General features: G+C 41.3%; 3 protein-coding genes across 8 annotated transcripts; 1 reads left to right on the forward strand and 2 right to left on the reverse strand.

Annotated features, from left to right (window-relative positions):
- Positions 1-50,928: 50,928 nt before the first annotated feature.
- On the reverse strand, positions 50,929-83,766 carry LOC118775748 (ubiquitin carboxyl-terminal hydrolase 31-like). 5 transcript variants are annotated; one of them, XM_036525853.1, is made up of 18 exons: positions 82,181-83,766; positions 71,608-71,745; positions 70,620-70,711; positions 70,426-70,518; positions 66,374-66,509; positions 65,556-65,703; positions 65,063-65,240; positions 63,580-63,691; positions 63,160-63,254; positions 61,505-61,582; positions 60,641-60,770; positions 59,740-59,859; positions 59,095-59,320; positions 58,665-58,823; positions 56,970-57,122; positions 56,634-56,651; positions 55,284-56,543; positions 50,929-53,583 (listed from the first exon to the last, which is right to left on the reverse strand). In XM_036525853.1, exons 1-18 carry the CDS (start codon positions 82,694-82,696, stop codon positions 53,570-53,572), a joined length of 3,666 nt encoding a protein of 1,221 aa, XP_036381746.1. In that variant the 5' UTR covers positions 82,697-83,766; the 3' UTR covers positions 50,929-53,569. The 5 variants fall into 5 exon arrangements, with proteins under 5 accessions (XP_036381746.1, XP_036381720.1, XP_036381713.1 ...); XM_036525827.1 differs by lacking the exon at positions 50,929-53,583 and having other exon boundaries at positions 55,033-56,540; XM_036525820.1 differs by lacking the exon at positions 50,929-53,583 and having other exon boundaries at positions 55,033-56,543.
- Positions 83,767-87,752: 3,986 nt separating this feature from the next.
- On the reverse strand, positions 87,753-103,277 carry cog7 (component of oligomeric golgi complex 7). Its single transcript, XM_036545339.1, has 19 exons — positions 103,039-103,277; positions 102,347-102,569; positions 101,571-101,719; positions 98,606-98,722; positions 97,924-98,092; positions 97,719-97,801; positions 97,510-97,632; positions 97,070-97,268; positions 96,818-96,945; positions 96,421-96,575; positions 95,617-95,733; positions 94,608-94,673; positions 94,004-94,190; positions 93,561-93,701; positions 92,774-92,857; positions 92,074-92,188; positions 91,600-91,743; positions 89,379-89,564; positions 87,753-88,450 (listed from the first exon to the last, which is right to left on the reverse strand). The coding sequence occupies exons 2-18, from the start codon at positions 102,510-102,512 to the stop codon at positions 89,398-89,400; spliced, it is 2,310 nt and encodes a 769-aa protein (XP_036401232.1). The 5' UTR covers positions 102,513-102,569; positions 103,039-103,277; the 3' UTR covers positions 87,753-88,450; positions 89,379-89,397.
- Positions 103,278-108,119: 4,842 nt separating this feature from the next.
- Positions 108,120-120,967, forward strand: LOC118790492 (interleukin-21 receptor-like). 2 transcript variants are annotated; one of them, XM_036547430.1, is made up of 10 exons: positions 108,120-108,264; positions 109,063-109,091; positions 109,828-109,955; positions 110,357-110,471; positions 111,579-111,766; positions 112,597-112,745; positions 113,288-113,459; positions 113,698-113,785; positions 115,716-115,806; positions 119,871-120,967. In XM_036547430.1, exons 3-10 carry the CDS (start codon positions 109,901-109,903, stop codon positions 120,612-120,614), a joined length of 1,602 nt encoding a protein of 533 aa, XP_036403323.1. In that variant the 5' UTR covers positions 108,120-108,264; positions 109,063-109,091; positions 109,828-109,900; the 3' UTR covers positions 120,615-120,967. The 2 variants fall into 2 exon arrangements, with proteins under 2 accessions (XP_036403323.1, XP_036403331.1); XM_036547438.1 differs by having other exon boundaries at positions 115,719-115,806.
- The last annotated feature ends 929 nt before the right edge of the window (positions 120,968-121,896 follow it).

Consider the following 121,896-nt stretch of genomic DNA (forward strand, 5'->3'; position numbering starts at 1 on the left):
CCCAGAAAGATAGAAATTAAGTAATTATGAGCCAGTTAAGGACTAACTACCAAAAGCATTCGTACTGAAGACAAAGGTCATGATTCAGGTCTCTTTAGATGTCTTCACTAGTTTAATTATTTCACAAATTTGGCTTACTGGGGACATTCTGCACAGATGTTGCAGGACCATGCTGCTGAACTGGAACATGTTTTCATGTGTAGGTATATTTTTAGATCTTGTGACTGCAGTATCTCCACTAACCTGAGACAGGACCCTGCAAGGAATGATCGCATTTCTGATTTGTCTTTTTTTTTTTCTGATATTTTCAGAGGAACTATTTTCTGCATCATTATTTTGCCACTAAATGCAGCGTCTGTGTAGGGGTTGTGCAGCCTGTGCAGACATTCAATTTGAACCTGCACAAAGGGCTTACTGGCACACAAGAATTTAGTGAGCAGTGAAATGCAGACCAGAAAAGATGTCTGAATTCTAAATGTCAGCTTCACCTCAATCCATTCGTATGTAATGTGTTGCTACTTGGAATAGAACTAGAGTATTAAAGAGCTGATCACCTTATGAAAAATACAGGAGAGAGTTTCTTTGTCAGGGCTCCCGCCCCCTAGCTGTTGTGTTTTTGTTTTTCCCTGTCCATGTGCCTTTGTTTTCCTTGTGTTCTAGCCCTGCCCCGCTCTCCGCCCTGTCTCCGCCCACCTGATTGTCTCCACCCGCCTGCCTGCACACCTGCTTCCCATCTCCTAATCAGCCCAGCCCTATATCTACCCTGCTTGTCTCTGTGTTGTTTGCCAGATCGTTTCAGTGTTTCTGCCTGTCTCGTTTCCCGCCTGTTTACCCTGTTTGGATTTTGCTGGTTTTTGCCTCGCCTGTTCCTCGACTTCGTTTTTGCCTGCCCTTCTGTCCTGATTGCCTGATCTGCCTGCCTTCAAGGTTTGACCCTGCCTGTTTCGGTTTTGATCCCTGTTTTGCCCTTGGACTGCTTACCTGGTATTTTGACCCTGCCTGTTTTTGGACTGCCTGCTTGTTTGAGGATTCTGCTAATAAACGCCTGTAATTGGAGCACTCGTGGTCCGCGTCTGAGTCCGTGCCTGAGTCCTGACATTCTTATTCCTTCATTGTTCTGGAATGGTATTACAAATACATTACACTCATTCCATTAAATGTAACATTGAATTTTTTGTCTGCACCCTATCCATCTGTGTTGCTGCTGATAGTTAGAGAGCCCCAAAAGGTCATGATTCAATCTGAAAATTCAGAAAACTGGCCATGTTTCTCTACCCTGCCGCAACATTTTGAATGTCAGCATGAACTGTTGCTCTTGCACAGGCTCTCAAATAACTTGACATTGTCATCCGTCATTCAGTCTATGGACAAAACTTAATCAGGCACCTCTGCTGTACAGAAAGTTCCAGAACACACAGTGAGTGAACACAGTGTGAAAAGGCATAGTTCATAAAATCTGAAAAGCCACCATATATTTTTTTTTTTTTCATACAGGCCTTTTTTCTGAAGATCTCTGCACCATCATAGGCAAACAGTAGCCCACAGAGCCAAGAATACAGGCAATTCCAGACCCTTTCACTCTCCAGCTGTGTACTTCATCCAGAAATAAGTTGAAAAATAGGAAACACAAGTTGTAGGTTGGTGTTGTTTCTGTTGTTGAGATGGCAGAGGCCTGGTCACATGCTATGAGAATGCTTTTTGAGAGGCTAGTTGGATTTGCATTTTCAGTTTGCTTCAGTTATATATGGTACTGTAACTTTCCCTTTCATGGTTATATTCTTCCTCTATACAGGTCATGGAAAGGAATGAATTTAATAATTACTCATATTAATAATTACTCATACTCAATAACTACATATATTCCTGACACATCATGCTATGGGCTTTACCCAAATTAGCTACAGTTCATCAGTATTCCCTAGACAGGTAGAAACAACTGTCAAAGCACAATAGATAAACACAATGTATGTTTGTATTGTATAATTACTGTCTGGCAGTTACATTATTGTTGTTCTTTATTATTTCTCCAATTCTAAGACACCTATTTGGTCTTGATGTTAATGGGGTGAGATCCCCATTAATGAAATATTTTGGAAATATTTTTATGATGTCTATAATGTTCTCTGTAAAAACAGCATCCTTGGAAACATACGGGTTATATTCTGTATTTCACAGACTACCATGCACTGTAGTGGTTGGAACTTTAGCCTTTAGATTCACTGATGTTCTACTATAACATATACTTATATACACTATCAGATATTTTTGTACATTTCACAGTAACATTCAGCTGTATAAATGAGTTGCACAGCATCAATATAAATGAGCTGCAAATATTAACATAATAGCCAAATTGAACTCAAATGTACATTTCTAAATGAATTGCTCTTCTACAATAAAATACATTGATCATATTTCCTCTCCTCTGGCAAGCTGGATTTTTTTTTCTTTGACATTGGGTCAATGGTGAAATGCACACCTACTGTCATAAAGAATGTAATGGTGTCACATGGAGGACTGGAGAACATTTTAGGGTTTATTAAAATAGCTGCAATGGAATGGGATTCTTGGTATCCACATGAGGAAAATGTCTTCATTCACCTTTTTGACCTTTGGAAGCTGTCGAGCTACAGCAGATTAAATTACTCTGCTCTACCCTTTCTTTTTCTTGCATGTTTTCCTGCAGAACAACTGGAATCATATCCAGAGGTAACATTACAAGGATAGCTACTTCCATGCAATCCTCCTATTGTACATCGCACAATAGCTATGAAGTGCAAGGTGTACCCATGTCTAACCATTTTAATCCAATAGACAATATGAATTCCTATGTAATTTCATCCACCTGATTGGATTTGCCATTTCTCTCACATTTCACACATATTTCTTCTTCACATCACAACTGTCATATAATGAGATATATTAGAAAATTAAGATATCAACAGTGTTATTTCTGCACTACAATCACAATCAAATTATGTTATGACCTCATATTTACCTCTTCAGAATACTGCATTGTGTTTTAAGAGGGTTTGATATTAATTCTGTATTTCCAAAGCCTTCAGACAGGCCAGTGATTCTGCTGGCGATATATATTTATTCAAGTCATGAAACAAGAAAAATTAAGACTTTACATAATACAGTTGACTATAAACTGGCCTTTAGGGCTACAGTTGTGTAACTAAATGCAGGACACGGACAATTACATCACAGAAATACTGCAAGCAGTTTGCATTGCATGAAATACATACAACATGTTGTGGGTAGGGTTTCATTTTAAAAATATTCATTTTTAAGTTTTTTTCTGCATGAGACAACAGAATCAATTCTTGATTCAGCATTTACACTTGATGGCTCAAGTGGTTTAGCATTGCTGTGCAGGGAATGCATGTTTTTTTACTGCAGGTTAAACATAGCCAGCCAGCTGTTAAAACCCTTAGTTACAATAAGCCTATGGGAGGTTCTCACTTTTCCTGGGATTGCTTCAGAGTGGAGGGAAAAACAGAGGGATACCATAAAATGGGAGCAACTGGTGGTGGAGATGGATGCGGAAATGATGGGCAGTATGTGCGATCAGTAACTGACCTGACTACCCTTTCAATATATGGATTTTATAATTAAATGTCAGCATTTGTCACTAATATTCTGTTATTACTTTTTCTCTGCACAGATTTTAGGCTTTATACTCATATTACCAAGAATCCATGCATTTTCTTGGATCAATGACCGGTGCCATTATAGTTGCTTTTGTAAGTATTACAGTTCTAAGACCAAATGAAGGGTCTACCTTCAAAAAAAACAAAAAAAAAAACAAATCTCTTTCAAAGCATGATGTGGAATGTCTGTGTGACACTTGAGGTGCTTATTTATTTATTTATTTATGTCATAATTTTGGTATAAGCAATGTTTGTCTGTAATATACATAGTTGACTTTCAGGGTACTCTACTCCATGGTTAGGATGCATACTGACTAAGAGTAGGCTACTGCTGCTTTAAGCAAATAACTTAGGTAGGATTTACAGTTGGACATTAGTACAAAATGATACAATTAATTGTGTAGAAGCATGTTTCATATGCTTTGTAGTGATCCACAGAATAGTCATACCTGTCAGTTGATTTTTGGTAAAGTCCAAGAACATACATCAATATAATTTGGCCTCAGCTCTGTTGGTGATCTCAGGAATGCAAGTAATAGGTTAAGAGCTGTAGTTAGTGTTTTTCATTTGTTTCATTTGTTTAGTGTTTTTCTGTTGTGAATTTTTCAGTCTAATATTTTTTACTATAACCTTTTTTTAACTCTACTTGCATCTGCTTACCTTATGTCAGTCTACTGTATTCACTGCTGTTGGAGCAGGAAGTGGTGAGACACTGTAGAGACTGCAATATTAAGTGCATTTAAGTTTCATAGCATTTGCGAGGCATTTTCCAGGCAACAAAATGTTAAGGGGGTAAGTGGTTCAAACCTGTAACAAAGAAAGATAATGGTCCTCTTGTGGCCTTGTGGATTTCCCATATCCCTGAAGCACCTCAGAATGCAGACAGCTCAACCCATCCCACTCCTCAGACTCCCAAGACAAAGAGGCATGTCAGAACAGAAATTCATTGCTTTTCATCATGTAAAGGTCACACCTATTATTTAATTTGTGTGTGCAGGGGAAAGCACTGCTAATAAGCCAGAGACATTGTAAGGGGAAAGAGGAAATATTTGATATGCCTAGCATATGACAACACCGAGTGTGGATTTTTCCATAATTTCGCTCCATCATACAGCATCCATAATATTACACTTCAGTGCTGATCCTCAGTCTTAGCCCTTCCACTGAAAAATGTCAACCCAAGTTCACTTGCCATTAGGCCTCCACCACGCCACATGTCCTGTTGAGGAGATATTGGTAGTATTATGGATGTCACCAAAACAGCATAGTATGACTCACCAGAAGTCACTATAAGGGCCTTCTTCTATAAGGTAAATAAATCCTCCACTGTAGTTTTTGATTATTCTTCAGGCAATTGAACTTGTTCTTTTGTCTTCAAAGAATATCTACACTCAAGTTCCTTTTGTCCCACCCCCCACACACACAACTTCTTGCCCGAGGCTTTGGGAACATTCTCTGGGAATGGGAACATTCATCATAAATGTGTGTCAGGGGGCACGTGTACACATTACCAATGTCACAGACGCCTGCTGAAAATATGCTAATCAGCATTCCACCTGCAATACTGGAAATATGACACACCATGCGAGATGTGAGAAGGCTTTGCTGAGGTATCTAAAGTCAGCTGTCTCTTTGTCTTGTATCTTTCAAGTACTGTACAGCAGGAAAATGCTGGCAAGAGGAACCTTGATAGCTTCCCATTATTTTAGACCACAAAAATTTCCACTTACAAGTTACAAGGCCAGTGGCCACATAAATTATTAAAGCTTATGTAACAACAGATATTTTTTGTTTCCAAGCGGTCTGTGCTGTGTGGCATTGAAATATGGATTGTGTTCCAAAGGCTTCCTCATTGTATAAATAATTTAGCCCATGCTAAAACCATTTGCATTTATCTATTTAATTGTAGTTGAACAGAATACTTCCAATGACGACCAGAGAAAAATATTGCCTTTCTGAATATTTGAAGTGTAAATCATCAGCTACTATTTACACTCATGAAATTCAATATAGATGCACTAGTGTTTAAATACAGTACACTGTGTTACTTTCCAAAAATATCTGCAAAGAATCAATGTGCAGTTGGTTTCCTCAATGATTATGCAACAATATCCCCATCAAGTCCAGGCTGTGTTGGGACCAGGCTTCATTGTGAATCATTAACTACTTAAATGTCACTTCCTTATTTGTGCAGTGAGGCAGGATTAATGAATATAATTTAAATTTATAGAGTAAAATTAGTAAACTAGTATAAAACAACACATGCAAATGTTTACATATGTTTATTGGTTCACTTAATTTCTGTTTGCTCTGCTCCCAAAACATTTTTTTTATTTCATAAACTGAAGCAGAATTGTTCTGTAGTGACAGACCTATGGTGTGTGGGCATTTGTGTACATAAAATGCATGTACCCAACTGTATTCTGTTCACCTCGTGCAGTATCTCTTTATGTAATGCAGATACAAACTACAATTACCATGATGGTAAAAACAACAACTGGATTTTTAAATGTAATCTCAATGTTCAGAATGTTTAATTGATTTTTTATATTATTTTAATTAGAAAACCATTTCTGTTCCCTTTACAATAATCTAGTGCTTTAAAAGCCCACCCTGAGAAATGACAAATTCGGGATCAAGTCCAGCTTTTTAGGCTGAATTTTTAAAACTTTTTCATATGCTGTCATTTCTCACTTTCCCCTCTCATCTCATCACCTGATCTAAACTCCACGCAGATATACTGCAGCCTACTTTCAAAACCTATGATTAAAAAAGTCTCCTTCTGTCAGATTAAAAAAGGTTAAAACCATATCAGGTCCCTAAACTTCAAAAATACCTTCAGTCTGCCAAGTCTGAAAATAAATCCCCTCTGTCAAAAAATTGTGGTTTGTTTATTTGTACTGCTAAAAATGGAAGGCAAATACACTCTGTCACTTCACCTCACTTTCACACATACAGGCATCATTACTGTGTATAGGAGGATGTTGATAATGGAACAATGTCCTGCTAGGAAGCAGGGGAAATCCACACAGATCACGCTAGTAACATACTGCATGGAATGGCTTCTTAGAACTAATGTTACCTTTATAGAAGTGGACTATGAGGCCAGCCAATTTTCCACAGAAATTGCCCTTGTCCTTTGGAACATTTTCTAAGGATACACTGCACTGCACACAGGTTTTCTGTACAGTTTTGCATTTAAAGTTATATATATATATATATATATATATATATATATATTTGCATGGCTCTGGTGCTCTGTAAGAGACTATCAGTTTATACCATGAAAATATATAATTGATGCCAGAACACAGAATAAATTGTCGATAGCCTCTGATTACTGATTACGGTATGATTTGGCACTGGATAATGATGAGATCAGAACCTTGTACCATCTTATTTTTTGACATGGTGCATGTAGCCTCATAAACACAATAGCTGGTCTGAAACTTAATTTACTCCCACATCACTGTCTGTCATCCTTGATTGGCTAATAGCCATGCACTATGGTGCCTTAATGAGGGGCCATACAACATATCCTTCCACCCTGCAGTAAGTCTTGGAACCGTATATAAGGATACCATTACTTCCTCTTTCAGTCTTCAGACTGGCCACTGGTAGAAGCCATTCCTGCAGATAATGAAAAATCAAGAGAATTTGGTTGTTACCCCTTTGCTATACTCCTTGCTGTTTGCTGGTTTCAGGCCACAACACATTTTTTTTGCCTGGTTCTTTTATTTCTCCGTGCCACTCCTCTGGTTGCTGATTTGCCGCAGGGCACTTGCCTATTCAGCATGTGTCCCCTCTGCCTCTTGGGTCACAGCACACACTGAGTGCCGCTGACACTGACCATCAACTCCTGACGTTAACACTCAGCCCTGCTTTGCATACCATTAGAGTGGATAGACACTTAATGAGTTGTAGAGCCCCCTGGGGGCAGGGCGGCTGGCAGGGTCAGTGTCAGGGTGGAATTATTTCACGCTTGGGTCAACATCTGTAGGTCCCCGCTCGACCTACGGACCGTGTGCCTGGTAATGAAAACACTGTCAGAGCTATAACGGCAATGTAAATTTTAATATCTGCTACTACGCTCAACTGAAGGGGCAATACATCATTTTAAAATGTGGATTTTCACAGAATTAATAATAGTAGGATGTCATCTGACCATTGAAAAGGGTATGCTGTCTCCTCAGTTTTTTCTGACTTGCAAAACAGTGTTTTTATAATCTTCATAAATGGGTCCAAACTTTAAGATGCAGCTTGGTCCTGAATGCTGCCTACATGATTACCCAAACTAGGAGAGGTGAAAGATGCAATATATTAATTGTTGAACATAGTGTTTTGTCCTTGACTTACATTTAATGTTACATGAAAACATCCTATTATACTGAAATGCATGACCATGTTCAGTTGGTTGGGTTGTTTCTTGTATGTAACAGATATTGACCCCTAACATTAAAACACAATACCAGAGTCCAGCATGATGTTAATATTGTTATACCATATGTCCAGTAAGATATGGATTGATTGATGAATTTTTAAGTAGAATCAAATTTATCCATGGACTCCTAATCAGAGGAATCATGTCAAAAACCCTTAACAGCAGTCAGCAAAGTATATCTTTTTAGAACAGGGTCAAACTTCAGCTGTTTAATTTGATCTTGAGGCACGTCAAGATATCTCAGGTAGGATCAGCTACATAAGCTGTTCCACCAGCTAGAGATACGGTCTGGCTAAGCTTACTTAGCCGACTACTGTTCTGAGGGCTGTGTCACTGAGTAGATTTCAGCAATCTCAAGAACTGATGTGGAAAAACAGTGCAATAGGCTTGAAAGGAACAGGTATGTTTCAAATTTAATTTCAAGAGCTTCAACTTCCCAAATTCTACTCCCTCAGAGACGTTAGACGTTAAGGGCTAAGGGCTAAGAGTGTTGAATGTGGATTTTGTATACATCTGTTTATTTCAGTTAACCTAAAGTTAACTTAAAAGTTAAATGTTTGAGCATGTAATGTAATGTTCCTTATTTTGTCTGTCTAATGACTAACAGCATACTCAAAATCATGCCCTGCGTGTCATTTTCTTATTAGCATTGCTATCTGCAATCAATACACTTTAGAATTCTGTATGCTGTTCATTTGTGTGATCCCTTATCTTGCAAGATTGAGAAAAATCGACATACCCTTATTCAGATACTGTGCTATAACGTTGATGTTAATAATCGATGATGATATTGGTGATTCTGTGCTATCAGTGAAAACATTTGAATTAAGAAATAAATGCAATATAAGTACACTAATTCATGTAAAAAAGGTTTTCCTTTTTAAATAGTAAAACACAAAGTTAAAAACACATATTTTATTCCACATGGTAACACTATCTGAAAATACTGGAAGCCCATTAAAATCATAACTCGCTTAATATCAGTTATTTCCTGTACAGGGAGAGGAGATGCCAAAAGGCTTGTTCTGTTTTGCCCTTCTACCTCAAAGCACTTTGCCAGAGTCCCTCACTGTTCCCCTTTGTCAGCCGTTGTCTCATGCAGGGCATTGAGAGGCCTCAGCATAGTGGCTCCGAGACCAGTCAGTGGTTATTGTGGCCCACAGGTCAGCAGCCTTTAACTGAACAGATGGCATCATCCTGGGCCAAACTGCCACTCTTCCCTGGACACACGTCTATTTAATTAAGCAATGGCTTTGAACTGAACAAGATCCAACAGCCTGGTAAAGACATATAGCAGAGAGACAGTGCTTCATGTCAAAAATACCTAAATTGATTGATTGTAAAGTTATGCAGCTTAAAGTGCTCCTTGAATGGTGTTGATGAACGCATGATAGAGCATGAGATTTAGGCTGCAAGCTAGAGTCCCACAACGGGTGAATGAGAGTAACCCCAAGTTAGAAACTTTGCCCTGTCGACTGTTTGTATCTGTGTCTGCTGTAGCAGGCCAATTGTGACGTCAGCTGCATGTGTTAGACTATTCAGATTCTAAACATGCTATCCATATTAGTCAATGGGACAGAGTGTCCAACTGGATTGATTTGAATAGATTTGCAGTTAATTTCATTTAGAGCTATATGTGTCATTATCAGACCAGAATGTAAAGTGTGCTATACTGGGGCAGCAGTGTAGCATAGTGGTTAAGGAGCAGGACTCATGACCAAAAGGTTGCCAGTTCAACTCCCCGCTGGGTTGCACTGCTGTTGTACCCTTGGGCAAGGTACTTAACACCAAAATACCTTAGTAAATATCCAGCTGTATAAATGAATAACATTGTAACTGATGTAAGTCACTCTGGGTAAAAGCATCTGCTAAATTCCAATAATAAAAAATCTATTTCATACTATACTAGGATAGCACCTCCTCAATGGCAAAAATGTAGATGTAAATTTCATCAATTTTCAGTCAGCTTTGTTTATCTTATTTGGCATCATGCTGTACAGGCATGTAAACCTAGTTTTTGGTTTGCCATGATTAACATAACGAACAACCCATGGATTATTTTATTTAAAATAGAAAATCTAGCTGCTAGCTTGGGGCTTTATTTTGTGTGACACATATTTAAAGTGGTGTGGTCACAGAAATATGAAAATGTATAAATAAATTGCTTTTTCCTGCAAAGCTTAAAGATCATATTCTCATCCGCAGCTCGCGTTAGGCTGTGATCAAAATCAAGTTACTGATAGGTTCATCCTAAAGTGCCAGTAAACAGACTTTGAGCTAGCAATAGCTACAAGATAATCATAGCAGTAAAATGAAATGCATACTTTACACACACATGCTGGTCAAAAATAGGTGAAATATCCATTTTGTTTGGACAACATGACCCAAAACAATTAATCTCGGGACGAAAAGCAAAAAAAGTAAAAACTTATAATAGATTCAGTACTACTCCAGCACAGTAAATCAATGGATGATACTCCAGAGAATGAGCTATATCTTTTTCATTGCTGCCTGATGAATTATGTAAAGACAACCTATAATCCTGACTTGGCAATGTACTTTGGTAAAAATGAGCTCGCCTCCCACAAGACATTCAGCACTAATTGATCTTCAAAGAGTTCTCGGGACAGTTGTATTTAAGTTTTGAAAGTGGCTCGTTAATGAATTAATACAAGCATACTACAGTAATCTCACTCAATTAGTGTGAAGCTTCATGTCCTTTTATGGTGCTAATTGATGTATCTAAATCCCACCTGCATAATTGGATGGCAGAACTAAGGTGATACTAAAGAGTTTACAGTACCTCGACAGGAATTTACCATTTAAGACTACACATTAACACACACTAATATTTATTAATATTTATTAACTATCAATTTTATCATTTATAAATTGACCATGTAATAAAGTGTCATTCCCTTGTCCCCCCTTGTGAACACTCCCGCAATTGTGAAAAAAAAATGGAATTCTTGTTTTGACAGTGGAGCACTGAAATCTTTTTTTTCCCTAATTTATCTTATGGTATCCAATTACAGAAATGCTATTGTTTAAGGCCAGGGCAGAAATGCATACTGGGAGACAGCATCCTTGCACACAAATGCTTCACTGTATCACAGTATGGGCTGAGACCAACAGTGTTGAAATGGTATTTATATATTTTATCAGTTAAAGCCTTTTATGAATTGATTGACAAGTCTGTAGAGAAGCTGGCCAGCACTTCTCTCATTAACAAGCCCAAAAAGAACAAAAGTTTAAAACAATAACTTATTTTAAAGTGCAACGAACAAAACAAGGGAAACTAGCCTATGCACCAACAGCAGGGACACAATGAGCCTCTTCCCTGCTCCCCACCCACACCTGTATTTAATCAGGCTTCAATTAGCAAGGTGTGGCTTGTTACCCAATAGGCTGGTACCCCACACAAATTAACACAAGTGCACACAATTAACCATGATTGACAAGAATTAGGTTCAAGGAAGAGGTGGTGAAGGCACTCTCCTTCACAAAGTCATGTGATAAAATCATAAATACAGGGAAATAAGAGGGGTGTAGAAATGAAGAGACAAGTTTGAAAGTGGAATATGCTGTAGGAGAAAGGGTGTGATCTTCAGGATGTCATATTTACGCTTCCAAGTTATCTCTTTTGACTGATTTCAGTTCCACTGTGAAGCTAAAAACTTATTCACATCTGTATGCCATGAGAGCACAGCTTACAGGAAGTCAAAGATTGAAAACGCTGTCAGACTTTACAATGCATATTATTTGCAAGTGTTGTATATTTTTGTAATGAACAAGAAGCAAGGAGGCAGATGCCACTGACAAGCAAGTAAGTACTTCATTAATGAAGGTGCAGAGGTTATGGGCACTGGGATTAACTAGAGAGTCAGAACGGCTGGCCCTGAGGCGTTGCTATCTGGAGTACGTGGTAAATTTGTCCATAAACAGTGGTATAGACAAGACCATGTTCACCATCACTGATGTTGCATTGTTGTGTTGCAAGATTACCTATAAATAGTTGGGTTTTGTACATAAATAACTAAACAAAAATTTCTTTGATATTTCTTCCAAAGGTTCTGAAATATTTCATATAAACTCAGAAAATTCTTGAATTGTCATATCATTCAGTGTTGTAAATTGGTAAACTGCTGATGCGATTCAATATGTACAGTATCTGTCTGTGTCCATTGTGTAAGTGTACATCAATCTTAAAGATATGCATTTTAATTGTAAAAATAGGTAGGATAACAAAAATTATTGATTCATACAGAATTTAAAAATATTTCAATTCCACAGCATCTATGGTCTACACTATTGACAGAATCCATCCTTGCATTGGCTTTTTATTTGTTTTCTACACATAATTATTGGTATTGAAATTGGATTTAAAAAATAAATCTATATAGTATAATTCTAGTATAGATTTCTTTTTGAAAGCTCCAGTGCTGCAAAATTTAAATTACAGCTTTTATGGGAAATGAACAATTTATTCCACTTCTTTAGTTTCACGACTGCACATTTCAGTGTGGCAAGAGATGAGCTCCCGGAAATAGCTGAAATCACTCACTTTTCTTGCCAGTTTTTTTCCCCTGACTGTGGCAAAACCACAATTTGTGGTCAATTTAGATGATTCATGGTAGATACAGAATTGGCTTAAGATAGATTGAATATAATCACTTAGAAAATTTGACAGGCATAGAGGAAGAAGAAGAGCAATTGTATATTGCAAATAAAACTAAACTGGAAAAAGGAAGAGATGTACCTCAACAGAACAGAGGGGAATTTAAAAGAAATTATTTTGTAATGTTCATAAAAGGTAATCACATATAATAATCAAAGAAGGGTCCAGAAACAGGGAAGAATTCTGAGTGGTTAGAGATTTTGATCTTCTAAAATCATGGGACTAAAATGACAGACTTGCACCGCTCCAGTATCAATAGCTGTGCATCGGCTTACCTTGAACGCTCTCCAAAACAAACGTGAATCAATGACAACACCCGTTGTCAAGGTCGAAGTTTTGTGATGGTGTTGAGTGTCTGACAGGAGAGAGCAGGGAATAAGCACCAAGGACAGCGCTGTCTCCTCGGCATAAACAGGATAAGATCATAGAGCTCAGATCCAGCTGAGATCCAAGGACTGCAAAACAAACAGCACAGTGGGACACTAACCACATCCTCTGAAGATGATCTCCTCTCCCCTAGCGCATTCGAAACACAACTAGCGCTATCAGCACTCGGCCTTTGAGACGTACTTACTTTAAGTTCAAGCCGTTGACGCAAATAACATGAGGACGAAATGAGGACACAACCTATTGATGAGTAACAATAATAAATCTGACAGTACCGATATTGTAGACAGTGCCTTCCTGAATGGTCTGAAGTATGGCTCCACGGTTTCGACCAGTGGTGAAGGAAATATCTTTCATTGTCTGGAGAGGGTTCAGGGCATGAAGGAGTCATCAGCTGAACCCTTGTGTCAGGCGTGCTTCACCTCCCAGACTACAGAATTGTCTGTTTCATTGGATATTCATGGAGCTTCCTGGGGGGTTTCTGCCAGACTGCAGGACTGATAAATTCCATTTTTCATGCCATTTGACCAGTTGTCACGTAGGATTGAAAGCTTTAGTTGTGAGACGGGGGACATCCATTATTATCTAAAAACAGTAATGTTAGGGACTGCTGTTAAGTGATCCTTTTCGTCAGAGGTGGTACACCTGCACTTGCTAAGGATCTGAGTTTATATTTCACAACAGCCTCACTACACCAATTTATTGGTGCTTCAAATGAACCATATGGTCAGAGCTAGGTGTAGTGTTTTGAAAAAGAAACTTCACTCATTACCTACCCGTGTCAGGCCTCTCAACAGTCACAACCATGAGATCTCTAAGACTGGGGTGATGTTTACAATGTACAAAAGTATATACAAGGTCATACTATAAGTCATGTCATTCTTTAAAAAATGTAATAAAAATAGTATGCTTCCATTTACACCTGTTCTATTAATAGCACACGTGCATACTGTAACAAGGAAGTCCTTTCCAATTCACCTTCCAGGTCTTCTCAATACAGTCTGTAGGTTAAACAGAGGATAAAAACCTTCGTGTGATAATAAATATGTATGGGAAACATTGTTGCCTGTGATGTGAGTCTGCACACCTGGGTTTGAGGCTGGTCTGCCTTGCATCACTCACCTTAATAACTGCTGTCCATCAGACAACTGAGGCAGGTCAGACAACTACCATTTTGGAAGTTACACGACAGTGCTTTGTCATTTTTTGATTGAACACTTGAAAACCACAGTGATCAGAGCACACTATAAAGAAACGTAGTTGAATACCATGTCATTCTTCAGACCTGAACTCATTAACCCTTCACTGCCAAGAATAATTGCTCACATGTAATGGATTGCATAGGCTACATGACTCCACTCAACATGATGTGGAGGTAACACACATGAAAGCACATGTCTTAGAACTGATGAAATATTTATACTCATATTCCTGAGTTAACACACCTTCTCTCCGTTATTTGTCTGCTTAATCACACTGACACTTCATGAAGATTCAGATGAAGGGCAGGAGAGAAGGTATACTGTAGCTGTGATAATGACAGTTAAGAGACACTTAAAGCATTACCTGTTCTTCAAAAATCTCACAGGATTGCCCATTTTAGGAGATATATCCTTGTTTGTTGGTTTTGGATTGAATGAGCTGTTGTTGTCAAGGGACTAGACAACAAGCTAAATGTCTGCTAGCTTGCAGATGCCAGTTAGGGCCCTTTAGTGCAGTACTTGTTCTAACTGTCTTCAGTAAATGTCAAAAATGTAAGATTTATAAGTCACCTTATATTGGGACAGTTCCTAAGATAAAGAATGGAGTAATTGTTTAAATCATGTACTGGGCTGAAATGGAAAACTGTGTTCACTTATGCATAGACTGGTTTGTAAATGCATGGGGTTCCCCTTTTTTGTTTTTTTTTTTTTCAAAGGAAACTGAAATAATTCTTAGGGGAAATATTACCTCTTGAGCCAGTAATGGACTTAAATTTTAGTGGAACAATTTCAGAGCATTATTGGTTTAGAATCCACAAGGAATGTTTAATTTTCTGTGAAATTTACTTTATGAGTGTCCAAATAAAGACAGTGGACCACAGATCCAAGTTCCATAAAAGCATTTATCACCTTTATTGGTTATATTTCAAGGGCCAAGGAGCTATAAATATTGTTATAAATATATATTCTTCTATTCACTCCTTTTGAAAAATCTGTTGAAGTATTAGAACTAAATGTTGCTTCTTCACCTTCATCATCTCTCCTTTTGCCATTTATGGTGTTCTATATATTTTTCAATTAGGAATTGATAAAGCATTGACCAATTCAATAATCACAAATTAGGAACAAATTAGATATTCACGGCTCCATTATCAAAATCAACAAGTTAAAGGAAACCCACTATTGCCAAGTCTTCAATGAAAACAGCTTACGGCGCAATGTTTTCACTGTGTTCAATGTTCCTTTGTAGGTCCCCATGGTTCCCAGTTTAAGGGAAAAACAACCCTGAGCATTATTCTAAACCCTGTAGCGTCTTAACAAACCAGAAATCAAATTCTGTGTATTTAATAATGCCTGTGAAGTTTATTGGCATTGGGACTGGTGCCTTTAAATGAATGATGTTTCCCAGTTTGCTCCTCGCTTCACTTGTTGCCTGAAAGATTAACTAATGCATAGCAGCTAAAACTGAACTGATCAATTAAACTTCTATGTGCTCTGAAAAATGAACATAAAACACATTCATTACTCATTCTTTTCAGATTTACATTCAAGAGTTCACATAATTATGTTTAATATTGTCAAAATTCCTGTTGTTTCTGGCTGTTAACTTTTCATATATTCCTCACTTCTGTTTGTTAACCATAAAACAAGGTCTCCTTTTCTGTCTAAATGGGCAATTTAAGGATAAGGATAAGGATGTTTTATTGTCATTCCAGGACATGTTGTACATGACAGGGAACGAAATGAGGTACTCAGTAGGCCAAGGAGTATGGGTATGTATGGATGGTTCTGAACCACATATTTTTGTTTTTTCATGTAAAATGGAACATACTTCATATCAAATGTGTCAAGCACAAACAGTCATTAAATATAGCATGACAATTCCTAATCGATAGGAATTCAGACAGCAAAGCAATAGAACTTGACATGTCCAGTATCTACACATGCAGAACTATGGGAAGGGATGGAACATCTGGTCTGGTTACTGCTGTATTGATCTATGTGGTATTTGTGGTAAAGACATGTCAGTGAGCGTGCATCTGGGCCAGCTGGGAAATTTGATCACAGCTCTGTGCCACTGTAAATTTCCCCAGCTTCAATAAATACCGTTATTAAAGCTCATTGCGAATTAGGCAAGCAGTTCAGAGAATTTCATTTCTTTCTTTGGCATTCCAGAAAAGTTCAAACCCAATTACAGGACATTTTGCCTTAGGGATCATATGAATCATTGAACAGAGGCAGTTCAAAGCCCAAAATTAAAGGTTGAAGCCAAAACAAGAGAGGGATATTAAGCCTAGACACAAAGGTCAGCTTCAGTAATGCAGACATCGGCAGCATGGTCACTCTGTGTCAAGGCTGACAGATCTCCTTAAAGCAACACAGGAAAATAAATCAAAACAATGATTCATAGTTCAATATTTTCTAATCATTCTATGTTTTGTAGGTTAGTGAACTTTACCCAAGCTGTTTTAAATATAAACAACATTGTGATTATTTATTGATTTATTTATTTTGGAAGATCATGTTGGCTTCAAGTGATGTTGAAAGCTGTCATTATCAGAAAGGGGACAGGAACCTTGCAAATTGCCTGATTTTTGCATATTATGAAGACTTTGGCTTACTCAGTGCTATGGAAACAGATTATGCTATGTGACAGAAGATGCACTGCATTAGAACCTGGGAAGCAGGAATGTGATGGCAAGGAGATGCAATGTCGCCATGGTGACAGCCATGGCAGCCCCATCTCAAAGCCCCAAAAATAATGGAAGCACCAGCAGAGCGCACCAAGCTGGCATCACCCCGGCAAATAACACTTTAGCTGTGTTTGTCGTTGGGTAAGCCTTGGGGACAGACCACAGTTAGTGCATGCCACACTTTACTACCCATGCATAAGGGTGGCCCCTCTCATGCATCACCCACACAGGCTGTCGAGACAGATGGCAAAGGTTCATTCAGTGCTGCTGCATACCAAAAGGGCAACAAGACACCTTGACTTCAATCTCTCCGTTTTGTAGCAAACTGTCTCCAGCTGGGAAGAGAAAAAAATATATATTTCACTTTCAGATGAAAAGTGAGTTTATAGAAAAAAAAACCTTGGAAATACAGTGGCATGTTCTCTGGCACATCTATGTATCGATCTCTCTCTCTCTGATCCATCAGTTTCTGTCTCTACTCTTTTACAGTCAATTGCAGAGCGAATAAAAAATGACGGTCAGAGTGGGATACTAAAAAACAGCCAGCCGTCTGTGGTCCTCTCTCTGGGAGATGTGTCCTAATTAGGTATCATGTTCAAACAGCCTAGATGGAAAGAATTATCCCACACCATTCTGAATTCCCTACTGGAAGAATTAGAGACTGTTGTTTATTCTGCTGACATTACACATAATACTTGTGAAAAGATTGACTCATTATTCCGCATCTTGCCATCCCTGACATTGGATATCTCTAAGACTGAGCTTTTAAGGGGAAGCTCCTTAACAGCAAGTCATCTCGGCTATAAAAAGAACTAAATGGGCAGTATTAAATAGACAAGGTGTGAGAAGCACCTCTGTTTATAAGAGTCTTTGATTTATAAAGATTGCAGCAGCTGTAAATAGGTATGCTGATTGACGACCTTCAGCTATAATGTTAATGTCCTGATACTTTTATGAGCCAAGTTTATGAGAATATTTCATCACTGCAAATGGAACAAGAACATGTTTGCTTTCACCCAGTCAGTTGCTGAGAATAGGCCTGCACTTTCAGCACTGCTCACTGGCACAAAGTTCTCAATGCTTGTTTTTTGCTCTCACTTAATCAACCTCATAAAGTACAGGGGGTCAGGAATTTCCGCCCACTGTAAATCCTGAAAGACATCTTAACGGGTGTGATATTCAATTTGCCAGATTTTAAACACACTCATTTCACAGGATGCATACAACTAGGGTTATTTGGATATAGTGACCTCCATCTGGGGGAAAATTACCTGTAAAATTGATCCAACATCAGTCAACACGACCATTCTCATATACGTATAGTTAACAGAATGTATTAGGTCATGGGGAAAGTCAAATCCCCTCTTTAGGGATATGGAGTACATTTGGTTGAGCCTGAACATGTCCCCACTACTGTGGGTAACAACCATGGCACATATTAGCCTAGTACTGTACTAATCATTCACATCACACACAAAAAATTCACATCCTACACATATTGTCAAGGTTCTGTTTTTATTCATCATTAAAATCAACAAATAGCACAGACATACTTTGGAGATTGTTACATATTTCATCCACAATGAACTGTACAGTCATTGTTTTTACGTAAGGCTTTTCTTGATTCCTTTGAGGCAGCTAATGTCCATCACCAAAATTTAGACTTCTGGCAAACTGTACTGGTAAAGCTGCTTCAAATCTGAACACTCATTCATTTTTTCACTTTTTAGTATAGTTAACTTAATCAAGACAAAAAACACCACGGAATCTTTGAATGACCACAGTGATTCAGAATCTTTCAGTAACAGTTCATCACTTTAGTCCTGGAGTTCCAGTGGGTCCAGAGCACAGGCTGCACCCTACTGGCCCACCTACACCACTCGAACAGCAACCGGCTTTTTCCAAGAAGTGTCCCAGGAAGTACTCTACATGTGATACATCAAGAAAACATTTTAGTATTGTAAGCTGTAAAAGTGAATAATTTATTGTAGTTTGAATTCTTATCTCATAACTTATGTTGTTATTATTTATAGTCCAATTTTAATTTTGGATTAAAACTCAACCTGTCTTCCAGACACTCGCAGGTAGCACACTGTTTGGTTTTCAGAAGCTTGCCAGAGGTAAGGTACTAGCAAAGGAATTGCAAAGTTGTGTGGTGAATTATTACACTGGTCAACAATTATCCACACATTTGCTAAAGTTTTACAGTAAATATTCTTTTTTGTGTGCTTTTTTTGGAAACCTCAATTTTTTAAGTTTTCATTTCAGTTCTGACCTATTTTCATTTTAAAAGCTGGAGTGGAAACATTTGTATGTTGCCTGCATTCAGTCTGAAAAGGAAACTGGCTTTTTTGTTTGGTTTGGTATCTTTTTACAGTTTATTAGATTAAATCAAAATCAAAGCACTTTGTGTTTTTCCACATTAATTCAAAGTAGGAGAAGAGAAGGTGGGTAAAACAACCATTGTGCTGTGGCTGCTTGTTAAGAACATTAATTTTTCCTTTAGACTTAAAGATATCATGGGAATTGAGAATCAAATTTGTTGTTAACTGAGCTGTGTTTGCTAATCTCTCATAATTACAGGTGTTACAAGATACAAACATTTCTCCTCCACACTTCGGCTCTGCTCCAAAGTATCCCATGGTCTTTGTAAATCCCTTTCTTCTTTGTTCTATGTTTGTTTGCTTGTTTTGCTTGTTTGTTTTTCATATGATGCCAAGAAATTCATAAATGACAGTTTTGAATCTTGATCAAAACCTTGCACTACTTCAAGAGTTTTCAAAAAAAAAAAAAAAAAGCAATACTGTTAGTGGCAGATCAAAAATACCTCTAACTAGTAAAAGCCGAAACCACAGCAAAAACACATTTCGATGTCGCTCAGAATGTTTCCACCTACAGGTATTCATCGTGTCTCTGTGGAGATCTGAAAGGACATTGAGAAAAGCCTGTTCTCTCCCTCTGCCTTCAAGGGAGGTTCTTTTTTTGTAGTCCTACTTAGTGCTGTATCAATAGTCTTATACGGAGACGGGTTATCTTTACTGCTATTCAGTGGTAAGAGGGATTTACATAATGTAGCCTAATCAAATGGTGATACTGTTTTCCCTATAATGACAACCCTTGTATAATGTTTCATCTAATCATGTTGGTGTTGATCTGTGTGTGGATCCAGTAATTATTCATCATATTCAAGTTAATTTCACAATATGGGGTTAAGATTCCAATGAGTAGGACTAGAAGAATGCGCACATATGAAAACTCTATTATGATGGAAAATGATAAGCTTTACATCCCTGCCTGCTCTCCTAAGATAAATATCAACAGTGCTAAAGCTTATCATTCAATTCAGCCCTAATTCAGTCTGCAAGGTAGTTGGTATCTTGCTTCATAATATTTTTGAGGATAATGCTGCTGACTACTTTGATACAATATTACCAGGAAATGAGAACACACTTTCAAAAGCCACTATTGTGTCTTCTGTGAATCTTCTACAATCTTGTGTGTGGCAGTCAGCTGTCAGTAACTATTCAATTTACACTAGCACTAACTTAAATTGTTGTACACCATATGACTTGTGGGATTGCTGTGATTCCGGCATTTTAAAATGGTACTCTGAGAATGCTTACCATATTTGTTGTAGGATTTTGTGGGTAATTTGGTTTTCAGCAGAGCAAATGCTTAGCACTGCGGTACTAATGAATGCATTTTGATGACACTGAAATTCAAACAGAGATAAAAGTAACTTTGTTTCAATCATTTTTACTATGTGGATATGTTTTTATTTAAACTCTTGATTGAAAGGAGTCTCGAGTGGCCCAGGCTGACCACAACAGGAAAACAAGTGGGTTTCTTCCTATCAGGGATAGGAGTGGGTAAGTCAGCTATGGTCCCCTGGTCAAGCCCTGCCACTCATTGAGTATCTGGGAGTAGCTGGGATCCTCCAACATCAGTGGAGGCTGTTGCAAATATATGAACCTTGGGTAGTACAATTGGTGATCACAAAAGCTGGTTGAAAAGGGAAAAAATGCAAAAAAAAAAAAAAAACCCAGGGTGGGCTGTACTATACTCTGTCTACTCAATACTCTGCATGTCATAATTACCCTCTGCCTAGAATGAGCGTATGCAGTAATTTACTTACATTTAGGAAACAAAATCAAATGGTGGTGACTAATATTAACTCAAAATATTTAAAGAAGGGATTGTACTGTCTTCACAGCTTCAAGTCCTGCTTCCCAGTTACCATTTTCTGAACATCACACTCAAATTAAACCTGTTATGCTGCATTATTGTCCATAATTTGTCATGAATTCACAATTTTTAAGTTTAAAATGAACACAGCAAGTTGTTAGGAAGTGACTTGCAAAAATGCTAATTTACTGGTGACATCTCTCACAAGGAGAGCTACACCCCAGGTTTTACTGCACAGCATGCCATAAATCAAATTTTACATTCAATTATGAAGTGCAATTTCAGTGATGAGCTTGGGTCAGGACCTGCAGTTTTACTCTGACTGCTTCTCAATGTATGAAATTTCCTCAAACTCTCGACATTACTGCTCTAACCCCAATCTCTATAATGAGAATGGAGAGCTTCTTTCTCCACCTTCTCAAATCGAATGTGTCTGCTCTAACTGAAGAGACCGTTTTCTTTGCTTTTCCAGTCAGCTGCATGTAAAGACCTGCATGCTAAGACCTATAGGAATGATGCACTTGGTGAGACATTGCTGAAAGCCAAACTGAAAGTCAACTGGAAACTCATGTCACTCAGCAGGGCCATCCTTCGATAGATAGTGTTCACATTATTGTGAATACACAGATAGTTCACAGTAACTGCACACAGCCTTCCCTCATAAGCACATGCAGTTCACAGGATTTTTTTTCCCCTCAACATGCCTCAGCCCTGGGTAGTATAAATCTACAGTATTTAGAGTTTCTTTGGGTCATTAAGTTCACAGCAGCTCTCTATGGAGTCCTGAATGGAGGAGGAAATGGAGAGCCCACACATATGGGTCGTACATTTACTGCTCTGTGGAGATGCAAGCTCCTAAGAATGCAAATGTCCTTCTTTCTTTGGTATTACTGTATATGGTTCTTTTTTGCTGTTGCTGTGCATTTCAAAAAAAAAAATTCATTCAATAAAAATCACACAAACGCATTCACATAGAATGTTTACTTTTTATTTAGTTTCATGGTTTTTGTAACACAGAAATGGTCATTTTTTGCACTTTGTTTTATCTTCAAGTGTCTTGCTCTAGTGAACAATAGCAGGGTTCCACCTGGAGCTTTTAGGTAGGATCCCAAGACTCAAAGTTAGTATTGTGACCATTGCACAACACAACACAACACAAACACAAGCCAAAATGATGGGGGTTCAGTGTAGACAGACAGATTCACCATCTTCAGGGTGAATGGTGTCCACACATATGGCCAATGTTCCCTTCCAAAAGCCAGAACATGCTGTGCATGTATGAGATCAAAAAGAATGCATAAACAAAAAAAAGATCAAGAACTTTAAAAATACACATACAGAACAAAATTCACGCACGTTTATGGCTTCCCAGACCCCTCCGCACAGACTCATGGGAGGGGCGATGTGCTGGAAGGTTTCTAACTGCTCAAAAGCACACGCCTTGTGTGGGAAGATGGCCTGGTCCTCAAAAGCCCACATTAGCAGCAGGAAACAATTTGCCAGACGCTTCATTTCCATCTCATGTCGTCAGCACGTCGCTGCCAGTGCCTGGCTGTTCCCACTGGCAAGCGGAGGGCATGATGGCTGCAAGACAGAGAGCTGTGTTTCAGGAATGTGCTATCGCAGCAGGACGCCTCGTTTACAGGCAGCGCCGTATTTATCCGCTCAGCAGACGGCCAACGCGTTAACGGCACAGTTGTCTCTCTCACCGAAGAAAGATGGGTGTTTGGATGCAAACCTGGGGTGCCTTCGTGGGCAAAGCACATGATCACCACACCGCTATCCTGCTGTGCGCACTGCATCATAGCAATATGTACTGCTGCTTTGGAATGACATCCCTCAACATACTGGCAGAGAATAAAAAGAGGTGCACACAGCTTATTGTTGGGCAAGTGTACTGCTAAGTAGGTTCATGCATTTTTACATGCATGCATACGTATCATCTATTGGCACATGGTAGGCATTATTCAAGATACTAGTGTCAGCTTTCCCACCATGCAACTTTCAGGAACAGGACGTCACTTTCTCAGCAGTACTTGTTGACAAGGTGCTGCAAACATTTTCTGACACCTTGTGGCTGGTTTGTGCAGTGGGTTCAGCCATTCCCTGGTTGCCTTGCAGGCATGGAAAGGGATCTGTCTGTGTTGGGCAGATGACAGGAACTGTGAAACATCCATAGCAAACCTCAGGTATTCACGGGACACATCGTGTTTCTCTTTACTTGCCTACAGAGATGCAACCACCCAGCTTGAACATATGAAGAAAAAAATTACAAGCAGACATTAGCAACTATACTAAATAATGCAAAAATAATAAATTCTTGCATTGTATATTATGTATCAATCACTGCATCTTTTTAGCATGCCCACACACAACTGACACTCTGTGGCCACTGAGTGAAGCATGTCAACCTCAAAATGAAACATAATTGACACAGTACAGAACGGAACTCGGAGACCGTGGCGATGCAGTATAAGGTAACCTTCACTGAGGGTGCCAGGAAGCCGATGCGAACAGACAGGTAACCAAGAGCTCCGGTGTCATGTCTATCTTACAGCCCAGGACTACAGCATGAATTATTAATGGACCTGGCAGCAACATCATTAAACCTCCCTACTTAATTTGGTAGGTTAGTCAAGGCATGTGAAAATCTACAAAAATGAATCTCTATTTGGCATTGTGGAGTTTGTGTTTTTTCCCTCATTTCTACTGTTTTTGAAGCCAAGAAACAGTTTGCCACTGTCTACTTTCTGTGGTGTTGAGACTACTACAGCTGACACACTTACCTTCATAATCCTCTTTACAGCATTCTGTGACATGTTCACAGGCAAACAGCAGGCCCAGATTCAAGTAGCCCGAGTGATAATTAAAGTGTTCCTCTGTGATTATCACACCATGCGGAATGAAAGAGGGCAAACACTGCTGTGACTGATACGGAAAAATTGCAAACTCTTTACTTGAGTAATCCCCCTAACTGTGAAAACATCTTACTAGGCCTCAAAATGGATTGTGTTTTTCACAGCTGAAAAGTTACTATTGCTCAGCACAGAGAAATTTCATACCATGTCTTGAAATGCACTTCAGCCCCTCTTTTTTAAATTATACAACAGTGTTTGAAATTCTTCCAATCCAAAAACAAGACATAAATGTTGACTATTAATCATATACTCCAGAATGTTGCTAGTTGCTAGTCACTACAGCAACAGTATCATTTCACATAAAAATCAACATATTTACATCATTATGTGTAAAAATATAATTAACTATAAATAACTGACTTTTTATCATTGTTACAACAAATTTTGAAGGTCTGTACAACTGTCATATTAAGACCACAAATACCCACACCATTCATTCTGCAAACTAGTCAAAGATAATCATACCAAAATGGCAAAAAAAAAAAAAAAATCAGTGGATTCAAGTCTGAAGAAGTCTGTCAACTAACCTTGTCCAGCGGCGCAGCATGAACACTGGTGCTCTACACTGTGGTAGGCATTAGTGAGTTTTTTACAGTGTTGTTCCCCTAGTGAGCTACAGACTATTTCACCCCTCAGTTTATTCCTAGAACAGGAGGGAAGCCCTGAATACAGTGACAGGTTCTTCGATTAATGGCAGCAAAAGCTGTAGCAAATATATAAATTTTATTGCACATAATCTCTAATAGTTGGACAACAAATGAGCATTTGGTGGACAATCACCATTTTAAAAAATATAAAAGCATTATTTATGGCTAATGCTGATAATGTTATTTCATCTTAGCTATTTTCTCAAAGTTGTTTTTATTTATTCTGGTATTTATTTCCTGACAATACAGTATAACCATAAACCTTTAGAAATCCCTTTGTAACAATAGCTGACATTCATATCAAAAATACAACTATCAGAAAGTGAAAGAACTATCCGCAGTTAAGTGATCCCTGTGGGAAAAATATAGTTGAAACAATGTTGTTTCCGCATGGAATATCTCCCCCCACCACCACCACTGTTTGTAGCTGTTTCAATTCTGCCATTGCCGAAGCCACATCTATTACGCACTGTGCTCCTGTTGTTCCATTGCACTGTTTGGTTTCAACCAGGAAATTATGCCACAGTCACATTCACTGCCTGTTGGGTTGTCTTTTGAAAAAGGTAAGAAATCAGTACTACAGTGGCATAAAACTGGTTCATTGGATTTATTCCTCATACTTATTGTGCCATATTCATTTTGAAGGAATAACTGCAGTCTTTCATCCCAAAATCCATCATCATAATTGTCTAATTTAGTGCCTCCTCAAATTATTTCCTAAGAAAGTTTCATAAACTTTTATTGCAAAATATAACAATTAATCTTACACACAAACCTGAGAGCGTTTAAGGTGAAGTGATACAGCACTGTGTTAAATTACCGTTTACAACTAGTTCCTCTTAACCTTTTAGAGGAAGACAGCATGGACAGCAGCCAGCAGATGATTGATATTAGATTAGATGTCAAATGAAGTATGTCCCTGTACAATGCCTGATGAAGCATGAGTGAACCTTGTATTTTCAAAAACAATGAGTGGCAATACAGTATGTTTCTTTTAATGTAATGTTTTATGAGCTAATATCTTAATGTCATATTAACATGCATAATGTGAAGGTACATCCATACTGTATGTAGCTGTAATATGGTGTTGGAATGGTCCTTTGGCATTTTTAAACACATCCCAAGCAGTTAGCTTAGCAATATGAGAAGCATTACATAGGCATATTTGTAATTAAAGGGGATTGCATTTGTAATTACCATTAATTACATAGATAAGATGACAGGACTCCACCTTGTCTTGTAAATTAAAGTTTACACACAGTACACATAGGTCACCATCACAAAGGTCATGCAAAAATTCTTTTGTTTGGTATGTAGCAGAACTGTAGATCTTCATTAATAATATTTCATTATATTTAAGTTGATCTCACATGACAGGCTTAATAATATTATATAATGCAGATTTACTGGAGGAAGTACACTGGGAGCACATGAGCATAAGATGTCTGTTTTAAGGGCAACCTGCCAAATTTCGCACCTACATTACACACTTTGGGAGACCAACACTGTAACAACTACAGGAGATCACAGCTTCGACACCTATCTGTGCTCCCATCCTCCTAAGCTACTTTAACCTTAACAGCCCAAGGGATCCCTAGTCAGCCTAAAATAACACCTACTTCCTGTACTCTAACTGAAATTATTAAAACTTGCATCCTCTTACACGTTCATTGAAAGCAGAGAAACTAAGATAACTTAGATAAATTTCAAGAAACTTTTTGTTTTGCATCCAGCTACTGGTTACATACAGTAAGGCATGCTGATGGCTGTTTGTATTCATAACTTCATTAAATCCTGGTTGCATGTGATAATTGTACAAGAGCATGCATGCATCTTATAATTCATAAGACTTCTTTCAAGCCTGTCAGTGTTTCCAAAACAAAAGTGGCAGTCATATTCCTGCAGGTTGGGGTTATGAATAAGCAAAACTGACATACAGCAAATAGCAATCTTCCACAGAATACCAATGCAGCCACAGAATGCTAATGTAGCATGGTTTCTCAGTTAAGTTGGTTTCACAAGCAAGTTGCCTGGCAGGATCCAGTAGCATCTGTCCAAATTCCTTCAACAAGGATACATGCTGAAAATACACATGTGTGCACACACACACACACACACACACACACACACACACACACATACAAACACAAAAACACCTACAGTGGCAGAACACTTGGGGGAAGCCTCTCAGGAAAAGAAAACATGTGCCTCTCAGAGTGTGAAAAACAACCTTTGTGTTGTGGTAGAGGTGAATTCTTCAGCTCTGCCACCTCCCTGATCTATCTGGAGGCGACTGCAGGCAGAAAACCCTGCATTCCCGGTGCTCGTCTGTGCAAGTCAGAGGCACATATGATGGGCAGACATAGCACTTTCAATGCTGACAGGATTTACCCAAATCAGATATAATTGTTGTCTTCCACCTAATTTTTATCCCACCATAAAACCCCACTGAGTGCATCAATCTCCAAACAGAGACGATAAAATCTCAACTTCTTTCCTGCCCTGTCACAAAGCGCATTCAATTATTTCACACAGCGCAGCCGTATCTTAATGGGGAAGCCTGACTGAGAGGGGAAATGCAGTGTTCATTATTTGATGTGTAATATGGGACGTGGTGAATAACGCTTATAAATCTTGCATAGCATCCATAAATCAAAGGGAAATGGCCTTTTGCGGGCCTTGGGCTCTTGCCTAGATATATTATTGAGCGTGTGAGAGTCGCCCCTTTGCAGAGAAGACACTGCAGTGCTAATTTAGCACATGCTCCTGGGTTATTTAGCTCCTTGAATTATTAAGAGGTCACTTAAACCAAACTTTCTCTATGAGAGGGGGAAGTGGATGAGAGGACAGCGAGAGTTGGATAGAGAGAGGAAGGAAGAAATGGGGACAGAGAAAGGGAGAAAAACCCCCCATCTTCTCCCTGGCTGAGACCTGAGGCCTGTGAAGGGAACACAGCCAATTCACCAGATAAGATTACGAAGCTTTATACCCCTCGCAACATATCCGCTACACTTACCAATTATACCATCAATGTCAATCAAGAACACTTACAGTAAAGTATTGGTTTTCCTGACAGTCTAAAGAGTGTTTATCCTTTTGAACTCAGAGTTTCCTTATATCTTTTCTCTCAGACAGCACAAAGTTCAGGCCTGAGGCAGTAGGGTTTGATGGAGGTTATTTATTCTTTCCCTGATCCACCACCGAAATATCTCTGCAGTTTTCTACACATCATTTTCTGCCTCCTCTGAAACAGTTCTCATTTTGAGAGTGCTTATTGTAAAAGCCCATCAGCAAATAAGTTTAGTATTTAACAAAACATAATGTATAGTGTGAATAGTGGCAATAGAAGCATCAAAACAATATGCAGGATTTTCTTTCATTTTCTTAAAATGAAATCAGAAAGTGTTAATTAAATTATTTTGTGCAACAGTGCTCAGAGCAGTTTACACTGTTTACCTGTCTGTTCTATTTCTATTAATATTCAGTTTGAGTCTTGTGTCAGAATAGATCTACAGGCATGACTAATCATTTTCACATAAATTAAACATTGTTTATTTTAGTAAATAGATGGCAGCAATTTAACTTAAGCACCGGTTCCAGTCGATGAATTCTCCTCTCTCCCCTCTTAAAACAATATTTTATGTCTCATTCATCAATTTCTCATTGCATTTTATGTCCACAGTAAAGTCTATTGGTTGTATGGCATAAAGCTGCCTTGTTTGTTTTTCATCCATGTTATGTGCAGATCCAGACCTCAGTTTTTTTAGCCTTATCAGTTTCCATCAATAAATATTTCATGTTTGAAAGATTGGTTTACTTGTAATCTACTGCATATATATGAGAATTCAGACAAATTAGATTAAGATTTGCATGAGTTACGACTTGTGTGACACACAGTGAAAATATATCCACAACACAAACTGACAAACACAGACATCTGTTTTCTGAGATAAAGCACAGTATACAAAGTAGAGAAGCCAGTGGAATGAATGAGTGCAGGAAAACAGATGGATAAGACTGTGTCTCAAAAGCAACTCATTGGTGTTTCATCCTCACAGATGCTTATACAATAATTCAGTTGCACAATAATTCTGTGTAAAATTTTTCATACCATCGGAGGGAAAATGTTGACAACATTTCACAGAGAGATCAATATATATATATGCCACAGCATATACACAGAAACCACAAATTAACTGAGAGCAAAGGCAAGCTGCTGGCTGTACCTAATTTTGCTGTAAACTTGCCATACCCCTGACTTAACCTACAATATTATGAAAAGGTTCAATCTTCAAAGTCTCACTGCACAGGAACTTAACAAAAGAGAATATGGATAGAAAACAGGGTCAATATGGCTGTCTCCTTTGAAATGACTCTTAAAACTGAAAACCACAGAAAACAGTGTTTTTAGTTAGAAACTACATCAATAAAAGGAGGGTCTTGGGTTGGATTGCATCATGTTCATGGATTCCAGTACAAAGCATTGATAAAAAAAGAATGCTGTGTTGAGTCTGTGTGTGCAATGCACACACACTTTGAGCTGAGTAGAAAAGCCAGGGTATGTCTGACTTCATGCATCCAGAGCACACACCTCCACCACCCACACAACCCACCCATCTTCCACTTGCCAACATTTAAAAATCCAGTTAATTTAACTGCCTTTAGATCTATGCTCTCATAAAAGTGGTGAAATTCCTTCTGTCTACATGCTTGTTCTATTCTCTGAACTAGATCCATCAGTTTTTGTTGTTTTTTTTTTTTTTTTTTGAGGGTGAGGGTGTATTTACAGGTCCCCAAACTGTCATGGCAGCCCCTCCAATAAAAACCTGATCCACCTGGTAAAGCCATGCCCACCTTTTGCTGAGTGGGGGAATTTATTTTATTGAACTTGAACGTAGATTTTGGTCTTTATTTTCGACAGTAATACACAGACCCCATGGAAAAACTAAGACAGTTATTATATCTAGAAGATTCACATTTTTTCTTGGTTAGAAATGCCTTCCTGTCTTGCTCTTTTTTTATCTACTCTCCAATTAGTCCAGAATTCAGCTGCAAAGACTTTAACTAAAACAAAAATGTGATTACATATCTCTTGTCCTAGCTTGTCTTTGCACCCCCCCAACTACTTTGACTTTCCCAAAACTTCAGATGTTGGTAGAGCTGGATGCTGGGTCACAAAATTATGGATTTTTTTGCCTCATCATGTGTGGGAATCAGAGGCTGCCTTAATGTTTACTTTTTTGCTATTCTTGTGGTTAATAACCCTTTGGAAGGAACTTGTTACTGTTGTTAGCGTCCATTGGCAGTTTCTCTAATTGACCTGTACATCTGTGCTGACAATCAGTATAGAAAGGTGGGTATATAAATATGGACAACAGAAATGACATAATTCATTGATGAAGGCAGCATGGTGAAATATTAAAATCCTTTCATTTCATTTTAATAAAAAAGTAGCACATGCACAATTTCTGAACATAGGCAAAATTATGCTAATGAGAACTTTGGAAATACAGTATAACTGTGAGGCATGAGGGCATTGTTCACAGACCAGAACAGCTTCCATACACATCATTGTTTAATGCTAACCCTCTAAACTAAGTGTTCTCTATCATCTGTGTGAAATTGTTCTTTTTGCAACCAATTCAGTTTTCATCATTATTATTAGTATTCATTATTATTGCTATTATTAGTATTAGTATTCATAGTATTATATAATAACATTAAGCCAAATTTGACTGTTTGATGGGTGGATCGATGAATTGTGCACAGCTAACTCAATGCTGATCTAATTTTCAGACCTAGTTATATTTATAACATAATATAATTTGACTGGGTCATCCAGTGCTCCAGGACTGGGTCATCCAGTGTGAAATTAGACTAATACTGTAATAGGGAAGATTAAAGCAAACAAAACATTTCAAAGCAATATAGGAATCAGATACTGGCACACAATTTCTTTGAGAGTCCAGCCTTCTTTGTGCACTTTGTAGAGCTTTAATTTCTTGTCTAAAGCCCATTGCACTGTCAACACCAATGGTTTGATTTATACAAATTTCAGTTCCCTGTGGCTGAATTTGTTTGAGTCTGCCAGTACTTTTTCAGCCTCAGATTATTCTTCATCCTGCCTGTTCACACCACACAAATTCCCCCTTCCAAAGAAATATACCAAAAGGTAATTAATTGAAATCCAGACAATTTGCGGAATTAAAAAAAATGCACTCATAGAGCTGCAAAGTTTAGTTGGAGAAATTCCAAAGAACCCACTTCTTATTTCCTAACATATGGTCCCCTTATTCTATTGGCCCTTCTTCCTTCTTTCCCACATTCTTTCCTTCCACTCCTTCTCTCTCCTATGATTCTGTCACTAATCTGCTCACGGCAGCTTCAAGCAAGCTTCATTAGCAGTTTTTACATATTTTATTGGACCTCTGTTCCATGTGCCACTTCATTAGATCAGAAGAGAGTCAGTGCTCCACAGTGAAGGTGCTCTGATGTACTCTCTCCAAGTCATCCCTGACACACGGCACACAAAAACATCAGAATTACACCTATTAACCCTTTTGCGTGTGTTACGTGACATGGTTCATTATGTTTTCATTAGCGTTATTAAGCTTCTCATAGTTTTCACCGCCACATTTGCTATACTCTGTAGCATTAAATCACTGTTTCCTCAAAGCATTAGCTAGATTTTCTCCAATCTAGTGTTCTAATCACACTGGTTTGACCACACACGCGAAAGGGCTAATCACATCGGTGTGACTGCATATGCGAAAGGGTTAATGGCAGAGATGACATGCTCAGTATATACTGAATACAATAGCAGGCATTAACAGATGTGGTGCTACACCAACACAGGGGTGGTTGATTGCATTCATGTACAGCATCTCTGGCAACAGTTGGCTATTGTCACTGAACCAACCTCCTGCAGGTAGGAAGGCATCCCTGTCAAAGGTAGCAACTGTCAGGTCACAGCCTTCACACTTTACATTTCTCTAGGCAGGCTCAACATCAAAACACTGTTCTGCCAGAGATCACATTCATAAATATTCTGAACTTTTTCTCCTCAGGGTTTTTTTTTTTTTTTTTTTTAACAGCGTTCTTCTCTGTACCCACCAAACTTCAGTAATAGCATTGTAATAAATTATCTACAAGCCAACAAGCTGTGCCAAATTAAAGAGTAATGAGTGTCAGTGCTGGAACTGGGAGAAGCTCCATCTCTTTCAGTGAGGGCAGCGTGTTTCAGATTGGGTGTCAGTTGCCTGTGACAGCGGCACTCATCATCGGACTGATGAATACATTACCATCTTTCATACCGCTCTCAAAACACCAATTTATCTTCTTCCCACATCAAAAAGGAACAGTAGTTCACTGCCAGCAGCGGGAGTTCTGCATGAAATCTATACTCCCAAAACACACAGAGCGGACCACAGAATGGCATATCATACTACCCTTACCACAGGATGCGAGTGGCTGTTCCCCGCACTGGAGAGGAGGATAAGAGAGGAATTCACCAAATGAAATCTGTGAAGTGCCTGATTAGAAAGATGGCTAGATGGTGCATTCCCACCCCCCAAATTTAACAGCCTTAAAAGGCAGCAGCCTCATCAGCAGTAGGGTGACAAACGGGATCATAATGTGCTAATATCTCCACTGGGTGGCAAATCTGTGCAAATGGGCAGAGAAGAGTGGAGGTGCAGGTTTAAGGCCTCTCCAGCCCTGCTGGGGGACTCACTGACTTAGAGAGCAGGCATGGGGCCCAGGTCCAAGCTGTTAGTCCCTGTTATTTCACTCCGAGACATAACCATATGGTGCTTTATAGCAACGCAGATAGAGAGAGAATAGAAAAGCAAATGGCAGCTGACATATTAGATAATGCAGAGGCCTCCATGCGAGGGATGTCGGTTGTTTATTACAGTCCCTAAACTGCCTGCCTCGTTTTAATAAATACCTTGTAGGGCTGAGACAGTGCATTAAAAATTCATCTCCATGTGTCACTGAAAATTAAGTACCGCTGCTGTGCTGCACAAAGAGAGATAGCACTGGTCTATAGCCACAACATCATGCTAATATACACATGTAAAATGCAAGAAAAGGGATGCTTTTCCCACCCAGGAATATTAATTAAATCACACGAGAAAGATTTAAAATACAAGTCTATCTGACACTCAGATCTCAAACTGTAATCAAAACCTATCATTTCATTTGTTCTTTAATAATGATGATATACTTACAATTCACAATTTTAAAATGGTTCTGATTAGTCATGTAAGTTCCAGAATCAGGGCTATGCCTGATAATGTGTCTGGTAAATCTTGATGTGTCTGGACAAAATTAGCTGTGAAAAGCTGACAGGTCTGACGATAACAGTGTGGTTTTTCTTCCACAAAAAGTTGGTCACATGGGTACGTACACACTCCAGGGAAATATATACAATATACTTCCTACCGGGTTTGTCTCATTAAGGGATTAAAGACTTTTACACAAAAAAACAAACAAGAAAAAAAATACTGTCAACATTTTGTTCAAAGTTGCTAAATCTGCAACAACAATAAGAGAAGATGATTCATATTTGTAACTTATACTGTACAGTAACTTTGGAACCGGCCTCTCAATTTTGGATTCATATGATATGATCCATCAAATAATACATTTTGACAAGATCTCCTCTTTAATGCAGGAATTCACTAGAGTATGACAGTAAACCTGTGCATATCTTCCAAATCATCACTTTACAAGGGCCCAGGCATTCCCCTCGGTCTTATTTCACACTGGCAGAACTGCCAGCGAGAGGGAGCACCCAAGACACGTATAAAAGCATTAGCCTGTCCTTTTCAGTATGTGATTGCCTGACCAAGACTGAGGTGTATTACATTCACAAACACCATGAATTATTAAAGAGTGCATGGTGGTAATATTTCGCATGGGTTTATTTATGTTTTTAAGGCTGAAACTCTCTATGCCCTGAGGAAGGCTGTCCTGACAGCCACTTCACATATAACTGAAGAAGAGCCTCTGAGTACTGAGGAATGATACTGAATACCCAAGGGATCCTTTATTACTAAAGTGTACTTACACTCATAAGAGCTTAAAATAAAGAACAGACAATGGTGAAATGACATGTAGGCTGTGACATATTGCTGATGAAAGGCCAAAGAGGATACCTTTGCTGGATCATCTTCATTTAATCTATACTCGAGCCAGTTCCAGAGATTAATAGTCAAGTGTAAAAGTAAACCATTGGACAGGTAGGTATTTTAACATCCTAAAGTGCAATCAAATTGTGATGTCTGTAGGTAGAAAGAACTAGCCACTAACCTTCCCCTCATCACTCCAGGTTAATCATATACAGCATCTACTCACAAACAAGACAGTGATCTTGTGGAAATATTAGACTAACTCTATATGCTGGTGATGCCAGCTAACAACAACAGATGCTAGCAATGCAATACACACCATTGCCGATTTCAGATGTGATCCACAATTAACAAAAGAGGAGCACTTCATGCTGTTGTCAGTCAGTGCCTGCCCATCCCACAGTCACATACGGTAGTCTTTCTACACCTCTGCTCCCTGTAGACAACTGCCTGCCCACATGTGGCAGAGACACAGAAGCAGAAACAATATTGATTAAAGAAACAGAAATGTTGCATATATTTAAAGTTCGAGCTCACATAAAGTTGCTTTTTGCTTTCTCAAGGTGACTCTTGTAGTGCCATCAGCTCTATAGCTCATTCTTCAATAAAATCATTACAACTTTATGCTTGGGAGCAGACAGTGGAGACGAGATAGATGAAAGGAAAATTAACGTACAGATTTGGACTAATTAAATGGGCATAAAGCCATGGGTAATCAAGGCAGCATGCTGCTGTTTGTAAGGGATTAATGTGTTTATTTAGTATTTTGTAATTTAAGGACAGTGAAAATACTTCAGAAGGCCCCAGCAGTCAGTCAAACAGTTGACAAATATTATGGAGATGGAGTCTTGGGGTTAAGGGAGCATACTGTTTTTATCATGTAAATAAAAAAAGTAAGATAAAAATTTGCAGAGTTACAAACGACCACATTGTGCTTGAGGAAATTATCAAAGCACCCATTGTCTGCTTCAACCTAGAAGCCTTCCATTGCTCAGGCATAAAGAAGAACCCACCCCATTTCAGTCCTGTAACACACAAGTAACATCGTTAATGCAAAGTTCATACATCCTGAATGGAATGTCATCAAGCAAGCCAAAAGTAAGCCAGAATCAAATGGATTACTAACAATAGTGCTAAATGAATATATGAATCTCATGTTTGCTTTCACAAAACATTAAGTAGAGCAGATCTTTTACTGATAGGTGAGTACAAACCACAACACAAACTTCTACCAGAAAAGAGAAAAACTTGACTGCATTTTTATTAAGGAAGGAAAGATGACATTCAGCAGTGCCTCTATAGTTTTGAAGTTGATCTTGTTTCCTACCAGAGCACCAGAGTCCATCCTTTTCATCCCTTCTATGTTATAGCTTGTATCAACTCTGTTTGTGTGAGTGGCAGACAGGGCTTATGGGGACAAAAGATGAGTGTGCAATTCAAACATCTTCCCTTACCCTCCCAATAACAATGGAACAAACCTGTCAGAGAGAGCTCGAAGTGATTAAATTTCCTCCACAGCTGCAAAGACCTGTGTGTGTGTGTGTGTGTGTGTGTGTGTGTGTGTGTGTGTGTGTGTGTGTGTGAGTGTGAAGGGGGAGCCAAGGTCACAAAAAACAAAACATGCACTCCACAGCTGAACTGGATTCCAGAGTCCAATGGCAGTTTGTTTGTTTGCTGCCGTTATCTCATTTTCTCATTTTGTACCCAGAGCAGAGATATTAAGATGAAGGGGTGGTGTGGGGAGGGAGGGAGACGTGGCTTTGGAAATGTCTGTGCGTTGGCCCGTAATCTGTTACAATGACATTCCAGAAGATCAAAAACAATGAGCTACCGACTTCCTAATAAAGCGCGAGCTTACGCTGCACTATCATGTGAACTGTGATTCATTATTCCCGCTCGATCCTCTATCCACTATTAAAATGAAAGAGCCATCAGTAGAGGCAGGCTAATTCCACCCCGCTGTAAATCGCTGAGAGTCTGTGCCGACCTGTAACCAGAGAATTACAAGCTAGCCACCAAAAAAAACACAGGGCTCCTAGAGGGGCCTACAGTTTTGAAATCAAACCTGATGTATTTTTGATATGTGTTTTCCTTTGATGAACACATTTATGACAAAAATAGAATTCAGCAGCTTCAGTTTCAACATAGCTTTTAATTACAGTATATACTGTATTCATACGACAGTTTTTTAAACACTTGCTCTTGTCTTTCATTTTCTCAAGAAGGTTCCATTTATGTTTATGCCCTAGCACCAGGTGAACATCTCAAGAGTAGACTGCCCTTAAGTATAACATTAAAAAAATTTTCAGTGACAGATCAGTCTTTTCATTTTGGGTGATATACAAAACACATTCAAAATTAACAGCAAACAAATAATTCTGAATACAAATACAAACATCAAAATTCCTGACAGTACAGTGAATACAAAAGAAATGCTGTTCCCAAAATTCAAAAACAAATGTACCATTTGTGTGTCTGCTTGTCTTGAGACAAAATGTCATTAAAATACACTGTGAAGCCTGTACTGCAAGTCCATTTGACAGCCTTCCAATAATTTCTAAATAATTCTGTGACTCATCTGAGCAAGAGACCACAGACAGAGAAGTTGTCCTTGCATATTAATTCCTGGAATTGAAGAGGCAAAAGCGATTCTGCTTGTCATATACAGTGGAGGGGGACATTGGGAACCCAGAGGCGTGGGCAATGGTGAGGTAAGAAGGGGGGGAACCACTTATTCAGAATGTGAGGACAAGACGGGCCTCGTCCTCCCCAAGCCTCTGTCACAAGCATTTCTGGGGGCCTTGTGATGTCAGGTCCAACGAGGCAGAGATGCAATCCCGCATATCTGTCATGATCTCCCCTCAACAAGCCCTTGCAATATCAATCTGGATATGGAACACATCTGTAAGATCAATGATTCAACTGAGGGAGAGCATTCTCCTCAGCCCACAATGCAGAGCAGGGCAGAGGAGACGGAAAGCCTATTTTTACAGTGTTAATTAACCAGGAGAGAGTCTGTCTCTCTCTCCTCTGACATACCATTGGGTTTTTTTTTTTTTTGGTGGAGGGGGGGGTGGTACACTAAAGAATTCAACAGTCTCTCTCCACTGATAAATATATCATTATCCATATCTCAGGGGTGCCACATTCAGTAAATATCCTATGCCTTAGGAACATAAAATAATTAGACACGGGTGCGCAGCCCACAGCTGCTTATGAAACCACCTTTCCCCCACTCTGGACGGTAATAAAGAGCACAGCGTGAGATGGAAAGGCTGGGAACCAACGTTAAGAACTGAAGCTCAGCACTCTGGAGTCCCCTTTATGCGGCTCCATTCTGCTCGCCCATGGCCATCAGTTTAAGCAGGCACACACTTATTCATAGCTGACAGAGAGGCAGCAAACACCCGCCTTCTCCTTCCCTTTAATCCAGATCTGCTGCTTCCTTCTAGACGCTCTACAGAGACATGTAGGCAGGGAGGGAGAGGCCAGGCTGATTCCTGTGAGCAAGACCAGATAACAACAGGAGCAGCAAATGCAGGTGGGGGGTTTGGGATGTGGGAGCGGTGGGGAGGGGGGGGGGGGGGGCTTGCCCAGCAAGAGATGGAACCAAGCGCCATTAAAGCAGCGAGCTGCTTCCCCCCTTAAACGCCACTGCATCCACATAATGTCCCAATGGCGGCTCGTTATTCCACCAAACCAACGAGATTACTCTGCAACTAATGAGGAGAGGCCCCCGAGTGTCTGTCCCTCCGCAGCCTGAGGGAGAAGAGGAAGGGTTTCCTGTCTGCCCCTCTGGAGCCCCATCATTCATCCTCAGCCACTCTCGGAGATGCACCTGCAATGCAAACACAAACGGAGACAGAAGGAGAGAGAGAGCAGGGGGGGAAAAGGGAGACAGAGAAAAAGAGATGTAGCCGTGAGAGGGGGGTTTGTTGACCGCTCATGCTCAAAGCTCACCCTTCAGTCATTCCCATTTTTTTGAAGTGTCTGGTTATGAGAGGCGCGTCAGCAAATTTCACTAAGCAGGGCTTTGCTGAGAGCGACACCAGTTTTATGTTACCATAAATTGCTCACACTTGCACCAATCTCTACAGGAGAGGGATCAATAGCTACTGCACCGGAGGAGGGAAAGTGCTGATGAAGGGAAACAAAACACACTAATTAGAAGAGATTCTTTTTTTTTCCGGAAGAGAGCGAGAGGGCTAACGATGACAGTGCTAATATGTTTTGATTTATTGAAAGCCTCGGTAGATCACTTTCTCTCACGCTTTTGTTTGCGCTGCCGTTAAAACACACAAAGCAGCGGTATCTTAATAAAAAGTAATAGGAAATCCCACTTGCTGACAAATCACTTATAGTGGCAATTTACTTTCCATTACATGATTTCCAAAGCTGCCATAAATATTGTTTATGACACAAACAAATGCACAGGGGAAGTGGTGCTGGCGAATAGCTCATTAACAGGGAACATGCTCGCATTTGCATTTTTAGTGTTTAGGGCGAATTAAGGGTGGGATGGAGACAGCACAGGCGTCCTCCCCTCTCCAGTACACTTCAAGAAAGCCCTGGCTCCTTGCAAGTCAATCTATGCTACATCTGAATAGAGGTGGACTGGGTTCCTCCCTGCACAGATATTCTGCTGTCATTTGAGTAACTGAAACCCTGAAAGGTCCCTAGGTAGAATCACACTATCACCAGTTCCTTTTGCATCTGCAGCAATCCCAGAGCACATCATAAGAGCATATACCCCTGTTTGTGCACTCAAAGTTCACCACTGCCAGAGACCAATTCTTGAGCAGCATTTCCTCAGCTGTGGGGAAAAGTAATTACACAGGACTTGTGTTATTTAATAAGGCAATTCACAGCATTCCCCCGTGCATTCACCTTGGCAGAAAACTGGGTGCAATCGTGAGGTGTGTAAGGGAAAAAAAGCCTTGAGACATATCCCTTCATCTTTTTACAACATGAAAGTGTCCTATTAATAACCACTCTACTGCCGCACTCCACAGGAACAAAAGTGTGTTTTAATCCCCCTCGGCTCGCTCCAATCCAGGTTTGACAAATTAGACACACTAATTCAAAGCCGATGATCCCTTATCACCACCCATCAAAAAGGCACAGACTCCATCGTAAGTCTGCCATGAAGACACACCGGGTACATCTGCAAGTCGCGCCTGTTCACGTGCCTCCCTATACGCATACGCTTGCTCCCAACAGCAGGTTAACCACAGGCAGCACGTGAGGAGGTCTTGTTTAAATGCTTGACGTGCTGCTGCGCTGCCTGGTGTCATCTCAGCCATTACAATGTGTTACAATGCGTGAGACCCTGGGGTGTCACACGTGCCACTGGAGGTTATTTGCAGCGCTCTCTTCGCAAACCGTCAAGTTGGCTTTTATAAGGCATCCGCCTGAGGAGCACACAGTCACCAGAGTCGAAAGTCCACAGCCACACATCATTAGAGGCCGTTACGCAGGCTGCACAACTGTGCATGACTAACAGCTCTGCCTCCACATCACCCAGCAGCGTCACCTGCAGGCAGTGCTATCACAAATGCTGCAAATCTAAAATGGCAAACCCCAATTAGTTCTGTACCATTGCAGTAGCTTTCGGTATTTCCTGCTGTACAGATTTGTGTCTTGTACATTGGCACAGCTACCAGATTTAATTTTTGCTCAAATGAGAAGTATGGTAATGTGTGAAATAGAAAAACCAGGTCCCACACCACCTCACACAAATGTTGGTTTTAGATTAGACCTCTGTGTTAGGAGTGATGGGATTTGTTTTTTGTAATGAGTGGGTGAATGAAAAGGTTCAGCTTCATTTCGACCAGGTGTTGCTCTCCCAAAGCATGCTGGGAATTCCACAAGTCCAAAAGCACTGCATCATAAGTAAGGTGTCAGGGCCTCAAATTCTTCTCAGTGAACCAAATCAAAGTCCCTAGTAGGACACTCCCCACCATCCACCTACACTCTACTGCAGACACTGAATTGAGGTGAGTGACACGCTTATGTCCTAAATGCAATCTAATCAGCCACAACTTTCAGAGCAAACACACTGCAACTCCTCTCTGTATCCCTGGGAAGGACACACATTACTGTACCAGTGCACTGCAGCTCATTAAAAGTGTCCCACTCCATCCTGCTTCTACGACCTCTTTTATTCTTCTCTCTGTAATAAAATTTTAGAGGGGATCACAGCAGAGAGTGCTTAAAGGGAGCATTAACAGCCAGGATTAAATCTGAATCTCTGGGGACAGAAAGAACAGACCAATCAATTCAATTGGATTGCCTGGCCACATTTCTGAAGCCAGTATCCCCAGGACAGCAAAGTTGATCAGCTGGTCATCTCCATCATGTCTCCTGAGTTTGGGCTCGTGTGGCTGCAGCCAAACCAGCAATGGTTCATTAATTTTTTTCCTCCAACTAGCAAACCCACAATTCTTCCTCAGAGGCAGTCGCCACACTTGTAATAGACTCCTCCCAGCACCCATACAAACAAGCCAACACAACCGAAGAAGCACTCAAGACCCGCTGTCTGATTCCAGACATTAACCAAATCTAAGTAGTGCTAGAGATGTGCTTTGCAGCACTTTACTTTAAGATATTAAAGCCCATATCTTTCATTCTTCAAAAGCAGCTACTGCACTGTGACTAATGTTGAGCTTTCAGTCATCTCAAAAAGGCCTTCCAGCTGTTTACAAGGACTTGAAAAATCCTGCACCTCTTCAAAGTTAAAGAGCCAGGGGATGATAGATGTGTAACATGGCGATTTACTCTATGGATCACATGGCCTCGGCCAACAGAAAAGCCACGGGGTCACATAACAACTACGCATTTTGAGAGAAAAACTGCTCTTCCGAATCTGATCTAGCATATATTATTCATAAAGAGATCAAAAAGAAAAGATATTCTGTTACACTTTCACCTTTGGGGAACATTGGGAAATGATCTAAATGGTCACCACGATATAATTTTATCATCCATAAGCTGATGAGCAAGGGAATCCTATTATCCCAGTCTGTGTGCCTCTATAGGTTGCCTGACCCCTCCAATTTCGGGCCTCTCTTGTCACGTTCCAGGGACCCCAATATTCAATAAGAACCCAAGGAGGAGAAATGGACAAAGAGCAAAATAAAAACCCTGATTTCATAAAAGATTTAACCTTATGATAGGTGATGGGGGGGAAGAAAAGGAAGAAAAATTATATTAACACATAATTCCCCTCAGCCCTAGGCAATATTAATATAACCCTAATACAATCATCCATAAATAAATGATGGCCCTATAGTTTAATAAGGCACCTGCCATCTCTCCCCAGCATTAGCATCGGGTCTGACAGAACGATATGTCTTTATGAAGGGGGAGTCATTCCCACATAATGTCCCAATATGGATTTTCAGGGGCTTATGGAAACAATTCTTAAAAACAACCAACAATTGTTCCAGATTTTAGTAGAGAAAAAAACTATGTGAGATGTGGCAAAGAGCCAGGTCACAGGACTCTGACCTCTCATTACATTTAGAGCATGGTGATGGGCCATGTTTTTCCCCCAAAACAGGGCACAACAGATGCATTCTGTCACACAGCTACATCAGGAATGCTCTGACAAGCTTATCCCCTCATCACTTTCCTTCACAGACAATCTGGTTGCATTTACTATCATTCTACCAACCAAACGGGGTGACGTTTCCCCCCAGCATTTTTAGGCACAATATTCAAACGCAGTGGGAAGTGCTGACAAGCGCATGTTGAAATGGCACAGTTAAGGCACTCAATGAAGGTTTTAGGCTGATGTTTTTTTTTTTTTTTTTCTTCAAAATTGCTAAGGCAATTTACCAGTTCCATTTGTTTCTAATGCTCTCGAATTTGTTTTGTTTTTCACGCTCTTTCAGGATGCCATCAACAATCTCTTTAGCACTTGACAGTGCCAATCCGACCATAACGCTAATCGGTTTTATTTTGCATCAGTTGTTCATTGCAGTCATTATCTTTGTGTTTTGGGTGACATTTAGATGTCGGTCATTCCTGTCAGGCTGGGGGCAGGGAGCCATAAAGCCCCTGCAGGATTTGTAATGCGCCTGACACTGATTTGCTTAGATAACGTATTGCATCATCAGAATATCAACTGAGCAACAATTCTGCCTGTGCATTCCGGGAGTGACACCATTAGAGAGCAATGCGCATCATTTATTTTATTGCACTGTTGATGACTGTTCAGCCATAATGGTATCCAATGGTGTATGCACATGAGGGGGATTCGGGAGGGGTGTGGATCAGGAGCCAGAGCAATAACCCTTATTGTCTGCATAATTTAATGTTACGTCATAGATGACTGTAGTAATGCTGACATTTTGGCCTCATGCAGACACACCAGCACACAATGTCACTGAGTGGGAAAAATAATACAAATGATTGCCATTTGGTCTGCGGAATTACATGACCGGCCTTCTGTGGCATTCGGATAATACTGACGTAACTGTCTTCTGTTGCAAATGAGGAATTGCCCTATTAACATTATAATTATATGCAGGGCATATGCATATGTATTCAGCCCATTGGTGCCAAAAGCAACAACAGGAAAACGAAAGATTGATCTAAATGGTCTACAGATAGCCAGCACCAGGGTATACATTTTCATCAATATGGTGACTATATGTTGAACACAATGAGTCACAATGTGTACTAGCAGGGGGGTGGTCACTGTTATGACCCGGTGCATTCCAGAACCCAAGCAGTCAAAACTCAACAAGCAAATCACATTCAGAAGACAGCAGCACAGAAGTATTTTCTCTTTGTGTTTGCAAGGCAGTCACCACAGGTCTCAGTCAAATTCATACTCCTGTCTGAGAGTAGGCTGAAAACAAGTAATTATAATCTTCAGCTTCAGAGGATTGGAGGCTCACTTCATCTCATCAAAAGTGCAAGAGGACAACTCCCCTACACACAAAACCACTCTCTCACAGCGGGGCTTTGATGGACGTTGTGTGGACAGCAACAGCTTGAGAGACCACAGAGTCCTGTAGCAGCATGGGGGTGGAGCACCAAACACTGTCAGCGCGCTGATGCAGCCGTGACAAAAACACATCTACGCAGAGGTGAGCCCGCCACCTGACTGGCAGGTTTGCGTTTGTGCCACACCATGAGTGAAAGCAACATGAATTGCATGTCAAGCTGGCAGGCAGGTAGCAAATGCATACCGCATGCTTTCTGCGGCTACCTGCATCCCCTGCACTCTATTAGAAGAGGCTGAAACACTCAACTGATCAGACACAACACCCACGGCCAAACCAAACACACAAACACACACACACACAGACATGCTCAAGAGAGGTCTGGCACAGAGTATCAGCTGCAGACTCGCAAAATCAATAATCATAGCTTCTTGTGTCTGGTGATGGATACGACTTTTGATCTCGCCCCTGCTCTGCGGCCATCGAGCTGGCCCACCATACAAATGAGCGGAATGCTGCCAGCAGGGCCCAGCCAGGCCGAAGGCCCTGGCGCACACGCGGTCTGCTTTGACTGCTGATCACAGCCCCGGCTGCTCATTAGGCTCAGGTAGAGGCACTGCCGCTCACCGCGGCCCCGCACCGCGGCTTCAAAGGGCTGCTCACGTAAGCGCTCAGAATTCTCCAGCTCTCACACACTCACTCTAACCTTTTTCCACTGCTGAGCCAACTACCAGGCCTGTTTAACTGGAGAGAAAGGCAGACGGCATTTTCATGCAATGCCAGTGCAGGAATAAATAACCACAGGAAAAACAGGAATCGTCAAGCCCTTTATTAAGCAGCGGTATCTTAAAACAATCCGGCCGGCATGAGATGAAAAAGCCCATCCAGGGCTGCAATCCGGTCTGCTCCTTTGGTTTTGGGTAATGGGCGCGTTCATCTGCCTGCACATCTATATTAAAATCAGACCCTGGCTCTGGTCTGCTCTGATCAGAATCAATAGCAAACATTGTTCCTCTGTCTTGGAGCTGTGAAGTCGCTCTCTGTTTGTTTGTTTCTCCTGATAACATGGGCCAATGCACAGGAAGAAGAAAAAAAAAAAGAAAAAGAATTCCACAGCCATATATGAAGTACCTTAAAAACAGATTTCCTTTTCGCATCTCCTCATTGCTTTTCTTTTGTCAGGTTGCTTTGTTTAAAAGTGAGGAGGGATTGCAATCCTCTGTAGTAGGCCTTGTGACCGATATTGTATGGCCATCAACGCACGCACGCACGCACACACACGAGTTACATCAGGGCCACTTCACTTAATATAACCGTAAACTCCTCCCTGTGCATCAGCAACTCTGTCTTATACAGTTTAGATCACCACAGGCATTCAGCAGCATTTCTCAGCCTGGAACTATACTGGGAAAAGCGGCAGGGGATGAGTGGGGGGGGGGCATCAGTTTCAAAGCTGTCAGCGATAGTGACCTGCAGAACCCGCACTGACAGAGACATTCCAGAGAAAGAAATCAAAATGTCTCCTTCTGGAAAAAAGAAGCCGCTTTGGGTAACGGTTGTCAGTTGCAGTTCCATTGTACACCTTACCCCCGACGACAGCCGAGTATTACACCGGGCAGCGGAGTGGATGGGAGGGTGCTGGGGGTTGCAGCGGCCGGGACGAGTCTTTATAGGGCCGCGGCCAGAATGAAAACTGTCAATGTAAACTGCCGGAGCAACGAAGGGAGCGGGCAACGGGAGGGAGGAGAGCCTGGAGAACGCCCGCGAACGTAGGAAAGACGCAGCACCGAGAGGAATGCACGATTAGGCCTCCGTGAGCAGGGGGAATGATGTGGGAGGTACAAGTAGCCCGGTTACTGACACATGAAAGGAATTACACACTGGGATGAAGACGCGCTCCCCGCAAACACGGCCCCAGCTGCCTGATGATACACCTCCATCACCGAGTTGTCAGCCTCCGTAATCCCCACAGACTCTGCATGCCGTTTTCTCATCCTTTACGCCCCCTTTGCATTTTTCTTCTCTTTTTTTACCTGCCAGTTAATCCATTCTCAAGAAAAGGGATGTGTAAATGAGGCGAGGCAGGGACCTCTTCTGATTCCCTTGCGCTGTGCGGAGCAGAAGGGAGAGCCTGACGTCTCAGCCGACTCAGACTGACCCAGACACATGCCACAGAGGGCCAATTCACTGACAAGAAGTGCCCTGGTGGGAAGTCGCACTCACTCACATACACATACACTCCCCACAGCACAGATGAGATCACAGCACAGACACAGCCCTTTTGCCCATTCAATTCGGAGGTTGCCACACCACTGTCGTTTGGGCTATACGTGCACATGGTGTGGACCTCCCCAAGGGACAACATATAGCACTGAACCCTTCCCTACCCACTCATTGGAAACTGCAAAATGTTCATTTGTACAGGTGTAGGGCAGACAGAAGAGGACACTGTTAATATTTCAAGACCATCCAAAGAGTTCATCTGAGACAAGCCACAAAGAAATGAGGACATTAGTGATTCAACCCCTGTTACCTGGGCAAGGCCAACCTGGCCAGTACATAAAGAGAGAGGGACAGACAGAGAGAGGAAAAAAAAAACAGAAAAAGAGAGATGGAGGGTTGGAGGGAATGAATGATCCCTTTGTGCATTAAGCACCTGTGAGCTCAAGACTTAGGGACATGATGAAATTCAGGGAAAAACTGTACTTATTTAAATGAGGAAACTGAAGACTTTGAAGACAAAAGGTGAAAGGAGAAAAGAATAAGAGCTGTTTAAAACAGCAAGCCATTGGAGCTGATTCCAGAAGTAGGTGAGATGAGGAAGGGTCCTCTCCTTTCAGACTTCCCCCTGTGGGGGGATGTTGGAGGTCATACCTGGTAGGTTGCAGCTGAGGCTGATACAAAAGTACTGTGAACAGAGAATGAAACAGAGCGAAACTAACCACCACTATGCAATGGCAAGCCCCACTCTTACTGAGGTGGTAATGAACCTCAAGTTTAAGTGCAGCTGAATTTCAGCCCCCCTGGTGGTATCAGTTGGTATAACATCTGCCCAGGTCTCGGTGCTCAGATAATGAAACTTGGATAATGCTCTCTGCCATTTGAGCCTGCCACCTTTTTAAATCCACAAGTTTGCAGGAGCTAAAAGACTCTACAAGCTATCACTACAAGCTCTGACAATCCGCAGCTGCAACAGGGGTCATGGTGGTGACATTTAGCCGCACACGCCACACGCATATCAAGTCTGGAGTCCCGCGACTCTCCGTTACCACCTCTTTGCCGGTGTCAGACTCAAGGTCTTCCCACAAGTGCTAAATTAGATTGTTAAAAAGGCTCCGTTACTCCAGCCTTGAGGAATCAATTACTATTGATTTTGTTATAAAGTTCCCCCTGGCCTCTCTCAGGCGGTGTCAAAAGAGGGGACAGAGCAGATAAAAACCACAGGTAAATTACTTACCCTGTCCCCCCCTTTTACTGTGGGACTGAAAATTATCGAGTGCAAAGACGAAGAAAATCGCTTGTGTCTGTTTCAGGGACGGAGAAGGGTATGGCAACAGCCTGCACATGTAGGCAGTCACTCGCAATAAATCCTCTGGAAAGGAGCCAAACCCCAGATTAATCAATATGCACTGATACTTGGCCCTTCCTTTCTGAGATATGATTTGCAGTCACATGCTTGGAAAACACGCTCCCTGTGGTGGTATAGGAAGGTTGGACAGGACTACTGTAGGTTAAAAGGGCCAGCAATTCCCAAAGTGGCCCCAAAATTCCCCAAACATTGATGCATGTGCACTATTTCATGACAAGTTTGCCCATTCTTTCATCCCAAATGTTTGTTTTCTTCCTCTTCCCCCACTCAAGTCTATTTGGGTGTGTAACATGCAAAGCTGTGCTGAAAACACTTCTTACCACTCTGAGGCTTTGTTTGACTGAAATTTATTAATTCAATTTCAGCGCGTTTCACCTCTGTAAATAAGGCTCACCTCTCCCAGAACACATTCTTTCAAAGACGGGATTTAAAAACCACCAGGACTGTTAGAATTTAATTAATCTTACCCCTAAAACTTAACAGAGCATTTTCAGTTTGCTTGCAATTCAATTAAAGGCCAGAGGCTCAGTAAATTAAACAAAAAAAAATCCTATAGCTTTTCCCTGTGAACAAGTCACACAGCAAACAGTAGCCAAGAATCTACAAATGCTGGCTTCATAAGCAGGGATTTACACCATCACACACACACACACTAACACACACAGCACCCCTGGCATGTTAGCTTCCTCTATTGGATAAAGCAGCATTCAATGGGCCTGTGCTTGTTCACCAGACCCAATCGCCCATATTACTTCTGCCATTCCTCCTACCAGCTCTCATACATTATGTTATCGAACTCTAATTTGTTTACTTCACTGGAGCACCCTCTAGTGGTAAAATGGTGAACCTTGCACAAACCTTCTAACTATCCACACCAGACTCAGTCTGAACAGTGTCACACCTCAAGAAAGAAAATAGCTGTGTTTTCACCAAAATGTCACATGAACACATTTAAAATGAGATAACATAGAAAATCACATCAGCTGGGTCCATAAAAATATACATTCAAATGGGTCATAAACTGTAAAACATACATTCAAATAATGCCATCAAACACATTTAACTGGACAATATTTCCCCCTGGTGGTGAACTTTATGAATGGCCAACAAGCCTGATATCAGTAGTGTCATTTAGGTTCTCTCTGCCTCCCCAGCAACGTCTCCCTTGATCCGCTCAAGGCTGCATCTGAAATCAGACTGGCACTTCCATTAGAAACCACAGCCTCAGTGTGTGGATTACAGATATGGAAGAGGGCGTCTTGGGTTTTGTGCTGTTGCAGACATGACTGGGTTTTTAAGGAGAAAAGGCTCACAGAGCCGGCAGAATGCGGGACGCGGTGCGTGAGTGACAGTGAACTGAAATCTGAAGGGTAACTCCTACTGGACTGATAGAAGATGGCAGCATCTCATCATACACTCACTGTGCTGCACACAAATTCACACGAGATTACCAAACGCTCAATAACAAAAGTCCCATTTCGATTTTCCAGCCAGTGTCACACAGCACAGGGCATGGGGGTGGGGGGTGGGGGTCTCCAAACACAAGATACCCATAATCTAGTCACGTACAGGTCAAGAGGTGCTGAAAGTACTAAGAAAAAAAGAAGAAAGAATGCTGAAAGATTCTGTGGACATACAGTACATGAAAATTACTACTGTCAAAAGATGTGATCAGTTTAGATATAATAAAATGCCAGAGATTGGCTTGTTTTTCCAATATCTTTTCCAGTTTTTAAATGAGGTACATCTGACTACATTTCAAATCATGTGCAGGGATAGAAATTTCTTCTGCACTGGCAAAACTTTGTTAAAATCTGATGAGGCTGTCAAACGAATGTGACTTAGGGTAAATGACACGTTTGTATGAAAATACACCATGGGCAGATGGCTTATTAGTTCAATGCGCACCTGAAAGAGTTGGTTAGCTACTGAACAAGCTAGCCTGGTAGGCTGAAAAAATCCCAGTGCCATTTTTCTGTTTCCATTTCCAAATGCTATTTCACCTCATACTGGACCACACCAGCCTTAAAACTTGGGCTATGAAGCTGACACCAAATATTCATAACAAAACATAAATACATTCATTTTAAAATAGAGCTAATTAAATACATTTTAGTACAATTTATATTTATCCCAGTTAATTTGTCAGCTTTGTCAATGGAATTCAGTGAGCTCCATGGTATTTTGCTCTACTAGTACTAATATAATGGACTACATCAATGAAGAACCCTGCCTGTGAGTAGGGGATGGGAGGGCTGACACATGGGCTGATATTTGTCTCAAAAAGAGAGAAGACCAATATGGTGCAATTAATCACTGGTTCAATGGACTCCGCAATTTGGATGCATATGAGAAATCACCCAGCTGGTTGATTTAACTTTTACTGTGTTGTTAAAATACAAAGGCACTCTTCAAACAAATACCCAAAAACTGATGAGGAAAACATCACTCACTTGTAATGTTAATTGCATTGCATTAATTTTATATGGCAAGGGTTTCTATATGCCATACATTTTTGGCTTTATTCATTGTATAAAATATCAAAGCATCAAGTCGCAATACACTAAGATTTTCTCAGTGTAGAGAGAGTGCATGTACAGTGTGGTGGCATAGTGGGTAATGAGCAAAGCTTGGTGCAATGAGCAATGGTTCTAATCCCAGATCACTGCTGTTGTAATCTTAAACAAACAGCCAAACCTGAAAACATCAGTATTAATGGATAAAATATATTGCGTACACTGTGTAACTCACCCTGGACAAGGTCTAATATTTTAATTGTGGAAACTATACAAGTAAATTATGGGCAGTCTCAACACGACAGAAAATCTTGTACTCTGTGGACTCCTTTACTCAGGTGGCATCCAACCATTATCCAAGTAGGATTAATTTATCTTCTGCTTCATTAAAATATTATATTAATACAGGACCATTACACTTGTATTCCCATGCATGCCTACTACAACCCAGAAGATACATTTAATCCTCTGGCACAAAGCACGACATAAAACTTCACATGGAGACACCCTGTTCTTACAGTACTGGGTCAGCAAAGCATGTTGGATTTGTTGGAGTATCCTCTAAAACACCTGAAATCTGAGCAGTTTCTGTATCGGTAAGAACTAACCCCTGACATATCTCACATGCACACACAAACACACAGACAGACACAGACAGGCACATGCATGCACACAGAATCAAAAATGCTCTTGCTCATGACACACCTGTATACACACACACACACGCACACGCACACGCACACGCACACGCACACGCAACACAGCTCCATCACCAGGTATATAGTAAAAGATGTCTACCGGCAGCAACATTCTGCCTCTAGAACTCCATAACCTCCACAACTGTTCACAGCAGTACAAGGCAGGAAACATGGACGGCCCTAACATGAGAGAATCGCCTAACACAGTACAGTCAGTGCCCTGCTGAGGGCCAGGAACCTCAGAAATGGAGGCAGTGGCTGCTTTGCTCCCACATCTACTCACACATTTGGGGATGGGTGAAATAATGAGGGGAAGCTCTGCCCGCTCCAGCGTTCTGATGAGCTCAGACCCATGATGAATTCTGACAGTGAGTGCAACAACACTGAGAATCTGCAGCACTCGCTCCAGGTTTTGGACAGACAGTGGAACTATTTTTAATCCTGCCGTGTCCAATGTTTTGTGGACAACTTCAGAAATGACATCGCTAAAAATAAACAGTGCCAGGTCACTCTCAGCCGAACGCAGCATGCAACAACAAAGCTGAATTAAGGCCAAGCAAACTGTGGGGTAAAACAGAAATCTTCTCCTCATATTACCATATATTTGCATAATGCTAGCTTTTGTATTCCTTTTGAAAATTCGGAGTACACACCAAGGTGGAAAGTGAAAGACATCATAGGGATGGCAAACTGCTGAATATCATCCCTTTCAAATGTAGACTCAGAAATCCACTGTGTATCTACTGTCACAAGAGGAGCCGTGGCACACTGTACCTGCTAAAAGAAACAACTCCACCTAGTGGACCAATGTCCACATTACACATTCTACATGTTTACTCATAACACCACCCCTTGACCAAACACAACCAAATACAAATGTAAGAGAGGCATCAAATGAAACAAAGATTAAAAAGGAAAAAAAAAATCAACAAATAAAAATGAAAAAGATGTAAATATTGTTTTATTATATTTCACCTTTTGTTCTTGAAAACCAATGTCATGTATACAAATCATTTTCTTTCAAAGAAATTCACTCTTCAAAACATAAAAAATGATAAAAATCTGTATATTAAAAGTGCATACTCAGATATTAAAACATACAAATAAATTAACAAAAAAGGCATTGTCACAGTCTCATGCATTTGCCCCAAATAAATTACATTTACATTTTATACTTTACCATTCTCATCGTTGTTTAATGAATACTCTTCATTTAAAACAACTCTCCGGGAAGACTTGTTTTTTTAACTACTGTACAGATATAACAATAAATCAGAAACTAGAATACCTATGACAAATATGGTACACAGTTATGTAGTGCACAGTAAGCTGGCATGCTGTCTGTATTAGATGGTCAGTATTTCAGGTCCAGTGTGTTGATCAAAAAATAAGTAATAGAAAAGTGTTTTGTCTTTAAAGTTATTTAATATAGTTCCGAGTCATTATATAGTACCGAAAGACAAACCTTTCCTTCAAAAACAGCAACCATAGCTATTAGTACTTACAGGTTACCAAAGTTTCATGTGCACACAAAATAAATGCCATGATACCTTCTGCTAAAACCTAAAAAAAAACTGACATAATATTCAACACATGTTCTTAAAATGATTCGGCACCTGTGCAAAATGGCAGATGAAACAATGATGAAACCCCCAGAAGTGAAGTTTCACCCACTTTGGCCACATCACGATTGCAATGTCATTTTAAGAACATGGTGTTGAAAAGACACTCACCGTTTGAACCAGGACTTCAACTGCAAAGTTTGGAAGGTCATTACAATGTGGAATGGAGTCAAGCAAATGTCAGCAAAGTCTGACCAATGAGAGAGTACATGAGACTTTCAGGGGGAGACAGATGTTAGAACTATGCAGCATCCTTGCAGGCAGGGGATTAAGATGGAATTACTGTCTCAGCTGTGAGGGACAAGCTAATGCATTCTATACGAGGTGCCTCAATACAGTAATGGAGGAACACCCACATCATAAACTCTCCATGAAAGAATTGGAAAACAGGAGATTCCAGGCATTAGCCTACCCCTTCAAAAAAACATTATACATGAAACAAGAAACATTAAAATACAGAAAACATTATTCACCATCTCAGGGTTGTCGGGGTACTAGTTTTTTGATGAGTTCAATGAGCTCTACCTACCATTGCCACATGTCAAACTCAGAGCAGTTTAAATCCTTAAAGAAAAATGTGCAAATAAAGCAGTAAAATATGAGTATTCATGCTCTTTGCTGGCAATTGGAAAAATACAGTAAAAATATATACTGGTCTTATACATTAGCAGTCTCACTAACTCAGTGCAGCCATTAGCAACAGTCGCTTGCATAGTTAAGTGCATGCATCAGCAGTATCATGCAAAATTGCTTCCATAAATCTTCAAATGGCATTTTTTTTTTCTCTGCGTACAAATCAGTGCATCGACAAGCTGTTCACTCGGCCTGCAAGCGCAAAAGCCAAAATGGGCCACAACTGTCATAATTGTATTTTAATTCCAATAGGAAAAAAAAACTGAAGAGGGTGGACAAAGCAGTCTTTGCTAATCAAAAGCGCACCAATCAGCTGGCACTGCAGTGCTTCATATTTCACAATGGTATTTCTCTCACAGACCCATATGCAGCATGCCGATTGGCTAATTTCCTGATTACAGGTCTTGTACTGGAACTAGTGAAAACTGTCCGGTCAGGTTAATGATAAGTTTGTCACTGGCAGCATGGAGAAGGTATTTGCTTTCATGACTGTTGCTGAACCCTGATCAGTGTTGTCTCTCACAGTACTACTGTGATGTTCACCTGAAAGTTGTACGCAGGATATTATTTGTAACAGAATGGTTTTGTGCGAGATGGCAGTGGCAGGCAACATGGAGAAGTGGTTGTACTGCAGTCTGAAGGGCAACATTTCACTTATTAATCACAGATAATTAGCCACTCTTTGTTTTTGAGGAAAACTCCATTTTTATACAAATCAGGGGGGGAAAAAAGATTTGTATGGAATGATCAGGCTTTGAAAGTAATATGATATCAACCACAATGCAAACTTTTTTGCCCAATAAAGCATTCCTTTCAACTTGTCTATTGGATACATGTGGCGTGCTGGACCAACTAATTTGAAGAAATTGCTATATTCTTAATAGGCCGTATATTCCGTGCCTCCAACTCAACCCTGTAGCAGATGGATTAAGATTATGGTTTAAAATAGTCACTCTTCCAGAGAAGATGCAGAATAAGCAGAACAAACAGAAATGATCGGTGGCAGCCGAGGACTGCAGTAGATGAATCAGAGTAGACAGGAGAGGAATGCGGCTGGAACAGTGGGGTTCAAAGCACGCAAGACACCAGCTTCACAAGCTTTTTTTTCGCTTTGTTTCTAATGTTGTTATACTGGAGGCAGCTCTGTCTCTGACGGCTCTCTGTTCTCCACCTTTCCCAGCAGGCCTCTTCTTATTCTGCCATTGAGGAAGAGACACCAGCCTGCAGTGCCAGCTCCCCCCTCTTGCCTCCTTACACCGCAGCTCACCGCCAGGGACGGCGCGGCCCAAATGCTACTGACTACAGAGCCATTTATCAAAGGCCGCAGCGTCACTCGGGACCCTCTCCAGCTCCTGAGAAGTGTGTTCAAACACGTCAGCCAAAGCACCAGAGGGGTCACTCTGGGAGCCAGGGAGCACACTGGCTGGTACAAAGTGGACCCTCCCCACCTGGCCCTCTTTGGCAGTTGGTTGTGTGGACAGATGAGACGGCTTGCTCTGAATAATATGACATTCCCTGCTGAGCCGTTACCTTTATGACACATCGGCAGCAAGCGTCACATGCACTGGATAAACATATGCATCTACAGATACATGAAGAGGAGAGGAAAGGAAAGCTTACCCACCTGATTCTGAGAGAATTACAGGAGGTGGGATCATTGCAAAACAAAATTGGAGGATAGAAGAACATTAGTATGTGACGGCTATCAGAGGAACAAATTAAATATACAAAAATATATAAAGGTCAACATAACTATACACATACAAAGAGGTTCAAGACTCTATGTGTCTTAAATCAACTGTATCACAATTATCTTACAATCAGTTTTGCCATGCTATACATGTGAAGTAAAGCAAGACCAAAACCCACTGAATAGATGGCAATTTATGTTTTCCAATTTACAGTTTTTTCTCAAATACACAAGCTGGCCTTTATGGTGGCATGCACATTTTTTGTTGCCATTTAAAGTTTAGCTTAATTTAACAATATTATGTTACCTACTTAAAAATGTATTTGAATAAAGGTGAACCTTCCTGTACAAGGCATTTAAAAGATCTGACCTACACAGGTACTGGGCAGATGCCACAGAAAGAGCACAGCACCCTCTTGCAACACAGGCAATAATGCTAATATCCAATAATTCTCAGTGTTTTCTTAAAAAAAAAAAAAAAAAAAAAGGCTCGATGGCAACTAAAGGTCACAGGGTTGATATCACTTACAATCATTTTCCTAATGGAGTTGAACTTAGGAGCCAGCTATGTCACAAAACTATTCTTTCAGACTAAAAAGGGAAAGAACATAGCCATCAGATCCTTTATTTCCCACCCAGAGGATCGCTACTAGCCTGAGAGCTGCTTCCTTTGAGGGTATTTACTAGCTTCCCTCAGATAAGACTATTGGTGGCATTATCTGGGGTTACGATTGTACTCATTTTGTCCTCAACTTACTGGCATTCTGAGGAGCGTGACGACAAACTAGCCCCACAGAATAACACTGACTGTGAAATATTGCCCTTCATGCAGCACTAGTTAGTAAGGTAATCAACCGCTCTGTTTCATAACTTCTTAAAATTAGTCTCAGGATGGTGACACACCATCATAAAAGTCCCTTGTCTACTAATTCAATTTTTAGAAATCTTCCCAAAAACTTGACTCTTCAAAGCATGCTACAGTAAGAGGAAGTTAAAATAACCTTAAATCAAATATGTAGTCCATTAGGTTATAACGTGTTTATATTCTTCAGCAAAAAAAGAATAAACTCAATATATACAAAGTGCTGTGAACCTGCAACACATTCCTAGATATTCAGTTTTGTGTACAGTAGTAGACTTTTGTACCAGATCTTGCCAATGGCAATTATTTGGTTCAATGGCAGGATACAAAGGCGCTTTGATCATATTTTCTTTAAGAAAAGAAAAATATATATTAAATATATATATATATATATATATATATATATATATATATACATACACATACATACATACATATATATATATATATATAATATATATATATATACATATATACTAGGCACATCAAAAAAGCTGCATTACAGAAAAAAATGAGCCACTATTCAGATATTACTGAGGCTTGTGTGTTGGTCGTGCAGACGATTGCATGCTGGAAGAAAGCTTTCTGGATGAAGCGGTCTTGCTGAGTGGCTTTTTCCCATTTGCAGGAGACTGAGTGCCTGTCTCAGCTGTGGAAGACTTGGGCTTGCTGGGAGACAAAAGCGAGCGTCTGACAGGGGTTGAGGTCTTAGAAGACTCCTCTTTAACGGCAGCCTTTCCCGCCTGGGGGTCAGGGGACACCTGCCGAGACGTCTTACCTGACCCCTCTCCTGCCCCTGATGCGCCGTTTTTAGTCTCCGCGCCCGACCGAGCCGCTCCGTCCGGCGTCTTCTTGGACAGGATGGTGGTCTTGCCGAAGTCCGCTGACCTGCGAGTCTCTTTCTGCCGGAGCGCAGACTTGAAGAAGGACAGGCCCTTTTCTTCTGACTTGCTGCTCCGGCGGACGTCCCGGGAGGAGACGCTGGGGGAGCGCAGGCTGGTGACGGAGGAGCTGCTGCTGGAGCTCCTGACCGTCCTGCTTTCAGGCCGGGGCAGGGAGGAGCGAGAGGCGGCCCCGGTCCTGGAGGCGCTGGCAGAGCTGGGCTTGTCGGCGAGGGGGCTGGCCCGCGGCGAGTCCCGGCTGCCGCTCCTTTCCGACAGCCTGCTCCTCCCGGACGCCGAGCTCTTCTCCGCCCCTGACGAGGTTTTCCGCCGAGTGGGTGAGGGCGAGGCGGTGGACTGTGTCGCCGAGGAGATGCGCTGTTTCTGCAGGGCCGCCCCCGAGAGCACGCCGTCCTGGCCCTGGGTGGGCTCCTTCTTGGTGGGCGTCCCAGAAGACGACGCCTTGCTGGCTTTTGTGGAGTCGTTCTTGTCCTTGGAGCTGGACACCTTGGTGGAGCTCTTGGCCTGAGGGCTGGACGACGCCTGGGAGGCGGGAGAGCTGTGAGTTGAGGAGGTGGTCTGCCGCTTCTTGGAGCTCTTCTCCAACTCCAGAACAGCTTTGGTGGAGGTCCTCTTGGCCCCCGTGCTTTCCGCCTTTTGCACTGCCCCCGCTGTGCTACTGCGCTGTTTGGGCTCCTTGGATGAGGCCCCGTGTCCCAAACTGCCTTTCTCTGCCGGCGCAGCTTGATTGTTGTTGTCAGCCGGCTCGGCCTTGGAGCTCCTCTTGGCTGCCTGCGACGGGGCCTTGCAGTATGGCTCATCAAGGGATCTCCTGCTGCTCCCATCGTCACTGGTGACGGCCTCCATCGCGGCCAGGGGCGCCTTGCCGCCGGACTGGCGCTCGTGCTTGCTGTAGCTGCCGAAGCAGGACGTGGACACCTTGTCATCGGCGGCCTCTCCTATCCTCTCCAGGGTAGGGGAGGAGTGGGAGTCCAGGGAGAAGCGCGAGGGGGAGTTAGACCTCATCTGCAGCTTCGCAGAGAGGGACCAGGAGGGTTTGGTCCCGTTCTCGCTCACCAGAGGGCTCGTAATGGACGATCTGGAAGATGAACTCTGCCGCTGAACGCTCCGGACAAAGGGCCGTGTTGAGAATCCTCCTTAACAGAAAGGACAGAGAGGTTTAAACTAATGCACTGACACCAGGCTGAATGGATTTGAGAAATAACAGGCATGCTTGTTGTCTTAACTCAGCATGGCAGCAGGTCCTTTGTTAGTCAGCAATAAAAAGGTTAGAAAGAACACAGAACAGAGATAAACACACAAAGAAGGCAGAGAAGTCAGAAAACACATCACAGCTTTAGAACAATTAGTTTACAACATGTACCAGCAATTACATTGTACTCTTAAAAGTAGCTTTAGTACTGTCAATCTTTAAACCTTTATCACTTCAAGGAAAGACGATAAATTACAAACTTAATGTTTCATACAAATACCATGAACATACGGTAGATCCTAGTAGCTTACAGCAGCAGAAACAGTTTGTGGATACATCGGAGATCTTAGTCTGAATGTGTGCCTCTCACCATCATCCTCACTGCGTTCCCCGGTGAACTCCACCGACTCCGACAGGGAGGCCAGGGAGGTGCGGCGGGACGAGGCAGCGGAGGCCACGCTGGGCTGCTTGCTGCCCGGGAGCCTGTTGACCCAGTGCTCACACAGGGAGGAACTGGTGGAACCTGGAACCAGCAGGGAGACAGAGAGGAGTCAGATGGAGAGATTCTGAGACAGACAGAAACACAGTAAGACACTTGAGGAAGTCAGAATCGGAGAGGTTCAGAGAGAGATGTAATGATACCATAATGGTATTAAAGTGGCAGCCCCAATTCAGTTTTCCTGTGAATTCCCAGGATTTTTTTTCTTTTTCTGAATGCAGGTTTTCAGTTGGGTGGTTGTGCAAAATCTTGCTTGATCTTGCACAGATTCATATATTTTTAGCGGAATTTTGATTTGGATTTCAGTCATTTTTGCCATTATGGTATAAAAGGTTCTGCATGCTTTCTCTTTCAGTTCATTCACTACAAGAACAGAATTTCTCCCAGAACACACTTTCAGACCTAAATAATTAGTTTTATATTAGTTTTATTTTTAATGTGTAATTGTATCCATTTCCTAGTGATCTGGATCTTTTTGGGAAAATTATTTTCTTTCTCATTTGCATGTCTAATGCTTGGGCCAAGGTCTGGAAGTCTTGCTGCCAGGATCTGCTGTAAACCCAAACCCAGACACCAGAGACTGGAAATTGTTCCTACGCTGTAACCAGTTTATCAATGCAGATTTTGAACAGTGCTGAATTCAGGCTTCAGCCCTATCTCACTCCATACCCGTGAGTGAAAAAACACAGGTGTAGACACTTGCAAAGGCAGATGCATAAACAGTGGCATGGACACACACACATGGGTGGAGGCATAGACAATGGTATGGACACATGCATAGGTAGAGACATAGACAAAGGTGTGGACACATGCATAGGTAGAGACATAGACAAAGGTGTGGACACATGCATAGATACAGAGAAGAGCACATACAGTAATACATCTCTAGAGACTGAGACAATCAGAGACAGAGGCATCAGCACACGCAGACACACCACACAAGAACAGAGGAAGAGGCTGTACAAAATAGTATCAGCCTTGAAATACTACTGAAAATTTCTAATTTATGACATTACAGGGACCCAACTAGACCTATAAGCACAATGACCCAGTGAATTAGGTTTCAAAAACAAAATTGAATTAAAACATCCTGTTTTTATATTGGTTCTGAACAGCTGGCTTTGCTTGCCCTGTTGATCAAATAAGTAAGAATGTTTTAGTACTCTCGGTACCTGCCCAGAGAAATTAATCAACTTAGTGCCTGCTGTCATACAAACCCACCAGCAGACCTGCAGATAACAGCCATGGATTGCTCTGACTGTACAATGTCATTTCAAGACAAACACTGGACAGACTCCTAGCACAACCACAACAGTCAAATTTACACATAACATTTTCTTTTGTGCATCATATTACTGGATATACCACATTTCTATTTGACCAGTAACTGCAGGGAGACCAGAAATTAAGACACTGAGCACCAATATGACTTGACAGATTAATGACACAGAGAACACAGGAGGCAAGTTTTTGCTGTCCCTGACATAATAGTTCACAAGCTTCAGCTGAAGAAAAGCAATTTTCCAACAAATTCAGGTCTGAACATAACTAATGGATGAGGCTCACCTGCAACAGAACTGTTAGCTGACCATGCGGGAATGGTGGCTCTCCTTTGGTAAAACAGGATGTAGGCAGTCTGCTTGCAAACCTCATCCTCAGATATGGGCTGAACATCACTGTCATCAAAGCAGTACCACTGTCCATCAATGGAGTTCTTACAGTAGGCTGCAAGAAATGAGAATCCAAGAGGTTATGCAAAAATGTAAAAATAGTCTATGCTTTCTTACCAGCCGTATCCAAGGCAATATGCAGTGTTCATATTCGAACATTTTTATTTTTGAATTACCCCTTTTCTAAATTTTACTTAAGTCATAGTTGATATTTTCAAGACAAGAGAAATAGTCCATCTGGGACCTGAAACCCTGAAGCCCCCTTCCACCTCCCTTACCACACACAAACAGACACACAGACACACACCTCCACTCTCTGCTCCTACCTGTGTAGTGCCCGCCGTGCATGGTGCCATGGTGGTTACACACAGCATACAGATCGTACAGGTAGTCCTCTGGGTCACGGCCCATGCCATAAGGTCGTCGCCATGGCGACCAGTGTGAGGGCAGGCTCCAGCTGCTCTGACTCCTCTTCACCATGTGGGGAGCCATGTCCATCCCCACCAGAGGAAACTTCACCATGTTCTGCATCTTCATTCTCCTGTCCCCTTCCTACAGAGACAGGACATGGCTCAGTGGCACTTCTGCCTCAAGACAATTACACTAACTACACCTGAGAAGAGGCTTGTTGGAATTCCCTTTCAGCCAACAGCTCGTTTCGGGTATGAACACAGGGTGAGCTTAGACCCTCTTAAATAAAAGGTAAGTAAATCAGAGAGCTTTGTTGCCCTCCAGGACTACACGTGCCCTCCTCTGACCCAAATATCTTTGTGTCTCTCTCAGAAAGAGGGAAACTTTGAGCCATGGGACAACACTATCACACACAAGGTGGATTTCTGATGAAAGAAAACTGAAGGACCTTTTCAAAAAAGAACTCGAATGAATTTCAATTTCTAGGAAAGTGCCTTATGTTAAATGACGACAGGTTTAATTATTTTGGGGAACTGTGTTTGGCAGCCAGTGCTCAGTACCTGTCTGAACCTCTTGAGGTGAAGTATCAGGATATCAGGCAGGGTCCAGAGGCTGAGCTTGATGCTGCCCTGCTGCAGCTGCTTGCAGTGGGGACAGCGCCAGGCATCATCTGGGGCAAGCTGGAACACACACAGCACAGCCTCTCTCACTTGAGGACAAACCATGTGACACACACAGCAGATCCTTTTAATCGAGCACGCAGAACAGAATCTCAAGCTCCATCTCAGGACACAGGAGCCGAGAGTCACCTTTCAGTCATTTTCCTGTGCGCGTACACGTCAGGTATGTGCGGTGCACTTTCACAATAATTGCTTGTGACAAGACCATCTGCACACATTCTGATAATTACAATCATGGAACGATTAGGGGTCATTTGAGGCCCTGGCCGCTCTGAAAATTAGGGGAAAAGAGTTTTGGGAAAAGGGTTTATGTGATGTGCTTTGTTTCTGTTTAATCTGGAGTGGTTCCATTTCCTTTGAACATACTTAAGCCTCAAAATGCTTCTGAAATAAAAAGTAATGAAGGGAAAGAGGATCACAAACCTCAGTGATCACTGACTGTGCAGGATAATTCTCAGAGTAAAGATGACTAGATCATGCAAAAACACACATTCAAAAATCCTTCGCTTCTCAAAAACCGACAAGCAGAAATATATATGAAGCTTTATTAGTAAGTCCATCAGTGTGCTCATTTAAGCATGTTTGTGTGTAGCGGTATTTATATATACATAACATTAGTATTTATTTGCTAGACACACTAATTCAGAGTGACTTCCAAGGTATAAGAATGCATCAGTTTGTGTGCTTGTGTGTGTTTGCGTGCCTAAATGTAGAGTGCTAATGTATTATGAGTCTGTTTGAGTGTGAGAGTATCTACGTATGAGCGTGCATCTGGTGGTACCTGCTCCTCTTTGGTGTAGAGCTGCAGGCACTGCGCGAGGCTGCAGGTCTGCGGCTGGTGGTGCAGCTCTCTCTGCAGGCGCACGCTCTCAGCATCGGGGATGTACTCGTCCTCGGTGTGTCCGAACAGACTGCAGGAGGAGGGAGGGGCAGACACAGCGGTGACACATTCAGCCAGCTACGCAGCCACATGTGGGGGGGGGGGGGGGGGGGGGGCGCGGTGTGATTTACGCACTACTCTCCTTGTACTTATGCATTCCATAAAAATGTCTTTCCAAACCAGTTCACCATTTTATTTTTCTGCTACTTAGTTATCTGTTCTTTCTGCGCTACTCCAAATCTAATTCCTGGCTTAGGAGATTTGGGTACTCAGCAGTGGCATTCCTAAAGAGATTAAAGCAAAGGGAAATCAAAAGGCTTTGCCTCCATATTATTTTTCTTCCTCTATTTATTTTAAAGTAACAGTTTTCTTTCAAAGAAATATGTTGGACACTTGTAGATACAGGGACCCTCACCATTTGTTGAGGATATTGGAAAAAGCAGGCAATACTGTACTGTCCTGATAAGAGAGATTTATGCTCAATGGGGGATTTGTCCCACATTCGAAAATGGAAAAACAATTTAATAAAGTAACACATGATAAACATACACACTTAATTAAGAATAAAACAAACAAGGGATTAATCTGTATAATTATGTTATAATGGCCGGGGAATAAAGATCAGAGTGAAAGGGTCTCTTGTATGAAGGTACATAAACATACACACACACACATGCACAAAGACACACTCACACAAAGTTCACCATAAATCAAGAACATGCAACGCATTACGAGACTTCTCACTTCAGAGGCAGTGTCACTTACTAATCCTTGGTCTCTTTATCCCACTCCACGACTATCTTGACATGCGGAGGCCCCCCTGGCCCACAGGACTTGTACGCTCTGTGAAGGGAAGATAAGGTTAAATAGTGAAAAGCAAGCAATTTCCAATCCCGCCTGAGGACTCCATACCAACCAGCATTACTTAGTGCTGACTCTCCACAGCAACTATTAAAGCAAAAACACTGCAAGCAACGAAGTCTGATCAGAAAAAAATGGGTACACTGCTTGGATAGAGGGAGGTGCGCCAGGACAGGCGGGGGCAGGGTTTCTGGTACTGGATTTCAACCACTGTATGAAACAGCTTTTTAATCCAAACCCAGACTGCAGTCTGCTCTCATCAACTAAGGGGCTCATAGCAAGGCTCCCCCTTCCCCCCAGTAAACACAGAGAGGGCCATAAACTCCACTGTGGGCGGGGCAGGCCTGGGCAAGGGCTGGACTGGTGTCCAGGGCCGCGATGACACGTCACGTGTCACGTCCCTCTGAGAGATTTACATGGATCTTCACAGTGCCCAGCATTAGCCATCCAACTTCCCAGCACAATCAATCCACATCAGTGTCATAAAACACATTAACTGCCTTTCTGGCATCCAGCAAAGACAATTTAAACCCTCTAAGACCTTAATTAGAGGAGGTTTCTCAAAAGAGAGCCTTGAGCCAGTATTTAAAGCAGCAGTTCATTAGCTCCTTCAAAGAGAGCTGTGGGCTGTCAGATCATGCCACAATTAGGCCTGTTCCAATATTCTCAGGTTTACGTTAATGAGTTATTCCCTGGCCTTTAGATAAGAAACCCTCGCGTCTATATTACGCAGAGAGGTAAGCACAGAGGAAGTACTGAAATTACTCATGCAACCACCATCTTTCTTTTCCTTTTGTGTTGTACTCAATGTTTCACTAAGTACATATATGTGGGTGAGTGTTTAGATGTGTGTGTGCGTGTGTGTGTGCGTGTGTGTGTGCGTGCGTGTGTGTGTGTGTGTGTGTGTGCGTGTGTGCGTGTGTGCGTGTGTGCGTGTGTGCGTGTGTGCGTGTGTGCGTGTGTGTGTGTGTGTGTAGGAAATAAATCATCCTCATGATCCAATATACTAATATATGTTTGATTATGACTGAGCATATAGGTACAATTTCATGTTGCAATTTTTACACTTTTCAAGCACATAAAATGTTTAGATGCAGATAACCACCTCTCCTTGTCTCCTTCCTGATCTGGTGAGACAGGTGATAACAATAATGAGCTCTCCTGAGCTACACACTAATGACCCAGTCTTCCCCTAGGTGAGGCGTTTCTCATGCAATGTGACACCACACACCTCCACATTGGCAAAAACAAGGCCTAATTTCCACCCCATTATGACTGTGCCTGTATTCTTAGGTACCAGCAGCTGCCACAGAGATGATAATAATCATGACTGGGCACAGATACAGCAGATGACGACTGCTTGCTACACTTCCATTCCGAAGATGTCCATCCATTTCCGTCCCACCAGCATTACTATCCAGGTCTATTCGGTCACAATGAGAGGATAAAACCCATGTCGCAGCTGGAAGGCAGATGTTTCCACCCCCCTCCCCTGAAGGTGCCGGGAGAGTCAGGACAGGAAATCTGACAGCTAGCCAGCACAGACATGGAGACCTCACCTTTCCACAGAGGGGTGACACAGCGGCTGCTCTTCCTGAGGTAAGAGGTATGTGATTCCAACCACTCCCACCACACGCAGGCTGAAGGGCCCCACCTACAGAGGAACAAAGACCTCAGTTACTCCCCAGCCCATCTGCCCACATGACATGTTACCTGAGCCCAGATCCTGAGAACAGGCTGCGATGGCGCCTTGGCACAGAAATCAGAACCAAGTTCAGAAAAGCACGCTCACTTTGGTTGTTGAGGAAGGATAATGTTAGGAAAAATAATGTAATGCAAAGACAAAAGAATGATGTAAAGGCGAAATGTATTCCTGAGCAGACATAAAGCTGATGCTGCAGACAAGTCAAAAAGTTGTAATTTTGTCCACCACTCTGAGGACACAAGCACTCTGTGCTCTGTTCTTCACTTCCACCAACCTGGATGTAGACCCCAGGCCTCAGCAGGTGTCTCATTTTCTCCAGGATCTCTTTCTGGAGAACGTCCCAGGTCACAGTGCGCTCCAGGTACAATACAAACGGGTGACCAAACCTGGAACAATAAATTTCACCATTTAACTTCAGAGGAAGTGACCAGGTGATCCGCCACAGTTGTGCCCTGTTACTGATGGCCCCTTCATCTCCTTGTACTCGCTCCAGTTACTGAAGCACAGCGGCACTTTTGCGGTAAACTCCAGTTAGCATTCAGCCGTGTGTTCTCCCTGACCTGGCACCATCACAGCCCATTAACGCTCATTCTCCGCATTCCTGCCCTCCCTGGAGCACTGCCCACACTGACCTGCACTCACACACTGGCCAGGTCAAGCACCAGGGGCCAGGCAGAGTGACAAGATGTCCACTGCATCTCACAACACACAACTTGCATGCGAATTAAACTGATTTCCTAGGGGGCTATGTGTACGCTATTATTCCCACGCTTTTATCGCGCCAATTAAACAGTCAATTCTACCACTGCACTTCCAAAAATACACTGCAGCAAATTATTTTACAAGAACCTTCACCAATGATTTTGTTATACCCAGATAAAACTGCCAAATGAAGTGCGTGACCAGACAAATTAAGTAATTAGGAGTAGAGCATTACTACTCAAGAACAAAAAGTAGCCTTCCAGAGTTTGACCTACTGGCTCCAGACTCACTCTTAAGAAGGAAACACTGTCCTCAAGTGCATTTCATTACAGCAACATTATTTCTGGCTGGGGCAATATATTTATAACTTCTAAAATACTGCCCCTTACAATTCTGTGAGGTTTTGCCTTTGTCTGGAAATAAACAAATATAAATGGAGACAACAGACTGAAAAAAGAGTTGATTTAAACTATGCTGGAATATGCTACCATGCTGCCAAATAAGACAGCATCCAACAAACAGCAAGAAGCAGCCTGAGACATACAGATCCTCATATGGGTTTCATTAAAATCAGAGGGCTGTGATTCGCCGTAATCAGCACTGTATAATTACAGCTCTCCAAATTCTATCTGTCACCATTTAACTTGCTCCTGAGTCTTTACATATGTCTTCAATGTAACTTGAGCAGGCTTTTAAACATGCGCTCACCACCACTTTCTTAAAGATGCCAAAAGGCATTAAAAACACTGAACATAAACATATCATGAAATCCCAAGCTCAACCTCAGGAAAAGCCAGAAATTCCTGAGAATGTCTAACCAACACGGAATGTTAATGTCTTCTTCTGCAAAAGGGATACTTCTGTTTGGTCTGTCTCTTCAGCTCGATCAAGTGACCCATTTTAAACAATCTTCTGTGCAGTGTGGAAATCCTACTTATACTTGTTTTTAGAAAATATATCAATACACTGCATTTGTACAATGTTAAATTGAATATAACTGAAGCACAGAACATAGTACTCAGTTTGCAGTGCATTTCCCAAGTATGCTTTGGTACCTCTTTCCCTGGTGTCCAGAGCAAGCTCTGTTGCAGACAAGCAGGATGATCTTGTCTGCACCTGCGTTCTTATTGGTGGTCAGCACCGGCTTCACGGCTCCTTGCAGGTAGGAAGGCGTCCTGTTGTGCTCCGTCCCATATTTCAAGTTGTTCTGGTTTAAATTTGCATGCAGGCTTCCTAAAATAAAAACTGACATCAGGTCATGGATAGCCAATACAAAGCCAGTTCAATGAGGCAGGGACAGCTGATACAGGAAAGTGAAGGAGGACAACATGAAATTACATCAAAGTTCCAAGAAGTCTGGATGCCAGAAACTAAACTTCAGGAGAGTAAAAGACCTTACCACAAATTGACTGCCACAAATATGAAGAGAAGTTACAGTCTATCTTGTATTACTAGTATCATAGTTTGCCTATGAAAAAACATCATTTGTTTAGTACCTCAGACATTTTGTAACCAATCACACCACATAATTAAGACAAATAAAGGTACCTCTTTGAGAACGAATGTTTTCTGGTCTGAATATCTCTGGAGTTTCAAAAGCGAAGATTGAGTCGCTTTCTTGAATAATCTCCAGATCATCTTCATCATCACAGAACGAGCGATGAAATCCATCGTAATACATTTCAGTTAGAACAATCTGCAAAGAAATAAACGGCCAATTGCAGGTCAGTTTTAATGCACATACACAACTGAATCTAAGATAAAACAAATGGGGGCACACTTGTATTTTTTTTTTGGCAGACATGGACAGACATGCTTAAAAATATTCAGTCATGCATTCAACCTTGTAAAATTGCCTGATTGGCGTTTATTTTAAACAATCCTATCTGAAAAACACTGGTGCACAAACGGCGGCTGTGAGGGGACGCTTTTATTGTTGCTGCCCATTGTTATCCAATGGCACCACGAGAGACCCGTGCTGTGACAGCCAGCAACATCAAACACAAGCGCTGGATTGTTGATGTTGGACACAATAGGTTGTCTCTGAAACAATGGGCTCTCTTCACTCGGCTGAACCGAGAGCCACCGGACCACATGCCCCCCAAGGCCACAAACCTGAGCCTCTGCCGCTGCATACCCAAGTCAACAGCAGCAGATGTGTGTGTGTGTGTGTGTGTGTGTGTGTGTGTGTGTGTGTGTGTGGGGGGGGTAAAAGGACGTTCTAACATGGTAGGAATGGCAAAGGTCTCAGCTACCCTTAATCCTTTCTGAATTTTGGACCAAATGCTGTTTTCATATGGGAGTTAAGCTGCAGGACTTTTAAGCTGACGGCAGCGGGGCCCGGCTGAGAAGGGGGAGAGCAGCACCTGGTCAGAAGGGATCTTGGTCTCCAGTGATACTGCTTCTCTGAGCCTGGACACGGTGCTGTTCAGAGGCACGGCCACGCCTATCCTCATGCAGTGAGAGCACTTCCCTTGGTAAACCACAGTGACATACAAAGGTCTGTGGAAAGAGAAAGGGATAGAAAGAGAACACACAAAATCAAAACATGAAGTGATACCAGCCCCAGTGAGGTTTAGTCTCATGCTAGGGTAATGGATCTCTTCTGCATTTGTGACCTTTCAGATCCCCCAAAGTGTAGCAGTGAGGTTGCGCCAGCCATCCAGTAGGGGATGATAATCGCATTTTACACAGCTGAAACAAATGGGGTGCTTCTGTGACAGGGGGACCACAGTGACACACGTTCATCGCTGTCACACATATCTGTGACTGTCACCATCCTACTCTGACTGGAAGCATGTACATTAAATGAGGCGAATGGCTTTTACAGCTTCTACAAGCCCACAGCTTGAGTTAAATCTAGAAAACCAGTGTGTGTGTATGTGTGTGTGTGTGCACGTGTGTGTGTGTGTGCGTGTGTGTGTGCGTGCGTGCGTGTGTGCGTGTGTGTGGAAGGGGTGCGACTCCATCAAGGCTGCTACTGCTTATTTCACGCTAATCACCGCAGAACTAATGGCTTACAGTCCACACGGCCACTTTCATGGGAAAAATTGGTTCCGGGAACCTGAAGGCAGGAAGCAGCCTCACTAATGAGAATTGTCTTTAAGCATCAGGAAGATGTGAGCAGGGCACATTGGACAAAGGCGCTCGCTGCCTGAGAGGCAGAGTGAAAGGGCACACGAGCTGCTGCCTTAGCCTGGCCCTTCCCAGAGCAAGCACAGACAGAAGCACCTCTTAGGGGACAGAACAGTTGACCTGGCCTACCAACAGCCAACAGCAATGCAGCCCCCCCCACCCCCCCCCCCCCCCCCCCCCCCCACCACCACACACACACACACACACACACACACACACACACACACACACTTTTTGCTGGTTCAGCAGTATCAAAACCCCCCTATCTGCAGGGCTGCCTGAAGCCCACACAATCAGTAAATGACGTATGTTCCGATGTGTTCTTGCCAGTAATAGGCTGTGTGTGTGCTGTGCCACCAGATCAATTACTTTAATCAAAATTATTTATTTACTTGGTAGACAGAGGAATTACAGAGCTTACTGTGAGGGAGGAACCTTCATGCTTACATTTTACGAATCCTGCTCATTTCTACTGTTCAACATTTTCTTTATTCATCCCATTCGAGCTGAGCACCCTAATCAAAGGCACATAATGCACAGTAACCTGGGATTCAAGCCTTCTATTTATAAAATAATCCCACCAACCACCACAACAAATACCAGCATGCTGAGTACCGTGCAAGTCAAATAGGAATGAGCTCTTCCCTAAACCCTTACCCTTACCTACTCTTCCCTAACGATCAGAGAAAACAGATTTTTCTGCATGTCAGTATTTTATTTGTGTGAGTCTATGAGCACCACAGTCCAGGCGTGGCCTCAGTGAGGGGTCGACAGCCCCCATCTCCACCGGAGGATGAACGCTACAGGACCTCCCAGCAGCCGGCTCTGCCCCACTGCCATCTCCCCAAAAACACTGCGCATAAATGAATGCCGGGCTAACACAGCTGAGCGCTCCGCCTACCCCCACAAACAAACACCGCTTATGTCCAATCTGTTCTCCCCGCTATTAGCATTCCGCCAGCAGAGAGAGCGAACAGCGCTGCGGCGCTCCGTAAGCTGTTCCACCTGCCGGGGGCTTCCATTGACAAGTCTGAGGGATACCATGAACAAACAACAATAAAACATCACTGGCTAAAAGCTCTGAGATTAAAATCATTACCGTAACTTCCTTGTGCACCACCGCACAATGCTATTGAAAACCGCTCAGACTTAATGAGCCTCACAACCTCATAGCATCATAATGTTTATCGTCTCACTTACACAATTACATCACGCGGATAAGTTGTGCCTGCTGTCTCGGGCACAATGAGGCAGAGTGATTTCGAAATTAGCTGGGCGATTTCACCTTGTTTTTCCCCCCTCAGCTCATCTGCTTCTCTTACCCGGCAGTTATGAGCACAACTGCAGCCAAGTAGAGACATCTTGGCATGTTCTTCTGTAGCACCTGACTGTGCTTCCTCTTTGCCTTTCCAGGCCCTGACAACATAACTTAAAAACTAGATTTTTGTTTCGAAATCACAAGAGCCCCATTAGGACTACATGGGAAAGGAGCGAGAGATAAACCAAGGATCACATATCCTTCAGCTTTGTTCTCCTTGTTCACAGACACAAAAAATGGGTGCTTGCACAGTTGTAGGTGACCAGAACCAGAAAAGGACAGGGAGGAAAATACTCAAAGCAATGAACTGCAGACCAACAAAAAAACATTAAAATAAGAGGTTATCTTCCGATTACAAAATGATTTAAGACTGATCTTCTGAGAAGTATTTAGGATTCCTCAATGTTAATGCCACTCATGCATGCTAACTGGCTGCTCACACCTGCTAATTTGAATAAGATGCAGATGATTTTAGGAATGAGTGTAATAGACTTGCAATACAGTATGTTACGAAGACAAAAGGAAAGTTTTGCTGAAATTTACAGGGGTGGAGTGCAGGGGAATTTGGCAATGAATGTAAAACAAAAAAAAAAAAAAAGAGTGAACACAGATTAGGTGACCCAGTTGCACGATGGAGTGCTCTTGTTCAGTAAGTGGGAAGAAGAAAGACTGGTCATAGATTATGACCTCACACATACCGGCTGTGTACGACAATGTACCTCCTGGTAAGTCCAGGTAAGTTCAAAGGGGTCCCAACCCAACACTCCCCACTGTCTACCAGTACACACTCAGCTCTTTTCTTCTCTTCCCAGCTTGTAGAAGACCAGGACACAAACACCACATCTGTGCCAGTATGGGAAGTAAATATTTTTCATTTCTCTCAGAGGCTTATCGGGGCTCTATGACGTATATGTTTGTGTGTGTTGTTTTAGCTCTTAAACTGGGCGTAGTCCATAGTGGTCACAGACAGTGGAACTGCCTCAGTATATTTGTTTTTCTTGAGATGAAAATGCTCTATTCTGACAGATAATGCCAAGACTTGATTACAAGTTCTGTTTCCTGGTGGAAAAGAAATAGAAGTCAGTAAGAAAATATTGTTGAAAATACCATCATGCGATCTTTAATTAAATGCACTGGAGGAACAGTGTACCACGTATGGACCATCTCTTAATTTCACCGTCATTGTTCAGCCCTTTCATTATTCATGAAAGATAATGAATTTGGAGACAATGAAAATGATCTACACTGGATGTCAACATTCTCCTTACTGCTCAGACACTACAAGCTAGCTCTTAAAATAACACCGCCATGCAACCTGAGAACTTAATCCAGGCTCGTCAAGATCACTTAATGTGCCAAGATAAAAACCACTTATATAAAACAAAGAACACAGCCACTGTTTATGACTAGACTCTCCAGAGAAGGAGCCAAATGCCACATTAAAACTGAAAAGGACAAAAACTGAACACCAATAACAAAAGCATGTGACCTGACAGTTTTAGTAGCTATATTCAGAATAGGCATTAAAACAGCAAGCCTCATTAGTCCCTTTTTTATGATATTTTGCAAAAGGACATCTTTTAGAAATTGCACTACTGATCACTGCATTAACAGCTGTGTTGGACAGATTTTGAAAAGCCATTTTTAACTACATTTGTTTTTATAGCATGCAAGCTCATTGATAAGCTGTAAAAGGAAGTGAAAGTGAATGCGTGTAGCTGCCTCTCACAGAAGTCAGACCTGAATGGTACACACTCACCAGCTCTGGGGTGGGACGGGGGGGGGGAGCTGGTTTGACAATTACAGCAGAAGCAGGACGCTACTGGGGATTCCTGGAAGTAAGGGGGCTGAGGCACTGGGGATGTCCACCCATTAGGACCCCCAAAATGCCCCCCAAAAAAAAAGACCGGGCCCCTGGAGCACAGTCCAGACTGGAGCCAGATGGTTCGCCTGAAGAGGACTTACCGTGTGTGAGGCAAGGGGATGGGCAGGGAAATGCAGAGGAAAGGGTCAAACGTGTTGCTCTGTTTCTGGCAATGAGGACACGTGAGTGAGGACCTGATAAAAAGACAACAAGACTTCAGTGCTGGCAGTACCAACACCATAGCAGACTGCAGACAGTATGTGACATGAGCAGACTGCAGTGTAGTCGGCCATACCTGTACTGTGCCTGAAAGAGCTCCTGCACAAAAGAGCCTGCCACAGGCAGAGAGGGTCCCTCTGACGCTCCGTCATCATCCTCCAACGGGGGCTGAAAGAGGAAGAATGTCACTTTAAGCCCAACACAGACTGCAGGAAAAGGGGACTGAAGGCACTGACCTTAACAAGAAAGCAGATGGAAATCTAATCTAGACAGGCAATGGGGCTACCAAAATATAAATGGCATGCCCTTACAGATGCCACAACGTAGCCTCTGGACTTAAAGAAGAAGGCAAAGATTTCAACATAACGGTAAAATATGGACTGTAAGGCAGATCCTCACTCACTGATTTCAGCCAATGAGGCTCTAAGCCCCAAGCTCAGCTCCACACTGCCACTCCAGCTCCAGCTCCTCAGGGACCATAGCAATAGCAGCTGTGTTCATCACTACTTCCTGTGCTAATCCAGCATCACAGCCCCAGAGGTCAGACACAGCAGACAGACCCCAACACTACCACCATCTCTCAGACACTACTTATTTTAAGGAGAGTCGAAACCATGCCACAGTAAGAGGCTATCATGTGCATGATTAAAAAAAATAAATAAATAAATAAACAGAATTTCTCTCCTTATACAACAGGAAGCAAATCATTCCATGACCTGTGATATACGATGGAGCCTCTGTCTTGACCCACACTCCCTGCCTTTAGGCAGATTCATGCCTCACACAGGACTCAAGGTTTATGCCTGCCATCCCAGTGTGGGCCAGGGCCATCAATCAGCGCAGGTTGTAGCAGAGCAACACCCCCCCACCCGCCCCCCAGCCTCCCCCCCGCCCCCCCGCCCCCCCCGCCCCCCCACCACTACCATGCAGCTGCCCTGGGTTCACAGGATTCCGTTCCATTCAGCCATGGCTGCCGTCGCTCCCGCAAGGCTCAGAATTGCTGGAAGTGCCGCTACAGAGATAGTCATGAACAGGAAGGTGTCAGAGATTTGACACAGCGCTACCTTTATGGATGACCTGCTGCTGGGGTTGACGATGTTGTTGAGGTCCTCGTGCACTCGGTCCAGCAGCCAGAGGAGGAATTCCTGGGCGTCGTGTTGTGCGTTGCCTCTAAACTGCAGCGCGCTCTTTGACACAACATTCTGCAACACAATCAGGACACACAGCAAGGAGAGCTTACAGTGGGCAACTTCATTAGAGCTGAAGGAGATTGTGTAGTCTGGAAAACTCAAACAACTGTTCATCTGTCTCACAGTGGAAGAAAGTATGTTCTTATGAACTGCCTATAACACCGACTTTTCTTGAGGACAGAATACTAAACTCAAGACTTCCCTTAAAGGCCAGGTACCAGCCAATGTTAGTTTTGCAAGGCAGAGAGACTACCAATTAACAGCAGGTTATCAACATTATTGAAAAGTGTATTTTAATAAAGACAGTGTGTCTGACTGCAGAAGTACTGCACTTCTTATGTAAGGGAGATGCAGTGGTCGCCAGGGGAGGAACACTGCTGTGTGCGGGGCCTAGTGTGACTTCCAGCCACAGAGCACTGTCGTACATGCAAATAAGGTCTAACAGCACACCAATCCCAGGCCTACCTCTGCATTACAACACAAAAATGGCCAATCGTTTCAGAGGCGTGCTTTCTGCTAAACCCCAGGCACAGCAGGCTCAGAGAGGTATGATGCAAGGGACGGGCAAGCACTTCTCCCACATCTTGAAAATGCGCAGTAGAAACATCTTGCACCAGTAGAACTTGCACCGCAGCATCATTTTCTCTGAGCATGCAAAAGTAACTCCCTCTGGGCCGGCCGTGATGGAAAGCCTATGCCATTATGCAAGAGGAAGGGGGTAGGACTGTGTTCTAATGTTCTATTGGGAGCCCGTTCAATGACCTTACACTCACTCACAGCGTTATCCACTTTAATTATATATGCAGTTGGTCATTCTATACATAAATTATGTGGTCCTGGTACAGGGACCTGTGGAAGAAGGTCCGGTTTCTGCTCATGAAAAAGAAATGGCCTGTTCAGTATCTATGAATGCACCTGTATATCGCCCATTAGCAGCATTTGTTGTCAATCTGAATGTGACCATTCGCTTTTGTGTGTGTGTGTGTGTGTGTGTGTGTGTGAGTGTGTGAGTGTGTGAGTGTGTGTGTGAGAGAGAGAGAGAGAGAGAGAGAGAGACACACACATACATGTTTATACTTGAGTCAATGCTTATTTCAGAGCGGCATGTCTCTGTTCCTTCAGTGCACTGGAGTTTGACAAAGGCAGAGGGTAGGCTTTGGCATTCTGATGGCTGAATCACAAACCTATTAATAGGTTTAAAACACCACAAAAATAAATCTCAACAATGACACAGTGCCAAGGCTCTATTGACAATGCTGACTAACATATTTTAAGAAATTGTTGAAACAATGGGTTATAAATTTTCCTTGAGGCCAGATTTTTTTCCAGTTATTAAAGAAGCCCAATATTGTCTGCAGGTACTGATAAAGATTTAAGATAGTGGCCTGTAATATGGGTCAATGCACTAGATTTATTTTGCTTGTTTATATTCCTTTTTCCTGTTACAGTCACACCAGGCATAGGTTTTCTGTTCCATAAAAATGATAATCTTTTAATCGAGACTTCCTACATCCACCTAAGTGAAAAGGTAAATTTCACACGCATTTAAAATTAAACACAGGATTATTCTTCAGTCTGTTCTACTAGTAATAAGTCCACAAATATCCTGTTTTCACCCTAATCCTGGTTGGATCATCCTGCTTTAATAGTTTTTCATCTTTTTCCTACTTATAGTCTGATCTGCGTGATAAGAGGATGGCATGTTTCTCCTTCATTAACATACGCTGATCTTTGAAGATCACTGACAGACACAATCTCTGCAGAGGCAGTCTTACACTGTGAACTCTTGTTAAGGCTATGACCACTTTTTGAGATCAGGCAGAAATCACAAGGTTGCCACTCAAAACTGCGATGCCGTAGGTGATTCAGAATTAGAGGGTCTAGGACATCCTGATGCGCCCTCCAAACAATTTTCTTGCATGTCAGTTTTGAATCCTTGACACTGCAAGCTTTGCATGATATATGACCTGATCACCTCCCAAGTTCTGCCAATAACCTATGGGAATCTGTGAGGTGATTTAGCATTTTACAATAGCCAGCTAGACCTGATATTATAAGGGCATGTGCTCACACATTATAAACTTGTGAGAAAATGATTAGAGTATGCAGTTTAATCATTAAGTTAATCTCTGCTATTATCACTGCAGCAAAGCTTTCCACTGGAATATATGTTCAGCCTATTTTTCCTGAAATTAACAACATGGTCTCATCAATACAATGTGATTATTAAAATTATTTAATCATACCGTGTATGTCATGTGGGCGAATGACAGATTAGTACAGACCTTCTACATGTGCCACTTCTACAGGCACCATACAACACTGACCTAAACGACAGCATCCTCTCATCAGCATGACATTTGCTGAGATTTCTACTGAAATAAGGAAGGCTTTACAGCCTCGGGTGGACTGCAGTAGTTCATGCATCACCTTGTGATATCAACACTGACCTGCCTCGGAGAGATGAGGACAGAGGCAGGTGGATGAGGAGATCTCATGGGTACAGGCTGTCAGCATTCACCGGTACCAATGTCCCATGAAGTAGGTATTGTGGCAAATTGTCCTTAAAATGCCTGTTCCATGCTATTCCCAAGATAGCCCGCCCTATTTCTGTCCCTGCTGCATTATAATAAAGCATGCGTTGTATCTGTGCCAGAGATGATCTGAAACTTTAAAAGTGGAACAATCTGAGCCTTTAGACATGCAAACAAAAATGATCTTGTAGATAACAAGAGCCCAATTAAAAAAATATGTATAATCCTCTCCTCAGCTGTCATGCCCCACCCTTGCTGAAGCTGAACCCAGGTCTGAAGAATGGACAGTTTATTCAAACAAGGTGACATTGGCTTGGCTAACTCAAATGAACTATTCCCTCCCAATTCTGCAATGTCAGCTGTGCACGCCCTTAGCCCTAGCATTTGCCCGTGTTTGCGCTTCTATTTCATCAACCATAAAGTGTGAGGGACTATAATGCTACATTGGCAAAATGTTGCAACTCTACCTTACATTTCGGTACGGGTACAAACTGGCGCCATCAGGTAATCAGGGAGCAAACACTACGACAGGGTCTCCAATAACTCAGGTGAACACTGAGAACACGGTGTTGTCAAAGGGAATGACTCCCTGCAGCTGTGTCAAATATGGAAAAATCAGAGCCAAGGAACAAAACAAACAAAACAGATATTAAATCCAACATAGAGCGTTTACAACAACTCAGTCCCAGGTTTAATGATGTGTCTTCTTATGTGGTGCCTACACTGTCACAGTCTGTGCCCTTCACACATTCTTAGCACAAGTCATGAAGTACAAAACACTAACGCTTCATACGTCTTATAAATATGTACCAATGTCAAACACTGAAACAACTTTCATAGCCAAGGAAAGGGCAGGTCACAGAAATTTCATAGAAATCAAGCAAATCTATTCAACTTTAACAGCCTTTCCAAAGAAATCAGTGTGGCACATGCTTTTATGCTGATCAAGGATAAGCATTTAGTGTGGGGTAGGATAGGTACCTAGTACTAGGCTGTGTGAGGCAATGCCTAACTCAGCAAAAGCCCTCCCCAAACAGGTCATGTAAGTTGCTACAACCTGTTGTGGCATATTATTTGTCATCTTAAAGGCACTGCACGAAATCAAAGCATTGTGTTCACTGTGTACATTTAATCAGTCATGCATGCAGTGACAAATTCAGTAGCTAGCTTCACTAGCAAAACAACATTGTGACGATAGCACGAATCTGAACAGGACTACGCTTTACAGTTTGGCTAACATTATAGCAGTAGAAGAGGAATGCTTTATTCACAAGTTTTCTTGCTTTCTCCACCAGTTAAAAAAAGGAACATCCTCGCACGGTGAGCAGGCTACAGAACAGCTGGACAAATCTCAGGCTTGCCGATTACATCTCACTCAGCCAGAACACCCGCAGCACCTCTGCCACCGACTGTACTATACAAAGTGCAAATCCACGTTGTTCTGGTATGGCAGTTGTGGAAAAGGATATTAATTTCCCTCATAAATTTGACATTCCAAACACATTCTGACTGTTCCAACTACTAGGCTGGAAAAGAAGGGTAACCTTGCATTTGCAGAAAATAGTCTATATTAGAGCCACATTGTCTGTACATTTTACATCACTTTTAAAAGTCCGCTTTTTAATCTTTTTAATACCTCCACACAATGGGGTGCTACTTTGTACTACACAATAATAATAATAATAATAATAATAATAATAATAATATTCAAACTCTTGACCAGTCATTAGTGCATTCATTTATCCTTTTACTGATGTCATAATTCTCATTATCATCATGGTTCAATGTAATTTTTACTCATTTTAATTGTTACTACAAACGTGTTTCCATTGTCATTTCATTTTTCCCATTCTTTGGAAAGCCTGCTTGAACAGCATTATTACATATAAAGATGATGATTATTATTACTTTGATATATAGGTGACTGAGTTGCTGCCATGCATTCACATATGGTAAACCAATTATTGGTACCCTTCACATTCTCCCATACAATTTCCACCACAGCACTGACAGCAAGCAACGCTAAATCTGTATGAAATGTAGTGGTTTTTAGTTTCAGAGGAATGATTAATGCAATGGTTGGTAATTTATTACATATATGTGTGTCAAAATATTTGTTCAGAGCAAGGTGTGGTTTAATACTTTTTCTCTATAAACCACAAAAGTGTTACAGTCTGTGGGTTTTTTCAGCCAGTCATTAACTGGAAACACACTCATTTGGCCTTAGCACTCTCTCCACTTTGAAGAAAGCTAATCCAATGATCCAATGATGTCTGGGTGACAGCATAGACAGAACACAAAGATTGACTTTATACATACCCATATAGCCGGTATAATAAATCATAAATTTGATTTTGATTCCCCTTTTTAATTTTACTGGATTGTATTTCACTGGATTGAAGATCCTAATAGGGACTTTAACATAAGTACAACTACATGTCTAAACTGCTGCAAATAAAGATCCCTGCTTAACAAATCACCACTGCTTTCTTCTCTCCTAAAATGGGCATATTATAACTGTAGAATTACAAAAAATATAATCAGTATTCTTTCAAAATGATGATTCAGCTCACCAATAACTTTGGGAAGTAGGCAAAATTTCAGTCATTATGGTACAAATTGCCCTAACAACTTATTCATTTTATTTTGACTTCACCTTTGGATCTACAGTCTCTTTAAACTGTCTATCAATCAATAGCCCATATTGCATGAAACAGCAGAGTCCATGGGCCTCAGGTGGCCTGAAATATTAAAGCTCCCAGACTCCCAGGATTCAGAATCATCCAATTTTTACAATCCTGAACAAGTAGTCCAGAAGAGTTAAAATCATTACACAAAAATTGTGCAGGAACCACTTGAAGTATTTATTCAGGCACAACCTAAGCTTTGCACGGCGCTAAAAGACCACCAAGATTTGCAGATTCTAGCATTCTAGAGCCCAAACCCCCGAGCAGGTTTGGCAGCCATTCCATTGTAGTGTTTTGTAAGGCCAGGTGCATTAACATGGGGCCCACACTGGAGAGTGGATAATCTATATTAAAGGAGACAGCTCCAACTCGGCTGGCAACCGGGGGAAGAAAACGACAGGAATAGAAACAGAGTCAGGAGTAAAGCGGGGCTGATGGGTAGGTTCAGTACATTTTCCCCCAACCAAAGAATACTGCAGGACATGAAATTAGGAGACCTAGAAGAATGCCCAAGTGTTTACAAACAGAAGGAAGAAAATGAGCCTCCTCTTATTTAGAAGATCAGCGCTCACCAAGCTTCCCTCGAGGGTATTCTGCAGAGAATTGCGCAATTCATGCAGGGCCTTTACAGGGTCTCCCGATGGAAGACTCTTTCCTGCTAGGTTTAATAAGGGAGCAAACAGCAGCCGGGAACCCAGAGGGCTCGAGCCGAGCAAACAATCATTACTGTGAAACACCTAACCACAAAAGGAGCCTCAATCAGCCCAGCTGTCAATCACTGTGCTAAAATAATCACGTACTGTGCTCCATTCAGTTGGGGGCTCGACCAATACTTTTTATGAAATAAAAGCAGATGAGAGCAAAGGGTTCATAGCAGACTGCAGTCAATCCTTTCTAGTACTAAAGCAATAGGAGACTCATCTTTGGGTCAGACTGAATTTTAAAGGATTTAAAGGAGTTATGGTGTTCAAATTCAGTGCCCACACCTGACAGACAATGTGCAGTGAATCTCTCTCTGACTATGGCAGGAAGCAGGGGCTCGTTATATGACTGAGCCAGCAATAAAAGCTGTTCTATCAGAAGAAAACTCAATGCGTGATGATGTGTTGTTCCCTCTCACATCAATAGGGACAGAGAGACTATTCAAAATCATAACAGTTCCCTCAACAACCAGCGATTTAAGCACTAGTGAATACATTTTTCACTTGGCAATATATCCGTGGAGAAGTTTGCTTCAGTGTATATATCTGTAAATGTCCACACACTAAATGGTGCTGGCATCATTTCCCAAAAAAAAGTACAGTGCATTTCTCTGTACTCTGTGAACCAAATGAGAGAATGTGTGGCTCTGTCTGTCATGGGTGGTGATGGCATTGCTGCTCTTTGATGTTCCTGACGCCAGGTAAGAGCAAGTAAGGACAGAGAGCGCATGCAAACGCAACTGCTACTGCATGTGTTCCACATAGCAGCCCTGTTCCACAGCCTGTCACTCTGCTAATGTATTACCCTCCTCAGGCTGCTTTACCCATGGCCAATCAAGAGGGAAAAAAAGGCTTTCTTGGTCCAGTAACAGCACAACTCAGTTGATTACAGTTTAAAAAAACGGAGAAATAGACAGAAAAAGGCACAGAGCGAGAATTTATTCCAATAGTGTCCCATTCTTTCATATGAATGCTGATTTTATGCTTTTTATCTTCTATAGAGTTGTAGTCCAACATAAACATATGGGTACTTGCGCACAAGGCTAATTAATCTTACTAGCACATCAATCAGAACGCAAATACACATGCACAAAATTACCAACTGGAGGCTCCCAAAGAAATCGCAGGCAACTGGCCAACTTGAGAAGCTAAATAAGCAGTGGAAGACTCCAAAACATGAACGAGTTCAAATCCTCCAGAATGCTGAAATTGCGCTATTTCTATAAAATTCTTTGGATTTGATGCGGTTGGCCTCAACTCAGCAGCAGCACTTTTATTTCCATACTCACTGCCTTGTTCAACAACCTTCAGAAAACAAAGACCAGGAGTGGAGCTGTGCAGAACAACTCAATGTGCGCTTGTGTTACATGTTACATATAGCAAACACTTGGTGTGAGTGTTGTTGTTTGGCCCTCTGTCGTTCTGTTTGGTTTGGCTAAGCCGCTCCTGCTTCTTCCAAGTGGGTCCAGAGCCAGAGCGAAGTTCAGTTTAAACCCCCAAACCACACATATCATGGAGCGATTTACTAACAGAGCACTGAAACCCCACGGCACTCAGAAGGCAGCGTCACATAGCCTTGATCACACTTCCCCAGAGCCTCAGAGGAGAGCTCCCCACACTCGAGCAAGCGGGCGTGCAGACCAAACACTGCTTGGAAATATTTTGGGGGACTGTCAGAAATGATTGAAAGCAAAGCCAATTGAATTAAGCCCGATGGGAGAGGAAAAGGGCGCTGCTGATGCTCTCTCAGCCATAAACAACACGGAGCGAACCGAGGGGAAGACGATTCGCTTTTTCAAGTGCCAAACACAGACTTTAACACAAGTGCAGAGAACGGTGGCAATCATTTTAAGAGACGGAAATAAAGTCTAGAATGACAAGAAAAAGATATACAAATTATGCTTGCAGTTTTAATACAAGCTTCAGGTCCTTATCCTTAAAGGTGCACAAGAGTTGCTTCCAATGATTAAGTATGACAAATCTGTCGCTGCACTGCTACAATCACGCTTAAAACTAGATGGAGCAAAAATGCTATGTGGTCATGGTACATAAGAGTCATCTGAGGCCACTGTAAATAGGCCACACAGCAGCTCTGTCTCTCTCTCCACAGGTGTACACACCACCTGGCAAAGCATTGGGTTCATCTGAAACTAACAGAAGTGCACAGCCATACTCTGCAGATATAAAAACTGTACAGAAAAAGAACAGCAAATCATCTACTTCCCAACCTCTGCTTCAGCTAGCACAGCATGAACAGACTTCCTCAATCCAAGGGATGAGACCAAAAATACTGCCTGGTAACGAAAAGGAGAAAACTGCCACCAGTCTCTATTGTTAATAATTAAACACTTCCATTTCCTGTGATCTTATTAAATTACACCAATTAGCATATTTCCAATCTCACTCAATTATGAAGCTGAAAAAAAACCCATCTGAAACTTGAGGTTAGCCACTGTGCTTCCAAAATTAGTGAGACTATAGTCTGCATGAATTCACACCAATTTGTGATTTACTCCACTTGGCCCAATATGGAACTTGGCTACTTAAAGCAACCAGCTGTTAGCTCAAGTCTCCATGAAAAAGAAGACTACACCCCACAGAAGCTGCAGTAGCAAAGTATTGATTTCATTGCCTTTTAGTCAAGAATGCCTCCACCAGGGATTCTGACAGTCAGGATAGCTTTCACAACTGAGGGGGGTCAAAGAACAGAGGAGCAAAACAATAATCAGAGTGCCTATAACATTACAGGCTGGTATAAAAAGCAATGTGTGTGCTTTTCTGGTGCTGCACTTTGTGAAACGCAGCCAGTGATTGTAGAAAGAGGGGTATCCACCTGCCAATCAACTTCAGGTTATGATGTCTTTACAAGCGAGCAGTGGTTGTGTCCAGGGTTAATAGTGAGACTGGGTGCAACATGGGCAGGACCTGAAAGGTGGTGGGGAAAGCAGTGTCCATCTACCCAGCTGTGCTATGCACCAGGACAGAGGCTGCTTATTAATCATTTACGCAGTGAGTCATATTTAGGAACACCGGTGAGTCAGACATCCACAAAGCCCTTTAACTTGGTAGGAGCCCTGAGAACCTTTTCAAAAAAAGCCTTGCATGTCACCAGTCCCCCAATAACCAACCCTGACAATCAGCCCTGAGTGTGAAAAAGCAAACTAATTTCTTTGCTTTAAAACGTTCTATCTGCCAATGAAGATTATGTCAAGGCAATCCTCAACATAAAATCAGTCAGCTTCATTTTACTATACTGTAAAAGTGAACAAAAATAAGCAAACCATTGAGCAATTATGTCTTTGCTCAAGCAATCACAGTCTAAATGATAAAAGGCAGACAGCAGTCAATATATACCCTAAAGTGATGTGTCAGCCTGCTTTTTCATGTATACACCCAAGAGACTGGAGATTAACTGTGAAAATTATATTAATAAACTTCCTCTTCTTGAACACGTGACAAATCCTGTCAGTATCTCATCTGGCATACAAGTGCTGAATGTTCACTCAAAATAAGTAACACATCAAATCCAGACATCAGACCAAAATCAGCACCAACATCCGCACGAATTAAGAACCTGTGGGCAAGCCTAAACAATAAGGGTTCAAATGAATCCTGTACTCTCCTTACAATGAACAAGCATTCCAGGGGGGAAATGATGCACACCTAAACTGGGCTGAGGATCACAAAGGATCCCTGGCACGGGATATCAGTTACCTTTCAATTTTCACTGATTTGCTTTTGAGTTCTCGTTTAGAAAATGCATGAGAGTGCATGTTTGCTCTTAATGCATATCTATGGCTCAGATATAATTTATGAAATCTTTCAGCATATCCCTCTTTACAACTCACATTTTTGATGGCACTTCAGACATCCACTATAGATGATTACTGGATGCTGGGTTATTGAGTAGATGAAAAGCAAAACATGGTCAAGCTAGAACAGCAACATTAATCAGGACTTCATTTTCATGTAACAGTGCAGAAGTGCTGCGAACGAAAGCTTAACAAATGCAAACGATTCACATCCCATATATTTTTTATATTTGGTTTCTTGAAAATCACCAGAACTACATAAATCGAGTTTGTGTTGCATATCAAGTCAAAATTATCTGTATCAAACAGACTCAAAACATCATAGCTATAAACTAGGCCTATATCGTTTACCTAACGCTCTATCAGATTTCGAATTTCAGATGCCTTGTATATGATTATTACACGTGAAAATTGAGCCTCTAGAACAGCGTTTCCCAAACCTCTCCTGGAGGACCCCTTTGCATGTTTTAGATCTGAATCAGCTGTGTTGGAGCAGGGAGATATCTAAAACATTCAAAGGGGTCCTCCAGGAGAGGTTTGGGAAACTGCTCTAGAACAATACATCAACTATCCTTCATGAGCAATATGGTAACAGTTATTGTTTAAGCGGTCGGGGCTATGTAATCTCCACCTTTTAGCTAAATCCCATGCAAACAAAAGGCTGTGAACACAGATTTGTCGACCTGGTTGTCTAGCGATGTGGACCCACTTACCTTAAATTCTCGGCTGTGCTGCGGTGTGTACTCAAAGGTCCACAATGCCCGAACAAGACCAGACAGATGCTCCGTGACCTCCCCCTTCTCCTGTTGGCCCTTCCTTTGCAAGAATACACCGTTTGCCTTCGGCTTTTCATCACTGTCGTCCCCACGGTATTGCTCCAAAGCCAGGTATTCAGCAAACAGCTCCGTGTTGCTCAAGCACTGGAGAATTGCGTTCATGAAACAAGTGTTTCCATGGTTCTTGAGACCGGCCACCCCGGGAACCTTGTCTCCAAATAGAAACCCTCCACAGTCGCTGTCATCCGAAGGAACAGACCCCCCTGTTTTAAAGGACGTGAAGCCCCCATCGTCTTTCTCATCTTCTGTAGCGTGTTCCTCAGTGCCAAAATGAGATAAGGTTGAAAGAGTCCTGAGGACTCTACTCATAAAACTCCCCACGGAGCGCACTGAGCCCCTACGGAAGAGCTTCTTGCTGAAAGATTTCTTCTCTTTAGTCGCTGCTTTAGACATAATTCCAAATTTTGAAGGCCATGCCTGAAGTTTATTGGAGAACAAAACAGAAACGTTTGGCACGCACGCTTGATCAGGTCAAAGAGGTTAAGGTCCCCTCTACTTTGACCGGACTAGGTAAACTTCACCAAGCCAGTGCCATGCTGTCGAATTAAGATGCATTTTCTTTACATTCTTAACTTCAACAATTGAGGACAAGCTCGATTTTGATTGCAACTCATTTTTGAAAAACTGCTTCAGATCAAAACAAAAGTTAAACCGAGTCCATGATTTGAATTGTCGAGACACCGTAGTGTTATCGTTTTCCCATGGCTTCTACGTTGACTTAGCAATCTTCAGTCCTCATTTAGATAACGCATTCTAGTGTTGTAAACCGGTGTTGCTAGCCAGTAGCTAGATTATAGGTAAGTAAGCTAGTGAGCATCTCGAAGAACGAATACTAACCTGACTTTAAGCGGGCGAATGTTGACCAAATCCAAGCCATGTAACAGAAAACTGTTAAACGTTATTGCTTCAGATTTAAAAACAGAGCTAGCTAACACTAAAGTTAGCCAACGTTGCTAATGAGCAAAAGGTTAACGGACCATGCCGCACAGTACGGTCCCAAACATTTCGAACTATTGCAAAGGCAATAATAAAAGTCACACGTCGTGCACATACAGCAGTTTTCTTTTCTAATTTTCACTAGCCTCATGTATTATTTAACAAACCGCAGCTCCACCCCTCAAATGGCATTCTGGTCGTCGTATCTTATGTTGCAAACAATACTGTTTTCCATCAACAATTCCGTGAGCTACTCACTGTTATTTTTGCCATTGTGTGCCAGAGAGTGATTCCTCCAAATTGCTCCCAGCGTTGACGCTCTCTGCTGTAGCCACTCTCAACAGGAAAGCCCCCTGAAAGCCCACGGCAGACGCCGGAGAGCTCCTACTTCACAATAAACGCTCGTCTCATTTGAGACTTTGAAAAGGCATGTTTTACGAAGCTTCCGTCGCTTTCTTTCACGGGAATTCCTCGTCGCAAAACAGCAGCAGAGTTCCTAGATATCGAACCATTGCAACGAAGGCCGCTTTTCCCTTCTCCATCAGCTGAAATCACTGACACTGCAGGCAGGGCGGTGGTGACGAGTGACGTCACAGCCAAACATGTTGCCAGAGAGTGCAGGTAGCGGACGATCATTTCTGCAATTAACACAGTACTGGGGTGGGCAGGCGTGAAGGTCTTCGTCTGCCGTTATCTGAAAATTGTGCAGCTTCAGCAAAATTCCATCTACACATCATACATCGCGTCGTCACATACAGTTACATGGTAACTACTGTTGTTCGCACATCCATCTAAAATGTAGCTAGATACTTCTGATTTAAGCAGCTACTGTACGTAACTAATAGATATGCCATCTCTAATTTGCCAATGCGTGGACTTCAAGACTAAATTTGACAGAGATTAATTGTCAATAATGCTAATCTATCCAGCTCAACTACCCGGAGTGATTAATGACACTTGTTTTTACAGCGCACAACACTCAACTGCGCGTCCTGCCCCTTCGTTCGCGAAAATGGCACATACTTAGGTGCACTACAAAATCACACATTTGCTAATAATGTCCCACCATCTTCCAAAAAAATCCAATCCAGATGCTCAAGGATCCCCTCAAAGCAATGGACTTGTTTGCCTTGTGTTTTTATTTAATTCAGCAATCATAAATCTTACCATTGTCTCAAACTTTATTTATGGAACTTGTGTTAAGTGAAGCTCTAGCCTTGTGAGTATCAGTATAAGGTACTTGGCTTCTAGAAAAGTACGTTAATGCACGACAAACACAATTGCGGACAAGACAAGACACGTTACACCCATACTTTCAACAAATCACATCAGAGAAAATAGAATGTGTCTATGGCTCCTGGAAACGAGGGACGTTAAACATCTTCAATGTTTGGCTGAAAGGTAAGACCTAAAAAGAAAATACTAAAGATAGCAAGTTGGCATTCCGGTGGAGGTAATATCAACTGTAATGTTTATACTGTGTTGTTTTTTTCTTTTTTAATTTCCTGCTTTTCCAGCTTGTCCACGTGCAGTAACTGTTCATACAGCTCAAGAACAGTGAGAGTTAAGTAGATGGAAGAATTGTTTATCGTCTTGTGTACCACAACTCCCTAATCTGAACTCCCAGCAGTAAAACATGATACTAGGAAGTTTCTCCTGTTGCTTCAAAGAAACATGTTACGTTCCTGCCCCTCTACATAGAGCACCTTTCTTTTTGCAGATATTCTTATCTTTCTTGCACTTCTGGAGCTTTTCTAAATATCAGTATTGAAATGCTGTGTAGCAAATAAATTTCTTAGTAACAATGAAAAATTGGTCACATTATCAAAAGCGAGCACAAGCAATAGCGGTGTGGGTTTACATTTAGGGTTCAAAAGAAATGGCTGCAATATTAAAGAATAATGCCTGATAACCCTTATCATGTTTAGCTTATGAGCAAGATCTATATAGTAGTGTGTTCTGCTGTGGTTCATCCCATGATGTTGCCTGGTAACACAGTAGAAACTCTACTCTCTCCAATAGTGTAAAACAGCTTTCAAAATATTCAGTGCATGGTAATACAAATGTGAATATATTGCCACTCAGTCACTGTGGTTGTAAAGATAAGGTAGAAGGTTAAAAGGTCAAATTTATATAGGGTAGATATATATAAAAGATATACCTGGTGGTCTGCAGAGGACTGAATTCCATGTCACCAATTATCATTTACATTTGACTTTCAGTTATTCTGCAGACACTGTCAGAGCGACTTGCAAATGAAATTTGTTGTTAGCACAGGAAATTTGCAGTTTATGTATCTGTTAAAATGAGCCTTGAATATTTAAGGAAATAATACCACAAACATGGCTGGTAAAACACACATCTAATGTATTTTAGCAACTCCAACACAATAAACATCACATGAAAACAGTTTAAGATTTCATGTGATATATTTACTCTGTAAGGGGAATAGCTATTTAAAATGCATGAACAAGTTAACAGATAGCATATTCAGCTGACATATTTTGTTTTTTATCTGTCTTGTAAGGTAGTTGCTTTGGTGTTTGAGTGATCGAGCGGGCAACAGTGCAGGAAGGTGGGTCTGTGTAATTACCGGGGCAGTAGGGTAGGGCTCCCAGTGATAATGGGACTGATGAAATTAGAGCTGCGAGGAGGCGGCCCAGATGCACTCCACAGTTGACAAAGATCCAGTCTGACTTGTTTATCCACCCTGAGGCCCCTTGACTTCAAAGACTCAGTAGGAATAAGACAGACGTGAAAAATAACACATACGCACCTTGAACTGAACAACAACTGGGGGGTCTGAAAGCATTTAAAACTGATTTGTGTTTCTTGACAGATATATTAACTTATAACTTATATTTCGATACTAATAATTACACACAGAACAGAAAAGGGAAAGAGGGTTTTAACAGCAACAGACTTCACTTTAGGATTTGCACAAATTATTTCACACACCTCAAAAATTTGGTATGTAACAGCCTGTCCAGGGAAAAACATCTAAACTTCTAGCAGTGTTTGTTTCACAATATTCCTTCCATGCTACAATTTTATCTTCAGTTGCTGTCTTAATTTGACTCCTGGAGAACATGCAGATCATGCAGGCTGAAACTAAACCTTAGTTAAACACCTAAGATTATGTGGTGTGTCACGCCAACCAGTGGTGATAACTGCATTTCCGAACCCCTTACAAGCTGGGAGTGGATATGGGTTTGGGTTAGGGTTAGGGGTTTTATGGTTTTACAGTTAGGGTTTTGGGGTTTTATGTTTAGGGTTAGGGTTGTCAAGCAACATCTGACATTCTCACCAATTCCTGTTCTGAACAGGGTTTCACTTCGCTTGTAGGCAGTGAAAAAATAAGCATTCAATAATAAAGGGATGTGCCAAAAACCCTGCCATTTTCTGTAAGATGTTACTGTTATCTGTGTGAACACAGGAAAAAGAAATGAGAGAAACACAGAATCAGAAAGATACGCCACGGAAGACAAAGTGCCAGGACAAAAATACACCAGAAGATGAGGAACTTATTACAGCAACACTAATCCTGAAAACAAATGTGTTGTTTCTATTTAATTTACAATTTAATGGTGATCCAAATGAAGTACACAGAAACATTTCAGGTGCACAGAATTTGTTCTGATGCTCTGTGCATTTCCCCTCTTAATAAAATGGGTAGATATTTATTTCAGACTTCCTGCAACAGATCTGTCATTGTAGCTATCTTATTATGAAAGGTGCATTTGTTAGACACATTAGGCCACCCTTTTGTGTTACAAGGATGTTATCAATGCACTAGCTTTCACTTGAAACAGACCTTTTAGAGCCTTTCACAAGCATTTCACAAGCATGCACAGCAAAGTTGTTTAAATGTTATATCAGTAACCTGTAGGTAGCATCATATGGCTCTACAACTATGCAGAGTCCTGATAGTATCTCCAATGTCAAACTCAAGTGGTGTAGCAGCTTCAGCTTCCCCGATTATGCAATATCACAGTCATCATGTGTTGGGTTTACTTGCTAGCAAATTTCAAAAACTGTAAAACTATGTCTACACACTTGTTACAGAGCCCAAAATGATCATTATTATGGTTGGGTTAACACACAATATATCTACTAGCTATTTTCAAGAATCTTTAATGTGTAGTAGATTTTAAAGACCTTAAATTTGACACACTAATCACTGAAGCTCAAAGTATGCAATGGTCTTCCTAGGAAGTAAACCTTCTACCTTAAGGTCACAAGATCAGTTCCTTGCCCACTACACCACACAGGTGCCCCTGCTCCCAGACACAGGCTGCATCAGCAGCTGAACTCCCTTCATTAGATTACTTGGCTGCTGAATGTGAGACAAAGCCCATCTTTCATCCCTCTGAAACTTGTACACAATAATGCTCAAGTCACTGAGCGTGGGTCAGCCAAGAGGGCACCATACACTATTATATCTATTATGTACTATGTCCTAATAGATAAAGAATTCAGTTAATTTTGAATGGACTTGAAATTTGCGATAAGGTAACGCAGAGAAGGTAGTGTACCATTTATTTAAAATCAGGATGTACCTGGATAAAGCAGAAGCCACCAAATCAATGTTATTAAGCCCCCATATTATCACTATTACAATTGTTTAAATCAAATCATAGAGGCTACTTTACATTGCTCAGTTACTTAACACAATGACACAACACATAAGAAACCCACTTAATTAAAATAAATGACAAAAAGAAACTCAGTGTTAGATGGCAAGAATGTTCAGACTGTCACACAGCTAGGCACATACACAGTGCTTAATACCTAAAGCTGGGTAGCTATACAGTGTTGAAAAGCTATAGATAAAACACAACATTTTTGCACATCCAGTACAAAAAAGTGAGATATTTTTGCTGTGAAAGTAGAGGGCCTCTGCCTCTTAAAATGTAACTCACATGATTTGTCCCAGTGCCCCTGACCCTACCCGTCAATTAACGTCAGCAGGCAGCCAAAACAGCTGCCCTTTTTAAACCATGTGCTGCGAGTGAGCTTGGGCACAGGGTGATTTTCCCACACAAGCTACTGTGATCGACATTCATAAGCTTGCCTATAAAGTCTGAGAAATGCAAGTCAGTGAGTCAGCAACATCTTCACACGTTCGACCGAGTAACACCCACTGTTTCTCAGCTCCTTGTGACCCCTCCCTGCCTGCAATAGGCAGCCTGACTTCTGGGTAGGTTCCGTCTGCAGGGAGAAATAAAAGCAAAATGTAACCTTCCGTCAGAAGAGGTTAACACATCTGGCGTACACGCAGTATCGTTACTATAACCTCACACAGCACATGATCGGGGGAGTGGGCGGTCAACAACAGCGAGTCTGTTGCCTGGTGTTGGAAGGGGATCGATGGACGTGTGGGAATCCGCCACTCAAGGTCACAGAAATAAGGTTTTCACTCGAGCCTGGTGTAATGCGAGTGGCCACTGCAGCTGCCTCCTGACTGCTCTTTCATCCTCCTCCTTCCTGCCTCACAGCACAGTAGGCATTAACATTTAGAATCCGCCCCTCTGCTAATGACACCGTCTTTTCATCTCCGCAAAGAACACAAGCCTTCAGGTCAGGTGCTGTATCATAGAAGCAGCAGAGAGATGCTGGGAAGCGAACCCAAGGAGCATTACATCACAATGCCATTACATAAAATTCTCATCCTGGCCCTTGTGTGGGAGACCATGGTGACAGCAGCACCGGCATCAAGTACCCTGCAAATTCAATTTCTGTTTTTTTTTTTTTTTTTTTTTTTTCCCTCTTTCACTGCGCCTCGGCCCACAGTGGTACTTTGAGAACACAATGTTCTCAGACTGGGCTGTTCGGGGAGGGATTCCACAGCACCGCGATTGCATGGGGTGTGGCAGTGCGCCATCAACAAGCATCAGCAGCTACTGTAGGCCATGCAGATGAGACGGTGGCTTCTTTTAAGACAGGAGATACAGCGCATACAGTATTGTCTGAGGAAGGCACTCGTTTCTCATTAAAGATTTTAATTTTCATGTAAATGTTTGTAAAGAGATGACATGAAACAGCTTCAAGCAATAAATGCAGAGACAGCCGCCTGTACGGCAAGGATGAGCAAGGACTCATTACATATCCAACAGAAGAGATGTGAACTAGACTTTACCTCGTCATCGCCCACCCCTTCAGTAATCAAGATTCCTCATGGCAGCAATTGTGGCAGCAAGTCTGCGGGACAGTGGTTTGGCGGTCTGTCTGTACTCCTCAGGCTTGGCCTTCAGAAGGGTGACTATCTGCTGCAGTGTCCGGGATGGCTGGAGACCCAGCGCATCCATCACGTTGCTCAGGTAGTCTGCAGTGGACAAGAACCTCAAGAATGTCAACGGCAAGCACACAACCAAATGCACATGGCCGTTTCTTTCTGTGAATGTGCGTGTTTATACTCATGTCACTCATTTTCAAAGCCTCTCTCCAACAGGATTTAGAATCAAGTGTATCACAATCTGATCAGATTATTATAGATTAGATCACAGATTAGTTCTGTTGATATTTGTGTTATTTAAACACTTGCAGTAATTGAAAAGAACCCTCTGATGTCTGTGTTTTGGCCTAAAGCCAACCTTACCTCATTTTTTTTTTTTTTTTAAGAATTTGACACCATTAGTTGAGTGTTTCACGCCAGCGATTTTAGGCACCCGCAGCAAGACTCGCACATGAAGCCCTGGAACAAATCCAATTCGAAAGCCCTGCTCGGAATGCCAATCCAATTTGGAAGATCTTTGGTCACGTGGGGTAAATAGAGGCACTATCTGTCCCTAGAAACCCACTGTTCACCCATATGCTGTCTCTCCATGAGCAGATGATTTGGCTCACATATGTTCAGATTTTACTCCATTTACTATTCAGGCTCTTTTGTGCTGACTGCGGTGTAATCAGCTGCTACGTCCTAGGAGAACGCAACACAAGAGGCTCTAACCAGCCCACTCAGCGATGACTCAGCAGTCTGTGATGTGTGCCATACTGCCAGCACTGTCTGACATCAGCAGTGACTGATTTAAGGCATACAGATGCTTTTTCATGCCTGATCATTCAAGCTTTCCCTCAGGGAGCTATTTTCCTGTTATTCTTTCTGCGCGTTGAGCAATGTTACCCTGACTCCATCGCCATTCAACACAATCTGCTCACTGGCGGATATGTGATACGGCTGTAACCACACTAATATATCTGTAAAACAGAATACCAGACATACATCAACATGGCCACCACTAGAGCGCGCATTTCCTCTTATCTCAGGAATGCCTGATGCATAAACCACACTGAAAGTGCACAGGCTTGGCTGACTTGCATACCAACTACTCTGTCTACCCAAACCACTCTTAGTAGTTTGTTGAATCTCTTCCTTGCTGGCCACAAACCTGTTTCGGTCTGGTAACGTCCTTGTTGAAATCTATTGATGCTGTACTATATCACGTTGTTTCTTTCCAAGTCTAGTTTTAATCAAACATTTAATCTAAACTAGTTGCTCATTTTGCTTATTTTATTAACACTTATGCCGTCTCTCTAATTTTTGCCTAGCTAGCTCAATTTTAATACCAGTTCATGTTAATGCTTTTTCCCCTTCATGCAACCTTTTTTTTTCTAATCATCTAATTCATCTCACCGAGGCAGTCTCTCTACACATGCAGGAGCGCTGAAGCAAGGCGAATGCAATCCTTCAATACACTGGCATGCAGCCAACAACTATTTTTCAAAGTGCAAGTTTCACACAGTGCATTACAACTGAGTGTGCCTTCATTGGAGGATTGGCACTACTCTGCAGATGTCACCCAAGCAACTCGCAGGCCCTTGACAAATTGCAGCGTGCCTGAGAGCAGTGAGACAAGCAACCCCTGCCAACATATCCACCTCTACTCCCAAGGAACTAAGCCAATTTGTTCTACCAGTGTGGGCTGCCATTCATTGTTGGCTGATATCAACAGTTAGCATTAACTGCCCTAACTAGTGAGCTAGTTGAATGGAAAATTTCAATGCTCCATGTGTCTGTACATTTTTGGCAGAAGACAAATCTAGGGGGCTGTCTGAGGAATACAACTTGCCAGAATATTTCAGTTATTAAAGGTATGGTAAAGACTAAATGAAATAAAACCATGAAATGCACAGTACCAACAGAGAATGTGCTCTGGTATACCTAAACATGACCCGCAGAAAAATGGCCATATTCTCCAAATTAGAGATTCAAATAGTGTGAGGTGAACTAACAGAACTATTTACAAATACAACTGAAAAACAATTTAGGTGTAGTAAAACCTGTTTTATGTACAGAAAACACTTCAGATGAGCAGAAATTTTTGGCTGTTGAAACTTCTGACCGCATGTCTTGTGCTCACCTATATCTGTGGCCAGCTGCTTGGTGGAGTGTGGGGTGAGCTCAGGTATTAACAGAATGGCATCACAGTAAGTCTGCATTGTTGCCCTAGCGATTGAGCCCAGCCAATAGTCTGCAGCATTGTCCAGCTCCGGCAGGTCATCACCTATTGAGAATGCATTAAGAATTAGCCAAACACCGCCTGCGTAACACAGTAGAGTTTCCATGAACACAGCCTGACATCTGTGACTAACACCTGTACAGTACCCTAACTGAATTCTAAACTGCTTGCTGCTGTATCTGAGGGCACAATGACATGTATTTTTATATGGTCCCTGGCAGTTCACAGCAGTGCTGTGAGTGAATATGAAAGACATAATTATGTTGATACTATCATAATGATAAATGAGCAGCATACAACAGCGACTTAACCCTGAACAGACAACCTGATCATTGCTTTCTGAGGGTAGGAGGGGGGGGGGGGCTTTGGGGTCACCTTGCTCAGGAGGGAAGGGCAATTTCCCAGCATGCAGTGCAAGCTCCAGTGCAGGGTCTTCCTGTGTTACAAAGGGCTCCAGGTGCAGAGGCAGAGACATAATGTACTGTCCAATCTAAGGAGGGCACACACAAAGACACATGACTTCGCCTAGCCTTTTACACCACTAGGAGGCACGAATGGCAGGAATTTCATTCCAACACTCTTCAGAGCTGAATGGACCTAACATGTGATCCTACATAATGACCGAGAAGGCACCTACTGCCATTAGGTACCTACTGACCTTCCTATTTTAGGGAAAGAACATGAATCTCAACTGAGTGTCATTATCTCTGAACAGGATTTTGACATATTCCAGTCTGTGGGTGATCAAGCCTCTGATGCATCACAGATTAAAAGACAAAACCATGAACGAGCTGGATGATTTCAGAAGGCTACATCACATTCTGGGTGGAAATCAATATGGGTGGGTGGGGATATTGTTAAGGTTTAATTTGCTTTCTAAAAACTCATTGTGATAAATGGATTGTTTGGTGCGTGTTCATTCAAGTGTAATACCCATTGTTAGTCAAGAACCAGTGAAATATGTTTGCTGTAGTTAATGAGGCTAATGCACGTCCAGGACCTGCTACACAGAAGGCAGACCTGATCAAATCATGTATGTGTGATGGAGCACTGGAGCATGACAGGTCAAGCTTACATTGGTAATGTATTCTAGTGGGGACAGGCTGAAGGTGGGCAGGTCCTCTGTGAGTGTCTCACCCATGCCACTGGAGCTCCTGCTCTGGAGACAAAGAAAACAGAGGGAATGTTAGCAAATGTAATCTGGTAAAATACAACTAAACAAGAGGCTTTAGTCTTGAAGATATTAACCTCAGGAATAAGCAATTTCTGGGTGTTCGGAAATACGTCATCGATCTTGTTTGCTAATTCCAATTCCAATGGGTGTACATTTACATTTACATTTTTACATCTAGGTCATTTGGCAGACGCTTTTATCCAAAGCGACTTACAAGTGAGGAACAGCAAGCAAGCTACAGTAGTGTAGGAGACCTTGGAGTAAGCTTTAAGTGCAACGTAAACAACTAAACTCAGATAAATAAGTCGAGAAAAGTAGAAAACAAAGGTAAACAAGGTGAAAACATAGGGATAGACAGGCAGAGGAGACAAACAAGTAGTGACAGGAGAAAGAGGTGCAAGGCAGAAAGTGCACGGAGATGGAATTGTGTTAGAGTTGTCTAAAGTGTTAGGCGAGGAGGTGCTCTCGGAAGAGGTGGGTCTTCAGGAGGTTCTTGAAGAGAGGGACACCCTGCTCTGATAGCGTAAGGTAGCTCGTTCCACCAGCTGGGAACTACATATGAGAATAATCTGGACTGAGATTGCCTTGTGTGTAGGGATGGCAATGCTAGACGACGTTCCTGGGAGGAACGTAACAGCCGAGAAGGAGAGTAAGCCTGTATGATTGAGCTCAGGTACATGATCCTCACCTCGATCTTAGAGACCAGGCAGAGCTGATGCTTGATCTGCAAGAAGACAGAGTCGAAGGCCAGTTGGTTGGCCTGCTGATTGAGGCGAGTCAGGGCTGCGCGGGGCTCGGCCAGCAGATTGGAGTTACCTGTGCCCTTCTCCTAAAATAGAGACCAATGAGGTGCTGAACAGGTCTTTCAGAAATACACATCTGTCCCCAAAAGTTACCCAGGAGTGAACTTCCAGAAATGCTCTCATAAACTGTCATTCACTACTGCATTCTCTAATCTTATCCTGAACACAAAAAGCCATGAAGAACTGCACAGTCTAAAAAAACATCAATCTAATCCCATAAAAGCAAAATAAATAACCTCTTTGTCTGCTATACACAACCGTGACACCTAAAATTACAGTCGAAATCTTTCAGACAGTACCACCAGGTTTGCAAAGTGTTCCTGCTCACTTTCAGGTTGTACAGCATCTCCATTAGGCTGGCGTACTCAGCCGTGTCACCCTTCAGCAGGTAGTTGTACTCTTGCCATGGGTTCTTGGTGGAGGCCTTTCTGTCCGCAGCGCTGGTCTCCTGTATGCCAGTCAAGCTGCGGGGGCTGTAGGACTCTGACAGGTACTTCCCTGCCGTGGCCAGGATCCTGTCGGCAGAGTGACAATGATGTATTCCCACAGTTCAGGGCGACAATAGCCTGCCAGTGCTGACACAGCAACAGGTCACCGGAATCAAGACTCCACCAGTTCAAAGCTGCTGTACTCATGTTTTCCATTCACTTTGAAGGCATTCCCCATCCAACAGGGTATCCCCATTCATAAGGTGCACTGATCTTGTCCCCAATTTCAGCCAATTTCACCTCAGCTGTAAGGCTCTACATCAGATTAAACTGGATCTCTTCTGCATAACAAAATGAGAACTGAATAATTATAATAATAAATAATAATTCTAAATTATCTTTAAACTCCTCAGTGAAACAACCTGAATAATGTAGACAGCAGGAGGACAATGGCATTTTCATAAATGCACTGACAATGTGTTTCAGTTTTTAATATTTTTTTACCTGTTTGACAGCTGCTGCTCATACGCTCCACACTGTCTCAGCAGCTCACCACACGTAGCAATAATTCTGCATTACAAAACAACCAGAGCTAAATGACAACAATAAATATACTACATTGCTAGAGCCTCTGTGACCATTTTAATCCAACATCCAATGCTGAAAAATGACACAAATTCTATGCATATTTTCAAGAGTAAGACAAATCTGCCATGACATGGAGAACAACACTAATAGGGATTTAGTACTGAATCATTTATTTTACAGCTTTGTTTTTATAAGCTGTACAAGCAGCAAACATGATTTTTCTGCTGACATTTCCTCATTTATATAATTAGTACCAAATCAAGGATTCCACTCTCATTATTATACAGTATTGCTATTAACTATTCAGCAGGTGTCAGTCTCATCAGGGAAACCTCACAGTTAAAAAAAAAAAAAAAAAATTCTGCTCCCATTCTGATTGTGATTCCACCCATGCAAAATATCGCTGATTTTCTCAGGACTTACTACCTGTAATTTTACCTTTACAGTTCAGTTTGTGTTCACCTTCAATTATTTGTCTTCCTACTTGAACACCTGCCTAAAATGGTCACAGGAGCCGTTGAACAGAACTGCACATTGTTCAATGGCACCTTTTAGGATTACAGACCTATTCATTCAGAACAACAAAGCTGTTCAAAGAGTTACTAAAACAATGGCGTTATTTTACGGCAGTAGTGTGGCACAGTGGTAAGGTTACCAGTTCAGTCCAGGTGGCCCACTCCTGCTGCACCCTTGTGCACTGTACTCCACCCAAATTGCCTCAGTAAATATCCAGCTGTATAAATACAGTGTCTGCTAAGCAAATGCCATGAAATGTAACTAAAAGTGTGAAATGGCAGTAGCAGGACTCCATTCAAGACTCCACACTGCTTCAGCTCCCCTCAGGCAATCAGGCTTCCTGTGGGCACCACCACATAAGACCACACACTGCAGCAAGTAATGAAGTGGGCTTCCTGGCCAAGCCCACCTGACAGAGTTCTGAAAGGGGGTCCAATCTTCCTGAAAGGCAGAGGCACTGGGTGTGTCCTCCAGCTTGCATTTCTTCCGGATGGACTGCAGAGTAACAGAGAAATCTGACACGTACCTATGGGGGAAAAAACAGTTAACATGAGTAAAAATAATGCAGGAACATTTCTTATATTTCATCTGACTTGAACGGAAGAATGTGTGGCTGTAAGCACAGCAACGTTTTCATTCTATTTTCTCTTGAAATGGCTGACACATCCTTTTTCCTCAACATTTTGGACTTAATTATTACCCTCCACTTTTAAACATTCCTGTGGTAGAAATACTGCACACTAGGTTAGACACTGCATCCCTTGGAAAAGGAGGAATGTAACACTGAGTGTAGACATTTCCTCCACCAAGGCTGATGGTGGTACAACTTGCCAATATTCTGCCGTGTTAAATCCATCCACTGTATATTTCCTAACCCACTTCTCAGGCAGAAACCGGACACCCTGCACTGTAACGCTCAAGTTGTAATGTTTGCCTCTCAAGCTGCAAACTCTAAGCCAAACCGAGATTCAACTGCACACCAGACATGTGTGTGATGTGCCCTGATGTGATGTGTGCAAGCGTGTGTCTGCCTCTGTATTTGATTGCAGTATGTACCTTTGTCTACGTGTGCTGTTGAGTTTTTCCATCTACGTGTCCTACATGTTCATGTGGGTGTCTGCGTGGGTGTGTGCACACACACGAGTGCATGTGTGTATGAGTTGTATGAGTGTGTGCGCAAGTATGAGCATGCAGAAGCCTCTGGTATCGTTACTTGGTGAATAGCGCTTTGAGAGCTTTCAGCAGCCCACACACAGCCAGGCCATCGGTCAGCCTGACACAGCGGTCCACAGCTGTGCTGGCCAGGCTGAAGAGCTTATTGACAGAGTGGCTGAGCTCCTGCACGCAGTCTATCACCTCCCCACGTTCCTGCAAAGCAGAAGCTCGGTCACATCACAGCAGTCAGCAACCCGCTGAAACAACCTACAACCTACAGTGTGGCTACACAACTTCTGAGCAAGTTTCCAAAGAATCAGATAAGCAGACACCACACATAGGTTAGCATTGTTAAATGTAAAATATGACTAATTCAGTAACAGGAAGTAGATAATCTCAAGTGACCTTTTCTCGTTAGAAAGTGTTTTGTCATTGTGAAGAAGAGGAACACTTACCAGGGGCACAGCACTGATCGTTATAAGGAGGTTGGATTCCTCCAGCTCTCCGTACTGCAGCTGGTAAGGTTTGTACGGGTCATACAAGGCAGTAACCAACTCGCCCACTTTCAGCAGGTTGCTCTCAGCTGGCGCCAAGGACAGAGAGAGGAAGTGGGATATTGACTTTTTGCTTCACAACACAGTGCAAGTCGGTATACTTCCCCCCGCCCCCATTTTGGCTGACAAACTTATCAAAACATTCAAACCCACCCAGGTGGGGCAGCATGGCAGCCTCCAGGTTCTTCCCAAAGTTGGCTGCAGTCTGGTAGAGTTCCAGCAGGGTCTCCAGCTTTTCCTCCTGGGGAGCACGCTCCATGGCTGTGCTGAGGCATACTGGGATAGACGGCACCATGGCACCCAGGGTCTGGATCAGCAGCACCGTAACCACCTCATAGGGGTTCTTAAACACCTGCCCAATAATATCAATGAAAATGAGACCTGCTCAGTAAGTGTCTCTCTGTATTACATAATAACCTTTATAAAATCAGGCACCACTCTGTATTATACAGAAACCTTTACAGAATAAAGCTGAAATGAGGTAGAGAAGAAAGCATGTCAACACCTGCAGCGATCAATGTCCTGCAATATGTCCCGCTCCCCTGGCATTGGTGAATAGGGCTCGCTAGGTGTGAGTGGCCGTGGTGCCGTACCTGACTGCTCCACTGCAGCTGTGAGTGCCAGGTAGATAGTAGCGTATCGTAGAACTCAGCCAGCTGCTTGCTGAGACTCAGCTCACTCTGACACAGGTCCTGCCAAACGCTGACCAGCTGACCCTGGGGGCAGAGATACTAGTGTTACTGCAAACCTCGAGTCGGCTTCAGACATCAGCTTTGGGATTTGTTTGCAGTGGATTTCTCACCTTATGGCACTTGTAGTAATAGGCAAGGAGCTGAGGCATCCTGTCAATCTCTGTAAACACTTTCACAAAGAGCTTGGCTTGGTCTGGAGACAAACAGTAAAAAATATTTTAAGCACAGCCATACACATTTGCTCTGAAACACTCTGTAGTAGTGTAGCTTTAGTCAAGGAGGCCTTAGCCGCATCTGAATATAAAGGCCTCTCACCCATTGACTGTGAATTAAATGTGGCCACGATCTGGGGGCTGGCGAGGGCCTCCAGCCTGTTCTTCAGAGCCTCTAGGTGTACACACTTCTCTGAGTAGTCAGGAGTGTCCACCAGCATAGCCAGGCTGCTCTGCATGCTGGTGAGCTTGGAGGAGATCACAGCCAAGTCCTGGGGAATGAAGGCGAGAGCAGTACTTCAGCATCGCTCTGACAGCACGGGGGTGTACGCACACAGGGCTCCTCCATTCTGCAGGGCATGGTTTTATCTCTCTTCCTATCAACACATTTTGATGAGTAAAATGACAATTTATCCGGTCGAATATCAAATAATCAGGCTATGCAGTCATAGCGTAGGAGGGATAGAAAAGTGAAAACCTTTCAGCTCTTCCGTATCTACTCTGTTCACGGAAATTTCCGTAAGCCTTAAAGGGCAATGAATGTTAGAAAAGGCAAAAACAAAGAATCATTTATTGGACCCTAAGCAAGTCTCAACTTGTTAAATGCTGCCATTAAATTTTCACAGAACAACAATCCATGTCCTGCAACTACAGACAGACAGACACAGCTGGGCCTCGTATGGAATGACCTAGTAGTGCATGGAGCATCTACAAGGCTAAGAGTGCAGATATTAAAGGACAGTGAGAATGGTTTGACTGTTTGAAGTTAACCCTCTGCCAGTCACCTGTGTCTTGAATGTCTCCTCGATGTCCGCACTCAGAGTGCTCCATTTGTCCGCTTCCTGAAGGGCCTCGGCGGCCAGCTGCATGCGAGACTTCACCTGATCGATCTCCACCAAGACCTGGAGCAGACAGACAAAATCAGACCACCTCAGCTCTCAGGGCATCCAAGGGTCCCACTGTTGATGAAAAGCAAAAATGCTGATGCAAAAGAATTAAACCAGAAAATGCAGGGGGTGGTGGAGTAAAAACGGCATGGGCTAAAACATGAAAATACGGAGCAAAAGAGGAGTAATGTATCTTTTCACATAATTGAAATGGGTAACACACTGAACCTAGAGTTAAAAATGGCTATTGTTTTTTTTTTTTTTTTCAACAGATTCCAGATAAAATTTCCGTTAAACTGAATTCACCACTTCAAAGCTGCAGTTCCTTCTGACCTGCCAAGTATGACTTTGGGGCTATTTTCTTGAATCTATCGTGGAAATCCATTTCTTTGCAACTCAGTGGTGAGATTTTGAGCCAAAAAACCACAACGCCACATATTCACAAGCCGTGGCCAAGAACACTGCACAGCAATTACTGTAGAGCCCCAAGAGCAGTTTCTCAGAAATGAAAACAAAAAGCCAGGCATGACATTTCCTTCTGAAACTATACAGTGTCAATGGCATCATTCATGCCTGATCATTACTTGCAACTGGTGACAAGTAATTCACTAATAATGTGCTTCAACTTAATTAGGAATTACAAGCCTTTTGGCTGTCCCTTTTCCATACATCTAAGGTTGATTGGATTTGTTCATTTAACATGAATCAAAGTAGCTACACACACAGGAACAATCATATTGTTTCTATATATGGCCTGACCACACGGCAGCTTCAGAGTGCAGTTTCAGGTTTCATCCATCCTGGGTTATCGGCAGCACATCATGTGATACATTAAAGTTGCTTTGCCGAAGATAACTATTATCTCTATCAGTTGTCCTCAAAGACATACCCACGGGCATTTTTATGCTTGCAAGACGTGACTGTTATGCCCACAAAGCATGTTCTAAAATAGGTTTCTAGGATAACATTTCCCATTGAGATGTAACTGCTAACAAACATCTCTTTAACCTATATTAATGCGTCAAACCTATATTTCTGCAACGGAAATGGCCACACACACACATATGGGACTTAAATGAATTAAATGAAAATAATATATAAACCTGTTAGGAGGATAGGACATCCACCAATTAAAATTAAGTTACTAATGATATGTACAGATATAAATTCCTTTTAAGAATCAGACTCTCACAGTACATTTTGTGTTGCTTAAGAGGGTACTGTGGATGGATAGCTCTCATTTTACAGAAAATGTCAAATTTTTAAAATTGTAAAAAAAAAAAAGGACCTATCGTTCTTAAAAAAAAAAAAAAAAAAAAAAGTGAAGGGAGAAAAAAAAAATGTGACAATTATTTCACATCTGAGCCACACAATGTCACTGCAAAAGAGGCACAGAGGAGACACCTGCGACATGCTTGACTGCCACTGCTACGACTGCTAAAAAGGATAAGAAAAATGTCATACAGACACAGGAAAGCCAGTATTGCTTTCTGAGTCAGTAATGCAGGATTACTTCGCAGCTGCAAATGATTATGGTGGAGATATTCTCTCTTTCTGACATTATACTGCATCCTGAAAACAGAAATGTATTCCAAGCTGTAGCTAATAAATTAACCAACCTAAAAGTATGTCTGACAAAGTGAGTTTGGAAATTTACGGTTTGGTTGTTGAAATGCACCTATTTGGTTAAAGTTATATAAAAATATAAAAAAAGATATAAAATAGATACCTGTGCAACTTTCCATTTTGGTATTGGTAACCGTTTCCCACCACTCATTCATTGGTACCATAATGTTGTGTAAAATGTGTGCTTACCATAGATGGTTAGTCTACTTGATTATTGCCCATTGCACTCTCATGAGGCCAAATTCATACTTACAAATACATAATGTGGAGGACCACTGATCTATATCAGCCCCACTCAGGATCTTATACTCTGATTACAACAATAAGATATAGAGCAATGTGACTCCATAACCAAGCCTGAACAATCCCACTTGGGGAATGTGCCAAGTACCCCCAGCTCACTGGATAAAACAACTGCATAGATAAATGTTAAATGGGCAGGAAGAAATTATTAAATTATTCAGCAACATTAGGCAGGAAGTGATCATCAGAAACACTTAAGATGTGGAAGGAAGTGACAATCAGAAACACCTCATATGATGTAGTATTACAAAGCTGGCTGTGCAAATATCATCCTCATGTGTTCATGTTTTATTATAAAAGAATCCACAACCCATTAAAGTTTTATCAAAATTCTCTAAACCTTTGTGGGTTCTAAATAAGGTGGTCAGGGTGGGTCTTCAGTGTCAAACCAATCACCCTAACTGAGATTTCATTGTTACATTGCTGTGTTTACCATCATGTTAATAAATAATACCTCACAAACACCCTTAAGAACACATATTGGTTGTTATGTTGAATAAATACTTAATGGTATTGTTCGCTTGTGCGCTTAATGTTCTCCCTGATCTGTCCCATTCAAATGATCAACTCATTATGAACTCCTGAAGCTGCTCAATAACAAATTGATCATTTGAATCAGCTGTGTTGGAGCAGGGAGAGATCTAAAATATGCAGGACAAGGGGTCCTCCAGGCGAGGTTTGGGAAACGCTGTACAATCTATCATTACAAAAAAAAGCACTCAATCCACTGTAGCACAGAGTGCCTGTTAGACTGGAAACAGAAATAAACTAGATCCAATCATGACACTACCAAAACCAAAGAAAACTGTGAATTAAAAACTGACATTGATCCAGTCATGTACTCCCCCTGCATATCAACAGGCTATCAAAATAGAACTTGGCATCCCTGTTCCTTGATAGAAAGGTAAACAAAGGCAAATGTTTTTGACAGTACCTGCATGGATTGGACTGTATCCTGTTCAAATTTCTTGATATCCTCCTTGACCAGAATCATCTGCTCTTTCAGGAATGAGGCCTCCTGCTTCAGAGCCTCCACATCACGCAGCACCCTGGGCATATTCTGAAGCGCCTGGTTACTGCTCTCTGTGAACAGCAGCAGGACAATGGCAACAGAAAAAAACACAGGAGAGCGCTACCTGAGACTGTTTTTAAGGCATTGAGGGGTTACTAATGTTTGTTGCATTATTCTGTTTTTGTGTGTCATCCGTATTGTGCGCTTCTGTACACATCAGAATGTAATGCACTTTTCCAGCTGACTTTCTTGCCAGGTCACTCGAAAATAAACTCAACAGACTTCACCAGTAAATAGAGGACAATGAATAAATAAGACATCCAACATCAGTCTCAACACTGGTCAGATACAATGTATTGCCAAATTGCAGTATATTGTCTATTGGCCAAGAGAATATTTTCCAGTCAACACTAATGGACTCAAATGAGCTTAAATTCATCACTTTGGGCAATGATGTTCACAATTTATTCCGCATCACTACAAACCCTTGCCCCCAAACATGCTGTATAGATTTTTTTTTTTTTTTTTTTTTTTTTTTACATTTAGAGCTTGTAGCTGTTGTTGATAATGCATTTGGACCACTATTTTTCAGTTCCAGTCCAGACACTGAGAGTGGTTAAATGTGAGATCTCATTGAGCTGTGGTGATTGTAATACATCAGCAGAACTAAAATGCATTGCAAACTGCGCTTCGTTTACCTTCTATGGCATTGTTCACTTCCTGTATGAAGAGCTGGAGCTTCATGACCAGCGTAGCTGCGTGGCCGTCCGCCTTCCCTGGGGCATCTTTTTGAACCATTTTGAAGGCCCCATTCACCCAGTCCTTCACATCGAAGTCATCATCCAAGAATTTCGAAAAATCCATTATTTCCCTCTTCGGAGCCTCACCTCAGTAAGACGGTATTGCCATAACACTTTTCATCTGTAAAGAATCGTTAGTTTGCAAGCTATATTCCTCTTAATCGAGCCTCCATTAAACGGGAAAATACTTTCATAAATTAACTGTTACTACCCTTTACAAAGGCGTTTACCAAATGGTAGCAAGCATGGGCAGAGTGACTATTTCAGTTTGCTCCCTGGTTTCAGTAAACATCTGACTTGGCGGATCAATATGTTGTATGTCGTGTACTAAATAGGGCACTATTCTCAACGTTTCAATAATTCAAATGAAGTAGCCAACTCAAATGTTATACTGAGCCTCTCAATATATGAATAGGTAATTCTCAGGAAGCTTGTGTGATCGGTAGGGTCAGTGGAATTCATTTCCCAAAAAGAACTAACTAGCTATATGGCATACAGCTCTTTATAATTAAATATAGTGTCGAAAGTGTTTAGTCTAACTGGATTTGTTTACATCTTTCCAGCCATCAAATTAGCTACAGTAACGTTACCTGTTGTCTGTGCTTCAGTTGATTCTGTAGTTTTTTCCCATGGCTGGTCTCGAGACGCAGATAAAATAAACAGCCCAAGAGAAGGAAATAATCATCACAACTAAATACAGCTCGAGTAAAGCAACAGCTTCCTCCAGAGTTAACAAGAATAGTAAAATAGGTAACAAATGCGGTGAAATATATTTCTTATTGTTTAAAAACTCATGTATCTGAGTGTTCGCATTTTGACAGCAGCTTCCTATATGTGCAAATTCAAATATGTTCGTTCAGAAACAAAGGATTCACATACAAGGTTCCAGAGATTTATAAATTTCATGAGTATTATAATTTATATGTTAATGCACATTACCTTTTTATTTTTCTTAACACTTGCCCATTATGTCGGTTTGCACTCTACGCTATAGAGGAGACAATTCCCTCAAGTACATAAAACCGAAAGACATGTAATCCCGTGACGTGGCTGGGTGTTACATCCAATCTTTTCCGTCTAACACAAAAAGTAAAGAAGTTACAGATCGTCTCCCGTCTGTGAATGTATACAATTAGCCTGCATCCGTACATACACACATATGTTGTTCTATAGTTTCTGTTTTTTAATACTGTAGTTATTTATTCATCTAGTTTAAACCTCTTAAATGACTTGAATGAGATTTATGGTTCCAACATAACATTTAAGACCGTTCTTGTGTTGTATTATTGTGTATTTTTGATATTTAAATATATATTACAGATGGTTGACAAAATGTCTTATTATTTCAATGTTTGTCAAATCTTTACGCAAATACTTTGTATATTTAACAAATATTTCAAACGTGTTTCCGTTGTGTAATGTTCTAGTACTAAGCAATGTGAACAATTTATACATGTTGTAATTGGGTTATTCATGCGAATGCATCATCTATAACCAGAGGATCTATCATCGCTATCATTGCTATCTGATCTGGATCTATCATTGAGCTGATCTGGAAATATCAATCCATTTAAATGTCAGTGTGTGGGTTATTTTAATCTACTATGGATGCACACAGAAAAGATTATTGGTGGTTGCTGCTTTTCAGCATTTGTGAACCACACTATGACAGAGTTAAAATCCTTAGACCTGATTTTGTTGACTGGGAAACATGCTACTGACAAGCAACATGGCTGCATTTTGTCACTTGCTATCAAGAAAAGAATAATGATAAGAAGAGAGTGCTATTTTCATCCCACTAGCTCTAGAGGTGTAGGAGGATGGTAGGTAGTCACCCTTTAGGGCAAGGTGGTTGTGATATTCAAGTGGTATCTTGGGCACAGTGTACTACTCTTTTTTGCCTAAGAATGGACAACAGTTGCTTTGGGTTGGGGGGGGGCGGGGGTGATTAAAAAATAATGGAAAATTATGAGACACATTCAAAGGACATTTGCTGAGGGACACAAACATTTAAATGACAACATTCTCTTAACAAATCTCTTATTGTGTTAAAACAATCTTTTTGTGGCCCAAATAGGCAGAAATGAATCTATGACAAGGGTGGGAAACTCCTGGGTGCCAAAGAGTGTGCTGATTTTGGTGAGCCTTGTATTCCCCACCCCGGTCTATGAAAAACATCATTGTGCTGATGTAGATGTAGTAAGTTTCAGTTTAGTGCATTTCAGTGTGCTGTGGCGTCATTTGAACAGCATATACATGCAAAGTAACACAATAAAATTATTGTTTCATGCCTTTTATTAACACAAGACATATAATTCAACATTGGCTCATTCATTCATATGTCGCCATGTAGGCAGTGCCTACATGGAACAGTGGTTTGATAAGGAGGCCAGGTTGAGTTGGAATGAGTCACATTGATCTCCCCCTGCATGAAATGGATATAGCACTGTTCTTACAGTGCTATGGGTTGTTTCCACCAGCCACACAGGGTGACAGCAAACATGGATCTGTCTAAAAATAATTACATTGCAGTAACAAGTTGCTTTAAGGTTACATTAGTTAACATGAACTAGTTATCACTCACAGCTTGACGAAGTTTGTTAAGTAGCAAACCATGGAACTTCATCATACATTCATGCCCTTTGTGCACCTATAGTAAAGTGAAAATCATTCAGTAATAAATATCTAATTCACACTAATGTCTAATTAATGTGCCATAACAGCTTCTAAGGAATTATAATGGTGTGAATCATCAACTTAGTTTTTGGAATATTTGACACCAAGCACGCAGTATTCATGCATAATCATTGTTAACTAATTGCTACATCAACATAAGCCCATCTACACTTTGTAGATCTATCAATTAATCATTTTAATTTCAATTTCAATTCATTATTACTAATACATTTGTTCAGGTTACCTGATGTAATCTTACATGTAATGTGTTACCAAATTAAAGTTACAGATTGTGTGCTTCTTTTCCACCCTATTTCTCTCACAAAATTAAACAGCTAACCAGTGTAACTGCAGCTCACTGAAAAATTAGCTCCTGCTCGCTAACTACCACCTAGCTACTTAGCAACATTGAAAATGGTCCAGCTTCGTGGATTTTAATTTCCTCCTACTTCGTTTGGTTTTTAAAGTTAATGATAATCAGAGATTCTCCTTTTCCATGTTTTGTATTTTTTTCTGTCACTTGTCTCCAGCAAACAAAAAGGACCTTGTGACTGAAACAAAAACAAGAGCTCTTCCTCCTTCTCTCATGCAGCAAACAATGTCTCTGTCTGACAAAACATCTTCAACATTTATTTTAAAACTCACACATATTTGAGGAAGTTCCCACTGGAGTATACTTGCTGTTATAGCTGGCTGCTTCCTCCCCACATAGGTTCCATAAACATGCACACTTCTGCCAAACACAGAGTAATGATGCTATGGAAAAATCAAGTACCAGATGGCCTGCTGTACCTGAAGTGGCATACTTTTTAATGCTTTTTCCCCTTTGTCCAGTCCTGTTTGGAATCAGGCATATCTCACTGCAACAACCTTTGCACAAACACCTCCGTAATGCAGCTAACGGCTATTTTTAACACTGAAAGTCACTCAGTGCAACACAGTGAAATGAAGTGGGCCCTCACTGGAGAATAGGCGCTACTCCATTGGCATCTTCTAAGCAACTCACAGGTTCCTGACAAATCCCATGATGCCTTAGAGCAGTGAGATGAGGATACCCTGGCTGATGTGCCCACCCCTATCCTCAGTGGAATGAAACCCAATTGTTCGGGGTCTTGATCATTGTCGGCAGATGGCATGACTGACATGGTTTCAAAAACAGGCTGAAGGTCTCACCCACCTTATGCACAGGAGGAGCAGCTTGTTGACAGAATCACTCAGGAGCCCTTGTTGTGAGACACTTTTAACCCCACCTCACCAACAGCTGACCATGAGCAGGATCTATTTTGTGTGGCTACTGGGCATGGGTTAATGTGGTTGATGGAAACAACCTGCTGTTGTCAATGAGGCATTCTTTGCATTCTCAGGGCAGTTAAAGTCATGGAAGGATCCTCAAGTCTATCTTTTCAGCTGGGTGTAAAATTATTGCATGTTTAAGCGATAATCAAGTTTCCAGAAGGCTGATGATACAGTGCATAGGACATAATTCAATGCAATACCATCGTCATCTCATAGCAGTTCATCAGAGCAGAGCTGGGGAACATACTGTACTATAACAATAATAATAATGTACAGTCATTACCCTCCTTTTCTCTGCCCCAGTCAGTAATGTTTGCCAGATGGACAGAGGTCATATTCAGTATATGTCTTCATCCTTTAGAATATTCAGTAAATGTATGAAAAATGTATATAAATGTATGAAAAGCCTGAAATCTGCATGAAATAAAATATTTACTAAATTCAAGTAAAGGAACATTTATGAAATGTATGAATTATTTTGTGAATGTTTGAATCATTTAATAAATGTTTCAGACATTTACTAAATGCTGGAAAAATGCTCAGTATTACAAAGTAAAAGTCTTGAATTATTTTGTTGAAGATGAGATTCAAATAAAATTCCTTAAAAAATACTTCTTAGAGTAAATGTGTTTTATGCGACATTTGGCATCTCATTGTTAAAATAGTCACAGCAATAATACACTGTGACAGGCATAAGAGCTAAATGTAGTTCATCACATCTCATAAAAAATATAATCTTATTTGCCACACGTATGTGGTTATGGCTATATCCCGTATATACATGCACCCAAACTCATTATTTGGTATTTAGCCATACAAAGTGACTCAGCATGTGTTCTGTATGTACTGTACTAAGAAGATATGTTTATGCATGCAAACTTATATGCAAACCTTGTGAGTTACAGCAATAGAAGTGAACAACATATGGGTTCATGTGACCCCAAAAAGTCAGTGATAGCTAAGGTCCACATTTTAAGATGATAACATCTTGAACATTATTTAAGTACGTCTACTGAGTACCTGTACAGTTTTTTGTTCATGAACAACTCATAGGCCAATTTTAGGGGTAATTCATCATGTAAGTTGATTTTGTTTATATTGTTGCAAGTTTCAGTGGTTTTTGAGGGAACATTGTGAGAACTATATGTGCTTCCTGAGTCTAAACACATTGAAAGAGTTTTCAGTGGGTGATCACATCTTTCCTCCATCAGTAGGTCAGGCTGTGACTTGTGTGCCTTCATAATAGAAAAAACTTCTTTAGGTTTCTGTGCTGTGTATTCAAGTTACAAGGAAGTGTATTTATAATGGTAACTGGAATTAGAGTAAGAAGAACTAACCTCACATTTCACCAGCTGGCCAAAACTTTCTGAAAGGCTCCTGGAACTGAAAAATGATTTGATTACTGAGTGCTCCATTTTATGTGACAGCCATATAAAATGGTTCACCTTATGCCGGTTCCTCTGACTTAGAATGAGCGAACTTGAAACTCCCTTCACATAAAATGTGAAACAATGTCCTTTTCATGGCTTCTGTTGACCTTTGAAAGTGAGAAGCGATATGATGTGTCACCCACTGCTTTCACATGGAAGATGGATTATTTCACAAAAGCAGAACAGTGTGGGGTGGGTGCTTCGGTCTGAGCATGCACAGAGAGCAGTAACCACATCCTCAGTCATGACGCTAAGGCTCCTGCTTAATTAACGGAAAGATGTCAGTCTGCACAGAGGCACTGGTGAAAATGACCAGACTGCCACACAAAACATATCGCCGTTTCAGACAGGACATTAACTGATGCCAAATACAGCTGTTTATCATCTATATCTACTTGTTGTCGTAGGATAAAGGTACGTATAGTGGTCTACCGGTTCTTGCTATTTTTGAAGTGATTAGACACGTAGTCAATTCAAAGCAAGTGTTACTACTTTTATTCTCATACCCATGTAAACTTTGTTGTGTTCATGATATTGAAATGTTTTAAATGGTGGGCTGTAGATGTTTTGGGTAGAACATTATGTAACTTTATGTACCATTAAAATATTTTTACATTTTGACAAATGAAGTAGCAATACAAAGCACAACCTATTTGCATTTACTAAACCATTAACATTGCTGTGTGGCTACAAAAATAAGTACATTTTCATATTTCATATTGTCCAGCATTTTTGGTCTATAATTGATTCTGTATTATTTGTGTGAAAATTAAGATATATATGGGCAGATAAATATTTTACAGATGTATGTATGTGTGAGTGTGTGAGTGTAAGTATTTTCCATAAGGAATAGTGTCTACTTTTCTCATCTAAGCAATGTCTGCAAAAATATGAAAAAATTGCTTATTTATTAAAGGTGTCTAATTGTCAGTAATGCGATTACAAAAGAGAGTAATGTATTGACTCAGTGGGAATTTTCTAAAATTTCAAAGATTAATTTGGATACCACATCTGTATGAAACTGCCTCTCCACAGAACACCCTGCAGCTGTTGAGCTGAATTTTTCCTCACCACAGTTTTCACATACCTGCCTGGCTAATGTATCTAACATTGTTTCTAAATAGACGCACAGATATGAAATGTTTCAAAAAACCTTAATGCAAAAAATATGTTGCATTATAATTGCATTGTGCTTTACTATTTTTTCTACAGAACTGACAAAAGCCATTAATTCTACACAGGTAAGGCATTGCAGTTGTTGTCTTGAGTAAATGTTATCCAATAAATAAATTGAATCAATGTTATAATCTGCCATAAATAAACAAACTAATGACTAGTTCTGTTTACTTAAACTTTTGTTGCTATTGTATTCATTGTTGCACTGTACTCACCAGTGATGTATGGTCGTCAGTGCTCATAATTTCAAATATTTAATAAGCCCTAGCTTTACAGAATGAAACTATAAGAAATACGCTATAAGGAATGAACTTTTGTCATGCCTTGTAGCGTATTCATTATTTATATTATTTTTTTATTTGTATCAAGGGGAAAGAGATTATGTGCATCTAATTTTAAAAGGTTGATCAAACACTTAGGGAAAGCTGCAATTTCCCCCTAATCAGTCTCACTATTCATCTCTATTATTCATTATGTGATCAAAACATAAATAGAGGTTCTAGAGAAGCACACTGATCAATTTCCTGTTTCATTGTGTCTGATTTACTCTTGCTATCCTAAGCTAGTCTATTTCTTCATTTCCAGCTATATTCAAACATAGGAAAAAGAGAACTGAAAAGAGTTGGCTTTAAGTGAAAGATACAGAAACAAAAAAGTTGCTTGTGAAGAGAGAAACTGACAGAACAATTTAAAGATAAAGATATACCGTGTCTTTAGTCTGAGGTAATAAATCCTATTTGAGGGAGCAAACCAAAATACAGATTCATTAATGATTTCTTTCTGTTTCTGGTTCGTTATTAGCCTAAAGATTGCCAGGGCCTTCAATGATTTCAACAATGGAGTAAATTTCAGCTATACTTTTCACCCCGTCATCATGAGGATACAAGTTGCCATCATCTCTTTGGTGTTTTGTGGCCTGATTCAACACAGTAGGTCCTCTCTTTGCTCTGAAAGTCTTGCAGCTATGTGTGCACAGATGCCCTCTAACTAAACAGCTAAACTCAGGCCTGTTCTGGATGTTCAAGTTGTGTAACAAGACTGATTTATCAGCAACAACCTCTCCTGCTCCTGCACAATGGGATTATCGTCCCTGGAGTTAGGGACTGCTAGTGGTTCTGCTGTGGTTTACTGCGTCGAGAACACTCTTTTATCAATGAATCTGTCCTGAAAAAAAAGTCATTCAGATTTCACACTGAAAAAAATGGATTCCCCTTCTGTTTACTTGATTTGCCAGCTATATAAATAATTTAATTCAGGTCATTACCACAGGAAACTGCCACCAGCTTTTGGTCACACACAAGTGGTTTCTGTGCTCTTTTTTTCCACGCAGCTACATGTGCGTGCAATGTCAATTGTACCACAGACTACATCTCCTCGTTGAACTGCTCCTGCTCAGGACAAGCCCCTGCACCATCCTATCACCTTGAGGCAGAATGCTGGTACACGTACGTGTTTCAGAGCATTTCCATTTTGTTACTCGCGTTATTTTCCAAGTTAGCCTGAGCAGCAGACTGCACACTTTCACTGTACTTGTACATTTCCATTGGCTGCTGCACTCCTTTAAATGTCAGACAGCAAGCATGGAACTGAAAGGGTAAGCGAAAAGGCCAAGTGGTGATGCTGACATTTGAAAAAGTGAAGTGTTTGTGACAGGTTTTTCAGTCTCAGTTTTGATTAACAAGCTTCAATAACAACAACAAGAACATCAGTGGCCAACTATGAAATGTATCTGAGGAAGTCAGCAAAGTGTAAATATTTTAACAGCTTTTTATTAAATTATACTTGAAAGATCTATATTACCTTTTAGTCTATGCAAACACCCAAAGTCATAAATAATGTGAAAGTATATTATATAGTTGAAAAATTCATAATCTTAAAATGTTCACATTTCATTTTTTTCTGTCAGCAATCATCTGTAAATGGTCTTATAGGTCATACTGTTGCTGATTGTCAATTATTTATTAGATAAGATGGATATGTAAGTCCATGATGACAAAGGAAATTGCAGTGTGTACCTAATGTAGCTATACTAGAGGGAACAACAAACAATACATACTTCATGCGGCTTTGTAAAAATGTACAGGTCAGATTAGAGGGAAGTTTGGACCATGTGATACAATACAATGACACACACAAGCATGACACCATTCATGTATGTATTTGTAGAAATGAAACAGGTGACACAACAGTCACATTTCTGATATAAATACACACTCATTCCTCACATGGTTAGCACAACCTCGGCTCTACTGTATAATTGCAGACAATGTGGTTTGGGAAAACAGAAGTGGTCATGGAAAGATGTGAGAAATGAGAGAGATGTGGCTGGTATCGGGCAGAAAAGACCAGTAAAAGAGACCTCACTCTAGAAGGTCTTGAACCACAATGTATTTTACAAGGATTTTTTACAGCCCAGACTTCAAGTTAAGAAATTTAATGGGTTTGTGTTCATGGCTGTTTCATGGCTACGGGACACAAGGTTCAATTACATCTGATTTTGAATATGGCATGTGTCTCAGTGTTCCGTTATGTTCTTTGTTTTCCTTCAACAGAGATGAAGTTGAACGCTTTCATGCAAGTTGTGAAGTGGTGTTCTCCCAGCGCTGGTGTGAAATACAGCTGGATACTAATGTGTATTCAATTGGTGCAGATAGTGAATGCACAGTGCGAGTAAAAAACACTAATGGTGAATGGAGTTTGGAACCAGACAACTTCACACACCTGTTGCTGTACAACCACAGTAAGCAAAAAACTCTTTATCATTTAACATGTTTGTTCTTTCTTCTGGATCAAAAACATACATGCAATTGAATATATAATTAAGTTTTGTTTCTGCAATGTCTTCCTCTCAATTTCATGGCAATTGTTTACTTATTTCACCCAAATCTATTTGGATTTTGAGTTTGAAAATCAAATCAGGCTAGAGGAGAATTTACTATAAAAATCTTCTCTTCTGTGTCCCAGTGAAATGATTGATCATCCAACAGCATTATTGCTCTCTTGACTGATCACGCTGTTGCAGTAGAAGTATTAATAAATGAGAAATCTTGCCAAGCTTATTAAGACCTACCGTTTAAGAGCTGTCATTGAATTTATATTGAAATCTGATTGAGACGCTCAAGGTGTGTTTCAAAAGAGAAGTCTGACACCTAAAAAAGACCTATAAATCATTTGAAGCAATTCATTCAATGTAATAGGATCTCATGAAACTACATCTGTATTTTCATTTCATGCGTTTTTTGTTTTTTTTTTTTGCACACATATGTCTTGCTCTAAAACTCAGTTTATATGTCATTCATTCCTCCAAGAAAAAGAATTAAAATAGTGCATAGTAACTGAAATTACTAATGACTTTTCTGTGGGATCCCTACACGTGTCTTAAAAGTTGACAGATCATTTCTTGTAATTTTATGCAAATAATATTGGAATTCTGGATGCATAGCCTTATAGTTCTGACTTAACCAGCACGTGAGGCATGGACATCCACATGCTCGTCCTATATTTGTCCACACTGTAGAGCTGTGGTCTCTGTGAGCATGACATCCAATTCCTCTGATATCACCCTCACAGTAAAGCCGCAGCCTCCCTTCAACGTTACACTGACAGAAAGTGATGGTACTTACAATGTCTCGTGGAAAGTGGTCTACACAGAGAACGAGAACATTTACTTGCATGAAGACTTGATCTACAGGGTACGGATAAGATCAAAAGATAAGACGGTAAGAAATTCTATTGCTGTGGGTCGCTATATGATTATTTAATTAGTTATTTCCTACATTTACCATTAATTTACCATTCCATCATTTACCATTAATCATGTAAATCTGTATCAGCTGAATACCACAAATTCCCTGAAAAAAGAAAGTTACCATCATATCAGAGTCCTTTGAAATACTGTGTTCAGCTAGATATTGACATTGTTTGATGCAATCTGCAATATGTTCTTATACTTTTAAAATTAACATGGATGGAGTGGTTTGCATTTGATAACAAGCGCTCATGTATGAATTACTGCAGAATTAAGGGAAGAAATAATACAGTTAGTTGTCTATAGCTGCATATTGGATAATTGCATGTTCTGTTTTATTGAATACTGTACAGAACATCCCATTTAAATCCCATTAGCTATAAGTATTCTTGTTTGATGCATACTGCGTTAAAGTGCATAACATCACAGAAGTCCAGAGCATAAGCAGTTATGACAAGGGGGCAATATCACATACAAAATATTTCCCATAATAATGTTCTCCTGACTTCACAGGAACCAGAGCATCTCTTTGAACATGAAAACACAAGGTATCTGGAGATTCCCACCAGAATATTTCAAGGTAGTAAGCAACACATGGTGGATGTACAAGCCAAAGTAAACCCTGATACATATGAACATGGAGACTGGAGTGAGTGGAGTCCCACTGCCGAATGGACAACCAGAGGTAAGGACTGTTTGAGTTGGCAAGATTTCACACAGATCTTAGAATCTTACTATTTCTCTTATCATCAGGTGAAGCACAGAGATTAACCTAAATACGGTGTGTGTGTGTGTCTGTGTTGTGTGCATGTGTGTGTGTGTATGCGTGTGCTTGTGCAAGTGTGCATGTGTGTGTACATACGCATATGTGTCTGTGCATGTTTGATGGAATGCATCAGCTTTGAATATTTTCTTAATTCCAGATGATGAAGGTGTCAAAGAGGATTACAGGCTGTATTTTCTTCTGACCCTGATTGTGCTGCCCTGTGTGCTGTGTTTCTTTAGAAGAAGGTGGGTATTGGTGATCTGCTGAATCTGTAATGTTCATTTACGCACTGTATTAAAATTCAAGTGCTGCCTGTGAAGAGATGTTCTACCAGAATATGTCAGTGCTCATAACTGTGCTCACTGACACATGTAGGCATAAGAGCAGCCATGTATGTGTTTTTACATCAGTCAGTGAGCAGCAATTTGAGTATGTTTTGTAAGCCATCTGGCAGCAGCTCTCAGGTTTTATGGACTGAGAATTATAAGTCTCTGACTGTAGTGAGGCTTTTGTGTCTGAAAAAGTTAACCTGATTAGTCATGCACTTTTCCCTTGCTAAACCTCCTACATATAAAAAACCACAAATGCTGCAAGTCATTTCTCAAAGCGTTTGACCCAGAGGCATGGTGCAAAGTGCAAGGTACACAGGAACAGGAAGCTGGGCCTTTGACTGTAACATTCAAAGATTTTTATTTCATAAACAAGAAAGCGCTCCACTTATATGGCGCAATGTGATACTGCTTGCATTGACAGGCAGAGTTGATGTGCATAAATTCAGTCTCTGTGGACTGCATCCGTGCTGTCCCAGAGCCATCCTGTGATACAACATGAGTGCTTGACACCCACCCTGATTTTTTGAGAGACATGTCTAAATACATTTGCCATATTCAGTGTGCCAGTCTATAACAGACAAAGACAATAAAAGACAGTATCATTCTCTCAATTTCAAAACATGTCATTTCTGAAAGGGTCTTCAGTCAGAACAGACAGATATTTCTGATGTTTTTCATATTCAGTGTTGTAAATGTCTGATGGAAGACTCCCCTTCTTAGTGAACTGCTGTTTCCCCTTGTAAGAGCACAGTATGCACTCTGTCAGAAACCAGTGTTATATGACTCACTGACTTTCATGTATTTCGGAGGATTTTCCCTCTTTAGGATTGAAAGCCCCCTGTTAAATATATGAACATATAGCATAGTGAAAGAGGTAAATATGTGTTCCACCAGAGGTTAGAGTGTTTGTGTGTGTCCTCACTCTGACACAGAGCCACAAATACTAAAATGCATATTTATGGTTTTTTGGGGACGGAGTATGTTCAAAATCTGAAGTTTGAAAGTGACCAGTTCAAAAGAGGGCATTTATATATATATATATATAACATTTAAAAGGAATTTGCCCTTCTAGTTTAAAGAGGAAATACTGTGACTTTATGAATTCACTCATAAGCTTGTACTGTATCTGAAATTGAGAACATTATTAAGTAATATGGGGCTGAAAGAGATCGGGCTGATGTAATTTTAAATTATGCAAAAGACCCACAAAGGAGATACAGCACCAGAGCTTAGCACTATGGCTGTTCATATGCAAATGATAGCATGTAGGAAGCTTTTCACAGCAAGCTATGTCAGCAAGTTGTCAGCTGAACAAAATCCAATTGAACTGTAATCCATCTTAAACATTTCTTGTGTTTCACTGGGATAAAGCTACCCAAAAGGATTGAAGCGAGACTGAAATGAGAACAGAGATGAGGCTTGTTCATAATAACCTAATCGAGACACCTCACAGTACCAGTTGTTTCTGTCAGTTAGAGGTGGTGGAGTTTGAGGTGGCAAAGGTGAAGGGGCAGCCCCTAACCTCACACTCCTCTTTGATTTTCACATCATATTTTCCTTCTTAGGTCTCCTGTGTTCTGTGTTCCAAAACAGCCTGAGATGGCAGCTCCATGACATCTCTCTTGCTCTCCCCCTCCCCTCTCTCTCCACTCCATCTCTCACCTTCTCTCTCACTATATATACATGTATGACATATATGTCTGTGTATGTCTTTCTCATGCCATGAGCTCATGGTTACTGTAATTTACACGCTTCTGTGCTGTCTAGTTCTGGTTCTGGCTCTGGATCTGATTAGCAGGTAACCTGTTGGTCCTGATTAAAATGACACTTTCTGTCCCTCTAGCAGATTCTGGCTGAAGAAGGTGCAGGTATATATCCCCAGCCCAGAGTTCTTCTTCCAACCCCTCTACCACGCCTACGAGGGGGACTTCAAGGTAATGCCACAAGACCTCCTTACATATATATCGAAGCACAGGGTCAGACAGAAGGCGTGCACCGGGGTGGGGGGGGGGGGTTCTCACACATACTGTATGTGCACAGATGCCGTAGATGAGGGGAAATTGTGGGCAGTCTCAATGGCGCAGTGAAAGCCAACTGTCAGAACAGTTCACACCCAAATGGAAAATACCATGAGCTGTTAGCTGAGCACAGATGTGTGAACCTCAGCGCACAGGAACTATTTTTAGTTGTTTACAGTTTTGGAGGGTAATTTGACAAATATTCCAGGTTAGGGGGATATAGCATGGAACTTGTCAATTAGCTTTACACTAAGGTTTTAATTAGGGATGTCCCAATCAAGTTTTTTTGCCCCCGATCCCGATCCGAGTCATTTAATATTGAGTATCTGCCAATACCGAGTCCCGATCCGATATTTGTATTTTCCTAGATAATACCGTTGCACAGCACATACTTCAAGTACATTAAAGTTATTAAAATCAATCCAATGTATATGCTTGACAATTGAATAGCTCTGCAATGCATTAAGAAAAAAAATGCCTGCATCCAAACTGTTCCTGTTTTTTTATTATTATTATTTTATTTTACAAAATAAACTAAAATATTTTATATGGTTCTTATCACAATTCCACTTAGTGCAGCATTGGTTTTCATTTGTTTTTAACAAAATAACCAAGTAAACAAACTAAAAGATGTCTTTAGAAATAGCTCTTATCAATTCCACTTTGTGCAGCACTGTAGTAGTAAAGCTAGAACACCCAAAATGAGTAATATAATCACAATTCCACTTCGAAGTTCTGTAATAGCTTAACTTTAATATTCACAGTCACAACAAATAAAAATCACAATTCCACTTAGGGCAGCATTATAGTAAAACTAGTATACTAAAAATGAACAACAAAAATCTCAATTCCACCTAAAAGTGGTGTAGCATCTTAACTTGAACATGGGGGAAAAAAAACAGTTTCTACTTATTGGAGCAGCAGCATTACAGTAAAGCCTAAATATAAAAATAATAAAATTGAAAGGCACTCTTTTATTATCAAGGAAGGGCAGTTCTTGAAGTGCTTTTATTGGAGCTGTTACATGAGTGTTTCCTCTGGTCATCCAAAGCGATGAATTCAATTACCCTCTCTGTAATATTTTTGGCCTTGTCGCTGTCTCGAGGAAATTTCTCTCCTTTTAAAAGTATCCTCCAGTGTGTTGCTTCGGTGTAGCCTTTGCCTGAGTTACCTGAGTGAACGCACTGTATTCCGTCAAGTATTTATTTTTAGGTGCCCTCTCAAATTGGTAGTATTGAACGCAGCTCTGTTACTACCGCCTCGCGAAATTCTCGCATTGCAGACATTACAAGCGGCTGTTGGACTGCTTTCGTTTTTCAATTTAAAATATTTCCACACTGCAGACATTTTAGCCGCGTCCTGCCACAAATTCTGCTCCCCGTTTACGACACATGTGTGACAACTGACATAAAAACAAAGGATCGGGCTTAGGTTCGTGCTCAAAAAGCCGATACCGATCAGTTAAAAAAAAAAAAAAAAGATGCCTTCATCGGCCCGATACCGACCTTTGAGTTCGGATCGGGACATTATTAGTTTTGATACATCACACTTACATTTAGTGTATTTCCTTTAGCTGTTATATATTAATAACGTTTTATGTAATTATGATTGTTTTAAAAAATTGTAATTTTGATAAATCAGAGTACATGCTACTGTTTTGAGTATTCTAGTGACTACTAATGATGTCTGTGCACTTGTGAGATATTTGAAACCACACAGTGCATACACGTAGCTGCTGCCAAACAGGAAAACATACCAAACTGTTCCGCAGCCGAGGGAAAGTGAAACGTTTCAGCACTGTTGTTAGAAGAATTCCCAGAAGATGGCAGCATTGCATTAAGACGAAGACATCTGTGTCACTAAACCAGATCTTAAGTGCAGGCATTCTTTCTTTTTATGATGTTCTCTTGCTCTAAATTTCCCCTTCTACTCTTACTTAGCGAGTGTTGTTTCTGTTGTCTGTCACCAATCTTGCAGGTACTGGAATAGAACAGATAGTTTGGTTCAGGTTTGGTATCAATAAATGATCATCTTTGCAAGTTATTAATTAGTTGTTCAGTGTGGTCCAGCGCAAGTTAAAGAATAAGTAATTAACCGAATTGATAACACTAAATCTAATTTGTCCCAGGGACAAAAAAGAGAACTTTAGTTTCACATTTTAACACCTCCTGCCTCCAAGAGAACATTTCTTTCATAAATAATTTATGGTATCCAATCCAACCAAGATAAAGATTCAGTTAACAGCACGACTGAAGTTAATTAATTGAGTTCAGTTAGAACTGAAACTGACAAAAAGACCTACAAACAGGTCCGAGAAATACTGCAGTATGACATTACTGTATGTGCACATTGGAAATGCATACATTTTCATGCTTGCAACAAAATGTCTCTAAATACACAGTGTGAAGTGTGTGATGCTGAATTATTCTCAGTTCAACCCAAAGTGCAGGTGTTGTATTGTGTATGCACTCTAATTGGTGCTCAACAAACTGACGTGACCTTTTTACTGTAAATTGAAGATGGCCACAACCTGATAATATCTTGTTTCACTCTTGCAGTGCTAATGTGCCCTCTAGAGTGTCAGGGGTGCTTACTTTTAGTTACTGATGCCTTCATCGGTATTTAAATAAAATGAAAAGAAAACTACATTTCACTGAAGTTAGAAAATACATTTGTTTTGGCTGCCATTTTAGCAGTCATCATCGGATTACTCGAATGCACATGATATTTAACTTTTAGGCAGATGGCATCTCAGAATTCCTTTAACATATCATCTATTTTTATCTGCATGGTGGCTTTTTCCTTTTCCTCACAAATATGTGTACCTGTCTACCAGAGTAATCTCTGTGTAGGGTGTCCTAGTTCATCACAGTATATCACGGAGTGTTTTGGCAGAAATACACTTTACTAATCAAGTAAGATTGACAGTGGAAATAGTAATTATCTGTGGTTTACTTATGGGGAAGGGTATTTGAATCAGATACAAATACTGTATCTAGTCTTGCCTTTGCATTTTGCATGAACAGCAATGTTGAGTCTTTCAGTTTTTTTCATGAATTGCAAAGCAATTGAAACACTAAAACACAAATACAGAAAAAATACATAAAGTTATCATTTCTGTTGTAAGCAGCATCATGACAGTCTCTGAGCCTACTGTGGAATGCACATTCAGAGTTACTTATGCAGTTGCTGTACATTATCTGACGTAGGAACCATGATACAGGTCATAAAGCCAGGTTTTCGTTTTTTTTTTTTTTTTTTCTAAAAAATGTGCTCAAGGAATGACCTTTTTTACAAAAGTTCTAACCATAGATGATCACATGACATTTGAATTTTATTTATAGGCATTTCTGTTCATGGTTTGTGAAAGCCCGTGGCCATTTTTACAAACCAGCTTGTGTTTGGTGTGTAAAAATATGTCCTCTGGCCAGAGGTTCTGTTGGTTGACTTCCTGTTATAACACTGCACTTTGTGGTCACATCTGCTGAGAAATTGACTGCTGAGTGTAACGCACCAGAGGTCAATGCATAAGATCACTGTGTGATGTGTTTGTGCTCTGCTTATCACCCTGCTCTTGACATTCTAGAGCAGTGACTCTGGTCACTTTATCTTGCTTTTGAAAGAGAAAAAACATGTGGTAAAACTTCTGCTGACAGCTTGTGCTTCAAGATCCCTATCATTGAATCAGATAGAGGAGAGGAGATACAGCAGCACTCCAGAGATTTCATGATTTCACAATGGTTGTAATTTGTGTTTGTACTCAAATTGAGTATGCAAGCATTCAATGTGATTTTTCAATTCAAGTTTTTTCAATGCAAAATGATGTGCACAGTAGTGACAGACATTTTAATGCAAAATAACTCTTAGTTTGTGTTGTTAAATTTCAAGCAAGACCATTTTCACCATTTTCATCATTGCCTCATATCCCCTGAGCTGTCAAATGACAGACTGTTCACTCTTTGGCATGTGTTGTATTGCAGAAATGGGTGGGCCCTGCATTCACCTTCAGTGAGGCTGACTTCCTGGAGAAGAACATGGTTGTTCCCGTGGTGAAGGAAAAGCAGCTGAAATCCTTGGAGAAGCTGTGTGAGGGGGAGGACAGCTCTTGCATGACTGGAATGGGAAGTGGTCTTTTCCACAGTTCCTGCAAGCACATCTGCAGCCAGGGTCTGGACACCTCCGCTGGGCACATCTCCATCGATACAGTGACGGTATCAGGGGAGGAGAACGCCGATTTGGGTGGCTCCCGAGACCCCTACAGGGGCAGCTGTGGAGACTGTTTTGAGTATCCGGCCTACAGCCCAGGTGAGAGCAAGGAGGGCAGTGAGGGTGAGAGGCTTCTGGGAGCCCAAGGCAGAAGGGAGGCTGTGATCTGCGGTGGCCGCGTGTCATCCAGGGCGGAGACCTCCAGGGACCCATCTTCTCCCCTGGGGCTTGACAGCCTAGAGTGGCATCTGGATGGCGAGTACAATGAGCTGGAGCAACTCTCCCTGGACATCAGCGAGCACTCAGAGGATGGCTACCCAGCCGTCGTGCTGGACATGGACACCATCGACAGTGGCTTTCTGGAGTCGGACTGTAACAGCCCTGTGCACTCAGAACTGGACGGGAAGGAGCAGATGGAGGCCTTGGCGCTAGCTGAGGTGCAGCATTGCCATACCAACTATGTCAAACAGTGGGTGGCAACCACCTCACCACCGGCCATGCAAGACTCAACCAGCTGAGGATATGCACTGTCAGGAGTGGGACAGCAGCCAGTCTAAGCAGCAGAATCAGAGCACCACATAGACACAGAAATCGGATGCTGGGATTACTTTCAAGCTTTTGCTTTGCCATTACAAGTGGATACAGGGATATATGACAGTACCATGTTCCAACCTCTGCACTTGAAAGTATATTTTAACATTGCCATTCGAACTGACATTTAAATGCACTTATCTGTGCTTCACTCTTCTAGAGAGAATGCACAGTCACTGTCACATCAGTTCACCCAGAGCCAATAATCCCCTGCTGGTATATCCCTCCCGTATACATTACATTGTACATACACATCTCGATTAAATATAATTATATTAGTCCAGCCAGTCTAGAGTTCTTATAGTTGGATAAGCATAAATATTGAGACATTTGGCCATTATGAGCTTAAATCAAACTGATAATCAGAACATTTCTATCCTACATTGCTATTCCATTTTGACCATGTGTTTAGTATTACTGATCCATACATTTGAAATGTAAATAATGTTAATAAATACCATATTCTGAACCTGGCCATCTCTACTTGCCCATGATTTGTGTGAAAATGATATTTTGAAATTTTCCACACATTTCAAAATATTGGTCCCACTTTCACAGGGAAAGCTGGGCATGGAGCTGATATGTAAGGAACAGGAGTGTAGAGGTCTGCACACAGATTTTGTATTCTAGTGTCTCTTACCACTACAAAATTCTATATTGTACTAAAACACAGCTCTGTCCATTCAATTCAACTCAATTTCATGTGAACAGCACTTTTTACAAACACCAATTTTCATAAAGCAGCTTTTTAGAGTTCTCAGGCCTGAACCCGATGAGCAAGCCAGTGACAAGTGGCAAGGGAAAAACTCCTTGATAAAAACGAAGACAGCCTGAGCAGAACCAAACTCGAAGACAGAGCCCATCTGCTTCTGGCATGCAGCGTGTATTCTAATTACATTAATGGTGGCAGACAGTATATTAGTTCAATCCATTGGGTAGAGAGGAAACGTCTGAAAACAAAGGGATGGTCAGATCAGTGGGACTGGCTAGCTTGGTCAAGTAGCTGGGCACTGTCAGGCAGGCAAGCAGGTGAGGCACCTGGAGTTGGTCCAGGGGAGATTGGGGGGTTGGGGTGTTCAATCATTTTTGGAATTGAAGCTCTGTAGCTCTTGGAGCTTACGCTTAATAAAGCTGAATTAACTCCCCCTTCCAGGAGCAGTGTGTTTGATAAGGCCATATCTGGTTGTGTGTATCAGATTGTTCCTGCTG

Source organism: Megalops cyprinoides, chromosome 1 (genome assembly GCF_013368585.1).
Source record: "Megalops cyprinoides isolate fMegCyp1 chromosome 1, fMegCyp1.pri, whole genome shotgun sequence".
NCBI lineage: Eukaryota > Metazoa > Chordata > Actinopteri > Elopiformes > Megalopidae > Megalops > Megalops cyprinoides.

Excerpts from the sequence above, each read along its gene's own strand:
- LOC118775748 (XM_036525820.1), bottom strand. The coding sequence starts at position 82,696 with ATGTCTAAAGCAGCGACTAAAGAGAAGAAATCTTTCAGCAAGAAGCTC. Across the intron at positions 71,746-82,180 it reads AGCACAGCCGAGAATTTAAG|AATGTTGTGTCAAAGAGCGC; the intron begins GTAAGTGGGTCC and ends ATTGTGTTGCAG. Across the intron at positions 65,241-65,555 it reads AAACATTCGTTCTCAAAGAG|GAAGCCTGCATGCAAATTTA; the intron begins GTACCTTTATTT and ends TTTTTATTTTAG.
- cog7 (XM_036545339.1), bottom strand. The coding sequence starts at position 102,512 with ATGGATTTTTCGAAATTCTTGGATGATGACTTCGATGTGAAGGACTGG. Across the intron at positions 97,802-97,923 it reads ATTTAATTCACAGTCAATGG|ACCAAGCCAAGCTCTTTGTG; the intron begins GTGAGAGGCCTT and ends GTTTGTCTCCAG. Across the intron at positions 92,189-92,773 it reads CACTAGAATACATTACCAAT|ATTGGACAGTACATTATGTC; the intron begins GTAAGCTTGACC and ends TGCCCTCCTTAG.
- LOC118790492 (XM_036547430.1), top strand. The coding sequence starts at position 109,901 with ATGAGGATACAAGTTGCCATCATCTCTTTGGTGTTTTGTGGCCTGATT. Across the intron at positions 110,472-111,578 it reads GAGGCAGAATGCTGGTACAC|AGATGAAGTTGAACGCTTTC; the intron begins GTACGTGTTTCA and ends TTCCTTCAACAG. Across the intron at positions 111,767-112,596 it reads CCTGTTGCTGTACAACCACA|TAAAGCCGCAGCCTCCCTTC; the intron begins GTAAGCAAAAAA and ends TCACCCTCACAG.